General features: G+C 36.9%; 8 protein-coding genes and 1 pseudogene across 17 annotated transcripts; 3 read left to right on the top strand and 6 right to left on the bottom strand.

Annotated features, from left to right (window-relative positions):
• The first annotated feature begins 121 nt into the window (after positions 1 to 121).
• LOC132313254 (protein NRT1/ PTR FAMILY 8.1-like) lies at positions 122 to 3079 on the top strand. Its single transcript, XM_059811950.1, has 2 exons — positions 122 to 763; positions 2084 to 3079. The coding sequence occupies exons 1-2, from the start codon at positions 216 to 218 to the stop codon at positions 2913 to 2915; spliced, it is 1380 nt and encodes a 459-aa protein (XP_059667933.1). The 5' UTR covers positions 122 to 215; the 3' UTR covers positions 2916 to 3079.
• A 676-nt stretch (positions 3080 to 3755) lies between these two features.
• On the top strand, positions 3756 to 4839 carry LOC132313252 (uncharacterized). Its single transcript, XM_059811948.1, has 2 exons — positions 3756 to 4146; positions 4266 to 4839. Exons 1-2 carry the CDS (start codon positions 3820 to 3822, stop codon positions 4707 to 4709), a joined length of 771 nt encoding a protein of 256 aa, XP_059667931.1. The 5' UTR covers positions 3756 to 3819; the 3' UTR covers positions 4710 to 4839.
• A 201-nt stretch (positions 4840 to 5040) lies between these two features.
• LOC132313251 (pentatricopeptide repeat-containing protein At3g09060) lies at positions 5041 to 8603 on the bottom strand. 3 transcript variants are annotated; one of them, XR_009483404.1, is made up of 3 exons: positions 5642 to 8603; positions 5461 to 5532; positions 5041 to 5233 (listed from the first exon to the last, which is right to left on the bottom strand). XR_009483404.1 is itself a non-coding variant. In XM_059811947.1 (2 exons), exon 1 carries the CDS (start codon positions 8030 to 8032, stop codon positions 5969 to 5971), a length of 2064 nt encoding a protein of 687 aa, XP_059667930.1. In that variant the 5' UTR covers positions 8033 to 8603; the 3' UTR covers positions 5525 to 5823; positions 5930 to 5968. The 3 variants fall into 3 exon arrangements, 1 of the variants encoding a protein (XP_059667930.1); XR_009483403.1 differs by having other exon boundaries at positions 5041 to 5541; XM_059811947.1 differs by lacking the exon at positions 5041 to 5233 and having other exon boundaries at positions 5525 to 5823; positions 5930 to 8603.
• A 23815-nt stretch (positions 8604 to 32418) lies between these two features.
• On the bottom strand, positions 32419 to 32517 carry LOC132315161 (small nucleolar RNA R71; annotated as a pseudogene).
• A 31692-nt stretch (positions 32518 to 64209) lies between these two features.
• Positions 64210 to 65009, bottom strand: LOC132314688 (uncharacterized). The gene is made up of 3 exons (XM_059813517.1): positions 64782 to 65009; positions 64373 to 64601; positions 64210 to 64289 (listed from the first exon to the last, which is right to left on the bottom strand). Exons 1-3 carry the CDS (start codon positions 65007 to 65009, stop codon positions 64210 to 64212), a joined length of 537 nt encoding a protein of 178 aa, XP_059669500.1.
• A 6008-nt stretch (positions 65010 to 71017) lies between these two features.
• On the top strand, positions 71018 to 86331 carry LOC132313249 (uncharacterized). 5 transcript variants are annotated; one of them, XM_059811942.1, is made up of 3 exons: positions 71018 to 71133; positions 75634 to 75940; positions 84789 to 86331. In XM_059811942.1, exons 2-3 carry the CDS (start codon positions 75677 to 75679, stop codon positions 85944 to 85946), a joined length of 1422 nt encoding a protein of 473 aa, XP_059667925.1. In that variant the 5' UTR covers positions 71018 to 71133; positions 75634 to 75676; the 3' UTR covers positions 85947 to 86331. The 5 variants fall into 5 exon arrangements, with proteins under 5 accessions (XP_059667925.1, XP_059667927.1, XP_059667924.1 ...); XM_059811944.1 differs by lacking the exon at positions 71018 to 71133 and adding an exon at positions 71227 to 71582; XM_059811941.1 differs by lacking the exon at positions 71018 to 71133 and adding an exon at positions 71228 to 71679.
• A 2324-nt stretch (positions 86332 to 88655) lies between these two features.
• LOC132313248 (protein OCTOPUS-like) lies at positions 88656 to 92428 on the bottom strand. 2 transcript variants are annotated; one of them, XM_059811940.1, is made up of 2 exons: positions 90390 to 92428; positions 88656 to 89195 (listed from the first exon to the last, which is right to left on the bottom strand). In XM_059811940.1, exon 1 carries the CDS (start codon positions 92273 to 92275, stop codon positions 90398 to 90400), a length of 1878 nt encoding a protein of 625 aa, XP_059667923.1. In that variant the 5' UTR covers positions 92276 to 92428; the 3' UTR covers positions 88656 to 89195; positions 90390 to 90397. The 2 variants fall into 2 exon arrangements, with proteins under 2 accessions (XP_059667923.1, XP_059667922.1); XM_059811939.1 differs by having other exon boundaries at positions 88658 to 89195; positions 90381 to 92428.
• Positions 92429 to 99104: 6676 nt separating this feature from the next.
• LOC132313247 (uncharacterized) lies at positions 99105 to 114668 on the bottom strand. Of its 3 annotated transcripts, none has more exons than XM_059811936.1 (20): positions 114242 to 114668; positions 113699 to 113943; positions 112442 to 112550; positions 111898 to 112275; positions 111752 to 111807; positions 110265 to 110511; positions 110083 to 110138; positions 109636 to 109900; positions 109331 to 109494; positions 109052 to 109194; positions 108865 to 108966; positions 107816 to 107954; positions 107506 to 107592; positions 107263 to 107424; positions 105993 to 106298; positions 105645 to 105832; positions 105432 to 105550; positions 101526 to 101869; positions 100652 to 100858; positions 99105 to 100152 (listed from the first exon to the last, which is right to left on the bottom strand). In XM_059811936.1, the coding sequence occupies exons 1-20, from the start codon at positions 114396 to 114398 to the stop codon at positions 99664 to 99666; spliced, it is 3963 nt and encodes a 1320-aa protein (XP_059667919.1). In that variant the 5' UTR covers positions 114399 to 114668; the 3' UTR covers positions 99105 to 99663. The 3 variants fall into 3 exon arrangements, with proteins under 3 accessions (XP_059667919.1, XP_059667920.1, XP_059667921.1); XM_059811937.1 differs by having other exon boundaries at positions 105432 to 105547; XM_059811938.1 differs by having other exon boundaries at positions 113699 to 113923.
• A 10555-nt stretch (positions 114669 to 125223) lies between these two features.
• On the bottom strand, positions 125224 to 128786 carry LOC132313246 (UPF0481 protein At3g47200-like). Its single transcript, XM_059811935.1, has 2 exons — positions 128220 to 128786; positions 125224 to 127151 (listed from the first exon to the last, which is right to left on the bottom strand). Exon 2 carries the CDS (start codon positions 127075 to 127077, stop codon positions 125518 to 125520), a length of 1560 nt encoding a protein of 519 aa, XP_059667918.1. The 5' UTR covers positions 127078 to 127151; positions 128220 to 128786; the 3' UTR covers positions 125224 to 125517.
• Between the last annotated feature and the right edge of the window lie 15393 nt (positions 128787 to 144179).

The following is a 144179-nucleotide window of genomic DNA, read 5'->3' as shown; positions in this document are numbered from 1 at the left end:
CTTAACATTGTTTTGGGAAATTAAAATTGAGGACATTATTTCAATTTCAACTGTGTTCGAAGATTATTCTCTTGAAGATTCCTATAGACCTTGTGTCAAACAGGCATTCCATTTCCAAACACTTCATTGAGTTCATGCACCATGTGGCCTACAGGCTAATTTCGTTCCTGAAAATTGATATTATTTTTATTTATTTATTTTATTTTTTGTAGGGAATGACACTCTTAACATTGACTGCTTCTGTCAATGGACTAAAACCATCATGTGATAAGGATGTTTGCCACCCAACAGCATCACAAACTGCAGCATGCTTTGTAGCACTGTACTTAATTGCTCTGGGAACTGGTGGAATTAAGCCATGTGTCTCGTCATTTGGTGCAGATCAATTTGATGAAACTAATGAAAAAGAGAGGAAAAAAAAGAGCTCTTTTTTCAATTGGTTCTACTTTTCAATCAATGTGGGTGCACTGATTGCTTCCTCAGTTTTGGTCTATATACAAATGAATGTGGGTTGGGGCTGGGGATTTGGAGTCCCAGCAGTTGCTATGGCCATTGCAATTATGTTTTTCTTCTCAGGTAGCCGTTTTTACCGGCTCCAAAGACCTGGAGGCAGTCCCTTGACACGAATTTCTCAGGTCCTGATTGCATCCATCAGAAAATATAATGTACAAGTACCTGCAGATAAGTCTCATCTCTATGAGACAGCAGACAAAGAAAGTAATATTAAAGGAAGCCGCAAGCTTGACCACACGGAAGTGTTAAGGTAATTGTTCTGAACCCCCTTATTAAATAAGTAGATGTTGTTTTGGTCTTAGTAATATAAATTCCAATATATTTTAATTTTTTTCATGATTTGCAACATTTAATTACTATTTCATTTTTCCTTCATGTATCCAATAATTCAGTAGTTCAAAGTACTTGCATGATTAGTTGTCTCGTGTGTATATTTTTAGTTAACTTGTACCCACCCATTTAGTTTTAGGAATGAAATATGCAGAATACTCCAGGCACTTGTGCAAGTGTTTAATTAAGGAAGGTAGAGAAAAATAATGATAACAAAACATAACCATGTCACAGCAAAATCACTATATCTATGTCCACCTACAATGGAAAAAGAATAATATATGGTGAACTTTGAGATTACAGCATTCATGAGTACAAGTGTCAACCATTTATGAAATAACATGGTGAAAACGTAATAACATCTCTCTGACAACTTCCTTAAGAACCCCCAGACACATTACTACACCAAAACTTGTTGTTTTTCCGTGATCCACCTTCACTTCCATGATCTCATGCCAAAGCCCACATTTAATAACACCGCCCAACAATCCATGCACCCTAGATTTCTCCATGAGTTGCTAAACTACGACTGGAAGAGAGTGGCCTCAGGAAGAAAACCACTCCCTAGACTCAATAGACAATTCTGATTGTTCACTGTCTCTTACACTCCCACTTTCCAAGAACGGAGCTTAATTTGAGTAATGTCAAAATACCCTTCAGAAATAAAACCTTATCCGTAACATCCTAGGAATGAACAATGGGTGCTGATTTTGCTATCACCAACGCATTCAGATTTTATAGTTTCAACTTTCAAACTACTTGATTGTTTTGTCCCATTCTGCATGTTTTGTTTGCTATTAAGTATTGAAATGATTAAATCATGATATAGAATGAAGGTTGCATTCCAGATTCAAGACAAAAAGAAGTCGGTTTCCTTAATTTTTTATGCTAGGAATATACCTTCAATGAAGTACCAAATTTCTGCTTTAAACAAGATTCATTTGAGATTTCTTGAGAACGGAATGGACATAGTTGGACAAGTAGGCACAAACTTTTTGGCCCCCCAGTTTAGGAATTTAGTCAGGCATCTTCAAGTTGGCTCTTGATTTTCTCCAGGGGCAGAGCCACTGTATGGCCAGAGGGGGGCACATGCCCCCCTTGGTCTGGCTTTCCTTTTCTTTTCTTTTTTTTTTTTTTTTTTTTTAGCACTGTGCCCCCAACCCCCCGAATTAAAATCCTGGCTCCGCCACTGATTTTTTCTACTGATAATGGCAACTAATTTAAAATTGTCAAATTCTAGGTTTTTTGACAAGGCTGCTGTGGAAACTGAAACTGACCAGGTCAAGGGTTTGGCAAATCCATGGAGTCTCTGCACTGTTACCCAAGTTGAGGAGCTGAAGGCCATCATCCGATTGCTGCCAGTATGGGCATCTGGAATAGTTTTTGCTGCTGTATACAGTCAAATGAACACCATGTTCGTTCTACAAGGCAACACCATGGACCAACACATGGGGCCGAACTTCAAGATTCCATCAGCATCCCTATCTCTCTTTGATACTCTGAGTGTCCTCTTCTGGGCACTGGTATATGACCGAGCAATTGTCCCATTTGCAAGAAAGTTCACCGGCCATGAAAGGGGCTTCACTCAACTCCAACGGATGGGCATTGGTCTTGTCATTTCTATTTTTGCTATGGTTGTTGCTGGCATTTTGGAAGTCATTCGGCTTGACTATGTGAGGAAGAACAACTACTATGATCTAGAGACCATTCCTATGTCAATCTTCTGGCAAGTCCCACAATATTTTCTAGTGGGATGTGCAGAAGTTTTCATTAACATTGGGCAGCTAGAGTTCTTCTATGACCAGGCACCTGATGCAATGAGAAGCTTGTGCTCAGCTCTCTCACTTACAACTATTGCCTTGGGAAATTACTTGAGCACTCTGCTTGTTACAATTGTGACCAAGGTGACCACGAAACACGGGGAAGGCGGTTGGATTCCAGCTAATATGAACAGGGGTCATCTTGACTATTTCTACTGGCTGTTGGCCATCCTCAGCGTGCTTAATTTCATTGTTTATATTTGGATCGCAAAGAGTTACACCTACAAGAAGGCAATTGGAAAACCTCAGTGACCCACCCATTTTTTTAATTTTTCTGCTGTTGAATATGATTTTATGGGTGTAATTAGTTGTCAGGTTATGACTCTCCAAAGTTGAACCTGTTGCATGACGAATGATTGTGCTAAGATTTTATCGTCAAATTCAATGAGTATGTCCAGATAGAATAAGCTCGCATTTACCCAAAATAATTGTGAAGTGCATGGATGTTTTAAAAATCATTGGGTCACATCTTATTTAAAATATATATACACATTATTTCCAAATCATGTAAAATCTCATTTTATTTCCTTCACTACTCAATCAAATAAAAGGGATAGAAAATCCTTTTCAGTCAGTAGTGTCGGCCATGTTACATGATATACATATTGTTTGACATGGTTCGTAGTATTGGCGGTCCGTTACAAAGTCGGTGTAAATTGACTGATACGAATCGCGTATCAAATTTAGACACGTATTATTTGACATGGTTCGTGGTATTAGCTATGGTCGCGGTATCGATCACGGTGTAACGAAGTCAGACAAAATCACTGTAAATTAGCCGATACCGATCGCTATTTAGAAAAAAAATTGTAAATCAATCGATACCGATCGCTATTTAGAAAAAAAATTTTATATCAATCAATACGTCACGTATCGAACTATATGACGAACCATATTCCGTAATACTTCCGCTCCTAATTTTCCATTCTTCATTCCAAACAGGGTTATAGTCAAAAAGGCCAGGTAAAAGCGAAGTAGTGATTCTCTGCAGTCCACAAAAGGAAACAGAATCGGCTCATTTTTTTAACAATAAATCCTGTATTTGAAAGGATAATGTACAATTAATGTGAGGCTCAGAACACTTCAATTTGTATAGATATAGCAATTTTTTCTCTCCTCCTCCTCTTTCTCTCTCCCCACAAAGAGAACACAGAACATGATTTCCTTCAAAGCAATTCAAACCACCTTCATTCCCACCAAAGATGCCCTCTTCCACACAAGAGGACCCTCCAAGAAGAAGAATTCCCTCCTCTCTCCATGCAAGTCTAACGACTCCGAGTCGGGAACTTCCCCACCTGAAGGAGATGCTCGTAAACAAGAACTCCTCGTCAAAATCGCAATGCTTCAAACTCAAAAAGTTCGCCTGAAAGATTACTTGGATGAGCGGTCAGCTTATCTAACTCAATTTGCCGAAGAAGCCAATGCTGAGTTCGATCAGATTGGTGAAGATGCCCTCAAAGGACTTGATGAAGCAGGTGCCAGGGTCTGTCCTACTTCTCATTCTATCCATCCAATGCATAGTGAAGCCACTGTCTTGCTACTGAATTTTCCATTCCCATTCCCATTGATAACCCCATTTTTGTTCCTTTTTGTGATTAGCAGATAATGGAGAACATAGAGACCCGAATGCAAGCTTTTGAAGAATCCACGGAAATGAACAAACTGGAAATTGAGAAGAGCAAAAAGAAGTTAGTAGAGTTCGAGGATCAAATTGACAAGGACCGGAATGAAGGGATGTTCTTCAAGAACTTGGGGCAGAGGTCACCTGCTGAAAAAGCAAACGCTAAGGAAGTTGTGGAGAAGATTAAAGAGATTGCCAAAGAAAATGCCGGCTCAAAAACAAGGAGGAATGTCTACCTGGGATTAATTTGCTTGGTAGCTGTTGGGATCGTTGACTCCTTGATCTCTTCATCATCTGGGTGGCCAAAAGTCGTGATCCTTGGGGTGATTTTGGTGGCTTTGCTTTCCCAATTCATCTACGAGCAGAGGCTGTTATCAGAATCAGAAAGAACGGAAAAGGACAAAACCCAGGAAGAGAAAAAGTGAAGTCCTATGTGTTTCTTCTGTTCTAATTAATTAGCCAGTACAGTTTTTAAGAAATATGAATATAGCGTGAGACAAACCCAAGTGAGATCTAACACTTCGGACTAATACATAAAGCTTTGCTTTTGCATCATCGTCCACTCTCTCTATAAAATCTCTGTAATCACTAAAATTCCTCATTTGTGATGTTGTGTGATGAACTTCTCCATTATTAATTTATTATATAGCAACAACAGAAAGAACTGAGGCTGCTAATATATCCGTTTCCTATGAGTCAAAGAAACTATAGATTGATGAAGACATATACAGATTCTTCTGTTTGCAATTCTGTAAAATTTGAAAACATCTTCAAGGAGAGGTATTTTTTCTGCATTTCATCAAAGCAAACCCGAAAGAACAGGCAATTACCTATTTCTGGTCTTTCAGAGAGAAAAAAAAACTTGACAGCTTAATGCCAATGCCTGACCTAAAAATTAAGAAGTTGGCTGAATATCACATCTGTTTTGTGATTATCATTCCATAATTTCCTGAAACATTACATATAAATTATACACACACAAAAGGAAAAAAAGAAAAAAAATGAACATTAGATGCGGTTTCTGGTCAAATCTTTTAAGCAGTACCCAATCCCAAAAGTGTAAATAATCTACATGACGAATGACATTATACATGCAAAGAGCATAACCAAATAATTAGGCTATAGATACTTGAACTTGATGAGTGATGATAGTGAACTTGATTCTGGAGAATTTACCATTCTTCCAGCTAGCTGAGTCAAAGAAGGCTCACACGGTATTATAGAACAAGTGTGGATATCATATCCAGCCTGCAAGAACTGGTATAACATTATACGACCTCAGCAGAAAACTAACACAACAAACAGAAACACATAAGCAAAGAAGTGGCTCATGGATCTATGGAAAAGTTAATCATACTTAACAACTGTGAAAGGAAAAGATTCTTCTAATCCAACATGTCTTCATGTGCACGCTCAGTGATTCCTTGGCATCAATGTAGGATAAGATAACTCTCAATCCCGAAATTTTGGATAATAGACAATGATTCCAGCAATTCATTTTGCTAGAACTCATACTGAGCATCTGTATACACAAGGAAGCTTAAAAAGACAACACTGCAATCATTAATTAGCTTTTCTTGCAGATGTATAAAAAAAATTTAAAAATCAACAAAAACAAGGAAGTTTAGGAGTTAGGAACTTATACTTCTGTGATCTTTTAATTGCAAAAGGATTGTGTAGGATCCTAATTGTTAAGCACTGCTCTGACAAGTATGTTCCATGTGATGACAGTTGGCATTATTCCCCGATCCAGAGCATCATCTAAGAATCCAATGGCATCTAACATTCTATTGCAAGAACAAAGGCCCTTGAGGGCAATATTATAGGTGATGATGTCTGGCTGTAAACCGGCTTTTAAAATGCAGGCCCAAATCGCTGATGCCTTTTCACATTCCCTGGCTTTGTAAAGCCCTTCCATGACAGTATTGTGGGTCACAAGGTTTGGAACACAATTTGACTTCCCCATCCTGAAATATAGCTGCAAAGCAATCTCAATTTTCCCTGTAGAGCAGAGGCCATGTATTATAATGTTATGCATGGTTACATCGGGCTTGAAGCCCTTCTCAAGCACTTGAAACCACAAGTTAAGGGCCATGTCAGTCTTTTTACTTTGACAAAGGCCATCCATCAGCAAGCTATATGTGATCATGTCCGGATTCCACCCTTTTTCCAGCATCTCTTTCACTAGGACATAGGCTTCATCAAATCTTTCTGCTTTGCATAATCCATTAATTAGAGTGTTGTAGGTTACAAGAGTTGGTACGCAATCCTTAGTAAACATTTCACGAAAAAGCCGAATTGCATTTTCAATTTTAGAAGCATGGATAAAACCATTGATCAGTGCATTGCAAACATGAGGATTTGGTTTACAGTCATGTTTAGCCATCCGATCAAGCATATTAACTGCTTCATCTAATCTTCCTTCTTTACATAAGCCATTAATCAAAGAGGAATAAGCAAATATATCCAGAGTATCTCCTTTATCTTCTGCCCCTTTCAAGACCCACAAAGCCTTGTTCAAGTAGCCATGTCTACACAATCCATGAATCAAGACACCATAAGTTGTGGGATCTGCAACACAACCTTTCTCTGGCAATAGTTCCCAGATAGAAATTGCTTCATCCACCTTCCCTTTATCAAACAACCCTCTGATCAATATGTTGTAACTAACAACATTTCGACAACCTTCCTTTCCCATCAGATCCCACAACTCAAAACATTTTTCAATCTTTGAGGCTCGACAATACCCATCAAGCAGTGCGTTGTATATCACTACATCAAGAGACACCCCGTTCCGGATCATTTCTGCATAAATTCTTGAAGCCCCATCAACATTTCCGGACTTGCACAACCCATGTATCAGAGTACTGTAAGTAAACAAATCATGTTGCCGCTCATTTTCATTCATCCGATGCCAAATCTCCAAACTCTCATTAAACTTCCCACACTTGCACAAGCCATTAATCATAACATTATAAGTGGTGACATTTGGATAAACAGTAGACCCTCTTAACAACCTCTCCCAAATCTCATTAGCCCTCATAGTATCACCTTTCTTGAAAAACCCATCAATCAGAATATTGTAACACATCACATCAGGAGTCACTTCTCTCTCAAACATTTCATCGAACAGGATCAACGCATCGGATACCTTACCAATCTTCGCAAGCCCATTGATCACTGTACCATAACTAAACACATCAGGCCTCAAACCTCGACTCCACATCCAATCCAACAACTCCTTTGCCTTTTCAAATTGATTTTTCTTACAAGAAATTTTGATCAACACGTTATAGGTCTCCAAATTGGGCGACACGCCCATTGTTTCGAAGTACCTGAAAAACAACTGAGCTCGATCCCACCGATTCGATACAGCGAAGGCATTAAGCATAGAATTGTATGATCTTATACCGGGTTTGCAACCGAAAATTTGATCCATTCTCTGAAAAATATCCAACGCCTGATCAACCATTGAATTCTTCGAATAGGCCTTGATCACTGTTAGAGCAACGTCCTCTGAACATTTACAATTCTGGGTGTGAATCATTTCAACGATTCGGGTCACGTGAGTGACGAGTCTTGGGTCAAAGAGTAGTCGGAGGATGTGGTGGAAGACTGCGGGCGTGTGGGCGTAACCCGGGTGGCGACTCGCTGAGTCGAAAAGGCAGAGAGCTGAGTTGGGGCTTTTCTCTGCTTTGAGGAGTTTCAGAAGAAGCTTTGGAGAGAGAGGTTTGGGTAACTCGGCCATGGGAGAGAAGGTAAGGACTAAATGAAGTTCTCTCTATCATTTTTATGGCATGTTTTACTTTTTGCTTACCAAAACAAGAAGATAGTCTCTAGCTCTGCAACTATCTACAGATCCATCATTGAAGATTCAAAGTTCTTCAAAAGAAGCAAAATGATTCTATCACTTACCAGCTGAGTGAGGAAAGTAGCAGCTGCCTATAGAGTGTTCCTTTTGAAAGGTCCCGAAGTCGTTACTTCTCTTCGTACTTCAGTTGAGGCGTCTTTTAATAATAAAATATTTTTATTTGGGCCTATTGAGCCCAAGTCGAGAATACACAAGTTGGTGAATTTTTTCTTAATAAAAATATATTTTTTTTAACCAAAACAATTAAATGCAAAAATTAAGTTCTCTTTTGAATTTTTTTTTTTTTTAAAGTTCTCTTTTGGAGTTAATAATAGTTTCTTTTTTAATATTATTGAATTTCTTTTGAGAATTTTCTAAATTTTTCGTGGATGAATTTTTATAAATATTCAAACTTGTACATTTTAGAAAATGTTTCAAAATTAATTTGATTTATTTTCAAAATATTCTTTAAATATATTTGTTCTCCAATTTATAACACAAACAACGAGTTTTCAGTTTCTCGCAAGAGGCTGATTAGGATCTCAATAAACTGAGGGATTGCTCAAACGGTTACATAATATTCACTGTTGGATTTATGTGATTGTTGGGTTACTCAATCGGTTACATGATCAAGCAACGTGAATCGTCCAACTTGATTATATAGCTTATGGGCTAATTGTAACTTACGACCTTTGCACTAATTCGTTAAATACAATATTTTAACCAACCATGGTTTGGAGTCTTAGAAAAAAGCTTGAGAAAAGACCAATCTAAATGTGCCAAGAATTGGAAAGCAATTCTAGAAAATGAGAGAGATTGAGAGATTTTAGTGAAACTGAGACGAAGTTTCTAACGACCAAGTCCAGATTCTGATGAAATTTTCAGTGACTAAGTTCTGAATCTGATGAAGTTTTCAGTGAATGAAATCAAATTCTGATAAAGTTTCAACCAGACTTTGTCAAAGGTTGTGACCATCAAACTTGAATTTTGACGATAAAGCACGCTAACTAAATTGGTAACACATCCAGCTTATACTCACTATATTCATAGCTTTAATGCATATTGATTCAAAGGTATTTTCAAAGTTCTTTGAAATTATTTCAAGTTAGAAATAATATTTTGAATCCTCTTAAATTAAATTTTATTATGGACGTATGATTATATGAATTCATAGAGGTGCCACTGTTGGAATTAAGTGTGCCTTGCAAGTTAATATTTAGTTATATTCAACATTTTTATATTAATAATATCTGATTATGTATGGTGAATACTTTGTATAGTATGACTTTACACTTCAGCATGGTCTATTAACTATGTATTATGATTTATTTGCATTTCATGGTTTGGCGCCACGGTGTATCGGATTTGGACGAATGTTAAAGTAAACCGTTGTGATACTCTCCAATTTTTAAGTGTGGTTTGATCAGGTCCTCGCCCAAAAAATTGAAAGATATCAAACAATTAATAAAATACAAGCATATAATACAAGATGAAATAAGAATAAATAAAATATTCGCTAAATGGAAAAACTTGATAATAATTCATTATTAAATCCTCTGTTACTAATAATCTCCCATTAAATCCATAAATGAAAATCCTCCAAAATACAACTCAGGAATCTATATTACCTGGACCCCTAAATAAAATCCAATACTGAAATACTAATAAAGTCTAAATAACCAAATATAAACAATAAATGAAATCTGAGATAATGTGTGAAGATGCAAGAAATTCATTCCCCCTTTCTCTCTCTAGAATTCTTACACTTCAACCCAAAAGATCTCCCTCTTCTTTTCATTCCTTCCCTTATTTATAGATATTTACAAGATATTTACAAATATTGACGGATTGCTGGATCTGGGCCTGTTCCTCCATAAGTCCTGGTCGCCTTTGATGGGCTTATTCGCGTTCGGCCCATATGGCAGTGTCTTTTTATGGGCCGACCCAGTTGTACGGACCGGATGTCGTGCTTGCAAGTCAGATCCGGCCCATGTCGTCCTGGGCCTCCTCAACTGCCCCCATAATTGCCCCTTATTTAATAAGGGGGTAATTATTGATGGCGTCTCATCATGACGTTGACGGCTCGAGAAAACCACAAGGGGGAACGGACGGTCAGATCCAGAATCAATGTTCCGGGGCTCGAGGAATTTCTCGCCTTCCCGACGCTTCGGCCCTCGGGCCCCCCTCGCCTTTATAAAGCTCTAGAATACCACTTCACGTCCTTTTACCGTCTCCATCATCAGTCAAATCTCTCTCTTTCTAGAACAGTGCTAAGCTTTTTCTGGTGAAATCCTTCAAGAGTCATTCTTCCAGCGATCTTGCAGTCCTCTGAGGTTAGTTTTGTTCCTTTTTACTTTCGGCAGGCTTCTATTTACCCCCTTTTAGATCCTTCAAGCACTTCCACCATGGTTGTAGATCTGGATGTTCTTCGTATGAGACTTAGACTTCCTGACAACATCGAAGTTAGGGTTTGCCCTCAGGACGTTAACATTATGACCGGTGCCGGCCTCCTGCCCGGCGAAGTCTTATTCACGAACCTTCAATTGAATGTTGTTAGGTTCCCTCTGCACCCTTTCTTTAGTTATGTCTTCAATAGATTGGGGATATCCCCCCTGCAGGTCAACCCCAACTTCTTTAGAATCATATCCGTTATGCTCCTGTTGATGCGTGACAGAAATCTGGACCTTGACCTCATAGACCTTCTTCTGTGCTATAAGGTCAGTAAGATCCGTACTAACGAACCCTTCTACCACTTCTACCCGTTCGAGAAGATGTCCATATGTACGGACACAATAAAATCTGAAAAGGGTTGGAGGGATAGCATCGTGGGCATTAGTGGGGCTTGGTCTTCGCCGGCTGCAGAGGGTTACCCAATCCCGAGCGCCTTTGGTGTCTGTTCTGTCTCCTCCTATAAGAAATTCAAATCTCATAAACATGATTGCCCCTGCGAAACATGCGTTCCCCGTTTTTGTACTTTCTTATGCCGTTCCTTAGGAATACCTTGTGATGACTTGAGCTACAGTGTTTGCAGGGATAGGAGTAATTACTTGAAGAAATACGTTCTGAACGATATTCCTTCCTGCTCAGATCTCCTCACTTCAGACAACCTATTAGCGCTCTCATCACTCGGCTACAACATGAGCAGGCTTCAGATTCCTTCTTTTGGCAGGAAGAAAAATACTCCCCCAGCCACTCCTCCTGCTGGGGCGACTTCCTCTCCAACATCAGCCTCTTCCTCAGCCACCATCTCTGACACTATCCCGAGCACAGTGGCTATTAACTCTGTTGTCAGCGCCCCTGCTGCCAACCAGAGCGCGTCTCCCCAAACTACCACAGCTCCTGCGGCTGCGGGGGGCGTTCGGGACAAAGAACGAGGCAAAAGGCCTCATCCTGACAGTGAGGTCGATCCTGAGGAGGAGCCTCTCATAAGAAGGACCCGGGTCTCCGGGCCGTGTGCTCTCTTGCACCGTGCGATCAGAGCTCCTGCTCCCTCTGGGCCTACTGCAGCTGAGTTGAGGAGGCCCAGGACGACATGGGCCGGATCTGACTTGCAAGCACGACATCCGGTCCGTACAGCTGGGTCGGCCCATAAAAAGACACTGCCATATGGGCCGAACGCGAATAAGCCCATCAAAGGCGACCAGGACTTATGGAGGAACAGGCCCAGATCCAGCAATCCGTCAATATTTGTAAATATCTTATAAATATCTATAAATAAGGGAAGGAATGAAAAGAAGAGGGAGATCTTTTGGGTTGAAGTGTAAGAATTCTAGAGAGAGAAAGGGGGAATGAATTTCTTGCATCTTCAATGTGTAACAATCCAAACCCGAGGTCCAGATCGCTAACAGGGTCCTTACCCGAATCCGAGGTCACACAAGGTACTATGGTCATTTCATATTAATTTAACACTTTAAGGTCCACTAAGGGTAAAATCGTCATTTACTAATGTCATCTAATGATTCAAGTGAGATCCGGAGGCCTTATGATCGTTTCACGTCATTCTAATACTCCTAGGGTTTACAAGAGTATAATAGTCATTTTACGTGGTAAATTAACCGCATAGGTCCCAAAAGGGTAAAATAGATCTTTACCGTGGCCAAATAGTGATATAAAATCCCTCAGGGGCAAAATAGTCATTTACTGGTAAAAATATAACATTCCTACAGTTCGGGGTTAATTCTGTCATTTTCTAGGGATATTCTATGCTTTGGTTAAAGTCTAGGGGTAATTAGGTGATTATACTAAAATATAGGATCAAAATGCTATTATCAATTCATTTAACCGGGTAGAAGGTTTCTTCTAACCGAGTAGATGAATGGTCCAATAGGCTTGCAAATCTAAAAAGTTCATCTACCGGTTAGATGGAGAATCCATCTACCGCCTCTCTGCCCTATTCATCTAACCAATTAAATGGGAGCATCTAACTGGGTAGATGAACACTCAAATCATATATAACCGGTTAGAATGCCTCATCTAATGAGTTAGATGGGAGACCCTCATTAATCTCAAAACTGCCATTCATCTAACAGGGTAGATACCCCTATCTAACCGGTTAAATGATGCCAAAAAGTGAAGTGATCGAGTAGATCACTGCTCTAACTCGTACAGATGCAAGCTAAAATATATAAATATGAAATATAAAGCTCCATGAACATCATAAACTTCTAAACATGTCATTGAATCATCAAAATAATATATTTCATATATTTTTCGTGAATCAAAATCATCTTTAAAACATTTATATATGTGCAAAAGAATATTTTTACAAAAATGATGAGGCCTCCATGGCCATAATTACAAAGGCTTCACTTGAAGCTCACAAAAGAATATGACTACTGTTGGGGGCAAAATCCACGCGGTCCAATACGACACCGTTTTCCTACAAAGAAGAAAGTAGAAGATTAATAAATCTTGACGGCACCGGTGTGGTGCCTGCCAAGAGCTCTCCAATGATCAAGTCAGTCTCCGGAGGTCTAAAAGAAAAGCAATGATTTAATAATCGTTTTTTGTTGTACCTTTATTGAATGGTAGGATCTCATCCTTATAGTTGCTCTCCCTCAGTTCATTTGCGGGATCAGAGGAGATCCGCTTGTGCGAGATCAGAGGAAATCCGTTTGTTGCCAGATTTGTCGGGGATATAATTTACCCCTTTGACTTCCTCAAATTATGCCAAAGTTATCCTTGCCCTGTTGAAGCACGTCATCTTTCATTATCCTTGATAATGAAATATTATCATTCTTATCCAATGAAAATATCATCGTTCGAACCTTGGAAGAGGTCTGGCGGCTGGTCAATACTTAGTTGCCTATATCGTTAGGTCAAGGTAGGTTAGGTTTATTTTTCCCTATCAGTTGCCCCCCACTCCCAAGCTTGCTCGTCTAAGTGCCTGCGGGTACTGTTCACTTGAACAGTAATATTTTTTTTTTTGTACCCTTGGGTACTCTTCCCTTGGGTACTATTCCCTTGGGTACTCTTCTCTTGGGCACTCTTTCCTTAGGTAATGTTCCCTTGTATACTCTTTCCTTAGGTAATGTTCCCTTGAGTACTCTTCCCCTGAGTAATCTTCCTAAGGGCATTCTTCCCGTGGGTAAGTTTTTTTTTTTTGGGTACCCTGGGCACTCTTCCCTTAGGTAATCTTCCCTTGGGTACTATTCCCAATGGTGGAATTATTACAGATACCAAATCAAGGTTCTGTTTTGGAAGGGCATGGATTCAAACTCATGGTCAATGACTCTTAGTGATGTAAAACTGGATTTTTCTTTTGAAAATCCAATATACTAGTTGTAAACTTTATGGGTTTCAGTTAGCCCATACCTTTAGCAAGGGAATAAATTTTACGAGCTTCACTCAGCTTGTCACTCCTTTAATAAGGGAACGAGTTTCACTCAGCTCGTCCCTTTTTGTAAGAGATTTAAATTTTACGAGTTTCACTTAGCTCATCCCTTTAGTAAAGGAATTAAGTTTTACGAGCTTCACTAAGCTCATTCCTTTAGTAAAGGAATTAGGTTTTACGAGCTTCACTCAGCTCATCCCTTTAGTAAGGGAATTAGGTTTTACGAGCTTCACTCAGCTCGTCCCTTTAGTAAGAGAATTAGATTTTTGTCAAACGTCGAGAATGCCAAGTCTTACTAAGCTAAACATGCTTGATGATTACTTTATTGCCCCTGTTAATACGGGAAGTAGATTTGCTAGAGCGTTATAAGGTCACCATTTAACAAGGGAGTAGTTAACCCCTCGTCTCTTTACCGAGGGAAGAAGATGAAGTTGATCCTTCGATCCTTTATGGGAGAATGAGGTGTAATCTGAAGGAGGGTAACCCTTTTAATACGAGAGGTAGCCATCTCATTTCTCTAGTAAATGAAGGAAGCTTTAATTATCTCACCCTTCTGTGCAGAAGGAGTAGTCGGATTCTTGTCCCTTTAATAAGGGAAGAATGTGTTGTTAGCCCTTGGTCCCTTTAATGAGAAAACCTTTAATAAGGTATAGTCGGCCTCTCGTCCCTTTAATAAGGGAAGTAGATTAATACAAGTTTCACCCAGCTCGTCTTTTTAACAAGATAAGTAGATTACTATAAGCTTAATATTACCATATAGGTAGGTAACTGAAAACGTAATATTTTATTGCTTAAAAACTAAGGGTCGTCTATCTCAGTGGTGATGGTGACTTTATTGGAAACAAAATAACACGTGAGGGAGTTACCTTCCGTTTAAAATGATGAACTGAGATGCCCCCATTCTTTATTTTGAATGACTTGATAAAGCTAATTCCAGCTGTGAGACAATTGTTAGTCGGTATACTTATCTGAGTCCTTCTCACGATATGTCCTATCGCTTTGGCTAAAGAATGATCTCTTATAGTTGGTATCCTTTTCATCCCTGGTGAGAGGGGCTAACCTCTTCTTCTACTCTCATTCCTTTCCCTTCCGTGCATTCATGGCATTTTCAGCGTTCATGTGTTTCTGCGGTCTGATCAACAACTCTGCCATGCTGGTAGGAGGTTCTTTTGATAAGGCGAACAAGAATCTTGAGGTTTGGAGTCCTCCTATAAAAGTGGTCAAAACCACCTTGTCGTCCACATCTTCTACCTGCAACATCTTTGTGTTGAATCGGGTGATGAATTCCCGGATCGACTCTCCCTTCTGTTGTTTCACGGTAAGCACGTAGGTGGTCGGCCTCCTATGCCTCTGACCTGCAATGAAGTGGCTTACAAATTGCTTACTCAGTTCTTTAAAGGTATTGATGGTTCCTGGCTTCAGCTTGTTAAACCAAACTCTTTCCAATCCCTTAAGTGTAGTGGGAAAAGCTCGGCACATGATTTCATTTAGCACGACGTGTAAATGCATAAGAGCTTGAAAGGTCTCCAGGTGATCGAGGGGATTTTTGGTCCCATCGAAGCTTTCAAACGAAGGCATCTTGAACTTGCTAGGCAGGGGGCATTTCATAACAGTAGGGCTGAACGACAAATTGGTTCTCTGCACCAGGTCATCTATGGCGGCAGGACATTTCCTTTTCATAACCTACATTACATCTTCCATTTTAGCCTTGAGATCCTCGATCTGTAGGTCGAAATAGGTAACTTTCTCTATCTTTTCTTTAACACAGAACATTGTGCCTGTTTGAGGCTGGGGATTCCGCGGAGGCGGGGAAGGAGGTTCTCTGTGTCGGTTTTCGACTTGGCTTTGTACTGCCTCGAACTTGTAAGGATGATCATTTTCTCGGTCCTCCTCGTGTTGTCCCCCATCATTCATATTGGGAGGATATGGGTCGGACAATTCTTGTTGAGGTGGTGGTCCCGCTGGGATAAGATGTTGCAGGATCTCTGTATTTTGCTAGATCAACTGGTCCATACCCTGATTCATAGTTTGGACCTGTATTTCTAACGCTGCAAGCCATTCCTGGTCATTCGGGACGTCTAGGTGTTTACCTGACCCTTCTCTTTGACTGGATCCCTACAACGATGTTTCTTTTCCAGTTACCATACTAGACCGCAAGTGCATATACCCAACCTAGTAATTTATTGATTTAAGGGAATCGTCGTTTCCCACAGACGGCGCCAACTGTTGGGGGCAAAATCCACGCGGTCCGATACGACACTGTTTTCCTGCAAGGAAGATAGTAGAAGATCAATGAATCTTGATGGCACCGGTGTGGTGCCTGCCAAGAGCTCTCCGACGATCAAGTCAGTCCCCGGAGGTCTAAAAGAAAGGCAGGGATTTAATAATCGTTTTTTATCGTACCTTTATTAAATGGTAGGATCTCATCCTTATAGTCGCTCTTCCTCAGTTCATTTGCAGGATCAGAGGAAATCTGCTTATATGAGATCAGAGAAGATCTGTTTGTTGCTAGATTTGTTGGGATATGATTTACCCCTTTGACTTCCTCAAATTGTGCCAAGGTTATCCTTACCTTGTTAAATCATGTCATCTTTCATTGTCCTTAATAATGAAATATTATCATTCTTATCCAATGAAAATATCATCGTTCGAACCTCGAAAGAGGTCTGGCGGCTGGTCAATACTTAGTTGCCTCTATCGTTAGGTCAAGGTAGGTTAGGTTTATTTTTCCCTATCAATTACATTACAAGATCATTGTCTATGCTAATCTATTACAAAAGATGTCAAAAGTCCATTTATCTACTTATTAGCTTGCGAGGGTATGTCATCTACAACTTTCTTGCCATATCCTGAAAATATTAAATAAGGAGTGAGCACAACGGCTCAGTATGAGATGCTGAAAGCATTAGTATTGGGCTCCCTTTAATCAAAATTCAAAGAATAGATAAAAGGAATCGGGATCATGCACAGGAATGTCAATAAGCCAAGATCAACACCAACACACCGTCGTGCAATAAAATGTTATGTTTTCCCGACCATAATCCCGGTCCAACTCAACTCACACCGAAAATCGCTAACAAACTTTACGGAGGCGAGATTGACTACTATCCCTAGCCTCAAATCTGACGACCATTTGGGGCTAGTAAATCAATGTTTCACGTTCAATTCTGGCACGCGCTCCCTCAAGGTCAAGATTAGCACCGGACTAGCGAAATCCGATTTTTTTGATAAAACACTTTCTCACAACCCTTCCCAAACACACCATTCAAAATCAATCGACCACGATTTCCCCCAAGATCATGTCCATGCTATGAAATGGGTTCATGCATTATAAACATCAAATCAACACAATTAATACTCACATTAACAAATTTGGCATGCTTGATCTCAAAATAAAACATATCATCAATTTCAACCCCAAATCTTAAGATAAAAACTTTAACATTTAAACATGCTTTCACAACAACCAATTAGCATTTCAAATATACACTTTAACAACATCTATTGTATGATTTCATTACTAAGCACAAAGACACCACATTAACCTTTAAATCATCTTTTTTAAACACAACTAGTATGGAATCAAACAGAGAATTCAATAAGAGACATAGCATAACACTTTAAACATCCCTACCTCAAAAATGTAACCCAAAGTTCCTAGATACCAAGCTCAAAATTCACCAAAGGTGTGCAAGATCGGTACTACAAAGTAGCTCTTAGAGAGTATGATAAATTTTCCTTCTTGCTCCCTTTCTAGATCCCACCCTAGCTAACTCAAATCTTAGAGAGAAGCTTGAGATTTAGAGTGAGGAAGTGAAATTGAGGATAGAGAGAGAGAGATGAAATGGGAGAGAGATAGGAAATGAAGTTATGGTTTTAGCTTAGCCATTTTTCCTCAAAAAATGAATGATTTACAATGGGTCAAAAGTCCACCCAAATCTAATTGCCACAATTGCCCTCTAAAGCCCTGTAACAACTCGAACCTGAGGGTCCGAATCGCTAATCGGGTCCTTACCAGAACCCAAGGTCATCTAGGGGCATTGTGGTCAATTTCAAGGTCAATACATAATATATGTGCCACCCCAAGGCTTATAAAAAAATAATTAAAAAAAAAAAAATTGAGATCATAGCTATAAAATATGCCAAAACAGTCCACTAACCCATCAAAACTTGTAGAAGAGCGTCCTCCACTACTTCTTTCCCGTGTCCTGAAAAAAATATTAAAGGGGTGAGCATAAACTCAGTAGGAAGTGTCTAAGACACACTTTGTGATGCCCCTCGGATCCGAGACACGGGTTGATCAGGCCCAAGTCCAAACCCGAGGGAATATCAAACAATTAAAGTATTTTAAAGCGAACACAGATGACGAAATGAAATAATAAAGATGGAATAAAACTGAAAGAACATTTAATTAAAAAAAAAAAAAACCCTCCATGCATAACTGAAAAATAAAACTCCAATCCTCCAAAACTTCAAGGTTACAACTTGGGAATCCACTGGTGGACCCCTAACCAAAAGTTTAACTGAAACTGAAAATAGATAATGCTAGAAACATCGAGAGAAGTCCTACGTAATCAGATGAATGTGGGACTGTCCTTGACAAGCACGATCAAGCTCTAAGGCTGGAACCGTCCTGTACCTGAAAAGAATAATAAAGGAGTGGGTCAGACCTACGAGCAAATTCTAATCTAACTGCAATCCATACAGTGACCCGATAAGCAGATACACCGTAGACACCTCACAATATCTATCTAGTCCATACGTATAAATATATCCACACTAAGGGACATTCACTAGTCTATAATAGGGGTCTCAACCTGAATAGAAGGCAACATGCGAATACGCACCCAAAGGTGGGCATGAGTACCTAGACCTAACAGGGTACACCTCAACCTATTATAACCAGCTACGCATCCACTGCATATACGCACCCTAACCAACGAGTCTGAGACTCAAGCTCAGCTCGTGGTACCATAAACATATATATATAATCCATCCAAATCCAGAGTATGTAGTTCAACTATTTATTAAACTGACATACAATAAACCAACCAGTTAGTCACTCAACTTATTCAGTTGATATAATTTAACTACAATCCATTAATTCAGGAAGCCACTCAACTTAGTTGCAGTTGATATGACTTAAACAAAATTAGGATTCAATATTTATAAATCCATTCCTTAAATCCGTTAGGTTAGGTTTAGGGGTTTTGAGCTAAACCGTCCCTAGAATGTCACCGTCCCATACCGGTGCATACAATCCTCCATATCCTTGTAAATTACATCATATATATAACATTTTAGTAATTTACAATCCAAAACTAATAACCAAATAATTGCAGAAAAAAGATTAACAATCTAGCAATTAAAATCCAGTATTAATCCATGTAACTGCATTGAATAATTTAATATTCTAACAATTAACATCCAAAACATGCATAGTTCAAATTTGATATAACAATGACCCTATCATGTTTTTAAAATCAATTCTATAATAATATTATGGTCCAATAAATCGCTAAATTAATTTAAGCGACTTAGTTCCTTCCATCCGGCAACAGCGTACTGAGTTGTATACTTATCTTCTGTTTTATCCTTTAGCACCGAGCCACACACTATGCCACAAGTCCAAATTATTAAATAAAAGACTTCATCATACATCTAAAATTTAATTTAGATTCATATTATAGCCCCTTAAATTATCAAATCAAAATTAGACAATCAATTTCCTTCCAGTCGTTAACCGTACGCAAAGTTGATAAATAGTGCACTGTCAATTCCACTATTACCAAGAGGGTATTTGATGCAATTCAAGACCTTTATTACATCATAAATTATTTATTAAAAAGCCCATTAAAATTTTAAAACTGTTCAAAAACCACAAGTGCCCAAACAGTAGCTAAGAAAAAACACAGTACGCATCAAAATGAAAGAGCCTGCTCTAGAAAAATAGAGCAGGCTCCAAATCAGCATAGAGCTGGCTCTACCACCACCTTGGAGCCGGCTCTAAACAGGTGGGAGCCGGCTCTTGGCATTTCAGAGCCGGCTCTTTCTCCCCCTGCGAGCTTCCCCTCCGTTTCAGTTTCGTTCTGACCTCTGTTCTAACTCCGGCCAGTTGTAATCTTTCTGTTTGGTTTTAAAACTAATTCAAGAGTCTTATTTAAGCCTAGTATCATCCCCAAAATTTATTACAATAATTTGAAACCAATTACAGAGATTAAACGAAGCCATTAAACTAGTATGCTTGAAGAACAACACTGAAAACTAATTTAAGAAAATTTCAGTTCTCTTCCAAACCCTCTGTTCCTCTTTACCACTGAACCTAAGGATCTTATATCAATCCCAATAACATCCCCATAGTTCATTTACAGAGATTAAAAACAATTCCAAAGACTAAAGTTATAACAGAGCAACACGCTTAAAGAACAAAAAACTGAAACGAGACATGCATGAACTGTAACAGATTGATTTTCAACATAAACAGATCATTCACACGACATATATTAAACATATATCTTCCAGTTATTGATTGATTAAACCCTATAGATTATCTAGGTGCACAGAACACGAGCCAAAGAGAAGGAGAAAGAGAAGAACTTGCCTGTGATTTCAGTTATGAAATCTCGGCGTCATCTCTAAGTTTTCCGGCAATTCTGAATGCCGTCAAGCTTCCTATAACTCCATCTCTAATCCTTCCTCAACCTCCCTGATCCTCTCTGTAAAATTCCCCTCAAGCCTTGCTCTGTTTCTCTCACGTCTCTGTTTTCTCTCTGTGTTTCTTTCTTGTCTTTGATACGTGACTAGGAGTGGTATAAAGACTTTTTAAAACCTTAAGTTGTCTTAATAATATATTTATAGGTTTTAAACTAAAACGCTAATCCAAAATTTCTATCCAAGAAGGAAACACAAATACCGTTATACTCTACCTCAGTCAAAAACGTGAAACCCTAAAAAAATAAAACCCTACGATAAACAGTAATTTAATTAAATTCAATAAAACAAATATTTAACAATACAATTAATTAACAAACCAAAATAATCAAAATGCCAATTCATTCAAACAACTTTTGAAATAAAGTTCAAATAAATCAGCTAATGAAAATAAAACAAATAACACGCACAATTAAACAATTAATTAAAAAAAATGCAATTAAATCAATTAATTAAAAAAAAATGCAATTTAAACAATAAATGAAATACTAGGACTATCCTTTTGAAATTAGGGGTATTACATTCTTCCCCCCTAACAAAAGGAATTCCGTCCTCGGAATTCGTTCTTACCTTTTTCCAATATTCCAGGAAACTGTGAGCGAATAACATCCTCCCGTTCCCAAGTGGACTCAGCTTCATTGTGATGACTCCACTGAACACACACCAAAGGAATCACCTTATTACGAAGAATCTGATCCCGACGATCGACAATACGATATGGTGGCTCCAAATAAGTTGCATCCGGCTGCAACTTAATCTCCCCAACATCTATATGCTGATATCGATCCTCATCTCGCAGAAATTTCCGCAACATGGACACATGGAATACGTTGTGTACGCGGTCCAAATTATCCGGCAGTGCCAACTGATAAGTAACAGCTCCAACTTGATCCGTAATCATGAATGGACCGACAAACCGCGAAGATAACTTCCCTTTCTTCCCAAAGCGCATAACACCCTTCATAGGAGACACTTTGAGTAGAACCTGATCCCCAACCTGAAACTCCAATGCCCGAGTACGACGATCAGCATAGCTCTTCTGCCTACTTTGGGCAGTACGCATGCGATCTCGAATAAGAGTTATCATCTCAAAAGTATCCTTGATGAATTCAGGACCCAAGAATCTGCTCTCGCCAACCTCCATCCAACAAATGGGTTATCGACACGGTCGGCCGTATAACGCCTCAAAAGGTGCCATCCCAATAGTCTTCTGGAAACTATTATTTTAAGCAAACTCCACAAGTGGCAAATAATCCTCCCAGTGTCCTTTAAAGTCAAGAACACATGACCGTAGCATGTCTTCCATGATCTGATTAACCCTTTCAGTCTATCCATCAGTCTGAGGATGATAGGCAGTGCTAAGGTGCAATTCCGTACCCAAAACCTGTTGAAAACTCTTCCAAAAGCCCGACACAAAGCTCGAATCCTTGTCTGATATAATAGACAATGGAATGCCGTGCAACTTCACAATATTCGATATGTAAAGCCTTGCCAACTGCTCCGAAGTGAAATCAGTGCAAATAGGCAAGAAATGAGCTGACTTGGTCAACCTATTCACAATGACCCATATGGAATTATGCCCCTTGAAAGAATTTGGCAACCCTTCCACAAAATCCATAGATATGCTCTCTCATTTCCACTCCGGAATTGGTAGTGGTTGTAGAGCTCCTAGTGGCCTCTGATGATCAATCTTAACCATCTGACAAGTACTACACTGAGAAACAAAAAGAGCAATGCCCCTCTTCATACCTGCCCACCAAAACTGCCGCTTCATATCCTGATACATCTTATCGCCTCCTGGATGAACAGAGAATTCAGAGTGGTGAGTCTCAGTCATCGCATCCTTCCTCAAACCATCAGCAGAAGGTACCACTAAACGTCCCTTGTACCTCAAACCTCTGTCAGCCCTAACATAGTAAAATGGAACCTCTCCAGAAGCTATCTCTGCAACCTTGTCAATGCACTGCTGATTCGTGAGTTGTGCTTGTAAAACCTTGCAAATGATGGAAGGTGTAACCACCATGCAAGCCATAAAAGCGTCTGACAATTCATCTACATTCTTCAAAGCATTTCACTCAGTAGTGAATAGAGCAGAAAGACTACCAACGGGTCGACGACTGAGTGCATCCGCCACCACATTCGCTTTCTCTGGGTGGTACTGTATAGAAAAATGGTAGTCCTTTACAAACTTCAACCACCTGCGCTGTCTCATATTCAGCTCCCGCTGAGGGAACAAGTACTGCAGACTCTTGTGATCACTAAATAACCTGAAGGACTCACCCAACAGATAATGCCTCCAAATACGCAAGGCAAAGACCACAGCTGCCAATTCCAAATCATGTGTTGGATAATTAAACTCATGAGGCTTAAGCTTCCGAGATCCATAAGAAATCGGTCGCTCCTCCTGCATCAAAACACATCCAAGACCCTGCAACGAAGCATCCGTGTAGACAAGATACTCTATCCCGCTCTGTAGAGTAGCTAGAACCGGTGCAGAAGTCAACTTCCTTTTCAGCTCATCAAAAGCTCGCTGACAGTGTTCATCCCACACGAACTGTACACCCTTCTTGGTCAGATGAGTGAGTGGTCCTGCTATCTTGGAGAACCCCTGGATGAACCGACGATAATATCCTGCCAAACCGAGAAAACTCCGAATCTCGGTAGGTGAAGTAGGCTGACCCCACTCTACCATAGCTGAAACCTTGGCTGGATCAACTGCTATCCCCCCTTCTGACACCACGTGACCCAGAAACTTCACTTTTCGCTGCCAAAATTCACACTTCTCGAACTTGGCATATAGCTGGTGTTCACGAAGCGTCTGCAAGACTATGCGAAGATGTCGAGCATGATCGTCCTCCGACCGAGAATAGATCAACATGTCATCAATAAAGACAATAACAAACTGATCCAAATAAGCCCGGAAGACTCTATTCATTAAGTCCATGAACACTGCAGGTGCATTAGTCGTCCCAAACGGCATAACACGAAACTCATAAGAACCATATCTTATGAGAAACGATGTCTTAGGAACATCCTACTCCCTAACCCTCAGCTGATAATACCCAAAATGCAGATCAATCTTGGAGAAGTATGTGGCTCCCCTTAACTGATCAAATAAGTCATCAATCCTGGGCAAAGGATACTTGTTACGAATCGTAACCTTGTTCAACTCCCTGTAATCTATACACAGGCGAAGCGAACCATCCTTCTTCTTCACAAACAGAACCGGTGCTCCCCAAGGTGATGTACTCCTACGAATGAAACCCTGGCTGAGTAACTGCTGAATCTGATCCCTCAGCTCTCTCATCTCTACCAGTGCCATTCTATAGGGTGCCCTAGCAATAGGCGCAGTGCCTGGAGCTAGGTCTATCACAAAATTAATCTCGCGACTAGGTGGCAACCCCGGAATCTCCTGAACTACATCCGGAAAATCCTGTACAATTGGTATGTTAACCAATGATACAGTAATCCCCTACTCCTTTACCTCCTCCATATGGAACAAATAGGTGCTATCGCCCCCTTTAGAATGTGGCATAGCTACTACATACATATCCTGACCAGGTATGGTAAAAATAATAGATCTATCAAAACAATCAACTTGGGCATGGTAGTGAGACAACCAATCGATCCCAAGTATCACATCATAAGTGTGCATGTCCAAGACCAGTAGATTGGCTAGAAATCTGAGTCTGCCAATATCTAATGTCACAGGCTCATCACTCTCATGTAAAATAGCTGTATCACCCAATGGTGTAGAAATATCCTGAGGTCTAGTGCATACCCTCGTCCTCATCCCAGATAAAACAACAAAAGTCCTAACTACAAATGAGTGTGTAGCACCTGTATCAAATAAAACACGTCCATGCAAACCATGAATAGGAAACTTACCTTCAATAGTCTGAGGTTCCTAAACATCCTGTGGCATGGGGTCATACACCCTGCCATAGTGCAATTGTTGTGGTGCCTGTCCCTGAGTCTGTGGCTGTGCCGGTAAAGCCAGATGTGTCTGTCCCTGAATCCGTGGAACTTGTGGAGCTGGTAGAGGCACTGGCACCCTCTGTCCCTGCTGCACATACTGTCCCTGTCCCTGTCCTGCTTTAGGACATTGCCTAGTGGTATGACCATACTCTCCACAAGTGTAACAACTACCCTAAAAAGTACCAAATGGCCTCCTCTGTCGGTTAGCCTGTGGCTGACCCTGTTCTACCTGTGGTCCCCCATTCTGTTGCCTCTGAATAGGTGCTCCATTCCGATGAGCATTTGAACCACCCTTGTGCTTCTTCCAAGGCTGTTGTCCCTAAAACTTGCCTTTGTCATTCTGCTGGTGACCATTTCCGTTCCCCTTTTCAGCTGACTGATTAGTAGAGTCTTTATCACCCTGCTTCTCACCACGAACCTGTCTGATGTCCACAGTCAACTGATACTGTTGTAAAGCGGCATCTACCACCTGAGCATAGGTAATATAGGCTGGACTACCTGTAATAGCTCTCTTGATAGACCACATCAGTCCCTTGACGAAACCGTTACGCTTCTTCTCCTCTGTATCCACCTCCTCCGGTGCAAAGAGAGACAAGTGCGTGAACTGCTGCTCATACTCCGTCATTGTCATGTTTCCCTGCTGCAGATTTAGAAACTCGGTCTTCATAGCTGCCCTGACTGCATAGGGAAAATATTTCTCGTCAAAGCGAGCACTGAACTCATCATAAGTCAATGTCATCCTCTCCTCTGGGGTGGTAACTAACTCCCACCACTGTAGTGCATCCCCAACCAGCTTGAAGGTAGCAAGTATTTGCTTCTGCACCTCCGTGCTCTGAACCAAACGAAGATGACACTCAATGTCCTGTTTCCACTGGTGAGCTGCTCTCGCATCGGTGGAGCCTGAGAACACAGATGGACTCCCTTTTGTGAAAAAGCTCCTAGCCTTTCCCCAAGAATCCGTCTGAACCACTGGTGCTGGTACAGGTGCCTGCTGAACCTGTGGTTGGTTCCGGAGTGCAGCTGTTACCCTAGCCTCTATAGCCCGAGTAACAAGGTCATTGAGGTGTGGAGGAATCTCTGGACCTCGGACCCGACCCTGAGCTTGTTGAACTTCCTCCTGCTCCTCCTGAAACCCTTGCATTTGCTGCTCTTTTTCCATTTGCCGACATTGTAGATGTTCCTGCTGTCTACGTGCCGCTTTCCTCTGTCGACTGTTCATATTCTGTCCTCTTCCAGTGTTAACCATGCTGTTAATATAGAAAGACAGACATTACTACGAGTTTAAACGAACCGTAAAAGAAGTCAACGAATCCTAAACATGAGCTCTATAAAAAAAAAAACGCTATGCGGAAGTCTTAATACGAAACGTCCTAGAGACACTTGAACCTGGAGTGCTCCGATACCAACTGTGATACCCCTTGGATCCGAGACACGGGTTGATCAGGCCCAGGTCCAAACCCGAGGGAATATCAAACAATTAAAGTATTTTAAAGCGAACACAGATGACAAAATGAAATAATAAAGATGGAATAAAACTGAAAGAACATTTAATTAAAAAAAAAAACCCTCCATGCATAACTGAAAAATAAAACTCTAATCCTCCAAAACTTCAAGGTTACAATTTGGGAATCCACTGGTGGACCCCTAACCAAAAGTTCAACTGAAACTGAAAATAGATAATGCTAGAAACATCGAGAGAAGTCCTACGTAATCAGATGAATGTGGGACTGTCCTTAACAAGCACGATCAAGCTCTAAGGCTGGAACCGTCCTGTACCTGAAAAGAATAATAAAGGAGTGGGTCAGACCCACGAGCAAGTTCTAATTTAACTGCAATCCATACAGTGACCCGATAAGCAGATACACCGTAGACACCTCACAATATCTATCTAGTCCATACGTATAAATATATCCACACTAAGGAACATTCACTAGTCTATAATAGGGGTCTCAACCTGAATAGAAGGCAACATGCGAATACGCACCCAAAGGTAGGCATGAGTACCTAGACCTAACAGGGTACACCTCAACCTATTATAACCAGCTACGCATCCACTGCATATACGCACCCTAACCAACGAGTCTGAGACTCAAGCTCAGCTTGTGGTACCATAAACATATATATAAAATCCATCCAAATCCAGAGTATGTAGTTCAACTATTTATTAAACTAACATACAATAAACCAACCAGTTAGTCACTCAACTTATTCAGTTGATATAACTTAACTACAATCCATTAATTCAGGAAGCCACTCAACTTAGTTGCAGTTGATATGACTTAAACAAAATTAGGATTCAATATTTATAAATCCATTCCTTAAATCCGTTAGGTTAGGTTTAGGGGTTTTGAGCTAAACCGTCCCTAGAATGTCACCGTCCCATACCGGTGCATACAATCCTCCATATCCTTGTAAATTACATCATATATATAACATTTTAGTAATTTACAATCCAAAACTAATAACCAAATAATTGCAGAAAAAAGATTAACAATCTAGCAATTAAAATCCAGTATTAATCCATGTAACTGCATTGAATAATTTAATATTCTAACAATTAACATCCAAAACATGCATAGTTCAAATTTGATATAACAATGACCCTATCATGTTTTTAAAATCAGTTCTATAATAATATTATGGTCCAATAAATCGCTAAATTAATTTAAGCGACTTAGTTCCTTCCATCCGGCAACAGCGTACTGAGTTGTATACTTATCTTCTGTTTTATCCTTTAGCACCGAGCCACACACTATGCCGCAAGTCCAAATTATTAAATAAAAGACTTCATCATACATCTAAAATTTAATTTAGATTCATATTATAGCCCCTTAAATTATCAAATCAAAATTAGACAATCAATTTCCTTCCAGTCGTTAACCGTACGCAAAGTTGATAAATAGCGCACTGTCAATTCCACTATTACCAAGAGGGTATTTGATGCAATTCAAGACCTTTATTACATCATAAATTATTTATTAAAAAGCCCATTAAATTTTTAAAACTGTTCAAGAACCACAAGTGCCCAAACAGTAGCCAAGAAAAAACACAGTACGCATCAAAATGAAAGAGCCTGCTCTAGAAAAATAGAGCAGGCTCCAAATCAGCATAGAGCCAGCTCTACCACCACCTTGGAGCCGGCTCTAAACAGGTGGGAGCCGGCTCTTGGCATTCCAGAGCCGGCTCTCTCTCCCTCTGCGAGCTTCCCCTCCGTTTCAGTTTCGTTCTGACCTCTGTTCTAACTCCGGCCAGTTGCAATCTTTCTGTTTGGTTTTAAAACTAATTTAAGAGTCTTATTTAAGCCTAGTATCATCCCTAAGATTTTATTACAATAATTTGAAACCAATTACAGAGATTAAACGAAGCCATTAAACTAGTATGCTTGAAGAACAACACTGAAAACTAATTTAAGAAAATTTCAGTTCTCTTCCAAACCCTCTGTTCCTCTTTACCACTGAACCTAAGGATCTTATATCAATCCCAATAACATCCCCATGGTTTATTTACAGAGATTAAAAACAATTCCAAAGACTAAAGTTATAACAGAGCAACATGCTTAAAGAACAGAAAACTGAAACGAGACATGCATGAACTGTAACAGATTGATTTTCAACATAAACAGATCATTCACACGACATATATTAAACATACATCTTCCAGTTATTGATTGATTAAACCCTAGAGATTATCTAGGTGCACAGAACACGAAAAAAAGAAAAGGAGAAAGAGAAGAACTTGCCTGTGATTTCAGTTATGAAATCTCGGCGTCGTCTCTAAGTTTTCCGGCAATTCTAAATGCCGTTAAGCTTCTTATAACTCCATCTTTAATCCTTACTCAACCTCCTTGATCCTCTCTGTAAAATTCCCCTCAAGCCTTACTCTGTTTCTCTCACGTCTCTGTTTTCTTACTGTGTTTCTTTCTTATCTTTGATACGTGACTAGGAGTGGTATAAAGACTTTTTAAAACCCTAAGTTGTCTTAATAATATATTTAAAGGTTTTAAACTAAAACCCTAATCCAAAATTTCTATCCAAGAAGGAAACACAAATACCATTATACTCTACCTCAGTCAAAAACGTGAAACCCTAAAAAAATAAAACCCTACGATAAACAGTAATTTAATTAAATTCAATAAAACAAATAATTAACAATACAATTAATTAACAAACCAAAATAATCAAAATTCCAATTCATTCAAACAACTTTTGAAGTAAAGTTCAAATAAATCAGCTAATGAAAATAAAACAAATAACACGCACAATTAAACAATTAATTAAATAAAAATGCAATTAAATCAATTAATTAAAAAAAATGCAATTTAACTATCCTTTTGAAATTAGGGGTATTACACACTTCTTATGACTCCGTGAATTCACATAAGGAATAGAGTACAAGTAAGTGGGATCATGCCTCTAGGAAAACAAGCAAAACAACGATAATACCAACAATGCATACTCAAGTCGTCTAACCACCAAATGTACAATGTATGCCAATGCACTGCCACGGATATGTTTTGTAGCTTTATATGTCCACTTGTATATTTGGTTCTAAATATGTAATGAGCACTTGAGTGCGACATTTGTGATGTATTTGATATGTATGTAATGAGGTCATGGGCTAAGGACTTTCAATTTGTATTCTATGCATTTTCACTTGATAAGTGCTGAAAAGTGCGTATTTAAACCCCTTAAGTTTAGGTATTCTAAAACATTTATCTATCTTATTTTCCTGTTTTGTATTAATTTCGTATTATTTCCATTTTCAGGTACTTATCCCTAAAATAAGCTAACTCAGCCAAATAAGAGCAGAAATGAAACAGTTCTGGGATGAATCAAAGAAAGGAGCGAAGTAGAGCAAAAGGAAGCAAAGGGTGGAATTTCAGCAACTTCGATCGATCTCAAGAAAGTTCGATCGATCTAACTTTTATCGATCTCAGCACTCCAAGATAGATCCAGGCCATGATGTCATCTTCAGAGATCCCAAAAGTTCGATCGATCCAACATCATTCTCTGATCGATCGAACTTTCTTATCCTTATCCACATGCCAGATCTTATCCAGCTGTACCACCCTACCAACCACTTTTGTCCTTTTCCCAAAAATATCTTCAAAATATATTAGATTTGTTTTTATCCAAAAAGGCACCGCCATTGAGGATCGATCCAGCTTCGATTCGATAGATCTTAGCCATGTTCGATCGATCTCACCACAAGTTCGATCGATTGAACTTCCCAAATCCCTAGAAAAATCCAAATTCCAGCTTATTAAAAGTTGTCTCATATCCAATCATTAGAGGATTATTGGTGTACAAGCCCATCTCATTGGGGGTGATTTTTGACCTACCTATATAAGGAATATGAGCCACTTTTACACATATACATATACTTAGAGAAGATAATACTTAGTGAGGAAGCAAATGAGAGGAAGAGGCTAGAGACACCATTGGAGACTCTTCATCAACCAAGGAGCAGATTTCTTCCATGGAGCTTGCCCTTGAGGGTTAGAGGACATCATCTATGAGTGGCTAGACATCCTCTTGGGGCTAGAGTTAGCCCTAAGCATGCTTTCTACTTCTTGATTTATGTATTTTTGAGGGGATTTGTATTGTGATACATGTTTTGACACTTTTATATATATAGATCTTGTTTATTCAATGATTTGTATGGTTTAATGCTTACAATTGATCATTTCATTATATCCATATGTCTATGTATGCTAGAATAGATGTTCATGTGTTTATCTCTATTTCTTGTGTCATTGATGCATGTCTATGTATATTGATGCTATAGATCTAGAGATTGTCAAGACATAGTGCTTAATGGCATGTTCTTGTGGTTTATTTGATGGTTCATACTCATTTCTTGATGGATTGTACATCTCCCTTAGTTTAATTAGTTTAATTTCATGTCATTAGCTTAGTTGTAGTGTAGTTGTTAAATGGGAGGACAATCCATGTTTGTTGTTGATGTTTCATACTTATGAAAGCAAGTAACATATATCTCTAACCTTATGATGTGTTTGGATTGTGAGCTTAAAGAAAGGAATAATGGTTTAATTTGATATGTTGTGCTATCCACCATGTTATTTAGACAATATATGCTTAATTTGTCATCCATGCTTATTGGAACAACCACACACACACACACTTTGTTGCAATATATGTTTTCTCCCTCATTAATTATTCATTAAAGGTGTAGAAAAGTATGCTTGGTGGTGATCTCTAAACCCCAAGATCGCTCTCTTTTTCATTCTCTTTATTGCATTATTGTTTACTTTAGTTTAAGTTGTTTCTTAGTTTAATTCCACCAATCAACCACTATTTTGATCACTCGACCTATTAACCCTAATCTTGATTCCTCAACCTAGTACGACCCTCAATCTCTTAGGACAATCCCTTCTCACTCATACTACATAATATAGGTGTTAAGCGGTTTATAAATTTAAATTATGGTGCCCACTTGACACTAATTTCCAAACTCAAAGTGTTGTGCATTATTTTGTGCGCACGCTCGAGAAGCCACCATAGTTTTTGGCACTATTGCCGAGGATTAATTCATTGGCAACATCGTATTTGTGGAATCAATTAGGAATTAGTACTCTTTTGATCGTGTCTTTGCTTTATTTTTAATTTTTGTTACTTATTATGTTGGTTCTTATTTCACTAGAAGCATTGGGCTAAAAAGGTGAGCAAATGAGTATTCCAAGCAAAGGAGCTAAGCAAGCAAGGAAAAAGGCAAAAAAAAAAAAAAAAAAAATCATTAAAAAATTGCTAAGCTAAAAGCTAAAAATTTGGAGTTGAAGTGCTAAAGGACCTTTGTGAGCTTTTTCTTACTCAAACCCTTAGTTAAATCGGCTGCCCACGTGGAGGCTTGTAATTCAAATTCTTAGATAAATCGTGAGCCCACGTGGAGGCAATTAACTTTTCTTACATATTGTTAAAGCATGGGAGTATGGAAATATTGTATGTAGAGGAAATTTGTTGATTATTGACTTGTTGTGAAAGTGAAATGTTGTCCTTATTTCTTGTTGTGTTGCATTGTGCATGCATGGTCGTAGATCATTGAGACCCACTCTTGTCCCTTTAAATTTTCATCTTGAATCCATTGTTCGAAACCCTAGGGGAAGAGGTAATTCTAGTCAATCCATTTCATCAATGGAAAGACACAATGAGGACCATGTGGAGGACCTTGGCCACATAGACCAACAAGGTATCCTCCATCCCAATGTGCATCATGATAACATGCAAGTTTCATTAGGCATGCCAAGGCCATTTGTTAATCCACCACAACAATAAGGCCAAGTTCCATTGGGAATGCCAAGGCCAATCTATGCTCCACTACCTCCCATAATTCAAGGCAATCAAGGTGCCCATGTTGCACCTCTAATTGTTAATCCTCACATTGCTTTAAAAGATCACTATGTGCCTAATGAATATAATGCGCCCACATGCATTCAATTGTCACCATTTAGAGCACACCATTATGAAATCAAGCCACAAACCATTCAAATGCTTCCTAACTATCATGGACTTCCAAGTGAAGAACCTTATAAGCATTTGGATGAGTTTCTTGAAGTATGTTCCACCGTGAAATACACGGACATGCCGGAAGAAGTCTTAAGGCTTAAACTTTTTCCATCTACCCTTAAAGACAAGGCAAAATATTGGTTTAACAATCTTAGGCCTTTTTCAATAACTTCTTGGGCAGAAATGCAACAAGAGTTCTTGAAGAAGTACTATCCGATTTCTAAGACCAATGCCATGGGAACTTCAATTAGGGAATTTTCACATAGGGATGGGGAAACATTTCATGAAGCATGGGAACGCTTTAATGAATTGCTTAGGAAGTGTCCACATCATGACATGCCCAAATGGCAATTAGTTCAATATTTCTTTGAGAGCTTATCGGATAATTACAAGGGCATGGTTGATGCTTCCATAGGTGGCTCTTACATTGATAGGCATGAGGATGACGTGTGGCGTCTTTATAAGAGCATGAGTGAAAATTCTTTGCATCGTACTTTATCTTCGAAGAATGGTAGAAATTCTAGTGATAGGAAGAATATTGGCTTACATCAAGTCGACCACTCCAATGAAATTGCCATCGAGATGAAATCATTATCTCAAAGGTTTGATCAATTTTTTATCAACCAAAACTCGACGAATCAAGTATCTTCCTTCCCTAACCATTCTCATCATGCATCTAATGAGACATGTATAACTTGTTCAAGTATTTTACATTCTACTTCTAATTGTTCCCATGGACATGTGCAAAGTGAGCATCATGAACAAGTAAATGCAACATTTGTAAATCAAGGGAACAATCCTTATGGCAATCACTACAATCCTAGTTGGAGGAATCACCTGAATTTCTGTTGGAAAAACCAAGGAGAAGACCCTCCCCAAAGCGGTTTTCAAGGGAAACACATTCCACCTCCACTACAAAGCCACGATTCTTAAAGTTTTAGATTATCATACCAATCATAAGGAAACCTATTTTCAAATTCTCATTTTCCTAATCAACCATCATATTTCCAAGGAAATGTTAGAAATCCCGCTTTTGAAGAGAAAGTTTTGACCGCTTTGGGCACTTTAGAGGCAAACACACAATTGCTTTATTCTCATTCTCAATCCATTGCAAAGCTAAAAACCCAAGTATGGCAAATAGCTAGTGCTTTGAATACAAGAGAGAAAGGGAAAATGCCTTTGAATGCCCCATAAAAGCAACAATGTGTTGTGGAGACTCATTCCTCATCGGAAGGTCACACAATAGAGCATGTCAATGCGGTGACTACCTTGAGAAGTGGAAAGATTGTGGACAACCAAGTGGGTATGTCCAATGAAGAGAGTGAACCGATGCAACCGCAAGTTGACACCCGTCCCATTTCATATCCTATTCCTCCTTCATTGCATGTGCATGACCACATAAATGAGAATGTGTTGAAAAGTGATTTGAAAAATGATTTTGAAAAATGATTTTGAAAAGAAAGATTTGCAAAATGATTTGAAAACTTCTTGTGTTGAAGAAACTTCAAAGAAAATTTCTGAAATGGTTTTTGAACCAAAAGCTCCATTTCCGGATGCCTTAAAAAGATCCATTTCAAATGACAAGCAAAAGGCCAAAGTAAATGAAATCATGGACGTGTTTAGGCAAGTGAAAGTTAATCTTCTACTTTAGATGAAATCAAGCAAATTCCGGCTTATGCCAAATTCTTGAAAAATTTGTGCACCCAAAAGCAGAAGAACAAAAGTCAAGCACCTAGAAAAGTGGTCTTAACCGAGCAAATAAGCTCAATTTTGCAGCATAACACTCTTCCAAAGTTTAAAGACCCCGGTTCACCTACTACTTCATGCATCATTGGTGATCATATCATTAATCGGGCTCTTTTTGACCTAGGAGCAAGTGTTAATCTTCTTCCATACTCGGTATATGTCAAATTAGGCTTAGGAGACTTGAAACCGACGTCGGTAGTTTCACAACTTGCCGACTGATCAATCAAAAAGTCTAGGGGTATCATTGAGGACGTATTGATTAAAATTGATAAATTCTTCTTTCCCATTGATTTCATTGTCATTGACATGGAACCGGTCCCAAATCCTAAGAGTTAAATTCCCGTTATCCTTGGCCGTCCTTTCTTGGCAATCGCGAATGCCAACATTAATTGTAGGACGGGGATAATGAAGATTTCATTTGGCCACATGAATGTAAAGTTGAATATTTTTAATCCAACCCCCAATTCATTTGACAAGCATGAAAAGATTAATGTTGTAGAGAAATGTCATGACCTTAAAAGTGAAGGAATTAAGTTTTTGTGTGAGACCAAAGTTTCAAAAAGTCCATCTTCAACCTTGAAACTAAAGAAAGTTGTTTCAAAATCTTGTTTTGAAAGGGCATGGAAACCCAAAGATTGTTTTGACCAAGGACCGAAAACGTCTTTTGAGCTTAATCCAACAAGTTCCGTAAAGAACCATTTGTTGGGTGGAGTTCAAAGCACTTATCACCCCATTGAGGAGAGGATGCACTACAAGATGTTTGATCCGGGCTAAAAGAGCCCAACGTCTTGCTAGAGACGCTAAAGACTAGCAAGACATTTCGTAGGGTGTCAAAACCCTATTCCTCCCTCATTTCTATCTTTAATTTCATTTCTTGCGAAGTCTAGATATTGGCTTTGGGTTCATATGCATTGCTAGGAACTGTGATTAGGATTGCATGCACTTTTATGTTGAAATTAAGCATTTTACATAAGTTCGATCGATCGAACTTCCAACCTGCATCCACCTGCATCCAAATCACTCTCTGTCCAATGGTTCGAACAAAACCTGTATATTTCAGCTCTCTGTTCCATCATTCGAACTTGTTCCTAGATTGATCTAAACTTTTTCGATCGATCCAACTTCAACTTGGATCGATCTGCAGTTCCAACACTTAGAAAAATTTCCAATTTGCATCCAAAAGCCTCCATGTCTCATCGATCGAACATTTCTCCAATTCTATGCATTTTCAATCGATCGAAGGTATTCTGTGATCGATCTTGGAGAGATCGATCTTTGTTCTTTGTTTTTCAATTTTGACTTTATTTTGACTTTGTTTTAAATTTCAAAATTTTCAAAAAATATATATTTTATTACTTTTATTGTCATTTTTATTTTCCAAAATATATATTTTATAATTTAATTTTTATTGTCATTTTTATTTTTTATTTTATAAATATATATATATATATATAATATATATAAAAAAAAATAATTTAAATAAATATTTTTCAAAAATCCTGAAAATATTTTACTTTTTATTTTATTTTTTCAAAAAAATCTCAAGAATACTTTGTCACTTAAGAGGAGAGATCGATGTTAGTTCGATCAATCTGAAATTCAGTTCGATCGATCGAACTAGCAAGGGAATGTTTTTAAAATCGATTCAGGGTCATTCGATCGATTCAACAAGAATCGATCCCAGACCCTCGTTCCCCCTTCGCCGCTGTATCCCAACTCTTCCCCATCTTCGGCGAGACTCTGGCGAGCATCCCAGGCGTCGAATCACTCTCTCTCCTCTCGGATCTTGACTCGCATCTCACCCCCCTTCGCATCTCCACTTCTCTCTTCACTCCGGCTATGGCTAGGGTCAAGACTGTAGCTCGCGGACACTATCACCGCAGCGGCAGGCCGAGTTTGGACTACAAGGCGGGTCCATCTCATGCCCAGGAGCCCACTCCACCTCAGTCTCCAGTTAACAGCCGCCTATAGTCTTCAGACGGAGCATCTTCTTCACATGGTGACGCTGAGGCTGAGCACATACCATCTCCATCACAGCCAGCTCAGCCAGCCCAGGATTTAGACCGACCATTATACAGATACTCACACCTTTCAGTGGCGTATGAGTCGATCTTTGACACAGACTTTTTTTCCCGATCGGTGCTTACCCGGTCAGCATATGATGATATTTTCCGGAGGGGCATCTCAGCCATACTAGCTGTGATACCCCTCGATTTTAGAGCCACGGGTGATCAAGTCCGAGCACAGATCCGAGGGATACCAAACAATTAATATGTAAACAAGCAGAAAAAAAACTGAATTAAGAACAAATTAATAATACGCTGAAAGAAATCTAACATAAGAATCCTCAAACTTGAAATAAATAAATTAATATAATTTAAAACCGTACAACTCGGGAATCCACCTAATGGACCCCTAATCCCAAATCCTTGAATAAATTTACAGAATTAAAATCCAAAATTAAAATAGAAAGGAAATCTTATGTAACCGGAAGAGTGAGTGTCTGTATCTGCATCAACCCGATCAAGCTCTAAGCCTGGTATGCCGAACACCTGAAAAATAATAGAGTGGGTTAGACCCACATGCAAGCCCTGATCTATTACGATCCATACAGTAATCCGATACGCAGATACATCGTAGAAAGACTCAACAATATCTAGAGTAGTCCATATATGTATATATAGTACACACTATAGGACGCTTACTAGTCCAGTAGGTCTGTCTCAGCCTGAATAGAAGGCAACATGCGAATACGCACCCTAAGGTGGGCATGAGTACCTAGACTTACCAGGGAACAACACCTATGTCCAGTTGTCCATCCTAGGCGATATACGCGCCCTAACCATGGTCCTGAGACTCAAGCTCATACCATGGCACATATAATAAATATATAAAGTCCGTACTCCTCCTAATACAGAATATCATTCATCTGTGTAGTGGTCTGATATCTATATAATAAATCCATTCGGAAACCATAGTAGATCATTCAATTCACAATTGATATGACATATGTAGGTGATGGACTTAACCTTTATGGTTAATCCATACCTGAATCCAAATTGGGTCGGACTTAGTGTTTTGAACTAATTCATTCCCAATATTGGTAGGTCTTAGTGTTTTGAACTAAGCCATCCCTAATATGACACCATCCCATACCGGTTCATATACATCCATATAAGCGGTACTTAACTTTTTTATGGTTAATCCAACTCATTTCAAATTAGGTAGGACTTAGTGTTTGAACTAATCCTTACCTAGTATGTCACCGTCCCATACCGGTACATACAATCCTCCAGTTAACATAGTTGATAAATCAATATTAAATAACCATCAACTATTATCCATAATATGCACAAGACAAATTAATTCATGTACATAAATATTAGACATTTAATGCAGAGCCCAAAATCCAAACTCCAATAATGTAAATTGATACATAATTTGCACACATTTACATTCTCCAACATAATCCCTGAATTGATACAATTTAGTACCATTTAAGTATCAAATAAATCCAAATTAAGCATAAGGAAAATTAGTTAATTCCCAATACTTCAAATACTATAGAAATATGATTTATATGTATATTTAAATCATACATAACAACCTTGCCAAGCTCCGGTATATAAACCTACCAAATCCTCCAATATAATCCACGAATTGATACAGTTAATAGAAATTTGAGTGTCAATTAAACCCAACCTAAGTATAGTTGATTTCTAATTAATTCACCATACTTAACACTGTGGAAAAATACAATTTTACCCAATTAAATCATCCATACGACTTGTTAAGTTCCAGTGGATACAACAGTGTACACTACACTAAGTTTCCTTTAGACTTTATATTTCTCCCTCAATTAATCCCAGTTTAAATTAATGTTCCTAAAGACTAAGTTTAGGTTTAAAATAGTTCCCTACAGTGTTTAAAATAATTTAAACGAAGTCCTAATACACTGCACAGTCAAAACCACGCACAAAATCACACAGTAATGTAATTTCTGGGCAAGAGCAGGCTCCAAAATTTGAGAGCCTGCTCTATTTAAAGGGAGAGCCGGCTCTAGGCTCCAAGAGCCGGCTCCCCCATCCTTGGGAGCCGGCTCTAAGAGTAGGAGGAGCCTGTTCTTCCTCTCTTAGATGCCATCGTCTGTTTTTGCGTCTTCTTCTCCAACTCCGGTGATTACAGAGCCTCTGTGGTATGTTCTAATTCTTATTCTAGGTTCAATATTAGTCCTAAACAAGTTTAAACCACTGAGATCCAACCCTAACATGTGTAGGAAAACAAGTTCTAAAGCAACAACTACAACACCTCTATTAACCAATTTTAAACAAGCTGCGACAGATTTAGTTCAGATTAATTTGATGCCATTAAATACTGTTCTAAAATCTTGTTCTAGGGATTAAACTCATTCTCAGAATAATTGTAAGGCATCCAATCATATTACTAATCTCAATAAAACAGGCTTAAACGTAAAAGACACAGATAGCAGAAAATCAACCAGTATGCAAAACATTTAACTCACTGAGATCAAATAAATTCATATCTGCATGGAAAACATGTTATTATGTTTGTGTCAATCCGTTTTATCTTTTATTAAAACCCTGAAGTCTAACCAGGCATGCACAGAACACGAATTAAGGGGAAAGAATAGAATAAGACTTGCCTTTGAAACCCAAACTTGCAAAGCTAATTCCACGTCTCTGAGTGTTAAACCACCCTTGCTGCTCCTACTGCAGTCCGGTAATACACACCAAACTTCCCTCCTTGATTCTGTTTTGTGAACCACCCAAACTCCCACTCCGGTTATCTCTGTATCTTTCTGGTTTTCACTACCAATTTGGGGCTCTGTTTGTAGTTTACAGAACATACGTTTATTCTGATCTCCAAACCCTAAATCATGTATTACTTTATATTTATAGGTGTATATTGATACCCTAGTCCACGCATAATCAGAGACTAAGCCCTAATCCCCATCCTAACCGGCCCATGAAACTATCTCAGTTCTAACCTATGGCGGCTCACCAATACGTGAATTATAAGCCAAAAAAAATATAACCGTAACCCTAAGTTATCATACAGAAAATAAATAAATATTGCATTAATTAAATAAAATAATTCAATAAGTATAGTAATTAAACAGGTAAATCCAAGTTACATATTACTAAGGCAATTAATTTAAATAAAATCAAATGTTATAATTAAAACAATCTCAATTAACATGTAAATTAAATACACGCAAATATAAATTAAATCAATTAAGCAAACACAATTAATCATTTAAGAAAACAAAATAACTAAGTCATAAAACAAAATCAATTAATCAGTGAAAAATTAAATTAAATTTCCAATCCTATCCTTTTGAAAACTAGGGGTATTACATTAGCCCCTGTCTCATACCTAGTGTACCCGAGGTTAGTCTGGATGTTCTTCCAGAACCTTAGGCCTGCCCCGAGTAACCTGGCAGAGCTGCAGACCACCATTAATGGCTACCCGATCCGCATCACTGTGGACACATTGTCCAGATGTTGCCAGTGTCCACACGTCTGCCCTCCAGAGCTACAGGACACATATCCCACTCTTTACAGGCCCACATATGCAGACATGGCCGTTTTACTCACAGGTCACTATGCGGGTGGCCAGACCTATGCCACCAGGACCTATATTCCAGATGACCTGTGGTTTTTCGACTCTGTCCTGTTCCGTAACATCTTTATGGCCGGCCATAAGACACAGAGGCGCGGCAACTATCTGACAGGTCCATACGCATTCTATATAGGGCATTGGCTATCTATTCCAGCACTCATCTGGAGCGTCATGATGAAGTTGTATGTCGACCACATCAGCAAGGCCAAGCCCAAAAGGGCTAAGTATCTTCCATTTGGCCACATAATCACCCAGATTCTACGAGACCAGCGCTATTCCTTCCAGTCACGGGAGCAGATTGAGTCTGGGGCCTGTTCCTTCAAGAAAAAGGACTGGGATAAAAGCTACAACGCTCTTATCAAGAGTCTGCGGAACGATGCTGTCGAGGCAGCTGAGGATCTAGAGGCAGAGGAACAGGGAGCCGCAGCAACAGACCTGACAGCGGACGATATACCAGTCGATCTGGCTACCGTACATATGGACATCGATTTGGAGCAGCCTGCAAAGGACACATAGCAGCACTCTCCAGTTGGGTCACCCATTCATGATGAGGAGCAGGCTCAAGATCATGATTCTACCGATCCAGCCACACTTGAGGCTCCTGTTCACATACCCGGCTTTGGAGAGCGACTCCAGGCTTTGGAGGATATTGTAGTATCTATCCGCGCCGACAATGTCTCTCTCTGAGAAAATGCTGTCTCTATTAGAGCTGATATTGCTTTCTTCCGTACGGATGTCATGACCGCATTCAGAGACCTATCCAGAGACATCCGCGGAGTGCGATATGCCCGTCCTACTTTCTCCACTTGATCTTTCCATATATCTGTCATATCTGTATACTTTTGATACTGTTATATTATTCTTGTAGCCGTATCTGTCAGCTTTGATACTAGATGTACTGTACTTTATTTTTTATTTATATATTTTTCTGTATGGATGTCGTAATTTCATATTCTTATATCTATCTGTTTGACTCCATCAGATGCATCCCAGTGACATCAGTGAGAAAGAGAGTACTTCCCGATTTTCATGACCACCCTTTTACCTCTCTCTATTTTCAGTTGCTATTCCATTTATACTTACATATCCACTGTGCACTGTTATTATCCCTTTTGTTATCTGATGAGTTTTATCCAAGTGCCAAATTCAGGACCACAGTTAATCCCAAGTTTGGGGGGGGGGGGCTATGCCACCTACTTTTGGATACTTCTGTCTCAGCCATTTTTTGCCTTAGTTGCACTGGTATACTCTTTCCCTTTTGTTCTCTTTGCACATTGAGGACACTGTGCCATTTAAGTTTAGGGGTAATGGTGTTTTGCAGTGTTTGTTTTTAAATTCAAAATTTTGAGCATAACTTGTGTATTTGTGAATTTTCTATGATTGGTCCAAACTAGCTATGATTTTGATCTTTTGAGGACTATATTGCTTAAAATTTAAAAATTGCTTGACTTGAGAGTCCAATACTCCTTGTATGCCTTGTGAATGCCATTTAGGAGTAATTTTTTCGAAAGATTGATGTTTTGCTTGCATTTGTGGTCGACATCATCATGATTTTGTGATTGTTTTGAGATTCACCCTAGGATTCTACACTAGCACAGGCGCACACTAGCATTCATTTATGGGGTACATACTTTGTTGATTATTGAATTGATTATATCCCAATTGGGCTAGTAGTGCATTGAAAGCTTTCATTCTTGATAAAGGTGGATAACAACCCCTTTTTTACTAAGTAGCCGGGATTCTAGCTCATCAAACACTAAACTTCTCGCACCGAAAGGTGGAGGGCCCAAACTCTAGGTTAATAATTGAACTTGCTTATAAAATAAAAAATAAAAAGTTGCAAAAGTAATAAAAAGTGAGGACTTTTCCTAAAAGGTGAGAAGTAGGAAATGATTAGATGGAGGTTGTTTTGATTTGTAGCCTAGTTGATTTGAGCTTATAAGTCCTTAGGGGTGTTTGAACACCTAGTGCCCTAAAGCCGTCTGGCTTGGGAGTCATTGACCTAACGCTCGACCTCATAGATCGCTAGAAAGCTTAATAGATCAACCATGCTTCCATCTTTGATCCTTAAAAAAATAAATAAAAAAATAAAAAAAAAATCGAGTGAAAAGAATAAGCGCACCTAGAACAATAAAGTTTTAATAAAAGGTCCACTTTTTGTCTTGATGATCGGTACTAGATTTATGTGCTAGTTTGAGGGTAAGGATATGATTAATTCTTTAGTTGGCTAAGATAGCAACATATTTGATGCCGGTCCACTAAAAAAGGATTCTAGAATTGTTTTGATTTGCATGATCATTTTCTTGATGCGTGGAGGACCATACTTTCTTACTTGATGTTGAGATTTTGAGAGATTACTTAAAAATGTTTGAAAAATTGCATACTTGAGGTAGTTTTCTCCTAATGCTTGTTTGCAATATTGGTGCCTCTTTTGAAAGAATGAGTTTCATGTTTGTGGGTATCATTTCTGGAAACCCTCACGAGACTTCACTTGTCCATTAGGGGTAACCTAGGGGTTTAAAAGACTTGTTGCATATGCTAAATGCAATCGTGTTCCCTACGAAAGTGGCGTTATCCATTTATTGCTTTCTAGTTCGCAGTTGTATAGTTGTTCATTTCATTCCTTTACTTTCTAGTTCATTGGTAGGGACTAGCAATATTAAAGTTTGGGGGTGTGATGAGCGCTGAAAAGTGCGTATTTAAACCCCTTAAGCTTAGGTATTCTAGAACCTTTATCTATCTTATTTTCTCGTTTTGTATTGATTTCGTGTTATTTCTATTTTCAAGTACTTATCCCCAAAATAAGCTAACTCAGCCAAATAAGATCAGAAATGAAGCAATTCTGGGATGAATCAAAGAAATGAGCAAAGTAGAGCAAAAGGAAGCAGAAAGTGGAATTTCAGCAACTTCGATCGATCTCAAAAAAAGTTCGATCGATCCAACTTTCATCAATCTCAGTACTCCAAGATTGATCCAAGCCATGATGTCATCTTCAGAGATCCCAAAAGTTCGATCGATCCAACATCATTCTCTGATCGATCGAACTTTTTTGTCCTTATCCACATGCCAGATCTTATCCAGCTGTACCACCCTACCAACCACTTTTGTCCTTTTCCCAAAATATCTTCAAAATATCTCAGATTTGTTTTTATCCAAAAAGGCGCCACCATTGAGGATCGATCCTGCTTTAATTCGATAGATCTCAGCCATGTTCGATCGATCTCACCACAAGTTCGATCGATCGAACTTCCCAAATCCTTAGAAAAATCCAAATTCCAGCTCATTAAAAGTTATTTCATATCCAATCATTAGAGGATTATTGGTGTACGAGCCCAGCTTATTGGGGGTGATTTTTGACCTACTTATATAAAGAATATGAGCCACTTTTACACATATACATATACTTAGAGAAGATAATACTTAGTGAGGAAACAAAAGAGAGGAGGAGGCTAGAGACACCATTGGAGACTCTTCATCAACCAATGAGTAGATTTCTTCCATAGAGCTTGCCCTTGAGGGTTAGAGGACATCATCCATGAGTGGCTAGACATCTTCTTGGGGCTAGAGTTAGCCCTAAGCATGCTTTTTACTTCTTGATTTATGTATTTTTAAGGGGATTTGTATTGTGATACATGTTTTGACACTTTTATATATATAGATCTTGTTTATTCAATGATTTGTATGGTTTAATGCTTACAATTGATCATTTCATTCTATCCATATGTCTATATATGCTAAAATAGATGTTCATGTGTTTGTCTCTATTTCTTGTGTCATTGATGCGTGTCTATGTGTATTGATGTTATACTAGAGATTGTCAATACATAGTACTTAATGACACGTTCTTGTGATTTATTTGATGGTTCATGCTTATTTCTTGATGGATTGTACCTCTCCCTTAGTTTAATTTCATGTCATTAGCTTAGTTGTAGTGTAGTTGTTAAATGGGAGGACAATCCATGTTTGTTGTTGATGTTTCATACTTATGAAAGCAAGTAACATATAACTCTGACCTTGTGATGTGTTTGGATTGTGAGCTTAAAGAAATGAATAATGGCTTAATTTGATATGTTGTGCTATCCACCATGTTATTTAGACAATATATGCTTAATTTGTCATCCATGCTTATTGGAACAACCACACACACACACTTTGTTGCAATACATGTTTTTTCCCTCATTAATCATTCATTAAAGGTGTAGAAAAGTATGCTTGGTGGTGATCTCTAAACCCCAAGATCGCTCTCTTTTTCATTCTCTTTATTGCATTATTGTTTACTTTAGTTTAAGTTGCTTCTTAGTTGAATTCCACCAATCAACCACTATTTTGATCACTCGACCTACTAACCCTAATCTTGATTCCTCAACCTAGTACGACTCTCAATCCCTTGGGACGATCCCTTCTCACTCATACTACATAGTATAGGTGTTAAACGGTTTATAAATTTAAATTATAGTGCCTACTTGACACTAATTTCTAAGCTCAAAGTGTTGTACATTATTTTGTGCGCACGCTCGGGAAGCCACCATCACTTTCAAGGTTTATTATGAAAAAATAGAAAAATGACAAGTTATAGTTTCAACATGGTTGCATCGGGTGTGGGAATTCCATTTTTATTCTTCCATAAGGTCTCATTAATCATGTATAAAATGTGGCCAAGGGTCAAACTGTAATTTGAAATCATTTGTTAATTTTGGTTTTCAAAATTTTCCATTTCTAGTTCATTTTTACCATTTTTGGCCGTCAGGGGGTCGTATTTTGCATCGGCCATTTTCGGGCCCCACGGACCATTCCCATGCTCTCAAAATCACTATTTACGTTTGTGTGCGTGATCATTTTCAGGTTTAGAGTCATATTTCACAAAATGAGCACTCTATGGATTTATTTTTGACATTTTCTTCACAATCTGATCTATGGACATTCTGGGCATTTCGCAGCAATTTTAATTTTTTCTTTCGACATGGTCGGGTAGAAAACATGATTTTAGAGGGGGTTTCTTCTTCGTGTTTTTCCAAAAAAATGTCATCTAGAACCCAAAAACCCTGTGTCAAATCTGATTTTATGTGCGCATATGCATTTTTCGAAAAAGTCTGTTATAAAGGCATTTTGGGAATTTCACGTCAAAAATAAAATTTTCTTTTGAAGTGGTCAGCTTGGAAAAATTATTTTGAGGGGGGGTTCTTCTTTGTGTTTTTCCAAAAAAATGTCGTTTAGTGCCTCAAAACGGCACACGATTTTAGTATTTTGCCCAGGTTACTATTCACTGCTGTCAAATTACTGTTCATTGCTGTCAAATTTCTCTTCCATCCAGACTCCAAATCAAGTGATTATTGAATCTAACTTGATTAATTTTTCGCTGTCTTTCCAATGGTGTGCTCGGTAGCACCAAAATCTTGCTAAAAATTACTATTTTGCCCTTGAGGCTAAACTTGTCCAGTTTTTTTTTTTTTAAATTGCTTCCGCTATGCTTTCTTATGAGTTCCGTGACTTCATGGGAAGTCACGGATGTGTCTTGGGAAAGATGCACATTTCCACAGACGTTGCTTCCATGTAAAAAGATTGTTTTGCCCTTGGGGGCTTTTTTTGGTCTTTTTTCTGATATTTTATTTCGCATCGGTTCTCGTGAAGTTCCGTAGCCTCATGGAAGGTCACTTTGGCATCCTAGGGATGTTGTATATCCCTAGAGACCTGGTTTATGTTTTCGCTTCCTCATTTTGGATCCGTTATCGAGTCAAACTTTGGTTCATTATAGGACGCACTAGCTTAAAAAACCAGGGCCGTCACATGGTCCATGGTGTTAATGTAATCTAGGGGGAAGGTTGAGCTACCTCGGTCTAGACAACGCCGTGGAGGTGCCATGTGGTCAGGGAAAGCTAGCCAACCCTTCCTTCTTGGCGCCATAAAGTGCTATGGGCCGAATTGCATTAACGATTTAGAATGGTAAAACGGAATTGTTTTAGAAATTTGGGAAGCGACATTACATGACATTGCATCCTAAAGCACGGCATGTTTTGTTGTGACTCGGATTATTGCCATTGATACTATTGTTGTATTTTTTTCGAAATTGGCATGATCCTATCTTCTTCAGGGGTCATAAGAGGTGTGTCTTAGACACCTCCTGAGCTTATGCTCACCCCTTCATCTTAACATTTTTCAGGTCTGGGAAAAGAAGTGGCAGATGACAGCCCACCTCAACTCTAGATTGGGCCGTGACTATTATTTTAAAGTCTTTTGAATAGAGCGATGAACCATATTCTTAATGTATAGTCTAAGCTTTACTTATTGAATTTGTAAATGGTGGTTCTTTTGTATATTTGGTTTTTGCATCATGGATTATAAATTGGCATTAATCTAAGTACTTTGATTAAGGTTACTAGTTCATGTAATAGACCATGTATTATGATGTTATTGTGTGTTGCTAAGTTGTATCCTATGAATTTATATATGTATGGAAGTGATTTATCCAGTTTTAAGGTGCCATCGCAATCTTTTTGCATAATTTTCATGTTCATGGCAGTTCAGCAGAAAGAGCAGTTCGTAGGATCATTTCGGTCGACCGATCATTCCAGTAGCCTCAGCTACTGTTTGGGTCACAACTGGACAACCGAAATGGCCATTTCGGTCGACCGGTACAGGAGCTATTTCGATCGATCGAAGCTCCATTTCGGTCGACCGGTTTGTTGCTGTTTTATGATTCTTGCTTCCTCTTTCAAGCACAGTTAACCACGAGTCTTGGAAGGTCGCATAGGGTTTTAATGGATCATATTTAAGATATATAATGATGTAATAGCACTGAACTTAATGGCGTTCACTTAGGTACCTCGGGTTTAAGTAAGGACCTGGTTAACGATTCGGACCTACGGGTTTGGGTCGTTACAAATTTAGAATCAGAGCCATAGTTCAAATACCATTAGGACAACTGATAGAGGCCTACCTAGGATTGCATAGGGAGTTAAGTTATTTGTTTACTTGTTTAATTGCATACGTGATTGCATATTTATGTGTTTATGTGTTAAGATGTTTAATTATTTGAAAGGCATGCTTAATTGTTTAACTGTTTATATGATTACGTGCTAAGTGCTTAGCATTGTTGTATGTTCTTAGCATGATTATGTTTATTATCGGTTGGGTTTCTTTTACCGGGAATATAGAAAGTGTTTAAGTGTTATCGTTTCTTATCAAGTTATTTGTGTGAGGACTTGGTTCTCGTGTGTGTATAAGTGTCATTGTTTTGATCCATTCTCTCGTCTTATAGCATCATGCCGCCAAGAAGGGATCCCGGGGAAGGTTCTAGTTCCAATCTTGTAAAAAGAAATCAGGAGCAAGTTGAAGAAGACGCTTTGTTGCGTGATTTGGTTCCACCAAGAGGGGGAAAAGTGAGGTGGACCGTTGATCCACCTCTTCAGGTAAGTGAGGAGCAGTTCAAGTTGGCCGTACAAGTAGTCTTTCATTATGTGTTTCGGACTGCAGTAGAGTCATCGTCACAGGTTGTGCCATCACCGGCACCACCACCACCACCTCCAAAGACAAATGAGATAGATGATACTCTTTATCACATTGCTAAGTTTGTGAAGTTGATACCGACTCTATTTGAGGGCGGTCCAAATTCGCTCGTTGTGGATAGTTTCATGGATAGGGTGGAGAAGCATCTTAATGCTATGAATTTGGCGACGGACAAGTTGAAGATTACACTGGCAACTTACAACTTTGTTGGGGATACTAAGATTTGGTGGAAGACTGTTTCTCATACCCACAATTTGGATACAATGACTTATGACACATTTAAGAAGCTGTACTATGAGAAGTGCTTTCTGGCGCGTAAGTGGAGAGAGTTAAAGAAGCAGTTTGATGGTTTGAAGCAAGAGAATATGACTGTAACTGAGTACGAGAAACAAATTCACGTCGCTTTTGAGGTTTGCACCAGGGATTGCTAATGACGAGGAGGGAAACATAGAGAAGTTTGTCGATGGCCTTGATCTTACCATAAGGCCAATTGTGGCTGCCTGATAACTGACAGAGTATGCAAAGGCGGTACGAAAAGCCTTAGTGGTTGAGGCTGAAAGCAAGGACAGTAAGGCTATGAGGGAGTCCTACAAGCACAACTAGAGTATGAGTGCTATCTCAGAGGGTCAATCACATAAGAAGCAGAAGAATGAACAGTCAGGGTTCAGGGGACACCAGTCAGCCAGATCCGCACCCACAGCTTCAGTGTCTATTAGGTCTTCCAGACAGAATGTTACTTGTTTCAGAAGTGGGCAGCCAAGACATTTTAAGTCCCAGTGCACTCAGACTCAGGTAACTTACTTCAGATGTGGGCAGTTGGGACACCACAAGACCCAGTGCGCTTAGATTCAAGCAGGTTCAGGTAGATGTTTCGGGTGTGGCCAGCAGGGCCAAAGGGTGAGGGATTGTCCACAGCGGGGCAGTGGTTCAGGCAGGGGTAGAGGTTCACAGCAGAAGCAGTTTGCTATGGTTCAGTCAGGGTTTCGATTACCACCACCACCTCAGCCATCTCAGCCAGCTATGACAGCTCAGAATTCTCGACCAGATAGAGGGGTTTCTTCGAGTGTTCCTACTCAATAGTCTAGTTATCAGACAGGTAGTTCTCAGGGGCAGAGAACTCAGGGTCTTGTGTTTACAGTCACTCCAATTAAGGCATCATCTAGTCTATCAGTTGTCAGGGGTATGTTTCTTATGTTCCATTCTTGGGCTCGAGTATTATTTGATTATGGTGCCTCTTATTCTTTCATTGCTTCATCATTTGCACGGGCATTGGGGTTAGAGGTCAGTCAGTTAGACAGACTGCTTTGTGTTGACACGCCTATTGGGGGTTCAGTCACTCTTGGTAGAGTTTGTAGGAGTTATTCCATCACCATTGCCGGGCGAGTACTTGAGTTCGATCTTATCTTTCTCGCGATGACAGAGTTTGACATCATTCTTGGGATGGACTGGTTGTCGTCCTTCAGAACTGTTATCAATTGTTTCAGGGGTAGAGTTTCAGTGTGTACCCCAGATGGGGATTGTTTTAGTTTTATGGGAGATCGGTATGATTCTCTTATTCCTTCATTCTATGGTGTTAGAGGTCGGGATCGACAAGGATTCTTCTTGGCTAGCCTTTTTACCGATGACGATGTTGAGTTTTGTGGGGTTGATTATCCAATGGTTATATGTGATTTTTTGGATGTGTTTCCAGAGGACTTGATGAAGTTACCTCCACACCGAGAAGTGGAGTTCATTATTGATTTGATGCCTGGTACCGCGCTAATCTCTATGGCACTGTATCGTATGGCACCGATTGAATTAGAGGAATTGAAGAAACAACTTAATGATTTGAGGATGAAAGGTTTCATCCGACAGAGTGTGTCATCGTGGGGCGCACCAGTCTTGTTCGCTAAGAATAAAGATGGTTTGAGGTTGTGCATTGATTACCGAAAGCTGAATAATGCCACCATCAAGAACAAGTATCCTTTGCTAAGGATAGATGATTTGTTTGATTAGTTGAAGGGGGCAATTATTTTTCTAAGATTGACTTGAGATCAGGCTATTATCAATTGCGGGTTAGGGATGAGGATATCCCAAAGACAGCGTTCTGTACACGGTATGGACATTATGAGTTCCTTGTTATGCCTTTTGGTCTAACTAATGTACCGGCGGCATTCATGGACCTAATGAATCGCGTCTTCCATGATTACCTAGATCATTTTGTAGTAGTTTTCGTGGATGACATACTTGTGTATTCACGGACTCAAGAGGAGCATGAGGTCCATTTGAATATAGTGTTGTAGATTCTACGGGAGCATCATTTGTACACTAAATATGAGAAGTCTGAATTCTAGTTACAAGAGGTGAAGTTTTTGGGACATGTTGTCTCGGAAGGTGGAGTGTCAGTTGATCCATGGAAGATTGAAACAGTTTTGAATTGGGATCAACCTAAGAATGTTTTTGAGATCCGGAGTTTCCTTGGCCTCACAGGATACTATCATAGATTTGTGAAGGACTTTTCCCGCTTGGCAGCTCCAATGACCAGATTAAACTGGAAGGGAATTAAATTTGTATGCAACGAAGCCTATGAGTCTTCCTTTTAAGAGTTGAAAACAAAGTTGACTACGGCTCCAGTGTTGGTGATACCCGAGCGTGGCTTGAGTTATGTGATCTATTGTGACACGTCACATGATAGTTTGGGTTATGTGTTAATACAGGATGGTACAGTAGTGGCTTATGTGTCTCGATAGTTGAAGACGCACGAGCTTAACTACCCTACTCATGACTTGGAGTTAGTGGCAGTCGTTTTTGCTTTGAAGCGTTGGAGACACTACTTGTATGGCGAGAGATTTAAAGTGTTTTCAGATCATAAGAGTCTCAAGTACCTTTTCTCCTAAAAGGACTTGAACAACAGATAGATGCGATGGGTTGAGTTCTTGGAGGATTACAACTTTGATTTGTAGTATCATCCGGGTAAGGCAAATGTGGTAGCTGATGCCTTAAGTCGAAAATCTCGTGGGACTTTGGCCGGATTAGCCATTCAGAAGATGTTTGAGGATTTAGCAGAAATGGAATTGCATTGCTTTGATGATGATGAGGGCAGCGAGTCAGCATTCTCGTTTAGTCTTGTGGCTCATCCTACTCTCGTCGGACGAGTGATTAAATCCCAGAGACAGGATCCGAATTTGGATGCTATTCACACTTTGATCTCCAATGGTGAGATAGTGAAAGATTGGATCTTGCATGTTGATGGAGGTCTACGGTTCAGGGGTTTATTGGTTGTTTCTACAGTTTGCCATGAAGACGTCTTACGGCAGTTTCATACTTCCCACTTTGCAGTTCATCCAGGTGGTACTAAAATGTATCACAATTTGAGACGTCAGTATTGGTGGATTGGAATGAAAAAAGATATTGCATAGTTTGTGGCTAGATGCCTCACCTATCAGTAGGTGAAAGCCAAACACCAAAGACCAGCGGGTTTGTTGTAGCCATTGCCGGAAGCACAGTGAAAATGGGAGCAGATTGCCATAGATTTTGTGACAAGACTTCCCAAGTCACAGCGTGGAAATGAAGTCGTATGGGTCATTATTGATAGATTGACTAAGATGGCTCAGTTTTTGTCTATCAAGGCAACAGATGTGATACCCTCAGATTTTTGGATGCGAGTTGGCCAGGCCCACGCCCGACTACCCGAGGATATCAAACCAATTAGCAATAAACGAACACAGAATACAATTAAGATAAACATGAATAAATAAAATTGCTAGAAAGAAACTACAATGATAATCCAAAAATCGAAACCTCATAATAAATATTATAAATAAGAAACTCTTCTAATACATTCAACTTCTCCATTTTTGATACAACTCGGAAATCCATCTGGTGGACCCCTAATAAAACTCCAACTCTGAAAAACAACAACTGAAGAAAATCCAATGCTAAACCGTGAAGGAAAATCCTACATCGTCAGAAAAATGAGTAGCCATCTCTGTTCAACACAATCAAGCTCTAAGACTTGGAACCGTCCGTTACCTAAAAAATAATAGCGGGTTAGGCCCAAGAATAAGTTCTATCCTAACTACAATCCAAATAGAGACCCGATACGCAGATATATCCTAGATATCTCAACCATATCTACATAGTCCGTAAATATATATATATATATATATATATATATATATATATATATATATATATATATCCACACTACAGGACTCTCACTGGACTACAATGGAGGTCTTAACCTGAATAGAAGGCAACATGCAAAAACGCACCCAAAGGTGGGCATAAGTACTTAGACCTAACAGGGTATACCTCAACCATCATAACCAGCTACGCATCCTAACACATATACGCACCCTAACCAATAAGCCTGAGACTTAAGCTCATCTCGTGGTACCATAATCATATATTTAAAGTCCTATCCTATCCATCCATAGGAAATCCAGTTAGCCATTCAGCTTGTGCAGCTTGTTTGACTTAACATAGATAACAAGTAATCCAATTAGTTATTTAGCTTGTGCAGCTTCTTTGACTTATATATAAATAATAAGTAATCCAATTAGTCATTCAACTTGTGCAGCTTCTTTGACTTAAAATATAAGTATGATTTATTTTATAATCAATTCCCTTATTCCAGCATAGGTAGGATTTAGTATTTTGAAACTAATCCGTCCCTAGTTTGCCACGATCCCATACCGGTGCATACAATCCATACATTCCAGTAGTTGATAATATAGGTAATGAATGCAAATACCTACTAATCCACATAATCCATATAATTGACAGAATTTAGTATACTAATTCAGCAATTATAATCCAACACACAAATCCAGTTAATTGAAAAAATTTAATATAAGAATTCAGCAATTATAAACCAATACATAATTCCAGATAATTGACAGAATTTAATATAAGAATTCAGCAATTATGATCCAATACATAATTCCAGCTAATTGACAGAATATATTTTAATAATTCTTCAATTAAAATCCAAGAGAAACATGATAAAATCTAATATGTATAAGACCCTATTATGCCTCTAAAATACATTTAGAAATCATACTCCTGTCACCTAAGTTGCTAAAATAAGTTTAAGCAACTAAATGCTTTATATCTGTCAACAGTGTACGACAATGCCTAAAACATCCACACTGTGAACACCATTAGCATATAGAGATAAATTATGCATTGTGGGTCCTTATATAACATAATACCATGTTTAGAGTCCATGCTACAATCCATTCAATTGTTAAAACACGATTACACAACTTAGTCTTTCCTACCCGTTAACAGCGTGCAAAGTTGCTTATTTTTATACTGTTTATTCTATTTGCACTATGGATCAAATTATACAATTAGAGAGTTTAAAATCCCTTGAAATTACTTTTAAAATCCTCAGTCCAATCCTTGAAACAATTCAAAATCCCAAACACGCCCAAAACAATGTCCAAACAGTTCCGGAACGCAACCAAACAAGGCCAAACCAAGGGAGCCTGCTCTCTAATCAATAAAGCAGGCTCTATACACCTTAGTACCGGCTCCCTAGCCTTTGGAGCCAGCTCTATGAAGGGGAGAGTCGGCTCCCAACCTCCTGGAGCCGTCTCTTTCCTCCTTTGAGAGCTCTGGTCCACTTCTCCTCCGTTTCCGACCATCTGCTTCGTCTCCGGCTGCTTCCAACCTTACTGTGTTTCATCTAAACTAATCTTAACAATCTATTATATATCTCGTACCATCCCAGTCCTTTTTTTATAATAGTGAGACTTAATACAATAAGTAAAATAGTATAAACTTGCATGCTTTAAAACAGACGATGAACACCAAAGTTGGAAAAATTATTTCAGATAAGATAAACACATACAGATGATCAAGTTGACATATTATAAACATGCAAGATTCAATTAATGATTAATTAAAACCCTAGAGACTATCTAGGTATGCACAGAACACAGGCCAACAGAAGAGAGAAAGAAAAGAACTTGCCTGTGATTTCAGTTATGAAATTTTGGCATTGTCTCTAAGTTTTCAGCAATTTCTGAATACCGTCAAGCCTCCTACTGCTCTGGTTTCCCTCCTCCTATGCCCGTCCTTTAATTCACAGTCAAAACCCCAACCGTAATCTCTCTGTTTTCCTCATAACTCAATGTTATGTCTCTTGCCTTTACTGTGCCGTGAATAGGGTTCTAAAACCCTAGCAAACTTATGACATATATTTATAGGCAAATATAAACCCTAAGTCCAATTAAAAATAGAGCCGAAAAAACCTAATAAAAACCTAGTCGGCTCAAAACGTGATTTCATAAAAGAATTATACTCTAATTTATCCTTATAATTGAAAACACTGATAATTAAACCTAAATAACTCATTAAAAAAAAAAAAACCAACAAGCCATTTTAAAAATTAAAACTAATTTAATTCAATAAAATACAATTAAATATCCAATTAAATCAAGCAATTCAATTAAACAACAATTAGTCAATTAAATGCAAATAAACAGGCAAACACAATAACTAAATAAACAAACAATCCAATTAAATAAAACAATTAATTAAATAAACAATTTGCCACATAAACACATAGCCACATAATCAAATAAAAATGTACATGAAATAAATAAATAAATTCCAATTATATCCTTTTTATAATTAGGGGTATTACATTCTTCCCCCTAACAAAAGGAATTCTGTCCTCGGAATTCACGAAACTCTGAATTATTTGCTTTTAAAATTCATTTCCGTTCTCGTGTGAACGCAGCCTCTGTGTATAGGCTCCACCACATTCCAATCCATCCAACACTAAGCAAAGTTCTTATATTTAGGAAACCCCACAACTGTACCACTCCTAGGTTGTATCTAACAACGACTCAATCGTACCTAATATGTAGTGAAGGTAACGATCCCTATTCCTTCAAGTTCCATAGGATTATCGCACAAAATTTCTATACATCTAGTGCGAACAAATTTGGTAACGTTAATTTATATGCAATACCAAAAGTCAATAACAAATTTAACAAAGCAATTGTTTTCAATTATCCTGTAGCAAATCCATCATGCCGTTAAAAATATATTTATTTATACTTGGGCAATATGCCGACAATTCAACCATGTCTTTGGCAAATCAACCATGCCTCCTTAAGTATATTTAGTTATACTTTGGCAAATCAACCATGCCTATAATTCAACCATGTACCGATTTTTTTAAACTTAACAATGAACTAAATCACACATAGTCATAGCATGCATATCATCGCATAACATTAATTTAAAACTAACTCATCCAGATATACCAATAAAATATGTCCTTACACCAACCGGTTCATTAGAACAGATATCCAATGTCCTGATGTACCTTATAATCGTCCGAGTGCATTGAGAAGAAGTGCCGATTTTAAATCGCATTCATTCTGACAACATTAATAGAAACTACTAATCCTTCGTCAGTACCTTAAGCTCTAGCTGAGTAAGGTAACACCTTCACTAAGATCAGCCCCAATATTTGAAGTTGACTTCCTTATTTTCCTTGATAACAGCCAGTGTCATTATTATACAGGCCAAAACTCCAACTGCGAATTCAACAACAAATCGAAAGATATTAATATCTTGTCGGTTATTGAGAGCGACCACTTTTATATTCCCTTCCACCAGACAGAACTTAATGCAAAGTGTGAATCACCACTTTGATGCATCTAAGTCATCTCGTAATTCACTCTATTCATATGAACTGATATCCTACCAGTTTGAAATAAACAAGAGTTGAGCTGATTTAATTTAGAACTTAATCCAATATCCCAACCAAAATTCTGGACCCTTTTTGTAAAGTCAGCAATCCCTCTACTAAATTCGTGAAAATGCTCAATCATTTTCACTGCAGTATAGAAAATGGCTACAAGGATCCAGTATTCTTGAATGGTCCAGCTCGATCATCTAATAAATATTAGAAATGATGTCAAAACCACTACGTCCCTCTGCTTGCCGATCCTCCAAACATCTACTTCATACCGTGAAGCATTTTATTTTCACCGGGATGAATAAATAACTAAGAGTTGTGAACCTCAGTCCTTACATCCTCCTTCCCTTTTGTCTACAGAAAGTACCAACAAATCTGGTACCACTAGCTTTCGTCTGTACCCATTGTTTAAATTGGAGCATCGTCAAAAGCTAACCTTGCAACTGAATCTATGCATCACCAGTTAGTGATAAACTTATCGATAATAAAATCAACCGGTACTTTTATTCATCAAAAGTCAACTAGCTATGACTTTTCCACACACACTACACACTTCTTCCTTATTATAGGTGATCAGTCTGACCATCCTGTCTTTGACACACCTTACTTCTTTATTATAAGTAAGTGTCAATTTGACTCCTTGTCTCGCTTCAAATGAATATAGAACTTTATCTATCCGCCATATAGTCATCAATGTCGTAGCAACAGCTAATTGTTGTGAATTATGACCCTTAAAAAAAAATTTCACATTTTATACAATGTAAAAACTTTGGTTCCTCCACCAAGTGTAACACCAGCAACTCCTCTAAATGACACCCTCGTAAATAGTGTCTTGGTTACGAATAGACTGATAAAGATTTAATTAGTCCACCATCCTCTCTCGGCGTCATTCTAATAAGTACCTACCAGCACGAAATCCTCCATCTGTCCTAGTGACAATTTCTAGAATATCCAAGAAGATATTCTGCACCTCCTACACCTTTGATAAACCATAATGGCATTACAGTGATCTTTATCTACCACAATCTCACGAATACCGCCACATTAACATCCACCATTATTAGGGCGTTGAAAAAAATAAATCCCTATCTAGCATAGAGCATATCAAACTAATCATTTTAGATTATTTGACTTATATTGATAGTTTAACTATCCCATCCCAAATATCATACCATAATGACGCATGTCCAGGTCAAATAAATTAGCTAGAATTATGTATTTCTACCAAATCCTATGACTACATGCTCACAATCCTAGCGCACATAGCGTTATTACTTCATGTTATTAAAAACAGTAGTTGGCTAATCACATACTTGTGTTCCCAACTAAACCATATTCTAAATCCTGAATAACTAACGAAAAATGAAACACGTATGATACACACAATTAAACAAAAATATAATTCTACTTCAGATATCATCCATTCTAGACAAGAAAACCTCCTTTGAACTTAACTTGCAAAATTGTTTCACAAAATCCCCTTTTATAGTTTCGTAGGTAATCATTCAACCTCGAAACATATCCGTTAAACATAGCTTAATAGTATCAATCGTTTGCCTAAGCAAATACAAAGGGCTTAACACTCATCTTTCCCTACCAACGGAATGTAAACCGTCTAACGTGGCTTTACCAAGCAACTTAGAATATCACAACCTGATCCCAGTACTATCCGGAACATAATATAAAATCATGCCTTCGTTATGATAAGAACTCTATCCGATCTCCAAACTCCGGAAGAGTACTTCTGGTATATCTCTTTTAAAGATAACACGAAAATTTAACTATATGCAGATTGGTTCACACCAACTCTACCAGTATCATTCACTATACCACTAGTGAATAAGATCACCCTCGTACGATCCATCACCTTCAAGATTTAGTATCCTTCATCTTGGATACATTGAAATCTCTTCCCTTAGTATCCTCTTACGACTCATATTATTCGTTTGTCTCTTTTTTTGAGAACAACTGAAGTTGTGTTGGCCCCGATATGCGGTGACCTAACATCTACACCTTAATCTTTCCTTGGCGTATATATTTTTTTAAGTAATGCCAACCCCATAACTAAACCTTCGATCCCAAGTTCTGCATCTGGCAAAGAACTCAACAACGTACTCCTTTATTCCATTGGGTCTTTATTACTTTCGCCTTGAACCTAATCCTCCTCGCAGTGTCAACCAATCTGGAATTGTAGAATATAATTGACATCAGCTCCTCCTAACGAACTGTAAATAGAGTACAACGAATCCAAATATGGCTCTAAGTTTTAAGAGACACAATGCGGAAGTCCTACAATGAAAGACACTCCTAAGGACACTAGAATCTGGAGTGCTCTGATACTAACTGTGATACCCTAGGATTTCCGGATGCGGGTTGGCTAGGCTCACGCCTGACTACCCAAGGATATCAAACCAATTAATAATAAATGAACACAGAATTCAATCAAGATAAACAGGAATAAATAAAATTGCTGGAAAGAAACTAAAATGATAATCCAGAAACCGAAACCTCAAAATAAATTTTATAAATAAGAAAATCTTCTGATACATTCAATTTCTCCATTTCTGATACAACTCGGGAATCCATCTGGTAGACCCCTAATAAAACTCTAACTCTAAAAAACAACAACTGAAAAAAATCCAATGCTCAACCGTGAAGGAAACTCCTACATCGTCGGAAGAATGAGTAGCCGTCTCTACTCAGCACGATCAAGCTCTAAGACCTAGAACCGTCCGTTACCTAAAAAATAATAGTGGGTCAGGCCCACGAACAAGTTCTATCCTAACTACAATCCAAATAGAGACCCGATACGCAGATACATCCTAGATATCTCAATCATATCTACATAGTCTGTAAATATATATATATATATATATATATATATATATATATATATATATATATATATATCCACACTACATGACTCTCACTAGACTACAATGGGGGTCTCAACCTGAATAGAAAGCAACATGCAAAAATGCACCCAAATGTGGGCATGAGTACCAAGACCTAACAGGGTATACCTCAACCATCATAACCAGCTACGCATCCTAACGCATATACGCACCCTAACCAATAAGCCTGAGATTCAAGCTCATCTCGTGGTACCATAATCATATATTTAAAGTCATATCATATCTATCCATAAGAAATCCAGTTAGCCATTCAGCTTGTGCAGCTTCTTTGAATTAATATCTATAACAAGTAATCCAATTAGTCATTCAGCTTGTGCAGCTTCTTTGACTAAAATATAAATAACAAGTAATCCAATTAGTCATTCAGCTTGTGCAGCTTCTTTGACTTCAATATAAGTATGATTTATTTTATAATCCATTCCCTTATTCCAGCATAGATAGGATTTAGTATTTTAAAACTGATCCATCCTTAGTATGCCACCGTCCCATACCGGTGTATACAATCCATATATTCCAGTAGTTGATAATACAGGTAATGAATGCAAATACCAACTAATCCACATAATCCATATAATTGACAGAATTTAGTATACTAATTCAACAATTATAATCCAACACACAAATCCAGATAATTGACAGAATTTAATATAAGAATTCAACAATTATAAACCAATACATAATTCCAGATAATTGACAGAATTTAATATAAGAATTCAACAATTATGATACAATACATAATTCCAGCTAATTGAGAGAATATATTTTAATAATTCTTCAATTAAAATCCAAGAGAAACATGATAAAATATAAAATGTATAAGACCCTATTATGCCTCCAAAATACATTTAGAAATCATACTCCAGTCACCTAAGTTGCTAAAATAAGTTTAAGCTACTAAATGCTTTATATCTATCAACAGTGTACGACAATGCCTAAAACCTCCACACTGTGAACACCATTAGCATATAGAGATAAATCATGCATTGTGGGTCTTAATACAGCATAATATCATGTTTAGAGTCCATGCTACAATCCATTCAGTTGTTAAAACAAGATTACACAACTTAGTCCTTCCTACCCGTTAACAGCGTGCAAAGTTGCTTATTTTTATACTGTTTATTCTATTTGCACTATGGATCAAATTATATAATTAGAGAGTTTAAAATCCCTTGAAACTACTTTTAAAATCCTCAGTCCAGTCCTTGAAACAATTCAGAATCCCAAACATGCTCAAAACAGTGTCCAAACAGTTCTGGAATGCAACCAAACAAGGCCAAACCAAGGGAGCCTGCTCTCTAATCAACAGAGCAGGCTCTATGCACCTTAGAGCCGGCTCCCTAGCCCTTGGAGCCGGCTCTATGAAGGGGGGAGCTGGCTCCCAACCTCCTGGAGCCAGCTCTCTCCTCCTTTGAGAGCTCTGGTCCACATCTCCTCCGTTTCTGACCATCTGCTTCGTCTCCGGCCGCTTCCAACCTTACTGTGTTTCATCTAAACTGATCTTAACAGTCTATTATATATCTAGTATCATCCCAGTCCTTTGTTTATAACAGTAAGACTTAATATAATAAGTAAAACAGTACAAATTTGCATGCTTTAAAACAGACGACGAACACCAAAGTTGGAAGAATTATTTCAGACAAGATAAACACATACTGATGATCAAGTTGACATATTATAAACATGCAAAATTCAATTAATGATTAATTAAAACCCTAAAGACTGTCTAAGTATGCACAGAACACAGGCCAACGGAAGAGAGAAAGAAAAGAACTTGCATGTGATTTCAGTTATGAAATCTTGGCGTCGTCTCTAAGTTTTCGGCAATTTCTGAATATCGTCAAGCCTCCTACTGCTCCGGTTTTCCTCCTCCTATGTCCGTCCTTTAATTCACAGTCGAAACCCCAACCGTAATCTTTCTGTTTTCCTCAAAACTCACTATTACGTCTCTTGCCTTTACTGTGCCGTGAATAGGGTTCTAAAACCCTAGGCAGACTTATGACATATATTTATAGGCAAATATAAACCCTAAGTCCAATTAAAAACAGAGCCGAAAAAACCTAATAAAAACCTAGTAGGCCCAAAACGTGATTTCATAAAAGAATTAAACTCTAATTTATCCTTATAATTGAAAACACTGATAATTAAACCTAAATAACTCATTAAAAAAAATCGACAAACCATTTAAACAATTAACACTAATTTAATTCAATAAAATACAATTAAATGTCTAATTAAATCAACCAATTCAATTAAACAACAATTAGTCAATTAAATATAAATAAACAGGCAAACACAATAACTAAATAAACAAACAATCCAACTAAATAAAACAATTAATCAAATAAACAATTTGCCACATAAGCACATAGCCACATAATCAAATAAAAATATACATGAAATAAATAAATAAATTTTAATTATATCCTTTCTAAAATTAGGGGTATTACAACAGATGACGCAGAGGCACTTGGTGTACTGTATGCGAAAGAGAATGTCAGGTTGCACGGAGTTCCAGTATCTATTATGTCCGATAGGGATGCCAAGTTCACCTCGAAGTTCTGGGAAGGACTTCACGCAGCGTTTGGCTCACCGATGCACTTTAGTACGGCATTCTATCCACGGACGGATGGCCAGTCGGAACGTACCATCTAGATTTTGGAGTATATACTTCAGGCATGTGTTCTTGATTTGGGAGGATCACCTTCCACTATTTGAGTTTGCCTACAACAACAGTTATTAGGCGAGTATCCAGATGACTCCATTTGAGGTGTTGTATGGTAGACCTTGTAGGTCTCCGGTTTGTTGGACTGAGGTAGGCAAGACCGCCACCTTAGGACCCGACATTGTACTCGAGACTACCGAAAAGATTAAGTTGATCAGACAGAGGTTACTCACACCTCAGAGCTGACAGAAGAGCTATATGGATAGGCGGAGACGACCGTTATCTTTTGAGGTGGGAGACAACGTTTTTCTTTGAATTTCACCACGAAAGGGGTTGATGAGGTTCGAAAAGAGTGGCAAGTTATCACCACGATTTAATGGACCTTTTGAGATCTTGGACAGAATAGGAGAGGTTGCCTACATACTTACTTTGCCACCACAGTTAGACAGGATCCACAATGTTTTTCATATATCTATGTTGTGGAAGTATGAGCCGGATCCATCTCACATTCTTAATTGGGTTGATGTGGACATTGATGAAGATGTTTCCTACAAGGAAGGACCAGTTCAGATCCTTGACACACGGCAAAAAGTGTTAAAGGACAAGACGATACCTTTTGTGAAGGTCCTTTGGAGGCATCACGGAGTTAAGGAGGCTACTTGGGAGCTCGAATATGAGGTTCGCTCCAAGTATCCAGCGTTGTTTTCTTCCCCAGGTGTGGTTTGATTTCGGGGATGAAATCCTTTTAAGTTGAGGAGATCATAGTGTTCTTGTTTTTCACCATTTTTCATTTTTCTGTAATTTCTGTTTTGCGGAAGTATTTTTGTCTTTTCTCGTTTTACATGCCGGATGCCGTAGGGTGTGCCAGGTGTGTCCGAGAGTTAGTTGGAGTATTTCATTGAGTCTAGGACTTTTTGAAATGCAATGGTTGCCATTTCGACATTTTTCTATTTTTCGGGCCAGACAGCCCCCAGGTGGGACCCACTACAGGAAATTTTGTGCACGGGGATTGTGTCACAAGTTCATTGCATACTATGTATATTTATTTTGTGTATAATTTAGTTAGATAAATATATTTGTGGTGTGTGATTATATATATGTATTTTGTGGTGGATAATTTGAAAGAGTGGGATATTTTTGCATAGTGGTGCGGCCCACTCCCCACTCACTTTTCTTTAGTGGTCAAGAGGCCAAGTTTGGCCTCATTTTTTCTTCTCTCTCCCCGGCTAGCTCTATTCCTCTCATTTTCTTTTTCTTTTTCTTTGCTTCAAAGCTTTAAGCTTTGATTCCTTCCACACCAATTAAGAATTTGATAGCACTTCCTTCGGCAAAGTTGTAGAGCTCGTCGAGGCCGTTAATTTGATAGAAGCGAAGCACCATTTTAGCCAACCTTGAGATTTCGTATTAGGGCTTGGAATTTGGGGATTTTGGGGGTTTTCATCTCCATTGAGGGAGGGGTTTCTAATACATGATTTTCTTATGCTTTTGTGAGTTATTTTCTCTATGATTTGTTGAATTGCATGCTTAATTAGTTCAATTTCTTGCAAATTGCTTAAATGCTATATATGAAATTTATGGCTATGTGTTAGTTGATATGTTGTGATTTAAGCATGCATATGTGAAATGAAAATTTGTATTTTGTATGCTTAATATGCTATAACAATGTGGAATGAAAGCATGGGTTAAATGTTTTAGTAATTTATTTGAAAAGCATGTGTGAACTTCTATAATTGAATTGATGTTTTAAAAGTATGAAACATTTATGCATCCATTGGGAAAGAAAAAGGGGAAAAGTGTTGTAAAAGCAAATGAAACTATTTTGGAAAAAATGTTTTTAGTTGAAAGGTGTTTGAGAAAACTGGACGCCTAGGAGGCGCCTAGTAATTCGTGGTGTCAATGTAATCTAGGGGGGAGGTTGAGCTACTTAGGCCCAGACGACGCTGTGAAGGTACTATGTGGTCGGGGAAAGCTAGCCAATCCTTCCCTCGTGGCACCATAGAGGTGCTATGGGCCGGATTACATTAACGGTTTAGAATGGTAAAAAGGAATTGTTTTGGGAATTTGAGAGCGATATTACATGACATTGCATCCTAAAGCACGGTATGTTTCGTTGTGACTCGGATTATTGCCATTGATACTATTGTTGTATTTTTTCAGGAATTGGCATGATCCCGTCCTCTTCATTTCCTATTCATTGTGTGGATTCACGGGGTCATAAAAGGTATGTCTAAGACACCTCCTACTGAGCTTATACTCACCCCTTCATCTTAACTTTTTTCAGGTTTTGGAAAAGAAGTGGCGGACGATAACCCACCTCAACTATAGATTGGGTCGTGACTATTATTTTGAAGTCTTTTGAATAGAGCCATGAACCACATTCTTAATGTATAGTCTAAGCTTCACTTGTTGAATTTGTAAATTGTGGTTCTTTTGCATATTTGGTTTTTGCATCATGGATTGTAAATGACATTAATCCAAGTATTTTGATTAAGGTTACTAGTTCATGTAATGGATCATGTATTATGATGTTGTTGGGTGTTGCTAAGTTGTATCCTATGAGTTTATATATGTATGGAAGTGATTTATCCATTTTAAGGTGACATAGCAATCTTTTTACATAATTTTCATGTTCATGGCAGTTTAGCAGAAAGACCAGTTCGCAGGATCATTTCAGTCGATTGATCATTCCAGTAGCCTCAGCTACTGTTTGGATCACAACTGGCCGACCGAAATGGCCATTTCAGTCGACCGGTACAAGAGCTATTTCGGTCGACCGAAGTTCTATTTCGATCGATCGGTTTGCTGTTGTTTTGTGATTCTTGTTTCCTCTTTCTAGCACAGTTAACCACTAGTCTTGGAAGGTCACATAGGGTCTTAATGGATCATATTTAAGATGTATAATGATGTAATAGCACTAAATTATGTTGACTTAGGTAACCTCGGATTCGGGTAAGGACCCGGTTAGCGATTCGGACCTATGGGTTTGGGTCGTTACAATATACTTTCATTAAATAACTCTAAAAATTTTGAACGGATTTCGTCTTCCCGTTCCCAAGTGGACTCGACCTTATTATGATGGCTCCACTGAACAAACACATAAGGAATAATCTTGGTGCGAAACACCTGATTTCTACGGTCAATAATACGACAAGGTGGTTCTGCATATGTTTCATTTAGCTGCAACTCAATCTCACCAACATTTATATGTTGCCTGCTGATAGCGATCCTTATTGCGCAGAAATCTTCGCAACATGGATACCTGAAAAACATTGTGGACAAGATATAAATGGTCCGGAAGTGCTAATCGATAAGTTACAGCTCCTACACGATCTGTAATCATAAATGGACCTACAAAACGCAGTGACAACTTCCTTTTCTTCTCAAAGTGCATTACTTTCTTTATGGGAGACACTTTGAGAAACACTTGATCCCCAACCTAAAACTCTAATGCACGAGTCCAACGGTCCGTATAATTTTTTGTCTACTATGGGCAGTGTGCATGCAATCTCAACTAAGAGCAACCTTTTTAGAGGTATCTTTAATAAACTAAGGACCCAAAAATATGGTTTCACCAACCTTTAGCCAACAAACAGGATATCTACATAGTCTTCCATGCAATGCCTCAAAATATGCCATACCAATAGTCTTCTAATAACTATTGTTATAAGCAAACTTTGCAAGTGGCAAGTAATATTCCCAATTGACCTTAAAGTCAATAACGGTATCATAAAACATATCCTCCATGATCTAATTAACCCTCTCAGTCTGTCCGTCTGTCTGAGGATGATAAGCTGTGCTAAGATATAATTTTGTACCCAAAGTGCTGGAAGCTCTCCCAAAATCCTGACATGAAACTCTAATCTCTATCCAATATGATAAATAGTGGTATGCCATGCAGCTTCACAATCTTTGCAATGTAAAGCTTCGTCAACTTTTCTAAAGTAAAATCAGTACGAAAAGGCAAGAAATGAGCAGACTTGATCAATCTATCAACAATGAACCAAATGGAATTGTGAAACCTGTGTAAAGTTGGCAATCCCTCGACAAAGTCGATAGAAATGCTCTCTCATTTCCACTTTGTTTTAGGAAGTGGCTGCAAAGAACCCGCGGTTTCTGATGGCCTATCTTAACCATCTGGTAAGTACTACACTTAGATACAAATATAGCTATGTCTCTTTTCATGTCTGCCCACCAAAACTGTCGCTTTATATCTTGGTACATCTTATCTCCACCTAGATGAATAGAAAACTGAGAATTGTGAATCTCAGTCATCACATCATTCCTTAAATAATCAACATAAGGTACTACAAAATAACCTTTGTAACTCAATCCTCTATCTACCCCAACAGAGTAAAATGGAACATCTCCAGAAGCTAACTCTACAACTCTATCAATGCATTAGTGATCTATAAGTTATGCCTTGATTACTTTGTGGATGATAGCAGGTGTAACTATTACGTAAGCCACAGAATCATCTGACAACTCATTAATAATCTTTAAAGCATCTAATTCTGTAGTAAACAAAGCGGAAAGACTCGCATAGGGTTGGCGACTAAATGTATCTGCCATTACATCCACTTTCCCTGGGTGGTACTGTATAGAGAAGTGATAGTTTTTCACAAACTCTAACCACATGCATTGTCTATGACGCCCCATATCCCGTGATCCGGTGTATCAACCAACAAGACTAGAACCCGACCCGATATCGAGTCCAAAATGCAGAAGAAAAAAAAAAAAGAAAAAGAAGAAGAGGTCACTAGGGGTAAACACCACCTTAAGGACAACAAGATAACCTTATAAGAAGTCACAATACTCAATTTAAAGGCAAATATGGAAGCTAAGGTCAAAACGGGCATAATCCAATAACCAAGGGTAAGATGGTTATTTCACAAATGAGGAGAAAAATATGACTCTAAATAAATCAAAGAAGGTCCATTAAAAATATTCTAATTATTTCATAACATCCCAAGAGGTTCTAAAGACTTTAGTCATGGTTTCCTACAAATACCCCTTCTCGATTTAGGTGATTTTTCGACATTATCTCACTTAAATATGAATATATCTCAGTAAGATTGAAATTTAAGAATGATATTGGTATTCTTGAATTTAGGCTTAAGAATGACCCCATTTGGATTTAAAATGAATAAGTTATGATTGTTACAAAATCGGGTTTCAAAACAGACCAAATGATGAACAAGGGGTGTGAACGCTCGGACGTAGCCTTCAAGCACTCTGTATTGGCATTTGGCTATTGGTGAAAAGTAATTTCTGCACCCAAAAATGGTTCCTAAGGGTTCGGTCAAATGCGCAGATGCCCAAATGCACCCTTTTATTTTCATAGCACTGAAAACAAAAAAATGTACAGAAAATTTCTTAGCTGTGGTTTCTAAAACTCAATTAAAAAAAATGTCTATTTTTATAGAATCTTTTTTTATTTTAATAATTTTATAAAAGCAGTTTTATATTTCTAAATTCTCGAGAACTATTTTTTGAAAACTAAACTAAATAGAACCGAGTTGAACAAGAATACTCTCTATAACTTTCTCTACGTTGTATGGTTCTAGACATTCTACATCATTTGATTTTTTTATTATTAAAAAACAATAACTTTTGAGAAAATCAAAACATATGTTAATTAACAAATGTAAAGTATTGTGAACCCTTGTGATATTAATATGTTGGGAAAAAGTAATTAAGATGATTCTTATATGAATATTGTTCACTAAAAGGTTTTAAAACTTGTCAAATACGACAGCCTAACTTGATTATATTTTTTGACCCAATTTTATTCTCTTTTCTTTAGCGTATATTTGTTCTTTATGCTTCGTTTGGTAGGAGGAAATAAAATTAAATGAAAGGAAGAGAAGAATAGATGAATGAGACATCCCTAGAGAAGAAATTGTGTCATTCTTAATGTCATATACCTCAAAACGTTGACGTTTAGAGACATAGTTGACAATCACTTGAAACTAATTAAGGCGATATTTTTCTATTCCTTTAAATAAGCTTATTTTGTTTTTGGAATATTAATCAGCTCTCAAAATAAATCAACGTGATGAAAACTAATTGAAAAAAAATTAAAGGATTTTCAGCAGAGAAGAACAATGTATCATTATATATATATGTTTTGATTCACAAGTGTATTTGTGTGGATGTATTAGTTCTTGTTCAAATTAGATTTATACATATGGATTTGGGTGCACAACCTTACCAATGTATATGCATCTATAAATACGGTGGTTGGTAAAGAGGGGAGTGGTGGTAGGAAATTAAGAGGGGAGGAGTGATGGCCATCGTTAAAGGGTGGAGGTGTAAGAGGTGGAGATGGCCATGGTTAGAGAGTGGGGGTGTAAGAGGTGGAGAAAATAGAGATATGGAAGGAGAGAAATGAGAAAGAGAATAAATATAATAATGGTAATTTTTTTTAATTTTTTGGAATGTTATAACAAGGGTGAGTTATTGTTAGGGGTGCAACTTAATTGGGTTGGGTAACTTGAACCCAATCCGAGCCTAGCCCGAATTTTTGCGAGTTTGGATAATCATTTTTATAATTAGGGTTAGGCTTGGGTTGAAAAATCTCAACCCAAATTTAATTATAGTTGGACTTGGGTTGAAGTGTTAGCAACCCGAGTCAACCCGAACCCGAATTCAAAAATGATTTTCATATATATTTTTACTTTTAAATACATTATATATAATATTTAAACTATAATTACTTTTTTTCTTTTCAACTTCTTTTGTTAAATCTTAACTTATTGTTAGGGCTGATCACGGATCAAATCGGTTCGGTTTGGGGGTAAAGTTTAATCCAATTTGGTCCCTACAGATTGGTGAAATTTGAAACCGAACCAATCTGTGGGGACTTTCAATCCGAACCAAATCGATTCGTGAAATAATGGAATAGATCGGATCAGTTTTCACGAATTGAGCTTTTCAAACAGTACAATATGATTACACTTTATGACTCATTAAAATCTCAAATTAGTAATTAAAAATCTTCGCGGCTGTAATGAAATGAGTAATGAATTTGGGGACGTAGGGTTACCTTAAAGAATAATGAAAAAAAAAAAATAGAAATGCAGTAAGTATATTGTATATATATATATATATATAGTTATAATATATTAATATATAATTAAGGTAACGGATCGGTTTGGTTAACGAATCGGATCGATTTTTCCAGACCCAATCTGTTAACGGAACCGCGAAGAGCAGATTGCTATTTTTCTAAACCATCACCGAACTATGAGATTTGAAAATTGAACCGAACCACATGGATCGAATTGGTTCAAACCAGATTGACGGATTATTTGCTTACCTCTACTTATTGTATGTTAACATTTAAGAGAAATAATTTTCTAAAAATTTGTTTGTAATTTATTAAAAATCTAAAAAAAGTCTTTAAACTTTTTCTTATTTAAGAGTAATTTAATCTAAAACTAATTCAAAATCATATTAATTTTTTATAAAGATTTGCTATATGAGTAACCCGAATTAACCTGAAATTTTTATTCGGAATCTAAGTCCGAGTTGCAAGCCCGAATTTAAAAGTAGAAGGATGAGTTGGGCTTGGGTTGAGTAGTTAAGGTTGAGGATAGGGTTAGGGTTGGGCTTAGGTTTAACATTTTATATGGTGGGTTGGAACCAAGTTATATCTCAAACCCGTCTGAGTTGCAACCCTAGTTATTGTGCCTCAAAATGCCATTTTTTTTTTTTTTTTCGTCTTCCCTCCAAATTTTTAGGGATGAAAATTTGTGAAGGTGGAATGATAACTCATCCATCCTCTTTTCTATTCTCTCATTGCCTCCGCCAAACAAATGAAGTTTGTTTCTTCATTTCTATCTTCCCTCCACCCCTCTTCCTTCTTACCTACCTGCCAAACGGAACATTATGTTTCGTTTGGTTAGATGAAGAATAATAGTAAAAAGTGAAGGTAATAGAAAGTGAAGGTAATAAAAATTTCATCGTGTATTTGTGATTAACATAAAAATAAAATAAAATAAAAGTTCTCTATTTACCCCGATAAATAAAAACCTATTACTTCACCAAGTCTATGTGGCTACTTATGTGTCAAAAATAATGGGCACATTTTAAAATATAAAGTAATTAATTATTTGGAAAGTTGTAGTCTTTTTTTAGGTTCCAACTTAATCTAGTATCTTTGTTAACGATTAAAGTTTGATACTTCAAATTGCATGTTCTATATATAATTAGATTGTGTATCCCGTTATATATTAAATATGGTGTCTTTGATCATTAATATACATCTATTACTTTGATAAGTATTTGTTAGTTGCTATAATGGTCAAAACTAATGATCTATATGACTCCCATAAACAAAAACAATGAGAAGAATTTTTAAAAAATTAAAAATTGCAAAGCATTAAAAAATTATAAAAACATTATAGTTTTTGTTCTAGATTTTGTACAAATTAAATTATCATATTCGAGTACCATGAAACTTGCTGTGAAAACGAAAAAAAAAAATGATACAGTTAAATATGAAAAACTAAAAAGATAAGGAAATGGGTTATGGAAAACTGAAAAGATAACAAAGGGAAAATGGACTAATGTTATGGAAACAAATAATAGTAGTAATGATGCCTATTTAAGTTAGAATTTTAAAATAAAAAAGTCATATTTTTATTTATGTTGATTTTAAGTCGGGTATTAAAGTTGTCAATAATATCATTTTCCTAAAAAAAAATCAAATAAAAAAATTACTATTTTATGGTCTAAATGGTATGAAAATTACCATAAAAGAAAGAGCATTATTATAAGTTCTTAATAAATTAAAATTTTATGAGAAAGTTTGGTGGTTATGGAAAGTAATTTTTCATCAAAATTTTCCTTTTCCTTTTTAGTCAAATTTTATAATTGGAAAAACTTTGAATTTTTAGTGACAAGATTGATTGCCTTTTTATTGCAATTGCCATTAATTTAACCCACATGTTTATTACATATTTATGTTATTAAGAAATCCCAACTCTAAAAAAAAAAAACTCATTATCCCTTGAAATTTTACTCATTTAAAGAATTTTACTTCTCTCTTAGGTTGTTTTTTAAGATAATACTTAGGTCCTCACTAGTGAGGATCTACAACATACTCACATCTGATGTGGAATAATAATAAATGGACACGTCCTATTTTTAAGGACAATACTTAGAGTATCTCCAACCGTTGTGTATATTTTTTTGTATAAATCTGATGTGTCATGATGAATTTACACACAAATTTTGGATTATTTAATTTTAATTACAGCAGTTGTTTTATACCTTTTGTGTAAAAATATATCTCCCAATGATAATCAACCATGTGTCATGCTAGGACCCCACATAACTTTTACAAACCTACTTAATATATAGTTGATTTTTTAATGGAACGAGAAAGAGGGATGAGAAAGGAAATATGTTGATTTGGTAGTGTAAAAATGTTGTATAAAATACACAACCATTTTACATATTGGTGATATAGTAATGTATCTTAACAGACTCCTGGAGATGGAAAAAATTTACACATTATAGGTGGCAGTGTATATTTTACACAAAAATATATTTTAACAGACTGCTAGAGATGCTCTTGAGCCTTCACTAGTGAGGATTTGCAACATACTCACCGTTGATGTGGATCAATAATAAATGGACACTGTCCTATTTTAATTACCAAATCATATATGGTAATTAAATCACTGTCTCTGATTTGCTAAGTGAATATTTACCCACCATCTTTGATTTGGTAATAAAAGATTACATGTCAATTTATTATTGACGCTTTATTATTGGCGTACATCGGTGAGTATGTTATAAATCTTCACTAATGAGGACCTAAGTACTATTCCTATTTTAATTACCAAATCAGATCTGGTAATTAAATCATTATCTCTGATTTGGTATGGCAAAATCTACCACCATTTTGATTTGGTAATTAAAAATCACATGTCAATTTATTATTGATCCACATCAGCGGTGAGTATATTATATAGATCCTCACTCATCTAAGCATTATCTCTTCTTTTTTTTTGTTTTTTTTTTTTTTCCTTCTCTCTTATGTTATTGAGAATCCTAATTCTCTTTTATGTTATTGAGAAATCCCAACTCTATAAAAGACCCACTAACCTTTTGAAATTTTACTTCTACTTCTCTCTCACAGGTTTTCTCTCTCCAAATATAGAGAATCCTACTTCTCTCTCAGGTTTTCTCTTTGTAAGCTTTTAAGTTCCTTCAATCTATTATATATATATATATATTTATTTATTTATATTTTAGAGTTAAATATTTTTTTTTTTTTTTTTTTTTTTTTTTTTGACCTGACAATGGTTAGTAGTTAATGGGACAGGAATTGAACCGAAGACCATAAGGTGAAGAGCACTTAAGGGCTTGGGTCTTTCCACTAGGGGTAAGGAGCACTTAAGGGGAATTGAACCGAAGACCATAAGGTGAAGAGCAGCTTAAGTACTTGGCCCTTTCCACTAGGACAACACCGAGTGAATAGCATCTTTAAGTGCTTGACCCTTTCCACAAGGGCAACCCCGGGTGAAGAGCACCTTGAATGCTTGACCCTTCACTAGGACAACACCACCATGTCTTATTGTTATTAATACTTGAGTTGCATAATAAATAGAATTCTAAACAAAGTACAAATCTAAAATATAAACCCATTCAAATTAGTATTGTGAGGCATATTTAAGTATATTCAAGTGAGAGTGATGGGAGAAAAGAGTCGAGGAGAAAGTTGAAGATACTAGAGAGAATTTAGGGCTGAAGATATTTGAAGAGAGAAGTAAGTTACAAATTTATCCCTTCACGTATGTTAATTTTTTCTTCTTCTATATTTCATGAAATCAATCTGTTTTTCGTGTGATTTCAAAAATAACAACATTTTTTCCTTTTTAACCCCTTCAAATTCGCACGAGCGCCCATACTAGATCTAGAGTCCAAACCCGTCTTCTCTACAACTCAAAGGAGTGTTTGATGTTTTACCATCGCAGTAAACAGTTTCCACTCAAACAGTAAACACCGCCAAGGTGGGTGCCTCCCTTCTCCAATCGCCTGTTCTCTCTAAGACTCGAAGGTTATACATTTATATGTATATATATTTAGAGAGAGAAGGCGACATAAGCCCTTATAATGCCATTAAACGCAACCCATTAGCCTACCAATCTCGCCATGGTGAGATTGCTACTCGTTGGGTATATTTTCTAGATCCGTCTGCGACATACTCTCTCCATGGTGATTTCTAAACCATTGCTCAGTAACTTTTCAATGTGGATGGACCATTGTGGCTTCTCATGAATGTACTTGTACTTTGAATGAAGTACAATACTAGGTAAAGGGTTCACTTTTAACCGGTTGCTTTTGTTCATGTCTAAAACCCTAAGTTGAGAGTTTCTCTCTGCTTATGTATAGATTTTTGGTACTCGCTCTCTCTTTTTTCCCTAGACCAAGTGCTTAGATTAGCTTTTTGGGAACAGTTTTGACAAGGTAGTTTTGACCCGAAAACACTCATTCCCAATCGGTAACAGGCCAACATATGCTATTTTTCCCCCCATAGTTTTGGGCCCCGAAATCGCGTTTTCAGTCCCATTTTTGTTAGAAATCTACACGGACTTAAATTCAAGTTTTAGTCTAGGTTAGAAGTCTAAACGGACTCCAATTGTTCAATTTTGGTATTAGTAGTTTTTAGTGATTAGGTTTCTTATAGCTTTCCTTATGATATTTGGTTTTCTTATGCCATTTGTAGAACAAAATTAATTATTAATAATATTTTTAGTGTTCTTTTGGCCTATACTTTGTGGATTTAAAGTTGTTTATTGTTCATATTGTTCTAGCCCGTCACTTACCTTCTCGTTCCTAATATCTCTCTCACACTTTGATTAGCAAATTTCTCTCTTCTGATTATTCATGTGATGTTGTGGCCTGAATTTTGTTTCAAATTGAGTTGTGTTGTGATCCTCCTTTTGACCGAAAAATGAGTTTTGATCCAATTTTTTTGCTTGAGCATCATGGATCATGTTTAGAACTATCTTGTAGTCCGGTATATAAGGGGCATTTAGGATTTGGAGTGGGATAAGGAGAGACATTGAAAATCGCAATAAAGAGAGTGAGTGAGTGAGTGAGAGCTAGAGTTTTGGGATTGAAAGTTGTAATTTTCTATTTTCCGTATACTGAAATCTTTCATCGGATCATCACCATGGACGTAGGTACAACTTGTGCTGAACCACGTAAATCTTTGTCTTCTTTGTGTGTGATGTGTTTACTTTTTAGCTGTGATTCGTGGTTTGTTCTTGGTTTGCTATGTTTTCCCTAACAATTCATATAATTTATTTCAACATTCTCATTTCAGTTATGTGATGGGGTGTTCTTGTTTCTGTTTTAATGCCCAGCACTCTGTCCCATATAAGATAACTGACTTAATAACCATCTTGTAAATTTTCTCTTAACGTATTCGGTAATTTATTTATTTATTATCACAAAGGATGCTACTAACCTATGTCCATTATGTCCATCCTAAATTAATCCTGCTAGTAATATCTTTATCTATCTCCCCATTTTTTTTGTACTATTGATACCAAGTATGGAAAATATTATTTTGAGTAATTCTTTGTGCTTTGTTCGGATGGAAAGAAAAAAATTGGATGGAAGGGAGAGAAGAAGGGATGGATGAGATATCATTAGGAAAGAGATTATGTATTTCGAGAAGAGAATAAGCTCATAATTTATTATATTAGTCAGGAGATAAGGACATAGAAAGTTTTAATTATTTTTACCATTATATCCAATAATATTTATAATATTGTAATTTATAGATGATAGTATTGTAATTTAAAACTTGTATAAATTAAAATAGTATTTAATTTAAATCTTCTATAATAGTCTACTTGTCTTTTCCCCTTTCTTTCGCCCATTTTTAGGTGGATGAAAATTTGTAAAGGAGGAAAGAAGAGTCATCCTTTCTATTCTTCTTTCTTTCCTTGTTTCATCTCTACCGAACCAAGGAAATTCGTCACTTCCTTCCTATTTTCTCTCCACACCTCTTCTTTCCTTCCTACCGAACACAGCATTGGTCTTGAATTATTATTGTTAATATCAAATTCCAGGCTAGGAACTTGTCAAAAAAATATCACATTCCAGGCTAAGAAGCACGGATACTTCCCTGAAGGTGCCGTGGCGGTATCGGACACGTGTCCCGTCCCGATACTCCTGGGATACGCCCAGAAATGTGTCTTTTTAAAATAAATTTTTAATTTCGGATACGGCTGGAATACGCTGAGGATACTTTTTGGATACGGTTGGGATACGCCGAGGATACTTTTCAAAGAGGAATTTTAAAAAATTGATGCAAATCAACAGCTTTTTCCCCCTATGATGAATGGTTTAAGGCATTAAGTTTATTTGATGTTTAATGTGTTGTGAAATGAAATATTATGTTTTATTTACTTGTTTCTTTATCTATGAATATGTTAATTATTGCATTTAAATTCATAATATTTTAGGAAATTGATAAAAATTTGATTTTTATGTAAAAAAAATATATATTTTTTAAAAATTGCCGTATCCTACTGTACCCATATCCTTTTTTATTTATTTATAGATTTGGCGTATCCCATGTCCGTATCGTACTTGTGTCCCCGTGTCCGTGTCCGTGCTTCTTAGCTTTCAGGTCTTACTAATTCTTTATTCTTTTAATTCTAATGCATTTATCTAAGTTTCTAATTTTGTTACCGAGACTTCAGTGTATCCAACAACGCTGTGTGATGTCCCACATTGCTTGGGGAAGAGGTTGTTGGCATTTATATGTGTGAATGCCCCTTAGTTATGTAGATGCATTTTGAAAACAGTGAGTGTGCAATATTTACACAACGGGACGAGACTTGAAAGATGGTATCAAAGCTAATCCCCAACTGGAAATTGGGGGAGCACGCACAAGCTCATGAGAGTCCGTTGGCCTCCAGGTCTCAGGAGGGGGTTATTGTGACCTTCCAAAGTGCTAGGGAGAAAAGTTGCTTGCACTTGTGTAGATGCCTCCTAACTGTGTAGGTGCGTTTTAAAAATTGCGTTTTAAAAACCGCGTGGACATGCAAATAAATTGAGTTGTTTATGAACAACTTGGGCGTGGCTCGTTTAAGGCTCGTCTTGCGTTCGTTCATTAAGTAAACAAGTTGAGTTCAAGCTCGATTTCTAGACTTGTTTAGCAACAAGCCGATCCTCAACAATAATGGCCTCGACTTGTCTGGGCTCTTGAACATGAGTTTGTGTAGGCTCGTATATGTTCACGAACATGTTCATAAACATAGGTTTGTATAGGTTCGTGAACGTAATATGGTGAACATGCTCATTAACGTAGGGTTGTGTAGGCTCGTTTGCGTTCATGAATGAGCTAAAACGATCTTGAACATGAGCTCGAATGAATTTTGTACTAAACGAGCTGAGCCCAAGCTTCTCAAAATGATGACAAGCCGAGCCTAAGCTCAAATTTTTGAGCTCGTCACGAGCCCGAGCCGAGCCGAGCCCATAAACGAGATTGAACATGCTCAACCTCTGGTCGTCTCGGTTGCATGAAGAGTGTGTAAAGCGGATAATATGTACAAAACTGGGTGGGTGACACTATGTCATCAGTGAACTTGTACTAGGCAGTGTTGTTAAAAATGCGCCTAGGCTTCAGGCTCATACAGGTTGTCTGCCCAAGTGCGCCTTTTACAACATTTGCGCCTTTAATATGGAATACTAATATGCTTCAATAGTAATTTAACTTTTCAATTGTGCGCCTCAGCTTGTGCCTAGGCTCCAAAGGACCTCTAGCGCCTTGGGCCTTTGATAACACTGTTAACCAGGGAATGTTCCTTGGTGTAGTCCTACTTGTATAGAGAAATCATTAGTTTCTCCGCACATGGTACGAATTTTAGTATTTTTCTCATTATACATATCCTTAATAATCTTTATAAGATTTAAAAGGACTCCTTTTTTTAGTGTAGCCCACCATATAATATCCGTAGTACAAAATTGAAGCTCATTATTTGATTTAGTGGGACTGGGGACTTGAATGAGTTGAAGCTCATTATTTGATTTAGGGGGATTGGGGGCTTGAACAAGTTGAGTTTAGGCTCCCGATTAGACTGTTCTTGACCCTACAAAGAAATGTGAAAGGGTTCCATCTATTTTGACACAGGGTTTTTGAAGCATTAAATGAGTCACTATTTCCATTATTGATCATATTAGTCTACATTTTTTTTAATAGTGTACCGGGGTGGCAAGGTTAATGGTGAGTTAATTTTGCTTTCAGGGTTGAATTTCAGAACAAAGAATTTTAAACTACCAATTGTAAAATGAAGATGGCAGTATTGCGGGGTGGGAAGGATTGTGATAGACAGGAGAAAGAAAATAACACTTCTTTGTGCAGGGGAGGGGTGATTGAGCCAAGACTATCTATTTTTGGCAAATTTGCTGATTTGGAGATGTTATCTTGGATAAGACGACTTGCTCTGGATCCTTGTAATTCAGGGATATCAATGGCTAAAATTCGACCATTATGGAATCAGACTCTGAAAGTACGAAAAATTATGGAGCTGAGTGATAAAGAATGTCCTCAGGTATGCTAAAAATCATATTGCTCTTTTATCAATCTCCCTCCCATTTTGCATGAACTCAGTGATAGCTATGTTGTAATTGTTTTATTGATTGATCAAATTGAAAGATTAGCATGCTGGTTGCAAAAATTAGACCCTCCTGTTTCCCATGTTTGTAGTAATAGCCTACACTAGTTATGCATTGCCATTCTACTTTATGTGAGGTCATATTTCATTTTTTCCTCTTCCTTTTCTTTTCTGAATTATGTACATTAGTTATTTTTCTTTTCTCCTTTTACGGACTATTTATTGATGCAATAATAAAAAGTGGGGTTTTCAAGCGTGAGAATGTGGTTTTGAGAGGGTAGCCACTTGTCATTAATGCAAAAGATTAGATTTGTTCCCACTACACACATCCCTATACCTTAAATAACTATGCTTCGCTTTTTTTTTTTTTTCCCTGAATGTGTTGATTTTATTCCAAAAAATGAACAGTATGATACATACAAAAGTAGTGGCAGAACTAGCTAACCACAAGAAGCACAGGGCATACCCTTGGCTAGAAAAGCTACAAGACAGAGACAATAAAATGTCTCACAGGAAAAGAACTGCAAACAGTAAAAATAAAATATAAGATCTAAAACTGTCAATTGCCTTTATTCACATTAGGTATTTTGCTACTGCATTAACCCTTTTTCGTATATTAATAACTTCTTGATTGCTTGAACTATCATCACTTACCAACACCTAGCCATTGCCTAGCACCAAAAAAGTCACACTCTTTCTACCTTCTTACTCCCTTGTCCTCATAGCACCATTAGTATGAACCAAATATCTTTATGCTTGATCATTCCTCATAACCAAACCATTTTAGCCAATCTTTTCTCATCCTTGGAATTATGAGTTGCTTCAACATTCCGAACACATTCTTGTAAAATAATATGGGTTCTTGTCTTGCCATTCATTATGCCATTCTCATTTCTTTCACTTTCTTTTAGTAAGATTATTGGTATTATACCGTGCAAAATTGTGCAGCTTGGTTAGTTTTTTACCTTCTATAACGACCCTCACCCTACCTAGACACAATATTGTCCGCTTTTGGCTCCCCCGGACCAGAGACTTCCCAGGGGGTCACTCATCCTGGTACTACTCCAGGTTAAACACGTTTAACTCTGGAGTTCTGGTGGGTTCACGGCCATCACGGCTTTAAAACACGTTGTGTCATAGAAGGGTGTTGAATCTATATATAAAACTTGTCCCATCCACACCCAGGCGATGTGGGATTGTGCACCTGTAGCTCGCTCAGTGTGGTATCTTATTGGTGCCACCTGCACACGCTCACTCACACCCGCCCACAAGGTCGCCACAATCACCCCCCTTTGGGGCCCAACGTCCTCGTTGGCCACACTTCCGGCTGAGTCAGGCTCTGATACCATTTGTAACGACCCTCACCCTACCCAAACAAAATATTGTTCGCTTTTGGCTCCCCCAGACCAGAGACTTCCCAGGAGTCACCTATCCTGGTACTACTTCACGTTAAGCACGCTTAATTTTGGAGTTCTGGTGGGTTCACGGCCATCACGGCTTTAAAACGCGTTGTGTCATAGAAGGGTGTTAAATCTACATATAGCACTTGCCCCATCCACACCTAAGTGATGTGGGATTGTGCACCTATAGCTTGCCCAGTGTGGTAGCCTACTGGTGCCACCTGCACACGCTCACACACACCAGCCCACAAGGTCGCCACACCTTCTTATAAACCTTCCCCCGATATGCATCAAGCAAACAACACTTCAAAAGCACTCTTTATTTAATTCATCCTGTTTCAATTTTGTAGAAATTGATTCAATTTCTCTTTCTTTTGGATAATTTGGCCGAAATTGCGGAACTAGCGAACTTTGATAATTATCAATCTTAACTTCTCAATCGGGGCAACTAAAAGGGGAGGGGGAAAAAAAAAACTCATATATAATAGGGCAAAGTATAGAAAACTCCCCTCGACTTGTAGTCTTTTCTAGTGAAAAACCCCTTGTGTATTTTTTTACCAAAGAACCCCCCTCGATTTGTAACCCTTTCCAATAAATCCCTTGTCTAATTTTTTTACCAAAAAATCCCCCTCAACTATCTAAGGGGGGTTAAAGAGTTGATATTTGGACCAAAATATCCTTTTATTTAAATATTAATTTTTTTGAATTTCAAAAATTCATATCTCACAAACCATATATCCAAATATTGCAAATAATATATGCATGGAAATCTTATAAAACAAGAATTCCAGAAATATAAAATTTGTTTAACAAAACCTCATAACCAGAGATAAATAGACAATCTAAAAATCTACTACAACAATCTTATTTTATTTTATTTTTTATAAAATACTTGGGTTATTTGCAAGAAAATTTTCAGAATTATTTATTTTCATATGGAGCATAACATATAAAAAAATTAGCCCCAACAGAGACTGAATATTCTTTTTTATTTATTTTTAAATGGTAAGTCTATAAAAGAATGAAAACACCTCGACACAAAATATGATATCTCATGAAATTGATCTTTGTTAGGGCTAAATTTTTTATATATTCGGCTCCATATGTAAACGAATAATTCTGAAAATTGTCTTGCAAATATCTCGAGTATCTTATTTTTAAAAAATAAAATAAAATTACTGGAGTAGATATTTAGATTGCCTATTTCTCTTTGGTTATGAAGGTTTGTTATACAAGTCGTATATTTGTGAAATCCTTATTTCATAAGCTTTCTGTGCATATATTATTTACAATTTTTCAATGTATGGTTTGTGAGATATGAAATTTTGAAGTTCCTGGAGAATTAAGATTTAAATAAAAGGGCATTTTGGTCTAAATATCAACTCTTTTACCCCCTCAAATAGTTGAGAGGGGTTCTTTGGTAAAAAATTAGACAATGGAGATTTATTGGAAAAAGGCTACAAGGCGAGGGGGGTTCTTTGGTTAAAAAATAGACAAAGGGGGTTTACTGGAAAATGCTACAAGTTGAGGGGGGTTTTCTGTACTTTGCCCTATATAATATACACACATATTAAAACTGAGTTTATAGAATATGAAATGTAGCCTAAGTATCGTTCAATTTATATACCTATAGGCCACAATCAAGCTGAACATTAAGTGGCTTGATCTCAATCAAACAACTCTTTGAGTTCGAGCCTCAAGTCAAGCCTAGATATAATTGTTTGAGCTTGACTTGGTCAATGCTTTCTAAGCTCAAACTCCACTCGTTTGGCCAATCTTGAGCTGAAACTTGAACTCGAGTTTGAGATTATTTTTTCCCTTGAAAAGTTTGCTATAAAACACAAGTCAAATAGACAATTAGTTGAGAATGTAGGAGTAAGCAACAATACTTGCATATGCCTTTTATAAGATTTAGAAAAATCGTATGATAGGTCCCAAGATATATAATTTGGTGGGCCCTAAATGGTGACACTAGTGAGTTTTCCATAAACGTAGGATTGCACCAAGGATTGGTGCTAAGTCCATTTTTATTTTCAATAATCTTAGATGCGATGACAAAATAATTCCAAAACCAGATCCCGTGGTGCATGATGTTTGCCGATAAATATTTAAAAGGATTGAGAATTAGTCGAACTAAAAACCAATATATGGAGTGTAAATTTAATAAAGATTCTAAACCAAAAGGATGGAGAGATAGATATAACTAGTAGAATTGGAGGTTGGACAAAATGAAGACAAGCTAGTGGGATTTTTATGTGATAAAAGAATAACACATGGGCTAAAAGGAAAATTGGATTGTTATTAGACCAACTATGTTGTATGGAGCAAGAGTGTTGGGCCATTAAAAAGAAACAAGAATAACGTCTTCATGTAGCGGAAATGAGAATGTTACGATGGACGAATGGTCGGACGAGAAGAGATAGGGTTTTATTTTTGGTTGAATTAGAGGAGATAGGGTTACTAATAAAAGTGTGAGGAAAATTAGGTGTAGAACCCATTGGTGAGAAAATTAGGAGAGTAATATTTAGATGGTTTGGACACATATATCGGAAACCTAGAGACGTGCCGGTCAAATGAGGAAGACTAGTTGTAATAGAAGATGAGAGACGGGGAGGGCGACCCATGTTAATTAAAATGACTTTAAAAGGTTAAATATAGTAGGTAAAATGGCATGTAATAGAAAAGATTGAAGAAAGAGAATTCATGTGGTCGACCCCATTTATATGGGATTAAGGCAAGGATGATGATGATGTTGAAGACCCATTAGATGAGTCATGTTCTTAAGTCTTAATAAGCGTGTTCACAAACACATGTTTGAACGTACGTGTAAACCTAGATAGCTGAGCGGTGGATGTTCAGAATCGACTTGTTTATAAATGAGCTCAAAAATGTTGTTTAAGCTCGGCGCTTTTCTTTTTGAGACCCTACTATCTGTTCATGAACAAAGCTCTTCATTTGCAACCCTATAAAATATATCTATATTTGCTATTACTGGAATTCTTATTGATATTGTAACAATTGTATATATCTTTTTATAAATTCAAATAAATGAAGTTTCAATTCATTTTTGGTATGCGTTCACGAAACATAACAAGATACCTTAATCTAACATTCAATTTAAGTTGACAAGAAGTCATACTGTACACCTTAACTAAACTGCTCAAGATAGAGTGCATAATAAGAATTGTTGAACCAAAAATTGTGGCCCAGCCACGTGGCCCTAGTGTTAATCAGTAGATTAGTTGAAAGTTGGGACTACCATATGGTAATAGGGGAGGTAACCACATTCTCTTTCTAAACAAAGCATTGGATTGTGCTTTCAGCGCTCTAAGTTATGGTTATAAAACTCGTGTTCCAGATCATAGGATTGTCCTATGATTCGAAACTATCAAATGGATCTAGGTTGGTTCGAACATTGCAGAGGTATAGGATTGTTGTGGAATAATCATATGATTATTCAGGATTATAAGATTGACATAGGATTGTAAGAGTGGCGCAGTACAGAAGTAATTGTGAAAATGTTTCAGTTAGAAAAAACCTGGAGCGAGTGGGTGGAATCTCCTTGGGTGGCTTTCAGATTCTCTATTCTTGGTTCTCTTTTCTTTTGGCTTCAGGTGTATAATTGTTAATCTTCAGACATCCTCTTGTCATTTGTTGGATAGCTTGAGGCTATAGGTTTAATTCACGACTTTTCGCAATGATCAAATGTCTTCCTCATTCCACTAGTACGTTCCAAGAAACTGGATGATTTATTGGTATGATTGAATGATTTTTGGTTATGCGTGCAATGCCAACGATCAGAAGTTAACGCACAAAACTAATACTCACGTGTAAAAGTGTGCAAAAGATTGAAAGAAACAAAGAGAATTTTTCATCAAGTTTTTTTTTTTTTTTTTTTTTTTCTCCCAAAAATCTCTCTAATCACTTCTCTCTTTTTTCATTAAATTTTTTTTTTGAGCTTATATTTTTTTTTTTTTCCTAATTAGTACTCACACACACTTGTCTCTTCTGAGACTTGAACTTCTGACCTCCCTTTGGGAAGTGCCACTGGCCCGTTGGTTTTATTTATTTATTTATATTTTATTTTTATTTGTTTTTTTTTTTTTTTTAGCTTATATTAAGAAGAACCTCCGATTTTATGTTAAAAAGGTCTTCTAAAAACATTAAAAAACAATCTTAAAAGATTAGCAAGAAGTTGGAACGAAATCATGGTAAGAATCAAAGTCGTCCTTGAATTGGGAAAAGGTTGACCGGTGCAACTTCTCAATAGACTACGTTGGACCAGTGCATGTCAAAAATTGCACTGGTACAGTTGCTTTCTGGATTTTAAACAACTTTAAGGCAGTAGCAAGTTGGACCGATGCATGCAGAAAGTTCCATCGGTGCAAATGTTTACTGTTCAATTATTAACCTAAAGCATTTTCCAACTTCTCAAACATAAAGAACACTTTAAAAATATATTTTAAGCATCAAGTGCTCTATTACCACTCTACTAACTAGGAAAAATAAAAAAAAAAATTACCACGCTACTTATTTGACCCTTTAGTGTGTGTTATTTGTTGATCTTCAAATTGATGAATTTGATCCTTCGAATGATGAAGCTCGAAACAAAATTGCAACTGGATATGGTTTGGGTTCAAGATTTGCCAACACAAAATCTCAACTACGAAGACTCAGAAGGAGGTACAACTATCGTCCCTAGGTCAACTCAAACAGCCGGTTCAGAGCAACTCTCTAACAGATTGTAGTAGGACCGCACCATGAGATTGTTGAATATCATTTAGGTGTATAAAGGAATCTGATGATTTGTTTGTTCTGTCATTATACTTAAAATTATTTACGGATGCACCGATTCTATGTCTTTTGTCAAAAGTGCTCTTTGTTCTTTTGGAGAATTGTTTTGGCTCATTTCCTTAAAAAGTAATTTTGGTACTATAAGAAAGCAAAAGGCAAAAAATGAGAATACAAGGATTTGAACCATGATTTCCCTATGTACAACTTTACAACTTGTAAATTGCATAATGAGGGTTTTACCTTCTAAAATACATTATCAAATTTATTTTTGGTGGAATTTGTTCACAGATACATTCTCCATATGTTTGTAATAATATTTCTATATATTTTTGTGTTTTAGACTTGGTCTCTTTCTAATTTTAACAATTCTTTGTTTATACATATAATTGAGTCTTTATCTATCCCGCATGTTATACAACAGTACTTTCTATGATTCAATCCTATTAAACCTTAAAGATCAGACATTATAAGCTGCTTGGGCCGAGGATGCGGTATGTCAACTTGATAGAAGGTATGTTGCCTGAGAGAATCATGGTCCAACTGTGAGGTCATCATACTGAGTTTTGGACATGTTTGGTGACACTAGAGTTTGGGCAAATTGAGATGTTTCCACGTTGGTCATACCAGATAAATGGTCTTATCTTGACCAATCCAAGAAAAGAAGGAAAGATGACATCATATTTATTACACATGATGTGAGTAGCGCAAATTTGGACATCGTTACAGTTTCCCTGTTGGTGACCTACCTGGCCTAAGCTGGCATCCCAGTGATGCTGGTCTTGCATGCCAGCAATCCCAGTTGCTTTGTAATTGACTCCAAGCCTAGCTCAGTTGTCCACCACAATCTTGGGGGTTGCTACATAAGGTCAAGCAACCCTTTATGATAGGATGATGTTTGAACTAGGTAGTGTTTGGACCAGAAGGATTGGATTCACATTCTTTGGGCCAATCCACTGCCAATTTCAATAAACTTCCATCCTCTTTTCTGACTTCCCCACTCCAATTCATATTTATTCCAATGGATTCCTTTTGTGCATGAAATATCTACTGTGCTCAAGATCCCTGTCATCAACATATGGAAGACGCATATAGCAATAATATAGTGAATCTACAAAAGTACACGCGACTCACACACAAACACGTGCGCACGCACACACATATATAGAGAGAGGTTGTTAATAAGTATCAAACCACGTGAGATTATCACATGGTCCCGGGCCAATCACAACCTGACATGCAAACAAAAATCTGAATAAAACTGGCACAATTTCTTGCATGTGGTTGTGATTAGACGGGACCGTGTAGTACCAGACCATTTAAAAAATTCTCATCAAACCACACCTAATGTAAAAAATTTAATTCTTGTAGCACATATAAAGCTTACTCGGACATATTTTTCTGTCAAGCTAGTGGATGGATTATGTGCTGCTCCCATGGTTCCCATTCTTTATAATTAGAAATTTAATTAGCAATTTGAGAGCTGCACCAATCATATAGTGTAATGGTGAAGAGCTACTATCATAATAATTTTTTGGTGTGGGTCTGAGAGAGCACATGCTTTTAATTTTGTGGCATCTTCACTCTTCTCTAAATTTAACATTTTGTCTTCTTCTAACTCATAGTTTCGTAGGTAGCAAATGACATGCACCATGGGTCTTCTTCTTAAATGCGCACCATACTTCACTACAACTAACTCAAAAAGATATATATATATATATATATATATATATATATATATATTTTATCTTAAGTAAAAAATATTAAACGAAATTCTCAAAAAGATATGTGGTATGTATGAGCACCTATTGTAAGTGAATTGTAATTACAGTGACCACTTTTGTGTTCAGTAATTTATCAGGCACTAGAATAATTTTGGATTCAAGAGTGAGTTGGGAATATATTTGGGATAAGTTGGAGGAAATTTGAGAAAAACAATAAATGTTAGTGAGCAATATGTGTTGCTTTAATACGACAGAATTATTTCGATATATGGGACTAGTTTGAAAATTTTCTCGTATGGGCAACTTTGAATTGTGCAGAAGTGGCGAAAATTTTCTAGTATGGCATGTACATGCCATGGAATGTTATGGGTTTTTTTCGGGAGCTTTTGGAGAGATGCTGAATGACTAAGCTCCACATGGAAACATGTATTTCTCAGCATTACTTTATTTTATTTAATTTTTCTTTTTACACATGAACACATTGGACAATTTTGAATATTTTGGGAGTGCTTTTTGTTTAGCTTTCATGTTTATATTATTTTCTCTTTTGCTGACTTTTTGTTTGGTTTCATATGTATGCATCAGTTAACATTGTTTGTTAGATTTATATAATATGATGTTCTGCAAATAGTTTAGGAAGAAAGAATTAGGTATGCTACATCGCATCTTTATCATCATCCTTGTCTTTATCCCATATGAACGGGGTCACCTCCTTCATGTTTCTTAATTTCCTATAGTTAAATTTAGTTCTTCGTTTTCAAAAGCAGTTTTCATTCAGATTTCAGATATGATATCTTGTACATGAACCTCAATATATTTTACTTCTCGCAATTCTGAGAGAACGACCTTTTGCCTGTCTCATTTTGACAGAGAAAGCGAAAACTGCATCAATTTCTAAAAGAGAAGTTCCCAAATGCACGTGGATTGGCTTCAGAAATGTCTGTTCAGCAAAATGTCACAAAATTGAGTAGAGGGCATTTATCTCATGCCTCTTCAGTTTCATGCTTGCTCAATATGGTTGACCATAATGAAAGTTTTAACCAGAAAATTGTCTCGAACTCCCGCAGTTCAGGCAGCTTACTGACATTTGAGGATAATCTTCCAGAAAATGCTGTACCTTCTGAATTCTCCTTTCTAGATAAGGTATCACACTGGAGTGTACCTAACGAGAATATCTCTCCCTCAGCTGATTCTGATGAGTCATTCAGTGGATCAAACCCATCAAGTCGCGAGACCCTCTTCGACTCACCCTCACTGGATTTTGACGACTCGGTTCACAGTTCAAACACCTCAAGTTCCAAGGAGCTAAAGCAAATGAATGCTCAGGCACCTCGACGGTCAATCAGGTTACTGAACTTCATTGGTGATCACCTTCAAAGAATGGTTATTCCAGTTGGTCCCCGTTTCCAAGCTGATGTTCCAGACTGGACTGGACCAGTGAACATGGGAAAACTTAATGGTGGAAATGCTGATTCCGAAAACTTAAGGTGGTTGGGCATCCGAATTTGGCCCATGGAAGGCACAAGTACAGGAATTGATGCAGGAGCAGTTGGAAAAGGTAGACCTGACTCTTGCTCATGTGTCTCTCCAGGATCCACTGATTGCATTAAACACCACATTTCTGAGGAACGGCTCAGGCTGCAATCTGATCTTGGTCCTGCTTTCTTGTGTTGGAAGTTCGATGAGATGGGAGAAGAAGTTTCCGAAGCATGGACATTGAAGGAACAAAAGAACTTTGAGTCACTTATGAAAAAGTATCCACCATCAAATGGAAAGAATTTTTTGCAGAATGCCTTGAAGTGCTTCCCATCCAAGTCAAAAGAGCGCATTATAAGTTATTTCTTCAACGTGTTCATTCCTAGGCGAATAAGCCTGCAGACCAAGAAATTCGTAAAACAAATCGACAGTGATGATGACGAGGCAGAGGATGTCAATTGTACGTACTTACAGGAAAAATGTAACGGTAGGAGCACTATCAGAGGCAATTCTAAAGATCTGAAGACTCGATACTTGCGTGGGCGTTCTTGATTGCTTGGAAGTTAACAGTTTAAACCCATTGCAATCATTCAAGTTCAGAAGGTTATTTTTGTGGACCTGATATTGCAGCCATTCTTTTCAAGTAACCATATATTAATCCCATTGCAACAAATTGAGTTCAGAAGGTTGTTTTGCAGCGATCCTTTTTCTAGTATACCTCAGCAGTGTTGCGTGTACTTCACAAGAAATTAGATCAACATATTAACTCTTAGAAAATTTCCCATTCCCATGGCTACTTTTGTGGGGGGTAGTGCATCTCTCCCTTTCCCTCTCCTCTGCAGTTTTGTTTGTAGCATCTGTGTTTGTATGATTTTGATGTTTGAACATTTCCAGTCATGGAATTTAAAATACAAAGTGTTTGAGTGGTTCATCGATATGTTTTTAAGCTTAATGATGCCGCATGTGTTGTGATGCAACTGCGTTATTGTGATTGTTAGTAGAGTTTATGATTTATGTAGATATTATGAATTGTGTGAGTTTATTGTTTGAGTATTGTTATTTTGCCCGAATTAAAAAATATTACCATTACCATTTCTACGTGGATGTCATGGCTACTTTAAAATCTAAATATATCAATATAGATGTCACGGCTATTTTAAAATCTAAATATATCAAAATGGCTGTTAACAAAAGTTGAAAGATCATTTTCTCTCTCTAACCAAATAAAGCAATAATGCATCCTCTCTCCGCATCCTCTCCTGAAAATTGCAATAACATCTCCCAATATTCCCTAAAACATAATCAAGAATATGCAATGACTCCTACAGATTAAATGAGTGTTTACTATTTATTATCACTTCTTCTTGTTCCCCATGTTTCTTTCTTCTTTTTTATTTAATGATTTTTCAAATGACAGAGTAGAAAAAAATTACATTCGAGTCTCTCACTGGCAAAAAAGAATTTTGTAAAGATATATATATATATATATATATAGAAAAAAATTCTGTTCAAATCTCTCACTGGAAAAAGAATTTTGTAAAGAAAAAAAATTCCGTTTGAGTTCGAGTCTCTCATTGGAAAAAGAATTTTGTAAAGATATATATATATATATATATATATATATATATATATATATGGAGAAGAAAACAAGAAATTAAAAGGGTTTTCGTCCGAAAAATATAGTGAATTTAATCTGTGATGAGAGAGATTTGAAACAGCTATTATTGTATTGCCACGTCAAAGTCGGTTTTTCTATCGGTATGAAAGTGTCATCAAAATTATCATTTTCCTTATTGTTTATGCCTTGTATATGTTGGTGTGACTTCGTAAATGTTATGTTCAGGTATACAATTTCCAATGGTAATGCAAATAGATATCCAAGGTCTCAAATTTATTCTCTCTTCAAAACAGCTTATTCGAAAATGATTATGAAGATTTAGTTGTTTTTGAAGGTTAGAAATTATGTTGATCGAGACCACTTACTCCATTACAATGTATGGATTTATGGTTTTGATTTTTTGCATCTATTTGTTTGATTAATGGAAGTCGTCAAAAGCTTCTTGCCGATAACTAAGGTTTTGAAGACATGTATGCTTTTGTGCTCTTTTCACATGGAAAATCGAATAAGAGAAGTTCAAGTCACCAGGGGCAATAATTTAGTTGGTATTATCTTACCTTCTAACGTAAGTCATTAGTTCAAGTTTTTACGGAATCAAAGTGTGGGTGTGGGAATTTCTTGTAAAATTGTTTTAAAAAAATGTTATGGACTATAATGTAACCATAAAAATCACACCGATTCAAGTTTCTACGGAATGAAAGTGTGGGTGTCGGAATTTCTTGCAAAATTATTTTAAAAAATGTTATGGAATATAATGTAAGCAGAAAAATCTACAATTGATAACACCAATTAGTCACGTGTCTCACGCAACCATAGCTAGTCACGTAGTGTCTATTGTAGCATTACTGTTGTACAAAATTAACTTTTGATAGATTTATGGAAGGAAAAAAAAAAAAATTAAAATAAAAACGAAAGTATAGTCAAGTGTGTGATAATAAGCATATACGTATCTTTTAGTTTTGGTAACATAATAACCGTCCAAAAATGTCTAGGATGTTGCTCCAAATTTCACCTTACAGGATGTTTTAACTTTGATTTTTGTGGCATTAATTAACAATAAAAATAATAAAATAAAAATCATTGCTAGGTTTGATTTTTCTGTGTTTTGCTGATGGGATTTGAGCCAACCAACCATTGTTAAAGTTTAGACAGCTTTGTGGGCTTTCTTGGTCAAAGTTCTTTTTCGCAACCAAAGCATGTATATTTTTTCTTTAGACTGTAAAATGGCCTCAAGTTCTTCTCTCTTTCTTGATTTCACATTTAAGGTCATACATTTATCCTAAAGTAAGTGCAAAACCATTTTGATCAACCTCTTGCTCGCATGATCATTTTAGATGCCCTCCATGTTTAACATGATTGACCAAATAACAAAAGAATCTCACAACAACCCACTCACCAGTATGAATGATTGTTCTCCTGTACAAGGAAGTCAAAAACAGCCAGTGTGGGATGGAGAAAAATGAATGTCCAAGCCCCAAGGATAGCAAATAAAAATTAAATAATTTTACTGAAAAAATAAAAAATAAAATTTAAATAGACTAATTCAAATGCCATGTAAAACAAATATAGGGACTTCATTAACACACTCCTTTATTAGTTCAAAGAAGCAGAAAAGTTGGAAGTACTCTCAACCATTTTGAAGAAACTAAATCAATTTAAAGTCCAGAAAAGCAAACCTAAGGTTTTATGAAGAATAATTTTGTTCCAAATCTGTCATTTACATTCCACAATAGATTACATGAACAGATTGTAGTATATAATAAACCCACCAGTTTTGTCACTGATTTACAAGGAATGTAAAGGAATCAAAACCAATAACTGTCTTTTCCCATTTCAAAAAATCCACCAATTCACCACTTCATTATTAACAAAATTAGGATTACAGAATACAAACCTACTAATAAAATTAGGAAGAAAAGGACTTTTGAGTTACTCTAGAAATGAACTCTACACATTCTGATTCGGTAGCCTTAGTGTGTGGAACAAAGTTTTCAGCTTTGTATCCTCCGTTGTACCGAGATTGTATCTACCACCTGCACCTTGATCAATCACTCTTGGCGGTTCAAGCTTGCTCCCATAAGACACTTGGAAGTTGCTATTGAATTTCATTCAAGTAGCTTTTTCCTCGTCCAAGACATGATTAATCTGCCTTTTTCATAGCTTCTGAAAATTGATCTTGGTACCTGCAGTCAAAAAATCACAATCTTTCAGAAACTGGCCACGGGATTCAACTCTGCTGTGTGGAAACGGCAAATGAATTGTAGAACTCCCGAATACCACCAAATAAGCATTTACTCATTGTAAAATGTGAAAGGGAACACCATGCGACATTCGAATAGGATATAACTATTGGCAGAAGTACATGAGAGAGAGAGTGAAACATTCCATTTTTCAAGCCAATTAACTGAATCCCAAGAGAGAAATCTTTATGTTTGATGCACTACATTATCATTTTCCATTTTAGCCACTATATTTTGTTACATTAACCAATCAACCATGAAATCTCCTAGATGACAAACTAGCAATAATGAACACAGTAAAGAATAACAATTATAGTTGCTAAGAAAGAAAGAACGAATGTTTATCCAAATGCTGAACATAAGAGCATATATAACCTAAATGGACGTATGAAAATTAGCTGCTAAGCAAAACTGCATCAATAACATAGGGTTGCACGTGTTCAAAACCTCAGTTGATTAGACAACATTAACAATCACCCGTTTTGAAATAAGGTCATTGCATATATATCATCCTGACTAATTTCAGATTCTAAATGGGACCTAATTTAATCTTATGATAGTGATGGAGTCTACAGATTTCATCCTCAGGCATATCAGGTTACAAAATGAGTGGCGCTCGTTGGGGAACAATAATGAGGTGATATATAAAATGCAGATGACAGTATAGAAAAATGAATCTTAACAACAACAGTTGCCTTCCATCGTTCTGAACTGATCACCCCCATGACAAATTGCAAGAATTGGGTGGCTTGAGCCCACATAATCTCAACCTTTAGAAAAATATGCAGCATGCCAGATATTTCAGGTAAACATTCCATGAATTAATAATGCCTTTAAAAAATCATCACTTAGAAAAAAACTGTAAGATAAAAGGGTGCCAATTTGGATTCCGAATGCAAGATATTTGATGCATATAACTACTTTGCAAAAATAGCAAAATGTAATCCAATTCAATAAGAACAGTATTATAAGAATCGCAAAGTTTTTTTTCATTATTAGAGTAATCAAGGAAGCATGCTACTCAAAAATTAATGCAGGGTGCTTGTATCTAATTAACCATCAAGGAATACACATTCATGCGTGTTAGCCCAACAGATGCAACAAGATCAACATCAAACCAAAGAACACCTTAGGGACCTTCAATTTCAGTACAGCCGCAACACGCTTCTTGCAATGGAATATGAGTTATTCGGTCTACTTCTCCCCGAACCTCCTCTTCGAGAGCTTCTCATAGGCGTCAAGTAGAACCGCAAGAGGCCATTATCAATATTGGTAGGTGAATACCTAGCACTCCGATTCCGATCCAAAACAAACTCATCTCTCCCCTTTCTACCATTCCCATTTGCCTCCACATTTGACTTCCTCACACTGCCAAATGATCCACCCACATTATAAGAATTCCTTGAGCTCACACTACTATTGCTTCTAAACACTCTCCTGTTCAAAAATCCTCTTGCATCCCCATTTCCTTCCCTCCTCAGGTCTTGCCACGACTCCGAAAAAGACCTCTCCACCCCATTTACTCTGCTACACTTTTCTTCATCCTCATCCTTGTTCCCTCCGGTGCGACGACGTATGAAACCCCAAATGTTCCACCGCCGGGACTTCTTCGACCCTTTCTGTTCAGCATTTCCAACAACTGAAGCATTATCTTTAAAACCCAACTCAAATGTCTCCGAACAATCATCTCTCATAGAATTCGAATTGGAATCCCTCAAATCTCTATCTCCACCCATTAACTTAGTCCCATGAAAATAATCAATAGTTGCAGGTGACACTTTGGAATTTGAAACACCTTTTAATTCATCAATCTCTGACACTATAGAGGCTGCAGTTTTCTTCATTGAACTAGACCTATCAAGACTCTTCCTTCTCCTCGAGTCTGAATAGTATTCCCTCGTCTGAGCTGACCCACCGGGGACTATGTCGTCGTCATAGACACAATTCAACGGCTCTTCCACCGGAATTTGGGTATCGGACCGTGAAACATGCACCACCGGAGCATCCTCCACCACCGAGACCATAGGCGGAAGCCGAGGAAATGTCCGGCTGGTCAAGTACCCGTCCCATGAAGCCCTAGGCTCGTCGAACGAGTATCGCGGGTCCTCGAACGAGATTCGTCCAGCATCAAGCGAGAACCGCGGATCCGTGTCGCAAGATCGCCGTCCGAACCCGTAGTCGGCGATCTCAGACTGGGTCTCGCGATACTGCCTCGAAATCGGCTTCTCCACCGGCAATGTAGCTGATTCACCGCCGGTGTTTCGCTTCTTCAGCTTCTGCTTTTGCCTCCATTTGAACCATTTCTTGCTGAACACAGAAGCCGCGGACCAAAAAGTTACCGCAATGGGTTTCTTAGGTTGCGAATCGAGATCTATGTGATCTTTCATCGGCTTAATCTCCTCTTGAACTTCCTCAACAATTTTTGCAGCTGTTCCTTTTATGACAGTTGGTACATTTGGTTCTTCAGAAACCCTAATTTCGTTATCGTCGTCGTGGTCATAGTCTTCGTGTTCGTCTTCTTCTTTAGACTCCAACACTGGACCGGCTACTGAAGAAGAGGCCAACCCAGGATTCCGAGTCTCTACTTCGGTTTTGTGCTCGCTGTCGAGGTTGAAGAGCGACCAGAGAGTGTTCCGAGCTCTAACGTCGCAGGACTTGCGTTGGGGCTCGAACACGCCGGAAATTTTCTCGTTTTTCGAAGCCGAAAAAGACTGCGTACGCCGGAGTTCCGGGAAGAAGGAGGGTTTTGTTTTGTTTCTGTTGTTGTGTTCGGTGGTAGTTGTGCCGGGGACTTTAAAGATGGCTTTGAGAGCCGCCGCTGCGGCGGAGGAGGTGGTGGTGGATGAGGGTTTGCGAGAGGAGGAGGCGGCGGCGGCGGAGGATTGGTCTAGGGTGGTGAGGCGCTCACAGAGGCAAGAGGGACAGAAGCCGGTGAACTGCTCTTCTGGGTGACGGTCGCAGGTGAAGGAGGACCGGTGGGGCTGCGGAGGCGGTGGCGGTGGTTGTTCGGTGGTGGGATTCATAACCGGTGGTGGTGGTCTGCAATCCCCCCTCTGTTCATGTTCCACAATTTGTGAGAGAGGTTTTGTGTGAGCTTTTGGTTTCCAACGGATAGTGAGAGAGAGTGTAGAGAGAGAACAGACGGAAGGAAGGGGAAAATAAAGAGAAAATGGAGGAAAATATTCTCTCTCTCTAAGCTGTACTTGTCCGTTGAATGCCTTATTCTCTCTCTACAGCCACTAACTTCAAAAAGACATTTGTATCCTTCTTTAAGATTCTTTAAGACATTTTTATCCTTCTGTAGAACAAAAAATAAAAACCATACTCACAAATGCCCATTGTCTTCAAATCCACTAGTTGTTTGGAAATACACCCAATTTCAAGCCATAAATTTCTTCCAATACTGCAAGAAAAAGATGAAAAAATATTTGAAAAGAGAGTTATAGAGTACGCAGGGAAACAAAATGAAATCTGCAATGCATTCTGATTTGATGTGATGCGCCTTGATTTGATTTGAAATATTTACAAGATAGTTTGTAGTTTAATGTGAACGATTGCAGACTCAAAATTTTTAAAATTCTTTTTTAAATTTGTTCCTTGTCAATTTTTGTTTGAAAGATGTTCGATACTCCACTTTGAATTAAATTATTATTAGTTGTTTGGAAATACAACCAATTTCGCCCAATAAATTCCTTCCAATATTACAAGAAAAAGATAGAAAAGTATTTGAAAAGAGAGTTATAGAGTACGGAGGGAAGCAAAATGAAATCTGTAATGCGTCCTGATTTGATGTGATGCGCCCCGATTTGATTTGAAATACTTACAAGATAATTTGTAATTTAATGTGAATGATTGCGGACATAATTTTTTTAAAGTTCTTTTTTAAATTTGTTCCTTGTCAATTTTTGTTTGAAAGGAGTTCAATACTCCACTTTGAATTAAATTATTATTAGTTGTTTGGAAATACGGCGCGCCAATTCAATACCGCAAGAAAAAGATGGAAAAATATTTGAAAAGAGAGTTATAGAGTACGGAAGGAAGCAAAATGAAATGTGTCCTGATTGGATTTGAAATACTTAAAAGATAGCCTGTAGTTCAATGTGAACGGTTGCAAGTTCAAATTTTTTAAAGTTCTTTTTTTTTTAATTTGTTCCTTGTCAATTTTTATTTGAAAGGTGTTCCATAATGCACTTTGAATTAATTTATTATTTGTGCTTCAATTCAGGAGAATTAATAATATGGGACATTTATGAATGCATTTAGAAAAGAAAAAAAAATTAGAGAGAATTTATCATTTTTCATACGTTAAGTAAATGAAATTTTATATTAATGAGAATAAAATGATTTGTTTAATTAATACCTAGTTGGAGCCATCTAATTGTTTGAAAAGAGACAAATAAAATTTCTAAGAACATAAAGAAATATTTTTATATAACAATAGAGGGATCAGTCTAATTTTGTCTTTTTTAAAGTTCACAGGGCTTTCATTGGTTTCCCAAGAGAAGTGCTCAAATCAAGTGATTTTTTTCTTTTCATATATTTTTTGTTAAATGTTTTTTTCGATTTTCAAAGATTCGTTGTCGAGAGAAAAAGCAAAAGTAAATCACGCCATCACTCTCTCTCTCTCTCTCTCTCTCTCTCTCTCTACAAACATATCTGTCCGATGTCTCTCTGCTTCTCTCTCTTACAGTCTCATTTCGCTTTCTTTCTTTTTCCTTGCTTTCCCTTTTCCTGTTGTGGTTTCTTTTTGTATTTGCGCTTTCTTTTTCCATCTCTTTTGTTATTTTCCATGAAAATGAGTTCCATTGTTGACGCATGTGGTGGAGTTTCTCCCACGGATTTCAAATTTTCATGTTTCACCTGCCCAAACACAAACACAACACAGAACGCACCAAACTATTTCATATTTTTCTTGTTATTTTTAATTAAAATTCTGAATTTAATTTTTTAAAAATTAAATGATGTTGGACAATTACGACATCCTTAATAACACACACTCTAATTACAAATCATACATATCATTACCTATTCATTTCATACATGACAAAAAAATAAAAAATAAAAAAAAATAAAAAAAAGATACAAAATTACTTCAAAATACATCCAGGTGACAAATCTTATCAAATAATAAGAGTTTGAAAGCAATTTTCAAAAAAATGAAATAAGAAATTTTTGTATTTTTTCTTTTTCTCCTTTTTAAAGGCTGACAAGTTACATTTGAGTTGCTGTTTAGATCAACCTTAGCTTGTACATTATTATCATCCTAAAAGAATGCATTAAACAACCTCATATTTATTTGTCATCATTAAATTTGAAATCCTAAATAGACCGTCGACACAAAACCGACCCTTATGCTCTAGACAACAAATGAACTTAATCAGCGTAGTTGTTTTGTATTTTATTCATTTTGTCTAACACTGTTCTATTCTAAATTGTAACAGTACTTAATTCCAACAGTTGATTTGTTTGATTGGTTTTGCAAATTAGTTTAATGGATTATTCTGATCTCATTTCTCTAAAAGACATAGATTCATACAATAATTCACATCTTTTATACAACAATTTTGCATTGTTTATACCATAATTGATATTCTTATCAACAACTACAGTACTTCATTAATGAATGATGTTGTACTTCATCATAATGGGAAGCGAACATGTCACAATGAATGCATCACACTGGACATAACAACACAAACTAAGTATAAGTTCGAACAAATATTAATTGCCAAGAAAAAATAGCAAAATATACTATGTTAAGCTAAAATTCATTCCCGCAATGTATGTGTGTTTGGGTAGGGATTTTAAATCATCTCGTATTATAGTATATTTGTCCCAATTATAATATATCTGTCCCACTTAGTGAAGAGAATATTATAATACAAGACCAAAACGTAACATTTTCGTAATGCATATTAATATCATTTTCGTAACGTGTATTAATATTTTTTCTTAATTACTAAAACAAATATATTGTGACTAAGAAAAAGATTTTAATCCGAAAGTGGATGGCTTCATCTCTTTCCTTTTGCTGGACTCCTCCGTCTTTGTACCAAACACACTATAATCTATATTACAATCACAACTGAGAAAAAGAAAATTATTCTTTTTTATTATTATTCTTGTTTAGATTAAAGCAAAATATTAAAAAAAGGGTGATACACAGTCGGATCTTCCAACACATCCAATTCATAAAATGTGAGTGTGTCCCAAATCGGACACAGAATTATTTTTCATAAATAAATTACCATGGACCACAAAAGATGTATAACTTGCATGTAGAAGCCCAAGTTTGATGACAATATTTACATTGCTTTTCTGATATTTCAAAAAAAAAAAAAAATGGAGTTCCGTACTGTATTATTAATTACCATATGAGTGTCCTCGTGTCTACTGTCTACTGTCTACGTATGGGATTAATTACATTTGTACGTTACATGCATATGTATATATAATTATTATACATGAATATATATAGAGTATATTGTATACCGAACACACCCACCTCAACCTTGTCAATTCCAGATTAGAATGATCCATAGCTGCAAATGTGAGTTGGGGTGGGCCATATACAAAAGCACTAAACACAAAGGGCCCACCAAACAGTGGAACTCGTGCATGAGAACCGAAGTATGGTGATCTTGATTCAAGGATTAAAGGTTTTTTTTGGGATAAAATTTAAGTTGCACATTGTCAATCGTAATATAAATTAAAAATTAATAAAATAATAAATAATATTTGATAGATTGGGTTTGGAGATTGCAAATTTAATGTTTTGATTGACATCTCATGTACCGTAAAACAAATCTTTAAAGAACAATATAATATATTTAATAAGTTATTCAATTAGGATTCAAATCCTATAAAATTGTTAGATCTCACGAGAAGGAACAAATTTTAGATTACTAAAGAATAAAAATATTACGTACATTTCTGTTTGCCAAACAGGGCTGACGGTGTACGAAAAACAGAATTTTAATTGATCCTGGAAATGTGGCACGAGTTAATGAGAATTGATTGATGGGCTTTGAGGAAGATGAGACCCGCCGCTGAGTCACGAGATAAGCCCACCGGCATCGAACTCCATTAGTCGGCCAATTGGGCCCACTTCTTTCGGTTGCAAAATCACGGGGGCCCATTAACTCACATTTATTCACATGGAGAAAGAGAGTAGTGTCTAGTATGAAGCCATATAGCATGTGTGTGTATATATATATAGTATATAGTATATAGTATAGTATATTAGTGTGTGTGTGTGTGTGTGTCGCTGTGCATGGAATGGGGCGTAAAGTGATCAAATGTCTTCAACCTTTACCTTTTTCTTTATTATATATACATGTAGTAGATTCAATGTTTCAATCTCTTTGTCTATCTGTTTTTCTCACTCTAGGGTTTGTCTTTCTATAATTTTGTCTGTTATTTGATCAAAAGTGAACGTAGCTAGAAATATAGTGGTATCTAAAGATTCGGATATAAAGTGACAATATATATAATTATATATGAATTCTCAATTCTTTAAAAAATTTGGCAATATGAAAATAAATATTATAAATATTATTGGGTCACATATTTTAATGTTGAAATATCCAATAGAATATAAGCAAGACTATTCAAATCAATCATTATCCATCATGTATCACAACAAAAACAAATCCGCTAGTTGCCACATCATGACATCAACATTTGGCACCATTGGTTGCTTCAGATAACAAAATCAGTTTATTCTTGGTTGATGTTTACATGTTACAACTGTCTCAAACATGGGGCAATCTGTGTGAATTCACACCAAAACTATTGGAGGGCTCTTATCTGAATCCTACTGTGTGTGACTGTGTTTTCGTTTCATTTTATTATATTCCTAGCACTAACAGAGCATCTTAAAAGGAGATCATTAGTACTGTACAAGCAAAGCATGCAAAGGGCAGAGATATAGATATATATATATATATATATATATATATACACACACACATATATATAGGACACATATTTAGGTTAGTGTGGCATTCTTTTATATGCTGTTCTTGTGTGAAGAACTGAAGATTCTTATGGTCAGAGAGATGGTAGAGTTGTCTCTAAAGCTTTATACACTGAGAATGAGCTTTCATTCCTTTAATTTTTTTGTCATCTTCTCAATGAAAAGAACCAAAGCTAAAACTCAAGACTTTTTAAGTATTTTAAACTTAACAACACTGTTCATCAGAATCTCAGCAATAAATAAATATAAAGGACTCTCATAAAATAAATATAGTAATCAATAAAATAGTGCAATGTCACCGCTAAGAATATGATATGAAATGTGATGCTTCTTTTTATGAAATTACTCTCTCCAAAACTAAAAACAGTTGTTCTTAATGGAAAAAAATAGTTCTCTTTAATAGTTGAACTTTAAAAATGAGATGGTAGGGCAAAGGATATTGTTCTCGTAGTACATTCAAATGGGATCAAATCTTCAAATTTAACAAAATATCATATCGAGATCATTGCTTGATGTAATAGTAAAATATAAGATTAATAGCGTGGAAAAACAAATCTGCAGTTTAGTCAACATGTATTGGGTATCTGGAATATAATAATGAATCATTAATGATGAATTATCATTTCTTATCAGGAAATAAAATGAAGAGTTTTTATTAACAGGTTACTACATAATAGATAATTCGGAGTATTAAACTCTAATAGATGAATGGGCACTCATGCAAATAGATCCGTCAAATTTGGCCGAAGAATAATGTCAAATAATGTTGTCTTATAATATGCTTTAGATCATTATTGTCCATAATTACACAAACAATAATAGTACATAAAGTTATTCTCGTTGTAGTCTGGTTCTAATTAAAAAAAACCTTTTCACTGTTTTTTTTGTGGACAAATAACAACAGAAAAGAAAATCAATATTCAAAATTGCAGATAAAGCAGTGTGGCCTAAGAGTGAACAAAAGGGAGGAATTGGAGGCCCACCATTTCAAAATAAAAATGAATGCAAAAGGACAATTTAATTGAGTCCTTTACCCCACACCCATACTAAATCACTGGCTAGTTTTGAAATAAAGAAGTGTATGCTTTGAATGATAGCCCACTATAAATAAAGCCTTCATTTTGGGTCCAATATGCCTACTCAAAACCATGTTTTACACATATATCTCTATTTTGATGGCCTTTTTTTTTTTTTTTTTTTTTCAATTATTGCATTTGAACAATCATTTTTAGCCTCTTGATCTGGTGATCCATGTTATGGACCCAAAGCAGAGTTTATTTACAGTTTATTGATTAAAATTTGATATTGGGCAATGAGAGGCTCCTCCTGTGGTCTGCCTAATAATATTCATAGGTTATATAAATATACATGTAGAATGAGGGAAACCCAAGAAAGAAAGAAAGTAGTGAGTGTTTGGCATGTTAGAAAAGCAAAGACAAAGGCTGATACCAGAAGCATACAAGAGAACAATTTCTAGGCATACCTTCATGGGGATTTTACAAGTATTCCAAAGAAATCTTTAGGATGGTTATTATAAATGTGTGGGGAAAAATTATTCACTGATGCCTTGAAATTTACAAAACCCCCCCCCCCCCCCCCCCCCCCCCCCCCCCCCCCCAAAAAAAAAAAAAAAAATGTAAAAGGGTTTTCTTCCCTAGAATTTTATATTGCAGCTGCATGAAAATCATCAGTATAATTGGCTTTCAATGGTGAGGGATGGGAAAGGCAAAGATAGTCATTGCTTTTGCTTCCCTTTTGCTTTTTTATGCTAAAGTGGAGACACAGTTGAGTTATGATTGGAAAGGATGAATATGAAAGAAAAGAGAGTGTTTACACTGGAAAGACCCAATTTTTCTTTCTTTCTTTCTTTCTTTCTTTCTTTTTATTTATTTATTTATTTTTGTTCTTTCTGGGAAATTTCTTTTAGAGATGGAGCCAGTACTGTTGAATTCAGTGATATAAATCACTTCCCTACATTGATATATGTAACCTAGGGTCATCAATGGGCCCAACAATGAATTTTCCGGGCTGATTTTTTTATTTACATCTTGAGCCTGAAGTAGTTCTGAACTTGGGCTGTCCGGTCCAGATTAAAGGAATGGGCCTTGTGTCTATAAAGTAAAGAAAGAGATCATGGCCATAGTTATTAGGAAATCTTGTAGCAAAGGAAGCATTTTCCAATTCTCAGAATCCCGCCTTCAAGAATTCACTGCATGGAATTGAAATCATAGGAATATTAGTCTAGTGTTTTTAACTAATATGGTCTTCATTTCAATTCCCAAGCACATATTCAATGCTGCCAAACGCAGCCCAAAGCGATTTTTTTTTTTTTTTTTTTCACGTGTAATTTTTCATTACAGAATGGGAATTCACAACTCTTGAAGGGTAGCAACATTTTTTCATGATAGACCTGTACAAAGATTGTTTAATATGTCAGACAGAGGAGCAATTTTTCTTCAGTATCTCAACAACCCTTTGTGATATAGTCTCAGCAAAAGTTCCTAAAAGAGGTTCAAAACTTGAATTATCCACTCTAGTTTTTCCACCCGAACTGATGCTTGTAGATTGGGCCAATCTGGCAACTGCATGAACTTTCTTTGCTATTGTAGGAAGCATTTCAGTGGCTTCCTCATGTAGCTGACCCCCTGGCCCTCTTAAAATCTCTTGTCTAGAAGCCATGCTTCCTAATTCAGAAAATAACAGGAGTGCACTGTCAGCTGCAGCATCCAAATTGAGTAATGCCTCTCTGCACGCACTGATTATTTGTTGCTTTTCGATTTCCTCAGCATTGCATTCCTCTTGTTCTCTAGCTTTTATCACTTCCTCGTTCACTGAAATGTCCTTGACAGGGCATTCATTTGAATCACTTCTTGAGATATTGTGATTCGAGCACAGCAAGTCTTGCGTTGAGAGCTTGAGAACCTGTAATGGCCACAGGTTAGCAGCTACAATTGCGCATGGTGATCTTGTACTTGTCATTTTATAAGTAAATTAACAAAGGTTCTTCTAAAAAGAACACTTGTAAATGTTAAAATAATGAAACTCCGGCTGCTAAATATGCCGAGAGCAACCATTTTGAGGCAAAATAATGCCAAAGGCTTCTGTACCTCCAATACCCTTGATAGGGCTAACAAACACTGGACAATGAACTTAAAAGTATTTTGAGATGTTTCTAAGGAAAACAATTCTAGGCTACTTAATCCTTACTGAAGATAGATATGTAAGTTTCATATTCCATAATAAAATAAAGATCCTCAACTGAAAGAACTAGTATTAGATGATGACCAACCCCATAAAATCTTTGTTTACGACCAATTATTTTAATCTGTTTCATTATATTTTTGTTTCCCAGAATGTTTGTCTAACATATAGGTAACAAAACTAAAGCCCTGTCAAATCTGTTTTAGATTAATAGATATACCTGTGTCCGAGTATCCATCCTTCGTGATTCTTCTGGCATGCGCATTGCTGGATCCTTGGATGTACCGTGAGGAGCAGCTCCTTCGCCCAAATTTATAGTTTCACCACCAAAATCTCTATTTGGTGTGTCGAAGTGTTCTTTTTGGCCTCTAAGGTCTCGTCGCATGCGTGCAGAATGGCATCTCCGTGCTGATGATGTCCTTCCATTCTAAAAACAGTAAATATAGATAGCTAACCTTAGATTGTTAGATAGTGACTACATTGATAAACCCTTCATGAAGATCAGAATTGTAATCCATCTACAACTCCTAGCAACCTGAACCGTTGGGGGTAGCAGTGCAAAAAGAATATGCAAATGACCTCAGTAGCCAACGCTACTAGAGCAAACATGCTAACTCTAGTTCTTGGATTGCTTGTATTATCCCTCTGGCTAAAATTAAAAGGAAAACAAGACTCCTGTTTTCCCATCTTTGCAACATAGGTAAAAATGTGATGCTAGGACTTGAGATGGAAAGCATGGTGAAATAATATTTAAATTTTGATAAGACAAGAAAATTATGCGTAAATTGTCAGCTAAACCAGAACCTAAGAAATATTTGACCATTTATTTTGAAAATTAAGTAAACCACTGCAATTGAGAAGTTGTGTTTCCATGTTCAACATTAGAATAGGAGATGAAACAAAATCCCTCTTTAAATAAACAAAATCAGTTTAGACTTGTTAGATCTCATGATAAAAGGCAAACACAAGTGCACTATACAGAATAGAGCAGCAGAATCGGATGCATCCTGTAATCCTATATAGTCATATAATTTTTTTTTTTTTGATAAATTATATAGTCATATAATTTTGTACCATATTAGAGTACTACTAACCTTCAATCCCGCTGATAAATTGTGTAAGTTAAGGTTGAACATGTCATCTTCTGAAGACTTCATGTGGGAGGCATAGGCATCCACCATTGGTTGCAGTCCGCTTTCAGTTGTGCCTGAGTTCATCTGTTCTGTAACCTCACGAACAACTACCTCACGGCATGCACTTGCATTAGTAATCCCATATTGATTCGTTTTATTGCACTTAAAGCCAGGAGTGTTCAATCTGGTTTGTTCAACAAAAGTGACACCCAGACTCTTGCCATTATTACCAACGAATCCAAAGGTGGTCTCTAGAGAAGGATTATTCACATTTGTATTACTTGTCTCCACAGCAGGGTCTTGCACTGCATTAAACCATCACTTTGTTAGATATATGACTAATTATTAAAGGCCTGAAATCTCCATTGTGATCACTATCTCAATGAGCAGGATATTGGATTCTTTAGTAGGCTTCAGTTGTTGGCATTCAAAGTAAGACATTTTGAGATTGTAAAAGGTGATTAGTAAAAATCTGGCTGGAGGTGGATAAAGTGCACTAAACTACGAAAAGGAGAGTCGAAGAACCAAGCATCAGATTTAGAGTCCCTTAGGCATCACTCATACAATTAGAATTACATCATAAAACGCCAAAAGATCTTCAAAAGTTCAGAAAACTATCTAACTTTGACAGAGTACCTAGATATCTATAGGCAGGTCAACTTTTTCTATAAGGTTTTCTATTTCAAAATTAGAAACCAAAAACTGACTTGTATGTCTGCAGTACGAAAAAGATCCAATAATATAACTTAACCCAATATATTATCCATAGACCCCTACTACAACCATGTCCAGAAAATTTAGAAATCAACAAAATACGACTCAACTTCTAAAACATAAGAAAACGTTAAATAAAATTAAACCAGCAAGAAACTAACTTTAAGAAGCAAAACATAAGACTTGTCTGAAAATAAAAATCGATTCCAAGAGGTCCCTAGTGAGCCCCAACTTGAAATCGGGCTAAATTTTGATGTTCATATATATATATATATATATATATATATATGTATATATAAATTTGCTTTTCCTTGAACTTCTATAGATTGGTCGTCTTTATAAGAATATAAGAGCTACAACTGTACAATTAGCTAAACTTATGCTGCAGCATTGGCAACAAAAGGGTAGAAAATAATAGATCATGTGAAAACACCTATCATGGATGGACGTATTTAACAATTTGATTTGTATATTTCCCTTTTTGTCCCCACAAATCATTAGAAGAATCCAATTCAAATAAAAAAAATTGGTGAATTGTACAACTACTAAAGCCTTCCATATGCCTCAATCTTGAGATGGCTATATTGTGATATATATAGACTATTAAAAGTAACTTTTATCTAGACCAGCCAGGTCATCCCATAGTTGTTACATGCACGCCTATGCTCCAAAAGAGCCCCAGACTCGTCAAGACCACCTTAACCTACTACAGGCCATGCTGTTTCAGTCAGACCCACATAAAGCCCTCAAGCTGGCGCTTTTTAGTAGGCTTCAGGCTAAAAAAACACGCCTTTATTTTTTAATCATTTATTCATTTCGTGTTCTTTATCACATCATAATCATATTTTATGCAATCATATTGTTCAACCTCGTGAAATCTTTGACAGAATTCATAAATTTATGGTTGACTAAATGAATGTACAATTGAATCAATTCAAGATGTGCAACACAACTGAAAAATCCTCTGAAATTGGAATTTTTTATATATCAACTAAGAGGATCAGCCAAACAGGTAAATTTATGTGGATAAATACTTTCATATGCACATGCATTAACCAAACTAAATGTAAATTACAAATGCGAAACAATAAAAAACTATAACCAATTAATCATGTAAACTTTAAACATATATAATCATAAATTCATTGCTTATGTATGAGTAGAGTAACAAGATATTGTGGACATACCACAAAATATCACAACATATTGATGGATGCATCACACATAGATATACTGCAGAAATTTAATAAAGTTCTTATTATACTGATAAGAATTCCTGATATGTTGCGATATAACTCAAATATCATACATCTCATATTTTAGGTATATGTCAACACATACAAGACTCTTAATAATAATAAAGATTTTAAATTCATAACTTATACAAAATATAATTTTTTTGTGAAAACAACTTCATTTCATGCTGAAAAAATGAATTATTTGTTACTTACTAATTAATTATTTTTAACAAAAAATATATATTTATAATTAGAGTTTAAAAAATATCAGTAGCTATAAAAATTATTATCGATATCAATTATGAGTTATAAAGAAGGAAGTTGGGAGATTTGTTCGCATAGATTAGATATAATGGTATTGTAAGAGGTGTGCATGTGTATCTTGTTTTTTGCTGATCATATACCTGACGGAAGATTTTGGCTTAGTAAAAAATGAGAAACTAAGAACTTAAAACTCGATCAATTAATAGTTTTGTTGTGAAAAGGCTTTGTTTGTTGTGTCAATTAATAGTCAAATAATAGTTTTAAGGGCTTCCAAAACTATAAACTGTTTGAGAGGGTCAACCATATATTCCTTCAAGAGCCAGATATGACCAAGAATAATGATCATATTATGACTTATGAACCATATGGATATGAGTAGTACCTATATCTCTGTATGGTAAATGGTAGGTCATTAGCAGGTTTGACTACCATCAGTTAACACCACACGAAATTGAAACTTTATTATGGACTTGTGAACCATTGGACAAGATTTCATGAGCTTCCCATGATAGAAGTAAAAAACTATAAATGACTTGCCGATGGGACTTCAAGTACACTATGGTCCAGGAGAAAAAAAAATTATAGTAATAATTTCGACTTTCACTCACATAGAAAACGCCATGGTTATTGATTGTAGGGTTGGTTATCTACTTGTCGTATATGATTGGTATAGTTCTGGATTCTAAATTTATATTGTACGAAATGTATATTCATATTTGATCCTTATTTGATGTTGATATAATTAATCATTTTTTTTTTTCCTTTCTTTCTTTTCTTTACCAGTCACAAAACCTTGACCTGTGGCTTGAGAGTTTTACCGAAAGAATGAACAAGAAATTTTATTTTCTGTCCCATAATCCATCATCATCTAGAGGAACAGCATGCTGCCACATTCATACCAGGGGAAAAAACAGATCCGTAAAATTTTGTGATATTAAAGTGATTGGTTTTCCTCATATTCTTAGTAGCATGCATTTTTCTGACACACCACAAACTCATTAAATATACATTTTATTTGCAATACTTTCACTCAAATTGATGCATTGGAATCTCTATTAACACTCTTAGAACTTCATTAAAAAAATTCATGATTTGATACTAATATCTATCATTATTTTGAAAAAGAGGTTCAATATTAATATGTGATTGCAATATTATCCACTGTCATATCTTTATTTTCATGCTTGCCATATATCTTTTTATCCATATTTTATTTCTTGTTCTTGACTTAGTTTGAGTGTTCCTCTTTCTATATGGTGTTCATGCAATCTTAATTAATTGATAGGTCAAATTTAACTTATATAAGGTTCTTCAAAACATTTTGGAAGTTTAACCAACTATAAGTCAGCATTATTCTTGCACCAGAAAGCAAACCCCACAAAAGATCAGGCCATGTGGCTAGAGTTTGGCTATCAAACTATTACATTATAAATTTTTACCCTAAAACATCCATGCATACAGAAGTTGCCAGAAAACAATTTGTAGTATTGGTCATTTATCTTTCCTTCTATCATTGAAAAATTAGTTCGGCATAACACAAAAAACTATGAACATTGATTTTAGAAAACACGTTATGTCATTCTTCATGCAATCGTTAGAGTATAAGACAACTCAACAGAAACATTATGTGAAAATAAGAGCTTGGCCTTACACAAATTCGGAAAAGACACCGGCACCTTTCTGTCCGTCATATCCCAAACCTCTGGGGAATTCAGTAAATCCAAACAAACTGTATGAATGGTGAGCCAGCGCTTGTCCATTGTGAAACTGCTGAAGCACAAATGTGAAGCTATAAGCCTAGAAACATGTATTGAACCTCCATTTCACATGACAAAAATCATCTCCAAAACCATTAAACGCTCACCAAAAGTTATTTTGAGGCATTACAGAACCTTGGCTGTCATCAATGCCAGATGAACTACTAGATATGCCACTAAAAAGTAGTTTGCTGCCTTCCAAATCATGTTTGGATGGAGTTTGAACTTCAGGGGACAAAGAAGCATATCCCCCATCATTACCACCCAAAGGTGTGAGAACTTCCGGTGCAACTTTCTGATATCAATGAGGGTAAGCATGAAGGAGCAGATGAATAATGAGAACCACAGATTTATAATGTATGCAAATATAGTTCACGAACTGGGTAGGGTATCAAATCTAATGGGAATGATCAACTTTTCTTAATCAAACAAAATTAATTGTTTACTTTCAGTACCTGCAATGTAGTATTCTTAGAGTCGGTAAGGATTATTTCAGGGCTAGTTACTTTGGCTTGTGCCCACTTTGGAAGTCTGGAAATGCTAAATTTAAATGATGAGGGCTCCCAAGGACTTCCTTCTTGAAAAATAAATTTTTGGTCAACTTGGTTGGACTTTTCATGAAACTTGATTGAACTTAATGCTACCGATTGGGTCTTGCATGTTGGTGTCAAAGGACCAGAACGTTCCTTTATTCTCTGTAGCATCCTTGAAGACAAAGCAACGGGCATTTTCCAAATAAAAATACAGCCATCACCACCCACCTGAAAACATCAATAAATTTGACAATAAATAAAATATATGAAATAGGAAATTCTATGAACCAAATAATGGTGTTATAATAAAATTTGATGCGCATCAAGAAGCAGCGTGATCTTTTTAATTCAAAGATTATGGCTTTTTATTTTCTTTTTTTATAGTCGGTGTGTTCATATATAATTGCATAAAACTTGTTAGCACACCTTGAACTTTAAAAACTTTGGAGCACGCCAAGACTTCATGGAATAGTTTGTTAGTCCAAGTTTAGTTTCCTATCTTGATTGAAGTCCTAAGATCAAACGGCAACAAGGACTACTTTCAATACTCCAATGAGTTATTTGATTACCATTTCTAGGGATGAAAATGGAAAATTTTCAGTTGTGCTTGGTTAATACAACAATATTTACAAAATAAAAAATATACAGCTCATTACAACTTAAGAAACAATTTCGAATTTTAAATGATTTGAATTTTCAACCAGAGGGGCCTGACTTTTCACTTATCAGTAGTCACTGAATGATCTCGGCAAAGGGTACTTTTTTAATTAAATTGAATTGACAAATTTAGCATTTTTTTTTCTTAAACAATCAATAAAGAAAAGCGAAAAAGCAGCATTTGAAGTAACTAGGTCATTGTATGATCCTCACAGATGCAACAAATTACATTCTTATGATAGTGAGAAGAGCAAGCATACTACACACTAAATGCAAGACAGTCTAAAAGATAAATATTATGTTCAACGGTCTAAATACGGCTTTAAGAAAAATATAGAAACTTAGGAGAATGATTCATAGAAGGCAGGAAATAGTTTTTGGTCTACAAAATCAATACTATACCCTAAATATAAGAATTTAAGTGACCCAGGATGTTTAGAATAGGACGATATCCCCGCTTTACCTAATCAAATATAGATGAAATACATGTAAATGGCACATGTAACCAACAAATAAAAGCATGACAATAACTCACAGAAACTATGTGCTTGCAGTCAGGTAAGAAAATGACACCATTTATAACTTCACCATGCCCTACTGCTCGAGCAACCATCTCCCCAGTAAAAAAGTCATACATGCAGATAGATCTGTTTGAGTAAGAGCAAACCAGATAACTGCAACTTGGGTCCAAGGTTACCTGTCAAAATGAGTTAGTTGCAACATAAGATCATTGAGATGAAGATGATACTATGACTACTGACCACATCTAATGACTCACCTTTACTGGGTCTCCAGAATCTCCATCCAGCTTGAATGATCTAATAAGTTTTCCAGCAGCAAGCTTGAATATGTTAATCTTCTTATCCTATGTGCAGAACTTATTCATGAATCCCACAGTATTGGCCATTATCCAAGATTTTACTGGAAAAAGTTATCTATCCTTATTCAAAGGTCAGTTAACTGGGATTTAGTTTATAAGGTGCACACTCAAAGGATTGTTTGCACAAAAACCAGTCATGGAAGCCATTAAAGTTTACCATTTGCATTGTGTTGTACTACGCAAGTAAAATTTTCACATGCCAATTTACCTGCCCCACTGTGATAGCAACCTCTACAAGTGGATCTACGGCCATGTCGTATACGGTTCCACTAGATGCTATCTGATGATGACAACGAGAAATCTTGCAATTATTATCTCTTATAGCGACGTCATGGTACACCAAGGACCTAGAGGAAGAAACAAATATATTAACTTGATAGCTTGAGATATAGGAGTTGATGCCACTTCGAAACGAGACAATAAAAACTTGAAACCAAGTTTCTCATGAATTCCAACAAATTTTACCAGACACAAATTATTCGGGTACACCAGACCTTGAATGGGAATGAAGTAAGCCACATACTCCAATATGTGATACATTGGGGATAGACTTAGACACGGTTGAAAAATTATGAGGTAGTTCTAACTGTTGGAATGTATTTTTTTAAACTCAAGTCTAAAAATTATAAACTAGTATTATTACTTGCAAAAACTGTCATTAACTAAAGAAATTTGTTATATGAACCCCAAGGGGTTGGTTTAAGTAGGTAAGTCACTTGGCCCTGGTGCCTCATGAAGCATCAAGTCGAAGGTTCGATTCCTCTCGGGTGCAAACAATTCCTTGGAGGGCGGTTGTGTAAGTATCAACTAGGGAAAAAAAAATGTTACATTGAAATTAATCATATTAAGGCATTGAACTAAGTGTATCCTACAAACAAGAGCTCATGGTGTCAAATGACCATTTCTTTTATTCTTCACCAGAAAATCTCTCTATTTTATTAGATTTCAATTTATTCTTGATAGAGCTTTATGAAAAAGGAAACTAAGGGAAGATATGAAAGGAACTTTTATAAATCGGTATATTAGCATTTTTTTAATGGAGTTCCACGTTTTGAAGCACACCTACAAATACATGGTTCCCCTATGTATTGGCATTTTATGGTATCTATGATTTCAACAAATCATCAGATACATGTAAGACAACAGAACAATTTCAATTGCTATGAATAACAGGATAGACTCCCTCCAAATACAGTGTGAATCAAATTTTGTTCTCCAAATACTCCTTGATAACCATCTTGCTTTATCAGAACCCACCTATCAGCACTGCAACTGAGAATCTTACAGTCATTGCATATTAGCTTTACTGAAGTCACAGCAGCTGAATGATCATCAACACATCCAATGAGATCAAAATTCCTGATGTTAAAGAAGACAACTTAATATTGATGAATAAAACAAACATCCAACAAGCTAGACGAGCCCAAAAGGTTATGAATCAAACCTTTTGACATCATAAAGGCGGATTACTCGATCCCGTCCGCCTGAAGCAAGGAAGTAATTGGCTTCCAAAACTTTTTCAGAAGAAGCATCCTTCTTCCTAGGCAAGCTAAAGCTCAATGATAGGATTTCAGCATCATGAGCATTCTACCAAAATAACCAATAATTACTCATTACAGGATGCCATAAATTACAAAGCATACTTAACAGGAAAACAAATGTGAACATATTGCTCTGTTTTGGCAAGCACATATTCAAAATTAAAAGTGGCTGCATGGATTACCTTAAAGCATATGTAATCAGATGTATGTAGGTTATAGATATGGAGGTTTCCCCGGCAATCACCAACAGCCAGTTGCTTTCCATCTGGACTAACTGCCATAGATCGAAATCCCTGAGTGCTAATTCCTGACTCCACAGAATCAAGTTCAAAAATTCCAGCACTTACTGCAGCAAGGAACAGAATCATAAAGAGATAATCGATAAGTTAAGAAATGAAACATTCAGATAGATTCTGAAGCAATTACATTTTTTTTAGTTAGATCTTTAGGTATGTTCGAATGAAAGCAGTGTGAACATTGGAATTACCTAAACATGCCATGCCAACTGCCTCAGTTTTCATAAAATTGGGGTCCATGGCAAGAGTCAAGCCATCCTTTGATGATGAAACAGGTTGCAAAGCAAAATCCCATAACCTAATAGTATCATCTGATGAGCATGTTGCAAAAGAAACTCCACCAGAACAACCTCTAGCAACACATGCAATAGACGGATCATGCATATTTTCACACAAAATATTCTTAATATCCCATATGCATGCACCATGTGAAACAAGGACGCAACGTCTTGTAGCCTGGATAAATATAAAAACATTTTACTGCATGGAATTGTGATCAACATAATAACGCCACTAAAGTAACTGGGACTAGGACTTCCAGAATCAGAAGACCAGAAAAAATTATATATGGATAAGGAAATCAAGGTTGATCTGTCAAATAGATGATGGAAAATGGATACCAAATTTTAAGCAGTCACCTTGTACAAATCATGAATCTCCCATATGTAGACACTACGGTCTCCATAAACAACAACTGCACGCACACACACATACAAAAAAATTAATAATAATAAGAGAAGAAAATGAAAATGAAAAAAAAAAGATTAGTCCAAGGTGCAAATAAGGCTGGAATCCCATCATAATGACATCAAATACTTGCCAAGATTTTCTGAGGTTGAGAATTGACAAGCAATTGCATCAGGAAAAGTAGGCAAAGATTGAGAACCCTTTTCTCTGAATTTGGTATGGCAGTCCATATCATTCACGTTGTTGCAATTTTTGGCCTCAGTATATTGTAAGCTTCCGGCATACTTGAGAGACTCGATGGTGAAGAGTTTTACGACTCCGCCGTTGCATGCACAAGCAACCAACTTGTTGGATGTAGATAGCGCAAAAGATTTCTCAACCTGTAGATTAATTGTGAAAACAATTATAAGGTGATATTGATTAAAAAAATAAAAAATATAAAAATAAAGATAATAATAAATATACTTAAATAGGTGTGCAGTATATCAGTCTCTGTTCAGTTCAAAGAGCTACAAGAAGCTTATAGAAAATTTGCACAAGGATGGATCAGTGGTTGACATTATTATCCTGTTAGATGCTATAGTACTATCGACTATCATACTTGTATCACCATCAGCACCCAATGTTGCACATAAACAAAAAATATCAACCCAAAAGCTGCTATTTTGAGAACATTAGGATGCGCAAAACCAAAATCCCAAATCAATTGTCAAAACCACAGGAGTAGTAACATCATAGGAAGTAGAGAGGGAGTTTCCATCCACCTATTCTGCTAAAAGTCGCATAATGTTGGTATAACTAGTAGAAACTCTAATTAATGTTCCTGCTGCTAATCTTTCTACCTTAATCATAGGGTGACACGTCTCTCTCTCTCCAAAAATAATAAAAAAAAATAATACGAAAAAAAAAGAAAAGAAAAGAAAAAAGATGGAAACTCCTATAATTTAATAATCTAGCCCCTTGTAACTTTTCTCAATGAATGATTAAACACTCCTAAACACAGTGATGTGCCAATTGGAATTGGTATTAAGACAAACTTTGCCTATAACACCCACTGAAAATCCTTGCTGCTGCTGCTACTATTACACTAATGGGCTAAAGTTCCTTTGTTTAAACTGAATCACCTCGTCATTGTTAGCTATACCAAGTTCATGTGAACAGTCTATTCATGAGGACCACATGTGAAGGAAGTTGAAATAAATAAGGTACACCCTTATAGCCAACTACTCAAAATGATTAAGCTCTAAAGAAGGGTGTAAGATTTTAGCTTGTTTTTTTTTATTTCAATACCCTCCCTCGCATGCGGCCCCCTCATCAGTGGGCCATTCACATTAATATGTTGTTATTTTTTTTTTCTAGTTGGTACTCACACACACGTCTCTTATGAGACTTGAACCCCTGACCTCCCTTTGGGAAGTAAGAGGCTGATACCGCTAGGCCACTGGCCCGTTGGTCATTAATATGTTGTATGTATTCATGGGAGGTGTGGTAGATTAAAACTTAGGACCTTTTAGCTCTAAAAGAATTTTAACAACCTTCTATTTTATTAGCTTAAGTTGATATAAAAGAATGTAACTTGTCATTAATTTTCAAGATAATTTAATAAACCACAACGTGTACCTTTAAATCAACTGATTTTTTTATGGACAACCGAGAATGCAGAACGCATAGAAGACCTGTAGTACAAAGAAAAAAGATAACTTGAAAATCAGACACAATATCTCAAATACATCAAATGTATGAGAATGAATCCATAGTTAACCCACCTGCATCGGTCAGTGCATAAATTGGCAAAAAATCACCAGTTTGATCACAATAATCTAGATGACTATCACTCAATATGGAAGATGTGACAGCTACAAATGAGTATCCTTTCTGATGACCAAGATTAATAGACTTCCCTTGCATTGTCAGTGACCTAGCCCTAGCATTTGTGGGGTGTCTTGTGGATGATCCAAATGTCCAAACCTTCAAGTGCTTTTTTCCAGCAGTTACAATTAATTTTGAATCTGATGAAAAACTAACTGATGCAACTGGAGAACAAGATGAACATGCTTTAACCTTTGCAACTAACATCCCACTTCGCCAGTCCCAAAGGCAAATGTACGCATCAAGAGGAAATCCGACAGATACTAGTTGTTTCCCTAGAAAATTAAAATGATATGAATAAGTTGATGCCCCGGATTGATGAATAACAAAGAAAATGTTAACAAAATGTTTATTCATTTTAACATGTCTTGATACACCAAGAAGTAGACAAAATTATGAAAAAGGAAGTGCAAAAAATCCTATTGGGTTGTTCTAACTAACCATCAGGTGAGAAAGCAATGCATGCCACACCATATTGATGGCCTTTCAGTTCAGATACGAAAGCCAAAGTTGCAGAGTCCCATATTAACACTGCAGGTCGATGCCCTGACTGCAACACCAGGTTAGATAGATATTGGTACAGGAACAGATAAGAATAAGTCAATCATTATGTCCACAGTCCATCAAATACATCAATATATCTAAAAAGGAGTTTTCTTCTACTGATGATTACTTTGGTCCACCTATTTTTATTCAAATACTTTCCCTAAAACAAACAAACAAAAAAGTATTTCAAGGTTGGCTACACAAAACTTCCTTGTCAGTTTAATACTCCACTGAGAGAATGGGAAACAAAATACAAGTAGGAAACAAAAAACCCACGGAACAGAAATAGGAAGGGTGAGAACTGCCATTCAGCTTATCTAATGAGGTAGATAGTGTGCAATAGCTAATAAGTTGCCCAAATGGTAGCCCAAATGGTAATGCGTCAGACCAACAACATGAACAATCATGAAGTCACTATGGTAATTGGGCAAGATGTTGGGGGATTGAAAATGACGCCTCTAGCTTAAATTATTAAATTAACCAAAAGCTGAGCTCAGTTGCAATAAGAAAGTAAACACACTTATGAACTCCTTTATACCATTAACATGTGCAAGAGAATAATGATCATGCTTAACAAATATGATCCATACATTGACCTGGCCCAATGACATGTACAAGGAGAATCATGATCATGCATAATAGATATTATTCATACATCGACCTGATCCAATGTGTCTTAAGTCATTTGAACAAGTTTTTAAGCAAACCAAAGGAACATGTAGTTTGGATCGTCACATAACCTAGTCAACTAAATTAATATGGGAATTGTAGAAATCCGTGAATACCAAATATACTAGGTGCCTAACACTGAGGAATCCAGCTTCAACCATCCTGTCATCCACTTGAGACTCATGAAGAAACAAAAAACAATGATCTAATAAAGAAAGTTATAAAATTCGACAACAGCAACAGTAATAGTAAGTTCAGAGCTCTCGAGAAACAAATTCAAGTTTTAATTAAAACCCCAATTTGCAGTTTCTTTCCACCGTTCATGTTGGCCTGAGAAACGCAGTTTCAACTCTTGAATCGGTGAGCTTCAAATCATTCAAGTATAAATATTTCTCTTAAAAAAAAACGAAAAAACAAAAAAAAACAACAACAACAACATATACTAGTAATATTTGTGCCACTGCTAAAATGAATCCTTCGTACCTCTCCAGCTGCGACAAAATTCCCATCCCGTGAGATGGCAACACAGCTCAAAGGTTTCGGCATTCGATTAGAAACCATGAGATGCGACTGAATGCCTGAATCAACATTGTAAATCACCACAACACACCCTGCAATATAAACACAAACACTCTTCGAATTCAAAATGCTTGCATCCAACCCATTGGCATTCTTTGTCGTCAAGCCAATTACTTTTTCCAATGTGAGCTGCAAATTCAAACGGAAACCTGCATCAAGTAACAGTCAAAAGAACAATAACATAATCTGATTGCCAATTGAAAATATGTAAACGAGAATGACAATAGTGTTTATTTGGTACCTCCAATAATAATAATATAATAAATAAACACAGACACTCCAGTTAAGTAAGCATCGTACAAATATTATGCCGTTCGAATTCAGACTAACATTTTCATTTCTGGTCCTTCGTTTTTCTTTCTTTCTTTTTTCTAGTAATCAAACAGAGTATCAACGATAATTAGGGTTTCCAATTGTGTGAGACTATAGGAAGAAGTAAGAATGTACCTTGGAAGGAGCATCTGTTTTCTTGAGTCTGCGAGGTTTCATCTTTTGATTGCTTGAAATCCTCAAACAGAGGCACACGGATTCTTGAATGGTTTCGATATAGTTCGCACTCCTTATACACACTATTAACTATATCTATATTTACACACATATACATTATAGAGAGAGAGAGTGGGAGAGCGGGAAGCCAGTGCAAATGAAAGCAGCATCTTTGGTACGTTACGTTTATGAGGAAGGGCTTTTAATTGAATTGGATAAAACATCACGGTAAGAAAGGGATTTTACTGTATCATCCAGTCACAAGTCTTTGGAAAAAAGAAAGAAAAATATCAAAATGACAACACTGGCTTAGTTGGTCGGTTTTTTTTTTTTTTTTTTGTCTTTTTTCTTTAACCTGGCAATAAGAAACAACCATACCGCATCTACAAACCACAACCAAAGATTAAAACCTTACGTATAGGGCTGCAAATGAACCGAGCCGCTCATGAACAGCTCAGGCTTAGCTCGTTAAAAGTTTGGCTCGGGCTCGTTCATTTAATAAACGAGCCGAACTCGAGCTCAATTTCTAGGCTCGTTTAGTAAACGAGCCGAGCTTGAACATCATTGAACTCAGCTTGTTAGGCTCGTGAACAAACTCGTTAAGGCCCAATTATATTTATCAATTTATACTAAAAAAGTGTAGCCCAAATCAATATAAGTTTGGCCCAACTCCCATCAATTCATTAATAAGGCCCAAAAATTATATAATTCATCAGCCCAACATCTAAATCAGATTTAATCTTAGCCACTGGACTTCAACATCTGTTGGTTCTGTTAAGAGATAAAATACACCTATAAGTAGATATCTCCAGAGGCAGGTCTTAAGGTTTAGCAGTACAACATATGTGTAGATCGAGTAGATTTTGCGTAAAGAGATGACAAAACATTGTAAGTTTTGATTTTATCTTGAAAATATGTTATGTACTTTTTCTTTTTCTTTCTAACTGGAGATGGAGTTTTCATAGAAGAAATCATGTTGATTTCTTGAATCGGTAGTAACGATATATGTAAACGAGCCAAGCTGAGCCGAGCCCAAGCTTGTTAAATTTTTGCCGAGCCCGAGCTCAAGCTTGGCTAGGCGAAGCTCGCCCGAGCCCGAGCAAAGCCCAAGCACCTCTATGAAGTTGACGAGTCAAGCCCGAGCAAACCAAAGCTTGGCTCGACTCAATTCATTTACAGCCCTACCTACGCAAAAGCGTAGGACAAACCCCAAACAAAACCACCATAATATGAGATACGAGTACAAAGACCCAGCACCCATAAAAGCATTCAATGGCCAACCCAAATGAAGACCCATAGTCAATTGGTCCTTTTTAATTGCAGGCCACAGAAATGGGCTTAAAGCTAGACCAAGCTGAGCATCAACCCCAGTGAAGTTACCCACCATTACAATCAGGTACTTGACATTATAGTGATCTATAATTTGTGAGCCAACCGTTTTAGAAAAAATCGTCCTTGCATTTTCCCCATGCAACAACAAAGGAAAGTTTGACCCAGGAGCTAAAAGCGGAGCCCACAATGTACGATGTGAGAAACGAGCGGGACCTTGGGTTGCACGACGACCAAACGGAGAGAACTGACCAATTGCCGGAGAACCACCATCATTGTGAGCCTCGTCTGTAACAACAAAACACTACCAAGAACAGAAAACAGCTAAAAACCTATGCACCAAATGAGTTCCAGCCTCACAGATCTTTCCGGCAACAACCAGACACGACCCATAGTCAATGACAGCCGGAGGAGAGGCAACGTTGATCAAAGCAAGAGAAATGAGCAGCAAACCTGCTACAAGAACACGTCCAATGTGCAACAACCCTAAACGTGGGAGAAACACTGGCATGCAAGACCAAGAAAACAATACACTACAAGAAACGAAAAATCCCTTCCCAAATAGCGTACCCGCCGACCGATGATCATGTGCAACTACCAACCCTAACCCAGAAGCCATGGCTATAGACAAAAACTCGGCACTTACAAGCAATTGCCCAAAATACTTAAAACTAAAATAGAAGCTAATAAAACCAACTCAATACCTGGATCAAAAGAGAAAAATAGCGGAGATTGGCCAAATAAATCCTCCTCCTTTCAATACACTCGATCCAACAACCAATAGGACCCAAATTTTCATCTGATTCGATCATCCACATGAACTTTTTTCCAGAATTAAGTAGGGAATCCATCCCATAGAAACATCAACTTGGAGAAACTCAAACTCCTATGAACAGAGCACCTCTACTAAGAGAGGAGATGCAGAACTCCGATGAACAGAGAGGGGACAAAACTGGCCTAGTCGACAATCAATCTTTAGCTGTTTACAAATTTGTGTTATGGAATTCAAGAATTACTGGAATGAGTTAAAATTTTAAAATGCTCAAATCAGGTTATGGCGATTTTTTGCTTTTTATTTTATTGATAAATCTATATCGATGACTTTGGCATTTGGCATTTGACCTTTTATTTTTTATTTTTTATTTTTTTTTTACATAGTTGTGAATTTCTAAACTGGTTGTTCATTATACAATTAATACTTAAAATTATTCAATTTTTGTGAGAGATGGCAAGTTTAATTCTTAGTTAGCCTTCTTAATTTTAATTTGTTCTAAATGCAAAAATGTAATTTTGTTTTATACTGTATCATTTTTTAAAATGACAACTTAATTCCAAACACACTAGAGTTCTGTACTATCATTAGAAGTAATACATCCACAATTTTTCATCCAAAATGATAGAATGTGTGAAGAAAAAAATGTAAATTATATTTCATCATCAAAGTTATAACTTTAATCAAACTACATGCAATTAAGCTGCGCAATAGTCAACTCCTTATGTAAACTCATTGATGTCGAGTCCACTGATAAATAGTATACCCCTAATATTGTTTTCAAGTTTTTCTTATTCTTTATTTTTCATTTCTTCCGATTTCAAAAACTATAGAGCCGCCTCTACTTTTCCTCTGTTCTCTCTCTACACTTTCTCTCTCTCAACCGTTTGTTCCCATTCTATTTTGCTACCTTCCATGGGAGTGGGGAGGTGCCCTTGCTTGCCTCCCACAGGTTAATAACCACGGCGTGTCTTAATAAGTTCGTCATGTAGGAGGTTTTCACGTCATTTTTTGTTTTTGTGTGACTAGATCTGTTGTTTGATTTGTTTTCGGCTCGACAGGGTGAATCTGTTATTTTTCCCTTCGGCTAGATCTCTGATCTAGGTCGATTTTTGTTTTCCCAAACTTGATTTGATCTTTGGTCACTCCAGTTGCTGCTCTTGGTGGTTTACGTTCTAGAGTGGTGGCTCTTTCTCAACAAATCTGGAACATATTCTTCACTTTTCTTGTTTTTGCTTCATGATTTGTATGCTTTTATTTGGCTTGGCTTATGCCTCTCTACTGTTACTTTGGCTTGGCCTTTGTGCCTTTCAAATGATAAATATATATATATATATATATATATATATATATATATATATTCTTCCGAAGGTCACATTAAAAATATATATTATTAACAACAATAACAATATATTTATATATAATATTATTTTACGAATATTGTTTTATATCACATATTTTCTTAATATTTGAAATTATCAATTATTAGTACTAATTAACGATACATACTCAAATGATTTGAACAACCTAAATCTTCAAATTTTACTTTGTTTTTGCACAACAAAGTTAGGGATATGATTTTTATAAATTCAAATTTTCAAAGCTAGAATGAGATCCAAGCCATATGTTGTATGGATGTTAAAGATTCGTAATTAGAAAATTTAAAGTCTCAAATTATATTGAGCCTATGCTAAAAAAAAAAAAAAAAAAAAAAAAAAGGACACAAACCTCACAATTTTTACAATATATCACTAGAAAATTTAATCAAGAGTATAATAAACTTTTCAAGAGCTTACTCCATGATTTTGGTATAAAACTCTCAACCGTTGCACTTTTTCGAGCAATTCTAAAAATATGCCCTCACTCCTTGATTTACATGTTTTAGACGTTTCCCCTTGCTTAAAGAAGAAAAAATTAAATCGTCTGAAAACTAGGGAAGAGAGAGAGTCACACATAGAATAGAAAACATTTCTAACAAATAAACACCTTTAAAAAAAAGTATTCTATAAATTAGCCGGCATTTAGAGTCAATACAAAAGAGTCACCCTTATATATATATATATATATATAATGATATATTTATTCTTTTTCGAACTTTAATAAAGGAAGAGGTATCTTGAATACATTGAGTAGAGTACTCCTCTCATTTCACACCGTTTGGTGGTGTCAAATAAATTTAAATATTCCGTAAAAAATAGTCTTAAAAAACTTCTATACCAACATAGTAATTCTATTGTGTCACACATGACACGTTTATTTCTTTTGAATCATGTGTCAAGTTTGATATCCTGAGAATTGTTTTACTTTCTTATGTCATTTACTCTCCAAGAATGTCTATGAATTCATAATTGTTCCCACTTGACAGTAACAGAGAAATTTTTAAATGGTTCTAATATCATAGATTTCAGTCAAGTACCATCGAACACGTAAGTAAAAAATAAAATAAAACTAGTACTATGAAACAAATTTATATAATATATATATACATGTACACACAGACAGACGTCTAAAATTAATTACCAGTATTTTTTTAAAAAGATTAGCCTTTGTAGATAGCAAATTAATCTTTGCACAGTAATTTTAAACACTTTTTTATTTTATTTTATTATTATTATTTTTAGATAAGAATAACAGGATTTAGTGCTTAGTGAGAAGGGGATAGTGAGATACAATGACTCAATTATAGGGATGGCATAATTCCCAAACGCGGCAGGTCCCTTCCCCACCTCATCCCATTTAGGGTGAGTTTGAGGACCCTTTTTATGTAAATGGGAATGGGGATGGGGATGGGGATGGGATGGGGGTAGTTTTTGAGGTAGGGGTGGGGATAGGGTAAACTCGCCCCGCTACGCCCCGTTTAGGTATACATTTACTAAAATAACTTTATATATTATGATATATTACTAACTTAGATTAAGTATAGATAAACACACTTCAAAAAAAATTATAACTTAGTTGTGTTGAATCTTAGAATTTGAGAATAAGAAAAATTATGTGCTAAAAAAAATTATAGTGTGTGTTAATCAGTTATGGGGGCGGGGGTGAAATTTAAAACGAGGATGGGAGTGGGGATGGGGATGAAAAAATTCACCTGGTATGGGGATGGGGAATGGGATCCCTGCGCCGCCCAATTTCCATCCTTAGACTCAAAGTCGAACTCCTAAGACAACGGGAGCAAGCCTGAGCATCCACAGCCCAGCTAGCCAAACCCATTTTTGGCGATTTGGAGACCCAAATGTGTTGCAGCGGGCTCGCGGATCAGGTCGTGCAAAAACGCAAGCCCAATCGCGAACTTCTTTTTTTGTTATCAAAACAACGCCGTTTTGGGCAAAGCAACTTTTTTTTAAATAAAAATAAAAAAATCCGGCAGCAACGATCAGTGTTTGCATAATTGTTTTTTGGAAAGAATAAAAACCCAAATATGGGTTATTTTGAGCTCATTATTTTAAAAAATAAATAAATAAAATTCAATAAATAAAAATATATTGTTTAGACATTATTTGTCTAAAAAAAAAATTGATTTGGGCCAAAAATAAATTAAAAGACCTTTTTTATTTTTTATTTTTTTGAAACCTTTTTTGCTTTAATTTTTAAAAATCTGCCACAACCTACACTTATGGCCGTTAAGGCACTGTTTGGTTGACTCAAACAGTACCTTAATGACTTTAATTTAAAATAAATAAATACATAAATAACTTTTTCCAAAAAAAAAAAAAAAAAACTTTTAAAAATTCACTTCTCTTCTATAAATACCCCAACTCCTACCACCATTCACCTCACATCTAACCTATCTTTATTCTCTACTATTCAAGCTACTTCATCTTCTATTTTCAAGCTCAATCCGATTCCATGGATCCTCGATAAAATAACTCCAAACCTTCCACACAACAACCGATTATCCAAATTCCAAATTGGTCTATGGCCGAAAATGAAGCTTTATGTTGGGCGTGGGTGTCCATTACCTCTGATGCGATTATGGGGCAAATTAAAGTAAGAAGAAACAATGGCAGCGAATCCTTGAAAGTTATGTATAATATCTTGGTGTTCCATCTTCGTGAAATGTAGAAGCTTTGATAAATCGTTGGTCCACCATCCAAAAACAAATCAGCAATTTTTTTGGGTGCATGATTAACATCGAAATGAATCGCCAAGTGGCTTCAGCATCGATGATATGGTGAGTTATTTAATTATTGTTTTAAACATAACTCGTAAATATTTTAAACATTCAGCTTTTAATTTATTCTTAATTTTTTCGTGTAAATGATAATGAATTTAAGTTATAAACTTGCAGGCAAATCGTGAAACATAACATCAATCCTATATTTTTTAATCCATATAATGGATAATGTATTGTTTAAAGTTATAATATCAATCTTAGTTTTTTCTAATCCATATAGTGGATAATATACTGTTTAAAGTTATAATATCAATCATAGTATTTTAATAATTTGCAAATATATTGTTTGATTGAAAATATTATCGTTTGAAACTCTAGAGAGTGAAAATTCAGAGAGCCTGATGGAATACCTATTTATGAAAAGCCAAAATTGCTGGCATGGTTCTGAAAATTGTTGAGGTGACCTTGGAAAAGCTGAAATGATATTTTTTCCAAATAGATACAAAAACTCTTTTATCATTAAAAACTCAATGTTTACAAACACTAAGGCCTTGTTTGGTACGCATTGTGTTTTTGGCATTTCGTTTTATCCCGAAACAAAACAAGTGATTTGTTATGGAGTGCTTTGAGTTGAAAACGAAAAACATGTTTGGCAACGCAAATTTACTGTGGGAATTTCGAAAGCAGAAACATGTCTAACATGTTTGGCAACGTCTTTTGTTTCAAGAAATTTGAAAATAAAACCTGTTTGACAGAGTTTGACAATTGTTAAAATTGCTGAAACAAAAATAAAAAACCTGTTTGGTAGGAGTGTTTTTGTTTTGTTTTTAAAATTTTAAAATATATTAATACATTATTATTTATATATAATAGTACATTATTTGATATGGTTTGAAAATTTATTTACACATTATTATTATTTTTAGTATAACACTTATAATAAAAAATCACAAAGTGTATTAATAGATTCTTCAAATCAATTTATGTGAGATTGGCAAGCTCCAAATGCTTCTATATGCTATAGTGGATGAGGTAAATTTTGATTGGCTTTGCTATAATTTATTTTTATTTTGCTTTTAAAAGTAATCATAAAAAAAGTTTGGTGCTTAAGTAGCAATTTTTGTTAAGATGAATATAGTTCGAGTGGGTTGGAAAATGACTCTTCTTAGGAAGTTCGCACTTTACATAGGATATATGGACTGTTAGTCTCTTTACTTGTTGGTTTACCCTTAATCAGTATAATATTACCGGCAAAAATTGTTACATTAACCCACATTATCACATTCTCCAAACTTTAAAACTTGTTGAAATCATTAATTGCATTCCCAAGCTTTAAAAAAATATAACACTGTCAAATTGTGCTCATTCTTTCTGTACATTGCTGGGTTACTTTGTTAAGATTAATACAGTTAGAGTGCGAGTTCGCCAGCCAAGACTTCTACTTGGCCTTATCCCTGAATATGTAGAAACACTTCATTTTTTTTTTCCCTAAATGAGATTTTTATAAACAAATAAAGAAGAGATAATGTACAAGTCCATCAAGCAAGGGTATCCCCTTCCTATACAAGAAGAAGTGCAAACCCGGAAGCAAAAGCTAACCCATATCTAAAGCAATAGAGAAAAAAATATTAAAGCAATACAACCAAACCAACTACCCATGACATCCTGTAGGGAAAACCCCAAGAATCCAAGCACCTAGATGTCGACGGCAAAGGTAAAGGAGGTCACCGGGTTGGATCTTTTGTGCTGTGTTATTGTCGAGAATGAGTTGAAGCGGTGAAGTTTCCGGTGTCGATGATGGCACTGCTACTATGGAGCGACAACGGGTGTCTGGGTGTGGCAGTGGTTGTGGGGGTGTGTGTGTGGGTATGCATGACCCATTGTATTCTTTGGAAAGAATTCCTCAGAATTTGCCGCTGCCATTGACCTTTGACCCAGAGGCATGTTTGATGTGGCGGTGGTTGTGGTGGTGGTGGTTGAGAAGGGATTACATAATAATGATTAAGGTTATTTTTGTCAATTAACAGGTTCAGGGTACTAAATATGACTTTTGAAACTTCAGGGTTATCACTGTGAACAAGTGTGTTAATCGTCTGCTGAGTGATATTGATCGAAAATTCAGGAGGTATAAGTGCAATTTACCCTATAAACAACCCAAATGATATTGATCGAAAATTCAGGAGGTATAAGTGCAATTTACCCTATAAACAACCCAAAGACAAATTAACAATCAAAATAATGGTAATGATGATAGCTAGGCTAAAAAGTGCACGAAGAAAGATTTTTTGTGAACCGACTCTCAAAAAAAAAAAAAAAAAATTGATGTTTTCATAATGGTTCTTAATAATTGGCACCAGGTTTAACAAAAATTTCCTACAATTTAACAAATTGCAAAACTTTCCAACATATTGCTTACACGTTCGAAAATAATAATAATAATAATAAATTTCCAAAATAAAGGACCTATTTTGTTTATTTAGGAATTCTCATCAAAATTTCATACTAATGTAATAAATCTATTACCAAATCACTCTCATAATATACCCACATAAGTAACCAAGGGTCGGTTTCGTCCACATCGTGGGCAATCTGCCTCATTCTAGGCAACCCAATTCAACATGAATATATATAGTCTTGCATCCAAATGAAGGAAGAAAAGCTGGTGTAGAAAGTACGGAAAATGATGAGTACTGCATATAACCAAACACTAATCTTAATTATATATATATCATGCGAGAGACTCAGGAGAGAGATACAGATTTTACATTACAAATGCAATAATCATGTAAAGAAACCAACTGATACACTATATATATATATATATACACACACACACATATATATAGCAAATTCATTAATTTTGTTTCTTATCTCGTTCGGCATGTACAATAATACAAAACTCTTATTGTTGCATTCCAGACTAATATATTACTTAAAACTTATTGATATTTAAAACAATCAAAAAATTCTCTCGTTCGGCGTGCAGTAAATAACAACAGCAATCAATTGATTCGTGTATATAAATCAGTGAATTCATGTATATATAAATCAATTGGTTTCTAAACAACAATTATTATAATATGAAATTAATTCACACAGGAATATCTGGAAAACAAACACAAAATCCAGTCCAAATAGGACAAAACTCATGTACACAGTTTGCGATTAATATAAATTTATTTATTTATCCTGTCTTTAATTTAAAATAATCTGTAATGTGAATTTTAATTAACTAATTTTTTTTTTTTTTTCTACAAACCCTAACCTGGCTCTGATACCAATTGTTGGGTTTCAAAAACCGAATAACAAGTAGAAATCAAAAATTGATCATCAATTAAAAGAGAGGTTTTGATCTCATACCTGATTAGAAAATTAAACTTAAGATACCTTTGAGAATTTTTTATCGCCCTTTGAGAAATCTGAAAAATAGAGTGAAAGTTGTCGATACGATAGGACTGAATAAGAATTTTAAAACCCCTATATATAACAACAACAGAGGGGGACGGCTTCTATACAAACAAACATATCTAAGTCTCCCTTCCTATCATGGAAACTTAGATATCAATGATTAAAAATAAATCACACCAAATAAGTTAGAAAACCACAATTCAACAGTATAAAACCATACTCCCAATTAGACCACTAAATTGAAAAGTACAAACTCAATCCATCAAGTATCAATAATCACATTGCAATCTTACTTTATGAAACGTAGTGCATAGGACCATAAAATAATTTTTATTATTTAAATATATATATATAAATTCCAACACCTAGATGTCGACGGCAAAGGTAAAGGAGGTCACCGGGTTGGATCTTTTGTGCTGTGTTATTGTCAAAAATGAGTTGAAGCGGTGAAGTTTCCGGTGTCGATGATGGCACTGCTACTATAGAGTGACAATGGGTGTCTAGGTGTGGCGGTGGTTGTGGGGGTGTGTGTGTGGGGGGGTGTGCATGACCTATTGTATTCTTTGGAAAGAATTCCTCAAAATTTGCCACTGCCATTGACCTTTGACCCAGAGGCATGTTTGATGTGGCGGTGGTTGTGGTGGTGGTGGTGGTTGAGAAGGGATTACAGAATAATGATTAGGGTTATTTTTGTCAATTAACAGGTTCAGGGTAGTAAATATGACTTTTGAAACTTTAGGGTTATCAATGTGAACAAGTGTGTTAATCGTCTGCTGAGTGGCATTGATGGAAAATTCAAGGGGTATAAGTGTAATTTACCCTATAAACAACCCGAAGACAACTAAACAATCAAAATAATGGTAATGATGATAGTTAGGCTAAAAATTGTACGGAGAAAGATTTTTTGTGAACCGACTCTCAAAAAAAATAAAAAATAAAATGATGTTTTCATAATGGTTCTTAATAATTGGCACCAGGTTTAACAAAAATTTCCTACAATTTAACAAATTGCAAAACTTTCCAACATATTGCTTACACGTTCGAAAATAATAATAATAATAATAAATTTCCAAAATAAAGGACCTATTTTGTTTATTTAGGAATTCTCATCAAAATTTCATACTAATGTAATAAATCTATCACCAAATCACTCTCATAATATACCCACAGAAGTAACCAAGGGTCGGTTTCGTCCACATCGTGGGCAATCTGCCTCATTCTAGGCAACCCAATTCAACATGAATATATATAGTCATGCATCCAAATGAAGGAAGAAAAGCTGGTGTAGAAAGTATGGAAAATGATGAGTACTGCATATAACCAAACACTAATCTTAATTATATATATATCATGCGAGAGACTCAGGAGAGAGATACAGAGATTACAAATGCGAGAAATCATAAACTAGGTTACAAGTACTGATCCAATGATTACATACAACTAGTATATACAATTATTTCTGATGCTGAGATCTAGGTTGAACAATACAAGGCATCATATCATTGACTTGTTGTAGGAAACAAATTAAGGCAAGCTTCAATTGTCATCCATCCATCAAGATTATTGCACATATATATAAAAAAGTACTCCACCAGATACCTACCTATTCATTCATGAGTTCATGGTGTAAACGGTCTGCAAAAGTGTGAGCACAAAAAGGGAAATTGCACCAATGACTGATAACACTATCCATAGATTACCAGCACAATTACGTTTCACGGTTCCCAATTCTTCTCGCCAATGGGTGCAGCAACCCTTCATCTTCCTCCATTGCTTATCGTAATGGAAGTCCTGTGGATAAGCATTCTTACAAATACCATTGAAGATTTGCAGCACCGATTCACTTGTACCCAAATGGTTACATATGACTCCTACTTTTTCAAGCAATTTTACGTCGTCCACCGAGTCCATGAGGATATCCATGAGGAAAGCGTGAGATGTGAAATAACTCCCAAAAAAAGGGTAGCATTGCTCGAAAGCGATGATGTTCCGCAAGAATGACTCGGTGAAATTATAGACAGAAAAACGTGGGATTTCAAGACAACCTCTCCAGAAATAAAAAGAACTATCCTGAGGCCTAAACTCCACATCAAACAGGTTCTTTGTTTTACTACGTTTCCGCAGCTTCACTCCTGCAATTTCGAGTTGTGTTGCTGTACCTTCGTATCCCACTCCTCCCCCTGCACTGTAGAAGAGTTGCGTTGCTGTACCTGCTTCGTCGTCTACTTGGAATCGTGTTTCAGCCGTATCTTCTTCGTATCTGCAGGGTTGCCCTTGGCAACATCCACAGAGTACTCCTACCATGTTACTGCCATTTTCTGTTTTAAGTTGACGATAGTGGCTTGATGCATCCTGGTCATAAGTAGGTTTTTGTGGTTGGTAGCAAATGTGTAAGAGATGGAGTATATGAAGAGGAGGTATTACTCCAGCATTCGATTCCATCTGGGCATCTTCTAAGCCCATTATATCACCAAAGAATGAAAGGACACATCCAATAAGGGTAAGAGGGTCCGAGGATTCTTCATAAGACCGAGGAATACATTCCACCGTCAGCCCGAACAACATTTCTAGAACAACAAAGGGAATCTGGTTATCGAGTAGCAGCAAGTCACGCCGGATGGCAGAGCACTTGAAAGGATTATTCAAAATGGGGTCTCTTTCCCTTCTTGAATGTCTGTATACAAGTTCGATAATGAAGCAACCATCAATCAACATCATTTCTATAAGATTGGTAATGTCATCTTCATCATCCGGCTTCACTAATTGATCTGCATAGCATTTCTTTAAAATGTTTTGCATCTTTAACATAGCTGCCTCACAAACTTCACGTGTTTTCTCGACATCTCCTGTTCGTTTGAATAGACAACACATGTAACTCACTTTGTCAGCCTCCATTGCTTGCAAAAATTTGTTACCTCTGTGTAGAGGTCCAATAGATATGAGACTAGGGTTATAAGCTTTTACATTTTCTTCACGAAGCATATTGGGGACACTAATTATGACGGGGAACCTTGGCCAGGCAAACGTGAAATATCTCAGAGCCTCGATTTTTTTTTGGTTGTCTTCAATTTTCTTCACTACAGAACTCGTAACCTTATGGGCCATCTCCTTCTTCTGAGAACTCGTAAACTGATGATCAGAACTACAACTTTCTCTTCTCTCCAGTAGCATCTCTAGCTACTTGACTCTCTCAATCTCTCTATGTGTTCGTGTAGATGCTCTTCAACCAATGCAACCAATGGCGCCTGAGAGAGTTTAAATAAACCGTGACAACATGTTCATAATAGAGTTACTGTTCTATATACAAGTAGTGGTGTAATCAGAATATTAAATTTATCAATAAATCAGCTATATAAATAGTTAATGAGAACGTAATTAATCAAGTGACACCGTTAAGAAAAGGCATATCTTTTTCGCTCTAATTGACTACACTACAGTATAATTATAACATGTATATATAATTACATCATTGATCCATTAATTTCACTTTAATCATATGCTCCGAAAGAAAATAAAAAGTCCATCCCCATTTACTGTGCTCATTATAAAAAATAGAAGCATATATGGAGATGGCAGTATGCTTATTGAAAGTAGTCATCCAGTAGATGTCGGGACCAATTCTCATAACTATTATCTATATATTTTTTTTTCCCTATTATCTAAGGGTCATATAACACGGTTATATTCACAGATTTCTTTAGACCAAATTTTGCTAGAAGATAATTATTGTTCAGTGTGTTCAATTTGCTCGTAGACTATTAAATTGAAGACATTAGGGAGTATTTAACATTTGTATATTTTCTTCAAACATTTGATATGACATATATATATATATATATATATATATATAGATATAATTTTATACAAAGCAGCTAGTGCGAGACTCAAATATTCCACATCCTCAAACCGGTAGCATCCTTGTTGAAAGTCATTCAATTAATGTCGAGATCAATTCTTATTACTATTATTTACAATTCTAGAACTAATTTTTCGATTCTCGTGCTACAATGCTAGGGAAGAGACACAGAAAAATAAATAAATAAATAAAGAGAAAAAAAGAAGAAAGAAGAGAATAGTGTTAATTAATATTTTATTATTGCATGTGAAAAAGATAGTGGAGGAAAAAAAAGAAATAAATTGTTTTTTATTTTTATTTTATATTTTTTTGTCTGATACATAAAATAAATTGTTTTATTTAAACAAGTGAAAACTAATTTACTTATAATTTTCTTCCTTTTATTCTGCATACGTAGACAAATAAAAGTATTATGTGAAACAATACTCTTTTAACACTTTGGATATGGGTAGCACACCTCGAAATGACAACTATCAGTATATGCCAAATTCATGCACGGGATATGTGCGTGTGAGAGGTGGAGACAGGCTATGTTGGGTAGGGCTGACCGCCTTTGATTTCCTTTTCCCAAATCGTTCGAGAGAGGGAGAGAATGAAAAACCCGGGCTTTCAGGCGGCAAGAGAGGCGGTGGATAATGGTGTTGACGTCGTCCAACGGCAACTGACGAGCAGTAGGAGGCTAGATTTGGCAACGAATGAAGAAGATCCAGCGACGACAAGAAGTTTCGGCGTTTCTGATTTTCTCTGTTCGTCTTGCTTTCTTTATCTCTTTTTTTCCCCTCTGGTCGGCGAAAGGGTTGACTCTGATTCTGCGGTCAAGTCAAGTGAAGTATGTTTAGAGATTTGGGGTTTTTGTAAAGAGTGACAAGGAATGTCTTTAGATCTACCAAAATTGAAGTAGAGAAGAAGAAGAAGAGATGAGTGAGAAATTATAGAAGGATAGGAAGAAGTGAAGAAGAATCTGGGGAAGAAAGCCTGAACTCCATTTAATTTTAAAAAATATCTGTGTCAAAATCACTCAAAGATATCAGTGCGGACATTGCATCCTCATCATTCACCGCGCTGTAACCGTAGCCCAACAACCAAAAGTTCTTTCTTCTTTGTCGTTTGCCTGACAACCAATATTCTACATTAACTTTTGAGTGGTTGTTGGCGGGGCTCATCTAACACTGCATCTAATGGAATCTGCTCCAGTGCGCCTCCTCGCACTGGACACAGTCCAGCGAGGATCCAAGGGTTAAGATGAAACTAGCTCAGTCCATTTGTCGCATTATCGTCTAATCAGCTTTAACTCAGCGCCTAGTCAGTAACTCAGTGCCCAATCAGCAACTTACTCAACAAAATTAATCATGTACTCACAAATAAGGGTGGGTAAAATATTACTATAATATAAAAAATTAATTCGTATTGATTGGAAGGAATTACCATATCCACGATCGATGGCGGATTAAAAAAATTAAATTCCTAATTCACGGATCGGATCACGGATTAGGTTTTCAAAAATTCTATCCGTGGTCAATCCGTAATATATATATATATATATATATATATATATAATATTTTATATTATAGTAATATTTTACTTTTTTGCAATATATATATGAACTCCTAACATAGCCTCCTTTTCCTGTTTTCTTATTTTGGTAAGTATTATACAATTAGTTTTATAATTTTTATTACTCAATCAATAGCAGTGGATCACTGCTTTTCATTTAATCAAAGATGATAGAACTCAAACAACTAAAGAATAGCAAAGAGAAATTAGTGAAAATAGACTATTTTGAAAAAATTCAGTCCGCAAATTGGATCCGATCTGATCCGTTGGCTAATAGATTGGTGACAAAATCAAAATCTCCCATTCCATTGCAATCCGATCTGTGGCCATCCCTACTCACAAGGTCCATAGGAAGAATATATAAAAATCTTATTCTTTATAAACAAAGTTATTAGAGAGCTTATATAATGACTTAATTGCATATCTATAATGTTTCATGAAATTCTTTTATTAATTTTTATGTGTAACATGATATTTGTTTCATTGTCGACATTATTGATATTTGTTAAAGTGTTAAATCTTAGTGTATACAATTACTTATAATTAAAGTGCCTTACATGTATTTATTATCTTGTGAGGGTTAACAACTTTAAAGATATATATTTCTATGAGATGGTTTCGGCATTCGATTGGAAACCATGAGATGCGAACTGAATGCCTGAATCAACATTGTAAACCACCACAAAACACCCTGCAATATAAACACAAACACTGTTCGAATGTAAAATGCTTGCATCCAACCCATTGGCATTCTTCGTCATCAAGCCAATTACTTTTTCCAATGTAAGCTGCAAATTCAACAGAAACCTGAATCAAGTAACAGTCAAGAGAACAATAACATATTCTGATAGCCAGTTGAAAAAATGTAAACGAAAATGACAATAGTGTTTATTTATGATGATAAATAAACAAACAAACACAGTCGAGTTAAGTAAGCCTCGTACAAATATTATGCCGTTCGAATTCAGACTAACATTTTCATTTCTGCTCCTTTTTTCTTTCTTTCTTTTTTCCTAGTAATCAAACAGAGTATCAACGATAATTAGGGTTTCCAATTGTGTGAGAGTGTAGGAAGAAGTAAGAATGTACCTTGGAAGGAGCTTCTGTTTTCTTGAGTCTGCGGGGTTTCATCTTTTGATTGCTTCAAATCCTTAAACAGAGGCACACGGATAGTTTGCACTTCTTGTACAAACTATTGACTATATCTATATGTACACACATGTACATAGAGAGAAAGTGGGAGAGCGGGAAATTAGTGCAAATGAAAGCAGCATCTTTGGTATGTTACGTTTGTGAGGAAGGGTTTTAATTGCATTGGATAAAACAACACTGTAAGAAAGGGATTTTACTGTATCATCCAGTAGTCTTTGGAAAAAAGAGAAAAAAATATCAAATGACAAAACTGGCCTAGTCAACAGCCAAGTATGAGCTGTTTAGGAATACTTTCTTTAATTCATTCTTCATCATGACATAATGTCTCTTTTACACAAATTTGTGTTATGGAATTCAAGAATTACCCGCATGAGCTAAAATTTTAAATGCTCAAATAAAGTTATTGGCAACCATTTTTTTTTTTTTTTTTTCATAAATATATATCATTGACTTTGCCATTTGACTCTTCCAAAATGATATCTAATCGTCTATCCTAATGATTGAGTCCATAATAAATTTTTATTCGTATTTCGGCCATGTTTCTTCATTTAGGCTATTTTTTATTTTTTTACCAGCTGGTTGTGAATATCTAAACTGGTTGTTCATTATTATTTAGAATTATTCAATTTATGTGAGAGATGGCAAGTTTAATTCTTAGTTAGCCTTATTAATTTTAATTTGTTCTAAATGCAAAAATGTAATTTTATTTCATGTTATTTTTTAAAATGATAACTTAATTCCAAACACACTATAAGTACTGTACTATCGGTAAAAGTTATACATTGACAAATTTTCATCTTCTAAAATTGAAGTTTGTCATTATAAAACAAAGTGATTGAATGTCTGAGCCCAACTAAAGAAAAAAATTGTGAATTCTATATTTCATCATCAAAGTTATAACTTTAATTAAACTACATGTAAACTCATTGACGTTAAGTCCACTTATAAATGTACCGCTAATACTGTTTCAAGTTTTTCTTATTCTTTATTTTTCATTTCTTCCGGAGGACACATTAAAAATATATATTATTAAACAATAACAATATATATATATAATCTTATGAATATTATTTTAAATTAGTCATCACCGAACACTTACTAAAATGTCTAATTGAATAATTTTTAATTGACTATTTATACTAAATACAACTAAGTGAAGGGCCAACTTCTTTATTTGTTGCATAATTAATCAATTAAGATATTAGATCTAATAATTCACTGCAACTATTAAGTGCAATAATCATTTTCCATTATTTTACATCACATATTTTCTTAATATTTGAAATTATCAATAATTAATACTAATTAACAATACATACTCAAAATTTGAACAATCTAAATCTTCAAATTTTACTCTGTTTTTGAGGTTGAAGCGTTTATGTTGCATGAATGTTAAAGATTCGTAATTATAAAATCTAATCCGTTTGGCATGCGCTTTGTTTTAGGCGTTTTATTTTTGGCTAAAATAGAAGCAACATTTTTGCTGTAAGAGTGTTTTGGAAAAAAAAAATTGGAAACACGTTTAGGAAAGATGTTTTGCTGTGAAAATGTCAAAAACAGAAACATGCACAGTTTATGGTTTTGGGCCATGAAGAATTGTCAAAACAAGAAAAAAACATATTTTTGGTGTTTTTGTTTTGGGCCACTCTGTTCGCGAAGTATTTTAGCACTGTGAAAAATAAAACAAGGTTGCACCAATCATGCTTTTCTTGCCAAATTGGATACTGTAATAGTCCAAAAACAAAAATAGTATAAACAAAACGCATGTCAAAAAAAGCATAAGATCTCAAATTATATTGAATGTATGCTAAAAAAAAAAAAAAAACCACTGGAAACTGCTGTAAGAGTGAGAGGGATTCTTCTTTATTACCTCATCAGTTTCAGGGTTGGGAGGAAAAATTACCCATGACTGTCCTCGATTACGCGGTCATTAAGGACTGTATTCTTATTTCAGTTTGTAGGTGCAGAATTTCGCTCAACCAATAATGATTAAGAAAAATAAAACAACTCACTCAATCAATAGTAAAAATAAACAAGAACAATATATGTCGAAGCGTAGAATTGCTTGATCCCTTTATTGGAGGTCTAAGCCTCTATTTATATACAAAAGATTGTAAAATTATGGTAGGACTCGCGTTGCTTGTCCTCCAATTCTTTCTATATAAACATTCTTTACTAATAGAGTTCTTTCCATTATCTAATTTTCCATACATAGAACTTGCCTTGTACAGAACTTCCTATCTCAGAATTTTCCTTCTATGGTAAATCCTTCAACTGGTAGGACTTGTGCATTCTTAAATAACTGGGCTGAACATACTTTGATCCGGCTGGGCTTGAATAACGGCCCGGATGTTAAATATTAAAGAGTTGGGTTGATGACCTCTTGATTCGGCCTTGATGGAGGTTGGAAGACAGATAACAATGGTCTTGGGCTAAAAATATACTCAATTTGGGCTTGAGCATGACGGGCCTTGTGACACCCCCAACATTTTTCACGCATAAGTTGATCAGGCTTATACACGAAAAACGAGAGATATCAAAAACAATTGGCAATATACAAGCATGTAATACAAAATGATAATAATAAAAGAATTTAGACAGGAAAGGAATACTAAATAATAAAACATCCATCCATCCTTTATTTAATATAGTACTCCATTACAACTTGGAAATCCTATGTGAAGGATCCCTAAATATAAACTTGAGAGTACAACGTCAAAAGTAAATAAAACTGAAACTGAAGTAATACATAAAACTTCTACCCTGAACTGGATCGTAAGAGTAGATGAGTTCGGATGGTGGTCCCATACTGCTAACCTCAACCTTGGAACGGGTACTGACCGTATCCTGAAATAACAACAATGGTGGGTCAACCCCACGAGCAAGTCCTCTCTACTGTGACCCAAATCAGAGAATCAAATAAATTAATCATTATGAATGAGTATTATATCTGTATACATCCTAAGGGAACTACCCAATGTATAATATGACCTCAACCAGAATAGACGGTGATCACTTAGACTCACACTAGGTGGTTAAGTGTCTTTTTTCCCTACCCGGGAAATCAGCTATTGTACATGGTACAAGGTACTGACAACACAGACTGTAAGGACTACACAGTAATAACGCATCTCAAGGTATTAATGAATATATTGAGCATATCACGTAGGCAACACATGCCAATAATATTAAACCACATACCCCGACGGCCACACATCTGTCTATGGCAACGAATGCATAAGGTATAAATGAGTCTCAACTTATTAGTCAGCTCACATGGTTCTATATGGCAACACATCCATATAATATAAATGTGACATAATTTATTTAGCAGTCTATTTATCTCCGGAAATGCACACAACATAATAATAATGATTTGTATATCATTAACAACATAAATAATCCTGTAATGTATAACGGACAATTTATTTGAATTAAAACCATGTAATCATTTAATTTTAACATTTATGATTAATACCGTTTAATAAAATAATAACACAATTAATAATTAACTATGTCATTAAATTAATTACATTCGTTTAATGGCGATCTGTATTGAAAACGATACAATTAATATTTAGAAATATTAATCGGACATAATAATAACTAACGGGTAATAAACTAATAATTTAATGTCCTGTTAAACCTGTAAGTACCAACCATAGGCCCAAAAATGCAAGTTAAAGGTTCTGGAAATTACAAATCAGTTCCTAGGGGTATTCTGGACATTTTCAGCTACTGCAGAGACCCCACACGCGCCCTCACGCGCCTCCTAGAGCCTCCCACACGCGCCGCCATTTTTCTCACACGCGCACGCGCGTCTGGAGTCAGCCACGCGCGTACACGCGCTGCCACGCGCGCACTAAGGCATCCTGCTGACGCGGCGTGTGCTGGTTGGTCGGTTGTACCGCGTCTCTGTGGGCGTGCTGCACTGGATTAATCTACTGATCCTAAATTAATCCTACGGCTGTTGATGCGTGTACATCGAGATACAATGTTCTGCATTACATGCAATTGATCTACTGATTGCTATTAAATCTAATGGCTGCTGATGCACGCGCATAGTAACCCTTGTGCGCTGCATCACACCGAAACACACCGGTCACCTTCCTCACTGCCGGTGGCCGGAAACCTCGCATGAGACTCGCCGGAATTTACAGAAAATTCCCGAAAAGTCTTAAAAAATTTCAAAAAAAATCCCTAAAACCTTAAATAATTATTTTTAGCTATATTTTAATTACACAGGCTAATAAACAATTATCTAACACCTTTAATAATTAAAATCTCATTACTTTAATAAACTAAAAATTAATTTATTGAAATTCCTAGCATGGTTTCTAATCTCTAAATAGCCGAAATAAATTAATTAAATAATTTATGGATTCAAAGGGAAAAAGTAGATAATAACTTGCCTTATGGATTTGAAACAAATCCGCCGGTTGCGCGTAGTCGGGTAAAATCACCTACACCGGTCCAAGCGTCTCTCTCTCTCTTTTCCTTTCACTCTTCTAGAATTGTTCACTGTTATTTTGCTCTTCTACTTACGTGAGTTTTCCTTCAAATGGTAAGTTATCTGACTATTATATATACTAACTAATATAATATATATAATACAAATATCTAACTTTATATTAAATAGCCAAACATTCCTACCTAAACTAAGTTAATGGAAGGCAATCTAAGTCAAGCTTGGTTGGTCATAAAATTATATAATAGTAAAAAAAATCCTAGCAGTCAAACTAATAGTTAATTGAAAACTTGATATTATTTTATTACTATTATTATTACTATTATTATTACTATGATTATTATTATTATTATTATTATTACATATTAATACACTACATTATAATATAATTAATATAAATTAATATAAAACATAACCAAAAAAATCTACTAACATTATAATATAAAGAATATACAATTAATAATACATGCACAAATAAATAATATTATTTTAATAATTTAGCATACATATTTAAAAGCTGAATAAATCTACACATTAAATATACATAATTAATTTAAATAAACTCTTTAAAAATACGGGGTATTACAGGCCTCATATGTCCTTGGAATGCAGATATGTGTAGTGATGACGTGTACGCTTCTTATTGGAGGGAGTTTTTTTCCCTCCACACTTTGCCCCAAATTCATTTTTAATTGAGTGACGGCTCCCATTAAAGAGGGAATTGGAACCGGTTTTTTACTTTGCTTCAGAGACGGTTCGAGGACTTTCATTATTACTCCGTCGTACAAGATTCTGCAAGAGTTACATTCGCCCTAGCTGCACTCCTGCGTTCTTCATTCCATCGCCTTGTCAGGTTAGTTTTTTTTCGCATCTTTCTCTTCAATCTTTCATTATGAGTACTTCATCTACTCCCGAACGTATAGACATTGGGGATTCTGAATCCACACCTTCATCTTCCCCCGTTCGCATTAGGGTTCCCCCTCCTAGGGTTTTTACAGATCGTCTTTCGTTGAATCAATTAGGTACTTCCCCCCTTCCAGCCGAGACATCCACCTCAGGCTCTGATAATATTCTTACTCATGAAAAGAGGAAAGCAATCATCTCTATTCACCGCATCAAGTTCTCTGTTGCTTCGGTAATGGAAGAATTTGATATTCCTGAGGGAGTAGAAATTGTAGAATATCCCGAGGGTGCCAATTTTACCTCTGGTGAGGGAATTGAATAGAGTGAGTTGCTTCTTTCGGTCGGGCATCTTAGCGCCCTCCGGTTCCCTCTTCACCCCTTCTATCATTTAGTTTTCAACAAATTAGGTCTTGCCCCCCTTCAGGTAAATCCTAATTTCTTTCGCATCCTTTCGGCACTGTTGGTGCGCCAAAAATTAGAGGCTCTGGATTTAACCTTTGCCGACCTTCTGCTTACTTATAATATATCTAAGCATGGGACCGAGCTTGGTCGCTTCTTTTTTACCTCTCCCCTTCATCAGAGGATATGCACGAACCTTCCTTCATCCGAGAAGAAGTGGAAAGAAAGGATGGTTATAGTTAAAGGAAAATGGTTCGTGCCCCAATCAATTACGCTCCCCATCCCGCGCAAGTTCGGGAAATTAGGTATAGAATACTTAACCTCCCTTAATACCAAATGTTCTGGCTGTTTTCCTTGCCAAGTCTTAATGTTTCGCCGTACTTATGAGTTTCTTGGTGTTTTTTCAGCTACATTCCCATCCTCCGCAGCAAGGAATAGACTTTCTTTTCTTGAGGAACGAGTCTAGAGTGACCCCTCGCCTATCGAGGACCTGCTAACTTCTTCAAACCTCAAGGATATTACCTCCAGTGTTGTTGCTGCAGACCTCATGGATCTGTCTCTACCATCCTTTGATAGTTTCCCCATGACTAAGGAGGAGATACGGAGGGCTAAGGCTTTAAAAAAGAAAGCCGAAGATGCCCAACCCTTGGTCGTTATTAGGTCTACTGAGGGTGAGGTGGAGGCTGAGGAACCACCAATGAAGAAATCTCGCCTCAACCCCCCGTCCTCTGGCAAGGGCAAGGTCCCTTCTAAAAGCAGAGGGAAAAAGGCTGGAGAGGTTGAACCTGAAGATGAAGTCAGGGCATTTGTTCTGGCTGAAACTGGGGCTCCTTGGACTCCTTCCTTCACCAGGGCTGACAAGTCAGTCCTGCATTCAGGGGATTCTGTGATCACAGGCCCTTCAGCCGCACTGGCTATGGCCCGAGGGATGTGGCTCCCAAAAGACGAGGAAGCCATCAGCCAAATGGGGTTGGAACAACTACTCCCCTCTGCCCCGGTCCGGGCCATAGAGGTTCGTATTGCTCCTTCAGAATTATGTTACTCTTGCTTACTTATGTTTCCATTTATGCTCATATTTGTTCCTCTGTTATACAGAGTCTATACCACACCATGGCCCTCTGCGCCACTGCTGAAGCCCAATCCTTCTCCATCAAGAAGCTGGAGAAGGATCTTGACAATGCAGAGAAGAGAGCCACCACTGCCTCTACCAATCTGAAGATAGCTACTGAAGCCAAGGATGTGTATAAAAGGCAGTTAGCTGCCTCTGAGGCTAAGGTGGATTCTCTTCAGTCCGAAATTCAACGCTTGACAGAGGCTCTTACTACTTGCTTCAAAGCGGGGAAGCAAATGCAGGGGCGCTACTCCTGTCTGGCACACCTGGCTAGTGCTAAAGCGTTCCGGTCTGGCTATAATCAGGGCTCAGGCCCTAGGACGATGGATCCGGATGCTTTTGACAAGCAGGTGGGGATGCACTTCCCATATGATGAAGGGCCACAGGCTTTGGAAGCTGAAATCCGCTTTGCCGAGATGGTGAAGGCGCACCTGAAGGGTACTCCTAGCTCTTCTGCCCCTGCGGCTTCAATTCCTCCTACCCCAAGTCCTACTGTAGTGGATGTTTTTGAATCTACTCCCTTCGATCCGAAGAGGAAGTAGAACCATGTATTTTGTTTTTATTGACAGTATGTTTAGGATAATAAATATAATTTTTGTTTTAGGCTTTCAATACCTAATTTATTTTTGCTGTATGCTTTTGATATTGTTCATACTTTTCTGACTGGTAATGTTTTTATGACAAACAAAACACATTGTCTTTATGCTTCGGATTTATGCTATCCTAGAAAAAACAAGGATGGTGGGAAGAAGTAGATCCTTTTAACAGTTTAATTGATATCTCAGGATGATTCATATGGACAATGATCTAACTGTTAAGTGAACTCTTCTTGCCTTTGACTTGCCTGCAGTAGACGTATACATACTCTTTCTTTCTCGTGTGTTCCTGATGTGGGGTGGATCATGATGAACTTATGATATATCCACATCCACAGGGTATTAAACACTTGGAGTCCGGAGATAAAAGTTCTGATCCAGCCACCAGAGGTCTGAAGCGAATAGTTCCTCGGCATTGAGTGTGGAGGAATATTGCTGAATAGGACACTTAGGGTCCGAAGCTATCTTGGACACTTAGGATCCGAGGTGAATTGTTCCTCGGCACTGAGTCGTGGAGGAATATTGCTGAATAGGACACTTAGGGTCCGTAGCTGTCTCGGACACTTAGGATCCGAGACGAATTGTTCCTTGGCACTGAGTCGTGGAGGAATATTGCTGAATAGGATACTTAGGGTCCGAAGCAGTCTCAGACACTTAGGATCCGAGGCGAATTGTTCTTCGGCACTGAGTCGTGGAGGAATAGTGCTGAATAGGACACTTAGGGTCCGAAGTTGTATCGGACACTTAGGATCCGAGGCGAATTAAATACTCCCTGGCGCGGAGCCTGAAGGGAGGTTTTGCCGAGCCGGACACTTAGGGTCCGAGGCGAGATTTTTGCCGAGCCGGACACTTAGGGTCCGAGGTTAAATGAATTACTCCCTGGCGCTGAGCCTGAGGGGAGGTTTTGCCGAGCCGGACACTTAGGGTCCGATGCGAGATTTTTGCCGAGCCGGACACTTAGGGTCCGAGGCGAGATTTTTGCCGAGCCGGATACTTAGGGTCCGAGGCGAATGAACTACTCCCCGGCGCTGAGCCTGAGGGGAAGTTTGTTTATATTTTTTCTCAAACAACTTATCATGAGGCCGAGGATTCAAAAATGATAAGAGCCAAGAAAGCGAGTAACAGTGGCTGTGAAGTTTCCTATTTGTTGACTTTGGAGACTTTCCTCCTCCATTGATACTCCCTTCTTGGCAACCAAATGTAGTTGACTACGCATATATGAACCGCATTTCTTTTCTATTTCTATCCGATGTGGGATATAGACTAATATTTTGTCAAAAAGGTCGGTGTAAGGAATGCCTCTGGTATCGAGCTTGACAGCCTTAAATACCAGTGGGCCTTCCTTACACCGTAATTAACTATTTGAATATTCTCATATATAACAGAATGTAGCACATACTTTTTTGTCGATGTGGGATAGAAAGTTTTAACCATAGGCCATAACTCATGTTTTTTTTCTTAAAAATCATTGTGACGACTGCTTTTTAACAGCTTGTGACGACTGCTTTTTAACAGCTTGCTTCTAACATTGCTTTGCATAAAAATTGCATAGTGCGACTTGGCATGCATAAAAATTGCCTAATGCGACGCATGCATAAAAGTTGCATAATCGCTGTTGGTATGCCGCGAGCCAAATTGCTGCTGCATCTCTCATTTCGTCCACAAGATCAAGGCTATGTTCGAGTTGTTGCTCATTGTTCCCTTCCAGTACCAAGGATGTCCGAAGGGTTGGGATTATGGACTCGGTAGGAATGACAGCTTCAGATCCATATGCCATAACAAATGAGCTTTCTCCCGTGGGTCGTCTTGGAGTGGTTCGATAGGCCCAGAGCACTTGAGGGAGATTCTCGTACCATTTTGTCTTTAATTTCTCCAATTTTTTCTTTAAGCACCCAAATATCGTGCGATTAGTTCTTTCAGCTTGCCCATTGCCTTGTGGATGACTAACTGTAGCCAATTTTTGCCGGATTCCATGTTCGTTAAAGAACTTTCTTGTACTTCTGTTATCGAGGTTCTTACCATTGTTCATTACGATGACTTTTGGTACCCCAAACAGGCAACTAATGTTGCTCCAAATGAAATGCTTTACTTCTTCGTGGGTGACGCTAGAGAAGGCTTCAGCTTCCACCCACTTGGTGAAGTAATCTGTAGCCAGAAACACATGCTCCTTTTTTTCCGCGGTTTTGGGTAACGGTCCTACTACATCAATCCCCCATTGGGCGAACGGCCATGGATTAGCCATGGCGTGCAAACCTTCGGTAGGTTGATGCTTTATTGGACTATGGCGCTGACACTTGTCACATCTTCTTGAGTATTCTTCGGCATTCCGAGCCAAGTATGGCCAAAAATAGCCTTGGGTTAGAATTTTGTGTGCAAGGGATCTTCCTCCTGAGTGATTTCCATAATCTCCTTCATGAATTTGTTTTAGAATTGTGAGAGCCTCAGTAGGGGTTAAACACTTGAGATAAGGACCAGAGAATGACCTTCGGTATAACCGGTTATTGATGATTGAGTATTTAGCCGCGGTAAGCCTACGCTTCCTTGCCTCAGCTTTTTGATTTGGGAGAACTCCCTCCTTGAGGTAGGCCTTGATTGGATCAATCCAGCATGGCTCGTGTGGAACTTTTGGGATCACCATCACCTCTTGCTGGGGATTAATGCTAGGTTCTTCGAAGACATCGATTGGAACAAGCCGAATCAACTCTTCGTCTGAAGATGATGCGGCTGCGGCCAATCGATCTGCTTCGGTATTTTCATCTCGTGGTACCTGATGGAATTCGATTTGATCGAACTCCCGGATGGCATTCTCTACAGCATCTTTGTATGACTTCATACGTTCCTCCTTGGGATAATAGTGCCCTGTCACTTGATTGATCACAAGCTGTGAGTCACTAAAAACTTTTAAGCACCGTACCTGTAGCTGTTTAGCTAGCCGAAGGCCGGCAAGCAACGCCTCATACTCGGCCTCGTTATTAGTAGCTGGGAAATCTAGCCAAATTGACTGCTGCAGCTTGGTACCCTCGGGTGTTGTGATGTTAATCCCGGCCCCTGCCCTTTTCTGGTTGGAAGAGCCATCAACCCGTAACTCCCAGTACGGCTTTTGAAGTGTCGGCTCCTCAGATTGATCTTCATACTCCAGTAGGAAATCCGCTACTGACTGCCCCTTGTGAGATACCTTTGGTGCATAGGTGATATCAAAAGAGCTAAGTTCAATAGCCCATTTTGTAATTCAACCAGACAAGTCTGGTTTAGCTAGGATAGCCCGTATAGGGTGATTTGTAAGTACTACCATGCTGTGAGATTCGAAGTAATGTCGAAGTTTCCTCTTGGCATAAATTAACGCCAGGATTATCTTTTTCGTCTTGCTGTACCGTGTCTCGGCATCCGTCATCGTTTTGCTTGTGTAAAAGATTGGGTGCTGAACTTTGCCTCCTTCTTTGATCAACACTACGCTTGTTGCTACAGCTGATACTGCCAAGTACAGGATGAGAGTGTCTCCGGGCGTTGGAGCAGAAAGGATTGGGGGTTTTGTCATGTAGCTTTTCAATTGATTGAGAGCTTCCTGCTACTGAGGTCCCCACATATCTTTGTTTTTGGATCGAATAGCATCAAAGAAAGGTTTATACTTATCAGATAATCGGGATATGAACCGGCTGAGGGCCGCAATTCGGCTGGTTAGAACTTGCACTTCCCTGCGGGTTTTTGGCTCTTGGTTCTGTATGAGTGTCTTTGCCTGAGCTGGGCTTACTTCTATTCCTCTTTTATTTACAATGTGCCCGAGGAACTGTCCTGAAGAAACGGCAAAGGAGCACTTGGTGGGGTTCAGCTTCATATTGTACCTCTTGAGAGTATCAAAGACCTCCTTGAGGTGCTTCGGGTGATCCTCTTTCCGTATACTTTTGACCACCATGTCATCGATATAGGCTTCAACTGTATTCCCCAGTAGATTATTGAAAATTTTATTGACAAGTCGCTGATAGGTGGTTCCGGCATTTTTTAGACCGAAGGGCATCACTCTGTAGCAGTAAGTGCCTGTCTCTGTGATGAAAGCAGTTTTCTCCTCATCTTCAGGATTCATGGGAATTTGATTATAGCCGGAGTATGCATCGAAGAATGTGAGCCTCTCATAACCTGTCGTAACATCCACCATTTGATCAAACTTGGGCAGAGGGAAGCTATCTTTTGGGCAAGCTTTGTTAAGGTTGGTATAATCTACACATACCCTCCATTTCCCATTCTTCTTTTGAACGACTACTACATTTGAGAGCCATTGTGGGTATTGCACCTCTCGAATGAATCCTGCTTGTAATAGTTTATTTACTTCCTTGGCTATTATGCAATTCCGTTCAGGTGCGAACCGTCGGTGCCTCTGCTTGACTGGCCTGAATTTTGGGTTAACCTTCAAACTATGGCATGAGACCGTAGGATCGATCCCCACCTTGTCCGAGTGATCCCAGGCAAAGACATCCGAATTGCACCGAATGACCCTGATCAATGCTTCATTCTCTTCAGCTGTGCAAGATGAGCCAATGTAGGTGACCTTCTGAGGGTCTCCGAGGACTACCTCTATAGCTTCGAGGGACTCCTCGGTAGGTGCTTCAGCCTCGGCTTCTTCCACTGCCTTGAGATACTTGGGCAGAAGATACTGTAACTGTTATTTGATTGCGTCTTTGGGATTCGCCTCTGACTGAGGTGATTTCGATGCCTTCTTTGCTTCATATAGCGTTAGCATGTAACATTCTTTTGCAGCAACCTGGTCTCCCTAGAGGTCGATGACCTCCCTGCCATCTGGGGATAAACACCTCATTACTTGATGAAGGGTAGAAGGGACTCCGTTCATACGATGGATCCAACCTCTCCCCATAATGAGGTTATAAGATGGATGAATCTCCGTCACGACAAAGTTCTCCTTCAGAGTCCTCTTTGCTGCAGTAACGGATAGATCGATCACCCCAAGCGGATTCACCTTAGTACCATCAAACCCCATTAGGGGGCTGGAAGTTGGCCTGATGGACGATGGCGAAACCCCCAGCTGATCGAAGGCTGCTTTTGTAATGATGTTAGCGCTACTTCCCGGATCTATCAGCACCCTCCTGATCACATAATTCGCTACTAGGAGGCTAATGACCAAGGGGTCCTCATGCGGGCGCTGGACTCTAGACAGATCATTGTTACCGAATCCAATGTTGATGCTGCCTGGTGCAACCGTGTTTACCGAAGACAATCTTCGTAACTTATGAGCCTCTCTCAGCCTGAATCTGTACAATTCTTCAGACTCTTCATCATCCTCTGACCTTCCGTGTATGGCATAGATAACCTTTACCTGACCACCCTCTACCCGTCGAGGGTTAACGTCCCGAGGTTTTACGTACTCCTTCGTGGCGAGATACTCCACCAACTTTCCTCTAGCTATCATGCTTTCTACCTGTCGCTGAAGGGACCTGCAGTCATTGGTGGTATGCCCATAGTCTCTATGGTAGGCACAATGTTTGCTTTTGTCCCTCTGCTCCAAGGGTTGTTTCATGGGCTGAGGAGTTGCGAACCTCGTCTTATTCTCTTGGAATAGGCGCGCTAAGGTAGTACGGAGAGGGGTAAGCCTGTCCTCTGTCCTTTGCCTCTTCTTAGGGGCTTGGGTGACTTGTGTGGCGGCATGAGGAACCTTCTACATCCTTGTGCTTGCAGCTTTCTCTCGAGACTTGTTTTCCACTGTGACGAGGGTAGCGTGCTGTGCACGGTGGGCTACATTTTCCTCCAACCGAATGTAGATTTGTGCCCTAGCGTTCAAAGTCTGCATATCCGGGGGGGAATATTTGATCAAGGATGTGTGAAACTTGGTTCCCTAGATCATTGCCAACTTAAATGTTTCGATTGCCATGGCAGGGTGGCAATCTGCTATCTCCGAGGCTTCCATGTTAAACCTGGATAAGAAATCTTGCAGAGTTTCTCCCTTCCTTTACCTTATGGTGAAAAGGCTAGCGATATTTTTCTTCTGCTTCTTATTTCCGCAATACTGGGCTAAGAACATAGTGCACAAGGTCTCATAATCAGGGATAGACTTGTGTGGCCTATTCCTGAACCATTCTAACGCTGCTCCGGTTAAACTGGTAGGAAAAACCTTACAGATCCACGGATCGTTATGATCGTCCAGTGCCATTTTTTGCGCATAATGATCGAGATGCCGAGAGGGGTCTCCTGCCCCATCGAACTGGGTGAAAGATGGCATAGTGAACTTC

This window comes from Cornus florida, unplaced genomic scaffold (genome assembly GCF_030987335.1).
Source record: "Cornus florida cultivar Cherokee Brave unplaced genomic scaffold, ASM3098733v1 CherokeeBrave_3.0.0_Hap2_Chr06, whole genome shotgun sequence".
Taxonomy (NCBI): Eukaryota; Viridiplantae; Streptophyta; class Magnoliopsida; order Cornales; family Cornaceae; genus Cornus; species Cornus florida.
Note: the sequence above shows the minus strand (reverse complement) of the source record. Positions and strands in the feature narration are given on the sequence as shown.

Excerpts from the sequence above, each read along its gene's own strand:
- LOC132313254 (XM_059811950.1), top strand. The coding sequence starts at position 216 with ATGACACTCTTAACATTGACTGCTTCTGTCAATGGACTAAAACCATCA. Across the intron at positions 764-2,083 it reads GACCACACGGAAGTGTTAAG|GTTTTTTGACAAGGCTGCTG; the intron begins GTAATTGTTCTG and ends GTCAAATTCTAG.
- LOC132313252 (XM_059811948.1), top strand. The coding sequence starts at position 3,820 with ATGATTTCCTTCAAAGCAATTCAAACCACCTTCATTCCCACCAAAGAT. Across the intron at positions 4,147-4,265 it reads TTGATGAAGCAGGTGCCAGG|ATAATGGAGAACATAGAGAC; the intron begins GTCTGTCCTACT and ends TGTGATTAGCAG.
- LOC132313251 (XM_059811947.1), bottom strand. The coding sequence starts at position 8,032 with ATGGCCGAGTTACCCAAACCTCTCTCTCCAAAGCTTCTTCTGAAACTC.
- LOC132314688 (XM_059813517.1), bottom strand. The coding sequence starts at position 65,009 with ATGGGGCGTCATAGACAATGCATGTGGTTAGAGTTTGTGAAAAACTAT. Across the intron at positions 64,602-64,781 it reads CACCTGCTATCATCCACAAA|TTTTCTATTCATCTAGGTGG; the intron begins GTAATCAAGGCA and ends CACAATTCTCAG. Across the intron at positions 64,290-64,372 it reads GGATTGCCAACTTTACACAG|AAAAGTTGACGAAGCTTTAC; the intron begins GTTTCACAATTC and ends ATTTTACTTTAG.
- LOC132313249 (XM_059811942.1), top strand. The coding sequence starts at position 75,677 with ATGAAGATGGCAGTATTGCGGGGTGGGAAGGATTGTGATAGACAGGAG. Across the intron at positions 75,941-84,788 it reads GTGATAAAGAATGTCCTCAG|AGAAAGCGAAAACTGCATCA; the intron begins GTATGCTAAAAA and ends TCATTTTGACAG.
- LOC132313248 (XM_059811940.1), bottom strand. The coding sequence starts at position 92,275 with ATGAATCCCACCACCGAACAACCACCGCCACCGCCTCCGCAGCCCCAC.
- LOC132313247 (XM_059811936.1), bottom strand. The coding sequence starts at position 114,398 with ATGTATATGTGTGTAAATATAGATATAGTTAATAGTGTGTATAAGGAG. Across the intron at positions 110,512-111,751 it reads AAAAATCAGTTGATTTAAAG|GTTGAGAAATCTTTTGCGCT; the intron begins GTACACGTTGTG and ends ATTAATCTACAG. Across the intron at positions 109,495-109,635 it reads AGTTGGCATGGCATGTTTAG|TAAGTGCTGGAATTTTTGAA; the intron begins GTAATTCCAATG and ends TCCTTGCTGCAG.
- LOC132313246 (XM_059811935.1), bottom strand. The coding sequence starts at position 127,077 with ATGCTACTGGAGAGAAGAGAAAGTTGTAGTTCTGATCATCAGTTTACG.